The 144,179-nt window shown below is 39.9% G+C and overlaps 6 protein-coding genes across 8 annotated transcripts; 4 read left to right on the top strand and 2 right to left on the bottom strand.

The window, feature by feature from the left end:
* Positions 1-42,001: 42,001 nt before the first annotated feature.
* Positions 42,002-77,786, bottom strand: abcc12 (ATP-binding cassette, sub-family C (CFTR/MRP), member 12). 2 transcript variants are annotated; one of them, XM_072670970.1, is made up of 31 exons: positions 77,699-77,786; positions 65,419-65,488; positions 65,019-65,188; positions 64,463-64,609; positions 64,073-64,220; positions 62,214-62,450; positions 61,884-62,057; positions 61,153-61,300; positions 60,505-60,653; positions 59,727-59,834; positions 58,743-58,991; positions 58,486-58,557; positions 58,088-58,212; positions 56,702-56,774; positions 56,338-56,541; positions 55,140-55,274; positions 53,531-53,624; positions 53,366-53,431; positions 53,168-53,254; positions 52,958-53,061; positions 51,667-51,846; positions 51,073-51,299; positions 50,322-50,459; positions 49,213-49,402; positions 47,961-48,050; positions 47,306-47,495; positions 45,952-46,111; positions 45,745-45,823; positions 45,434-45,547; positions 45,153-45,317; positions 42,002-43,595 (listed from the first exon to the last, which is right to left on the bottom strand). In XM_072670970.1, exons 2-31 carry the CDS (start codon positions 65,479-65,481, stop codon positions 43,503-43,505), a joined length of 4,179 nt encoding a protein of 1,392 aa, XP_072527071.1. In that variant the 5' UTR covers positions 65,482-65,488; positions 77,699-77,786; the 3' UTR covers positions 42,002-43,502. The 2 variants fall into 2 exon arrangements, with proteins under 2 accessions (XP_072527071.1, XP_072527070.1); XM_072670969.1 differs by lacking the exon at positions 77,699-77,786 and adding an exon at positions 65,700-65,896.
* A 13,803-nt stretch (positions 77,787-91,589) lies between these two features.
* LOC140548017 (arylamine N-acetyltransferase, pineal gland isozyme NAT-10-like) lies at positions 91,590-92,452 on the top strand. Its single transcript, XM_072671366.1, has one exon. The coding sequence runs from the start codon at positions 91,592-91,594 to the stop codon at positions 92,450-92,452; it is 861 nt and encodes a 286-aa protein (XP_072527467.1). The 5' UTR covers positions 91,590-91,591.
* A 7,163-nt stretch (positions 92,453-99,615) lies between these two features.
* Positions 99,616-103,281, top strand: LOC140548077 (arylamine N-acetyltransferase, pineal gland isozyme NAT-10-like). 2 transcript variants are annotated; one of them, XM_072671449.1, is made up of 2 exons: positions 99,616-99,804; positions 101,697-103,281. In XM_072671449.1, coding segments are annotated over exons 1-2 (873 nt in total). In that variant the 5' UTR covers positions 99,616-99,802; the 3' UTR covers positions 102,568-103,281. The 2 variants fall into 2 exon arrangements, with proteins under 2 accessions (XP_072527550.1, XP_072527551.1); XM_072671450.1 differs by lacking the exon at positions 99,616-99,804 and adding an exon at positions 99,839-99,918.
* A 7,694-nt stretch (positions 103,282-110,975) lies between these two features.
* On the top strand, positions 110,976-112,703 carry LOC140548065 (arylamine N-acetyltransferase, pineal gland isozyme NAT-10-like). The gene is made up of 2 exons (XM_072671433.1): positions 110,976-111,022; positions 111,318-112,703. Exon 2 carries the CDS (start codon positions 111,325-111,327, stop codon positions 112,195-112,197), a length of 873 nt encoding a protein of 290 aa, XP_072527534.1. The 5' UTR covers positions 110,976-111,022; positions 111,318-111,324; the 3' UTR covers positions 112,198-112,703.
* A 1,215-nt stretch (positions 112,704-113,918) lies between these two features.
* cnep1r1 (CTD nuclear envelope phosphatase 1 regulatory subunit 1) lies at positions 113,919-120,405 on the top strand. Its single transcript, XM_072671172.1, has 6 exons — positions 113,919-113,991; positions 117,174-117,245; positions 117,470-117,543; positions 117,643-117,752; positions 118,864-118,918; positions 119,215-120,405. The coding sequence occupies exons 1-6, from the start codon at positions 113,967-113,969 to the stop codon at positions 119,254-119,256; spliced, it is 378 nt and encodes a 125-aa protein (XP_072527273.1). The 5' UTR covers positions 113,919-113,966; the 3' UTR covers positions 119,257-120,405.
* Positions 120,406-120,485: 80 nt separating this feature from the next.
* terb2 (telomere repeat binding bouquet formation protein 2) lies at positions 120,486-123,898 on the bottom strand. The gene is made up of 7 exons (XM_072671171.1): positions 123,835-123,898; positions 122,680-122,761; positions 122,063-122,202; positions 121,893-121,951; positions 121,709-121,794; positions 121,167-121,255; positions 120,486-120,619 (listed from the first exon to the last, which is right to left on the bottom strand). The coding sequence occupies exons 1-7, from the start codon at positions 123,896-123,898 to the stop codon at positions 120,486-120,488; spliced, it is 654 nt and encodes a 217-aa protein (XP_072527272.1).
* Between the last annotated feature and the right edge of the window lie 20,281 nt (positions 123,899-144,179).

Here is a 144,179-nt window from a genome sequence, read left to right as displayed (position 1 = left end):
GCTTGTTCATATGAGAGATGAGATGAGTAGATGTTGGTTCTTACTGTGGTATGTCTGACTACTGAGCCAAAGCAACGGTCAGTGAGCGGGCAGCGAGGACACACACACATATATCCACACGTGCTCCGACACGGACACAAGTGTGTATTGGCACCAAGGGAGGGTCCGGCAGCCAGATGGCCCACTGGGGAGAATGATGACCATGCCGCAGCCGCACGACTCTAACAGGGGAAGAGTTCAACATTGACCCTCCCAGTACATGGTCTAGACACTATTCCAGGCAGAGAGAGACAGAGAGAGAAAGAGAGAGAGAGAGAGAGAAAGAGAGAGAGAGAGAGAGAGAGAGAGAGAGAGAGACAGAGAGATGTAAGAGAGAGGGAAAATTATATAGATAAAAGGGAGTCCTAAGGACGAGAGATAGACATAGAAAGAAGAGAGAGGGAGGAGGGAGGGCGAGAGGGATAAGGGTGGTGAGAGGGAGGAATTGATGAAGAGATACACAGAAAGACAGAAGACCAAGACACAAACACAAAGAGAGAAAGACAGGCTTAGTTCTTTTGCAATGGCCCTATTCAGAGTGAAGGGAATATTTACTCCAGGGGGATTCTAATGCAAGCAGAGCATCAGGCTGAACTCGCATAAGTTATCACATGCTGGCAGTATACAGCCCACCAATGCGCAAGCTATCTACACTGGTTCCAATTTACTGCAATTTATTGAAATGTCACAACTTTTAATTAGGCTGGAAAATCACAAGTCTGTTGTTTAAACATGAAAATGACAGTTTGAGATCTGTGTAATGTGACACCACTACATCTTGGACCATTTATTTTGGTCCTCTTATCCATGTTCATGCAATATAAAAGGGAACTGATGTTAAACTGGGACACAGACTTCTGCTTATGTGATGCTCAACATGCAGCTCAATCACGTCTAACACATTCTTTAAATCCTCACAAAACTGTTCATTATGAGCCTTACTTACCTAAATCTATGGTCATTTAGCCATAATGACATCTGCACAACATTCTTGTATACAGTAAACAAGATCTGCCCAATCGGAATATGAACAAGCAGGTACAGGCATGAGCAAACATAGACGGAAGGCCACTGGAGCATGCATTTGGAAGCAACTGCAAACCTAACTTCTTTTAACTGAAGATCAGATTTATGTCCACTGTTCTTTACAGAATTTGTTTCTTTACAGAACAAAAGAGGGATTCAAGCATGGACTGCCTATTTTAAGGTCCTGCCAAGCATCTCAATAAGGTTCATGTAAGGACTTTGACTATGCCACTCCACCCCTTCTTTTCTGAGCTATTCAGAAGTGGACTTGCTATTGTGCTTTGGGTCATTGTCTTGCTGCATCACCCAACTGCGCTTGAGCTTCAGATCACAGACTGATCTTGCCAGATCAGGATTATCTGGTAGAAAGCAGTTCTGTTAATTTAACAAGATGCTACCACCACCATGTTTGACTGTTGTTATGATGTTCTTATTGTGATGTGCAGTTAGCTTTATGTCAGATGCAATGGGCATAAATGGGAATAAAAGGTCCAACTTTTGACTCATCAGTACAAAGAATATTATTCCAAAAAGCTTGAGGGCTTACTCACATGAGACAACCCTGTATGTATTTATCTTGAAAATCCAATTACCTAATCCTTGTTTGTGTAAACTCCCCCTACTTCTAGCAATGCCCCAACACTAGAAGGGTATAGACTAGCACATGTCTCCTCTGATACATACAAGTCACCACCTCTTTTTAAACTGACGCTGATGAAACATTGCTAGGCAGTCCACGTCAGATTTTCAGCTCCGATACAACAGCTAACAGAAGGATAAAAGTATCACAGTTGGTGTGATGTGGGGAGGCAGTGCCATCAACATACTCCTGAGAGAGTAAGGCCAGGATTCTGGCTGCTGATGGCAGGCAGCATGACCCGGTATTCGCTGCCTCAGAATGTAGCGGCAGTGTCTTAGTTTTTTTGGACCACTCATGGCCCATTACTAGGGATGTTAAAATTCAACGGTGCTGGAAGTATTAAAGCCTGGATGTGTCTAGTTGGAATGATTTTAATTATCTACTAAATTTCATTACCTATGAATTTCAGTTCACTAATTGAGTTTTCCTTTAATAACTGCATTTCATAAATGACTGCATTGATCTGATTGCAATAAATAAATGCATTGATCATTTTAAAAACATTTGTGTTTGTCATTTTGTTCAAAGTTCTGACAAAATACATTCCCATGTAACTGTCTATGCAATATTCCCACCTCTATATGACTAAATGCTCCCGCACTAAAACTTCCTCCCCAAACCTTAACCCCAGAAACAGAGGTAAAAAATTCTTCCTTATAAAACAAATGGATGTAAATTTGTGAGGATGCAACCAAAAAAGGACCCCACGAGGCAGTTTTTTAACTTTACTAACACTTGTAAGGACCTTTGGTCCCTGCATGTATAACAATACGAGCACACACAGGCACTCACAGTGTTTATAGGGCTAACTCAGGCACACAGGTGCAGAAGCTGATGACAAAAATAAACGACAGTGAAACTTCGAGTTACAGTTGTTGCTGCAAATATTGCATTTACTTTCCACAGCTAGTAAACAAAGTGTGTTAGCAACTTCCAGATGTAATATGTATTAGTACTAACAGGCCCACAGCAGGGATGACAAGGCAAGTTTTGATTTCCCAGAGTGCACTGCTGTCCACTGAGGGCACATCTCTTCCTTTTTGTGGCAGTACAGTTAGAAAACACACCGCTGCACTGTCACTGACTAGTCACAAAAAGACAACTCACACACACACACACACACACACACACATTTTCTATAGCACACTTAAAAGTGTCAGCTAAAAAGTGCAGCAAAAATTATTTTAACAGGTAACATGTATTTAACACAGTTCTAGGAGTAGGTGCATATTAATAATATTTAAGACACCCAGAGGCCATATACTCCTACTTAACATTACAAAAACTTGATATCTCATTCATAAATACAAAACATCTTGATTTAAATGTAACAGTCAATATATGACTGAAGTGCAGACTATCAGCTGTAATTTATTTGAAAAACAGATTTATTTTTAAAAACAGATCATTAGTCGTTTAGGAATTACAGCCATTATGCTTTTAACATAGTCTCTTCATTTTTACATTGATGGAATTTAGCTGACGCTCTTATCCAGAGCGACTTACAAGGTTACTTATATTACAGAGGAGGGCCAATGTAGTGGTAGGAGTCTTGCCCAAGGACTCTTATTGGTGTTACACAGCACAGTCACCCAGACCGGAAGTCAAACCCCAGTCTCCTACATGGTGTGGTAGCTCAATGGCAGGTACAGGTGTTATCCGTTGCACCACACCAACCACACAGGCTCAGATGTCATTGGACAAGGTATCACTTTAGGTGGATGCTCCATTATAGATGCCCGATAGATGATCATCTGACATTCAGCTATATTTATCTATTAAGTGCAACTGAGGTCTAAGTTGAAGGTAAATGACTAATCTAATGAATGTAAGTCTACACCTAACCATAACCCTAACCTTAACCTTACTCTTCAATCAATCCTAAATTCTGACCCTAACCTAAACCTTAAATCTAACTTTAAACATAATGTAAAGGGTAAGGTTAAAGTTAAGGTAAGGTAAGGGTTAGGTGTAGGGTTAAATTTAATAGACAATCATTTACATTCAACTTAGAGTTCAGTTGCACTTAAGGGACATTTAGTCGAATGTCAGGTGAGCATCTACAAGTAATACCACAAACAATTATAAATGAAGGACCTTCATTTGTAGCCAATGCCTGCCTGAGGTCTAGAACCTAGCATAACTAATGAACCCCTGTCAGTTATAGCATTAATACTAATTAATAATACCCCTTTGTTCCCAAAGGACCACCACAGAGCATGTATTATTTGGGCGGTGGGTCATTCTCAGCACTTCAGTGACACTGACATAGTGGTGGTGTGTTTCTCTAGTACAAGTGGATTAGACACATCAGTGCTGCTGGAGTTCTTAAACACCTCAGTGTCACTGCTGGACAACAGATGAGCTTCTGTCTCTGAATTCCTATCTACAAGGTAGACCAACTAGGTAGGTACCAAAACATTCTGGCAAGCAGAATGTCACTCTCAGCCACTGCAGCATGTAATTCCAGTTCTTGGAATACTTTGGGATTTAGGATTTAGGAAGAATTAGAAAATGAATGCACCGCAGAGCTTTCTTGTGTTTGTGTGTATGTGTGAGCGTGTATTTAGCTCTTTGTGGGGCCTAAATGTAACTAGAATGATGAAAACCCCAGCAAGAACGAGCTGCTATACATCCCTGGAACTAAGGATTTCACCATGATCTTGCCATCTCCTTTGAAGAACTCACTGGTCACTGGTCACCTGCAGAAGTAAAAAGCCTTAGATCTGCTTGACTCATGTTGTATACCTGACTCAGTCATACAGCATCTGAAGAATTCAACCTTTTCTCTCTAGAGAGGCCATCCTGGTGCTTGTTTACTCCCTTCTGGCTAGTCCTCCTATACACACCATCAGGCCACTGCAATTAATCCAGAATGCAGTGGCACGGGTCGTCTTCAACGTTTCTAAGTTCAGCCATGTCACTGGCTTCCACTTCACTGGCTTCCTGTAGCTGCTGCCAGCATGAGATTCCAACCCCTGATGTTGGCCTATAAAGCCAAGGATGGACCAGCTCTCCATACTTAATGGCAATGGTCAAAAGAGCCCTTCAAGCTTTAAGGATGACTCGGCTTGACCCGCCATCCTTTAAGATCAACGGAAGACAAGCATCCAGGCTTTTTTCTGCCCTGGCACCGAAATGGTGGAACGAACTTCCCCTGGGTGTCCGAACAGCAGAGTCGCTCACTGTCTTCAAACGCAGACTGAGGACCCACCTCTTATAAGAGTACTTGGGTAAAGTGTAGTGTTGAGTATCGTGGTCTCTATACTGACTAAGCTTAGAGGTATCTTTTGGATCCTAGTCTATACAAACCAGCTATGGGTATTTTCTGAGTAAACAGTGAAGCACTTTTCAAGTTATATGGATAAGAGTATATGCTAAATACCTTAAATAGAAAGGGAAATAAAAGCACATACATTTGGAGACATTTGGTAAAAAAAAAAATTTAATGCAGTTAGAGCCAAGTTGGATGTAGCACAGCAGCATTTATCTATACTAATAAAGAAGTCTCAATAAAGTCTCAACAAAGATAGAAATACAAGTGTGTGTGTATGAAAAGTGAATTCAGGTCCTGTCTTCTAATTACCAGGAAATGCAGTCGGTGGAGAGTGACAGAAACAGAGCCGAGAGCAAGCCACAAAAGGAATCCGGAAAGAGAGAAATGAAATAGTGGAAGAAAAATTGGGAAATAATTAGAGTGGTAGCGGGTCCAGAAGAAAGAGGTGGAGAGAGTGATGGAAGAGCTATCCGGAAGGACGAGAGCAAGGATTTCACCGCTGGTGGATGACCACAGGGACTATTACACAGAGATACAGAACAGAGAACACTCATGTTTGGGAACAAAAGAAATTATTAATTAAGCACTTCCAGAAGACCCCCCACACATGCCAGAGGGAAAGCCAGGGAGTGATAGAAGGAGAGTGAGAGATGAAAACATTACATGCAGTGTTCATCTCCAGCAGAATGACAGGACAAATGTTTTTTGGCTTTGTGTTTCCAGGCCTTAATTGAACACAGTGTCCGGGATGTGACCCAACCCCGCTCTTCTGCTGCTTTCCAGCTCGATCTCAGCGTAGCGCCGAGAGCCAGAGAGCTCCGCAATGTGGCACAGAATATCAGAAAGCAAAAACACACCCTTTCACTGCTTTCACTCCATGCCAAGCCCGGCCAGGGAGTCATTACGGAGCGAATGTTGTTCTTACAGCCACTGATTTCGCTTTATGGCCTGAGGCGTCCACCAGGGAAGGCTTTTAGGCTTTTTGCTGTTTGAAATGCACTGGAGCTCCAGATGGAGGCTGGATTTGTTCACCCTGTGATGTGAGGCATTGGGCTTTAAATGTACTTGTTTTAAAGGAGTGTATGTATGGTGTGTATAGGAAAGGCAGGTATGAAGGTGATTTGTAGATGAGGATGAGGATGAGTGTCTTTTATTGGTCCATTCATCAGGAACTTTTGACCCAAAGTAAACAGATTAAGATTATGCCAGATTAAGTCAAAAAGTTCAAATGGAAATATAGGGGGTTTGTGCAACAGTGACAATACATTTCAAGCAAAATATTTTATTTTAATGCGAAACAAAGTTAAAAATAATTCTTACTATTACAAAGTAAGATCTGTTTTATAAAATTGTGGATCAGATTAATGTGGTATTAACCCCTTAAACCCAAAGTCAGGGATATTTATTTCTGCTGCGGATTTATAGTGTACCAGGTTTTGTGGCATGCCACAGAGTTCTATTTTAGGGCCTGTGACAGTGTAACAATATTAATGTAATATATTAAGTGTTTAAGAGTTTATTAAGTTTAAGAGGTGAACAAAGGTAACTGTGACAGCACCATTTAACAGAATGCAGGTTTTCTAAAAGTGATTAGCAGTACACTTTTGAAGGTAAAAAAGGTAAAGGTGCCCTTGCTCAAGGGCCCAACAGTGGCAGCTTGCCGAGCCCGGGAATCGAACCCACAACCCTGTTATCAATAGCCCGGTGCTCTAACTGCTGAGCCACCACTGCCCCAAAATTTAAAAATAAAGGTTTATTTTTTTTAATAAAGGTACTTAAATTGTTATTGCTTTATTTTTCAGAATAAAGGTACTTCTTTGAGCAATACCAACCTTGAGCAACCACTTTTGGTTCCATGTTTATAATAGAGATGTTTCAGTGTGAACCTTTGAATTCGTTGGGTGAACATCTTTAAAAGGTTCTTCACACTCACACATATATAATACAGACCAAATGTAATTCTTTTATGGCATTGCTCTAAGAACCTTTTGAAGAATCTTTATTTTTTTAGAGTGTATGTATATGAGCATGCATGCGTGTCTGTACTGTACTGTCCAACTGAGGTCATTAAGTACAGGTTACTCATTGTCCAGCGTCAGGAAAGGGTCTAAAACATACCAGAAAATGACACCAAAGCCTCAACATCTAAATGCAAATGTCCAGTTTTTTTTATTGTCCACCATTTACCTTCATTACAGCTTCCACATTCTCTTCAGTAGACTCACTTTTCATTCAAAATTTTCTACACCTTATCACCATCCAAATAATCACAAACACATTCAGAGATGTTGAGGTCTGGACTCATTGTTTAGATCAGCAGGAGCTTCAGCAGTTTGATTTACAAATGTGTTCTTGTTTCTTGATCAGCTCTACGTCCCTTCAGACCTACAGTGTTGAGTCGTCCTCTCACAGTGGAAGGATAGACACCTGTGGATGTTTTCAGATCTGAAGCGATAGTGGAGCTTGATTTTCTTTTCTCTCTCTTAAAGATCAAAGCGTTCAGTGTTGTTTAGCTAATGGGATCAGTGTTGGTGGTCTACCAACACGCGCATTTTCTCTATATTTCAGTTTCTGATTCCTTTGCCTTGGAAGCAGAAATGTACGCATAAATGGGCTGGTTATGAAAATGTGTGCATGGAGGAATCTATAAGTGTGTGTTTTAGGTGGTGTGTATGTGTGTGAAACTGGAACTCTGGACAGAGTAACAGTGGGAGGTTTAGGGGCGTTTGTAAAAGATGACAATACTACTTTGGCTCAGATAGACGGTTCTGAATGTAGGATTATGTGGTTATCTCCTTCTACACCTCCTTGCAACATGGATAGGACACACACTCTAATCTAGAGCAGGACACACACACATACACTCATCTCTACCTCTAACTGAGTCCTGACCACTTCCCTGCTGGTATCTCCTAGAGCAGAACCTGTAAAGCATGTGGTTTATCAGTGAGCTCCGCAGCCATGGTTAGTACAGTCAATGTGTTACAATTACACAAGCAGGACAGAGAAGAGAGAGAGAGACGTGACATGTCAACTGTTTAAGGCTTGGTTTTCCATACCCAGGTTGAACCTTGTCCAGGACTATAGTTCTATAATAATTTTCTATATTGGCAGGTTTAAACTCAGCCTGTCTCCTGAACATTGCATTGGTTGCAGCATTTGCTTCTTTAGATGAATGGCTGATATATATCACAAACAAATCAGATTTGGAAAAAAAGCACAAAAAAAAACAGATTTGGGCCACTTTGTGACCACCCGCTGTGTGACCATAGTGCCATAGTGCAGTAGCAGCATTCCGGCCCAGAGTGGCAATAGGAGACCTCATTACAGTCAATGAAGCATCGCAATGATTCTGGAGCTGCTATTTTAATGTAAAACTGCTACATAAGGTTGCTTTAACTGCCTCCCACCTTCACACACACACACACACACACACACACACACACACACACACACACTGCCACTGCCAACTTCAGCCAACTTGAAGCCCCCTAGTTGCAACATCCTAATCCCAGCATGTTATTTAAAAAAAAAAAAAAACTAAAATATGTCCACTCTACACAACATATAATTATAATCATTGTTTATTTGTAATTGTCACAGTTTTGCCAACCAATCATTTTCACACCACAATATGAATGTCAACTGTGGCATAATGGCCTTGTATTTGGGGGTCAGCATTGCCCCAGATGACCCCCATTCCCCCTTCACCCTGTGTTCACACTAAAGAGGCATTTGGCCTGATTGACCTGTGGCTTGTGAGCAGACACTTCAAAATAAATTTGCACATTCAGTAAAAAAAATACTGAGATGCAACAGAAGAGCCAGGAAGAGGAAAATTGCTCATTTTTAGCACTTTATTTACCTGGCTCCCGAAAACAGGTGCGACCTGCAAAGTAGAAGACTTGAGAGACCACCCCTATTAAGCCTCAGATCTCATTTACCGGTCCATGTGCCTCAGTACCACACAGGCCCACTTATAACACTAACTAAGCCCAAAAACATACAGTTAACTATTTTACACCCACAAGCCCTGATGGCTGACTCCACCTCACAGCCCACTTACTTTAAAAACACCCTCCTTTTTAGGCTGGCCCGAGCCCCGATGCCACAATACTTCTCTCACACAAATGATGTTGCAACATCAACTAACAGGGGTAGTGACTGGCAGAGACTGATATGAAGCATTGCTTTTTCTTTTCCAATACGGATCTTGACATCTTGAGGATCAGCCAATGCTGATCCCAGAGGGTCAATCATTTTTCCCCTCTGATATCCAATCCAGCGGTTTCTTCCCATTATCTATTGACACCAACATAACATCGCTATCATTTTAACAAAAATATTATTCCAAATGGTTTATTAACAATACGACTTGTAGTAATTCATCTTCTTATGTATATATATATGCTTTATTCCTTATTCTTGGTAATTGCCTTTCATCTCCGGTTGGTTTCAAATACATATTTTTTACATGTATTCTATTTATTGTTATTTTTGTAATTATTGTATTGTATTACTGTGCTGTATTGTGCATCTGGCTGCCTGCCTGCCTACCTACCTACACATCTATCTACCTACCTACATATCTATCTATCTATCTATATATCTATCTTAAGCAGTGTGGGATTTCTTACTGGAATCATTTGATGCAAGAAAAGACTACTTCTTGGACAGGGTACCAGTCCATCACAAGGTACCACACACACACTTATCCACGCACATCTTGGGAGCACTTAGAGGGAGAGAACACACTAAACGCCATACAGACAGTGACAGGTGTGAGGACTGAACCCACAATTCCAGGCACCTGGAGCTGTGTGACACATACACACACACACATACACACACACACACACACTTCCTGCTGCATCTCCATGTCACCCCCCCAGAACATACACGGACAATGTCTGCAATTATTTGACCATTTCTGCAGTTCATACACTGGTAACTGATAATATCATATTACGTAACGTGTCATGAGGAGAAGCTGAGTTAAATGTTGAGAGGCGCTGTAATCCCGGAATGCAACATCGTCAACATCAGCCTTGTACAAACACTCAGAGGGAAGATCACTTGCAATACTGGCAAAGGCTAAGGGGATCATAAAACACTGTTCGCTGGACATTGTCCAGCTCTCCTGAATTGTATAGTGTCTGTGATGAAATTCAGCATTTACAATAATGCATTTAGTGTCAGCTTGAGAAATGACGAAATATGAAATTAATTTTGAAATGGATTTTGAAACGTGCACTGTCCCCTGTGATAAATGGAGCTGGTCATTTTAACCCCTAAACGCAGAAAGGCGTATTGCACACTAAGGTGTATTATTCAGGGAACTACAGGGACTTCTGGTGGGGCTGTTCTATTTGGTAATAGAAGTCTGTAATAACACTTTTAGCCCACCGGCCACTTGTACCAGAAGGGCACCATTCATTTTCAAACACGCTTGCTCTGAGTTTAGATAGCAGATATGTGCTAAATCGTTTAAGTAAAGTTAAGCTCTAAGATCATTCACAAAAATGATTCGATTCTCTGAATCGAGCATTTGTGTGTTTGTGTATTTTTCTTCGCTTTGCTGGCGAAGAAAGGCACAGCAGTAATCCTGCCTGAATTCAAACTGCCTCATAAGTTATTTTCACAAGTTCCACAATGAAGCCAAGCTAGTTTCATAAGTGGTATCTGGGCAAACCATAGATACAAGAGAGAGAGAGAGGGAGAGAGAGAGAGAGAGAGAGAACGAGAACTGAAGTAAGCTTATAGAATCATCTTCACTCTGCTGTGTCTGTCAGTAGGCCAGCTGTTCCAGGAGAGTGCTTGGGCCATCTCTGAGTTATATTACACCAGAGCCTCATTCGAGCTAATCCAGTGCAGAACCCACGCCATTTAGAGAATTCCTCCTCACCACCGTGATCAGAATTAGACAGCCTTTTCCACTTGCACAGTAAATTACACGTACAGTTGCATGACAACAAGCCCCTGCCAGGTTTGACAGATGATTTAGGGTGCGATTTAGGAGCTAAAAAGGAGCTAAATTAGTTTAAGGTGAAACATTGGGAAATAATGAGCAGAGCACACTGCGTTCAGTGTTCCAGGGACGCAAGTCGCACTGTGATTTAGGACGACTAAGTGCTTCAGGATGGTTCCGTAATGTGATGTATTTATGTTCGCGAGCAGGATCTCAATGGATCCTGGGTCTAACTTGAATTGTGGCCCCAACTGGGCCAGCGGCAGCTCCGCAGGTCAGGCTTCCAAAGCCCAGATGAGAACAAGGTGCAGAATAAGAGCATGTGTTTTGGATCCCTGGGTGGGCAGCTAAGGACAGCGTCACAGGGGTGTAGGTCTGAGAGGTCCTCCCTTGACCACGGCTTTTCTGTGAGATGCTTGAGCAACAGAACTCTCAAGGTTGTGTGTTATCCTGAATATCGTATATATCAGCATGCTGAAACGACGATGCTGTTATCAGGTACAAGACATGCAGGTAGAACTTTTGTTGTTGCATGGATGGAATTGATGGATCAACAACAAAAAACAGTAATGATAATGATAATAATAATTATAATAATAATAATTATTATTAGTCGTAGTAATAGTAGTAGTATTTTTATTGACATTATTGGTGTTATTATTATTATTATTGTTGTTATAATAAAAACAAAAAACAAAATAATAATAATAATAATAATAATAATAATAATAATATCTCAGAAGTCGCATTTTATACCTCATGATGACAATAAGTGTATTTTCATATACATGTAGTTGCACGTATGTTCTAACATGTATGGATTTAAATGAATGTAAGTGTCTTGCAAAAAGGTGCCCTAACATTAAGGGATTTGTATTTTTTGTATATTATTTAGAAATAAAAAGGTTGTGTTTTAATAAAAAAAAATATGCATTGCAAATTAATTATGTGAACTTAATAGTAGTACTATAAATAATAATAATAATAATAATAATAAGAAGAAGAAGAAGAAGAATAACATTAATATTAATAAAATAAAAATAATATTTTCAGTGCAACCATTATTTGTAATGCAATAAATGAGCTCTAATGAACCTTAAGCTACAACACCTGTTTTTAAAGTGTAATTGTACCTAAACCTACTTTATTAAAAATAAAATGAATAACAACAGCTGATAGACTTTGGCTTTGTTACTGATATGCTAAATAAAAAAAAGGAAAAGTTTACTTCTACTAGATTTACTGTACAAGTAAAAAGTACAAGTAACTCCTGACAACAATGACATACATTTAAGCCTTTCCTCCATCTAAATAACTCGAGGTTCTCTGAATTTTCCAGCATCAGAGCTGCTGACTGTCTTCCCCTATTCTCAATAATCTCATGCACAGCATGATTTGTGCTCCTTCACCCACTTTGCCCCAACTACTGTAGAACATGAATTGCTGCAATGAGCATTGCTGCAATCTGTGATAGAAAGGTTAAAAAAGGTAAAGGTGCATGTATTTGTCACTGCACTATGGACATCGAAATGTGTCCTCCACATTTGACCCATCTGTGGTAGTAAACACACACACACACAGACACACACACACACTAGTGAACTAGGGGCAGTGAGCACACACACACCCAGAGCAGTGGGCAGCCAACTTCAGCAGCTGGGGAGCAGTGAGGGTGAAGGGCCTTGCTCAAGGGCCCAACAGTGGCAGTTTGCTGAGCCCTGGTATTGAACCCACAACCCTGTCATCAATAGCCCGGAGCTCAAACCGTTTATTAATTATTATTTTTCTTTAATTCAACAATTCTGTCAAAACAGTTAATTAGCAAATTATGGGTAGTGTTTTCTGCAAAACCAAAAAATGCAGTATTAGTTTTTATTCTGAAAACATATATTTCAAATTCAACATATTAAATTAACATTGGCAGACTGGTAATTTATGCAGGCTTCTAATTTATATATTTAACTTTATATGGCAACTAAAAGTATCATAATTCCTCCCTTTTCCAGTTAGTAAGTCATAAATATATATTGAACTTTCCACATATTTAATTGTCTAGCAACTAATAAACTGTACATGAGTTTTAAATCAGCTAAAACATGTTTTGTGTCCCAAGTTTGCTTCTGTAGTTTTGGCCTGGAGCTACGAGGTTAATACAGCTAGGCTGATATAACAGAGGCTTATTGGTCCCAGGTCAACATTGTGCAAACTGCACACTTAAATCATGCTTAAAACATTTTTCCCTCAAACCACATTGAGCTGTTAAATGATCTCCAAAGGACTTATGTGCGTATGTGGTTTCTGACACCAAGTGACAAACTGCTACCTATAAAAGTGTACAAAAGTAGGCCCAAAATACAAGCTTCAGACTCGACTACTGTTTTGAGCAATTAGCCTGTTTTGTTAGTGTCCATGTCCTCAGATAATATACGTCACATAATATACATGTCAGGAGCTACACAAGAAGGTTCTTTTGAAGCAACCCAACACAGTTTGAGGCACATTTGGATATAACGTAATGTGAAGATTGCAGGGGGAAAAAAACTGCCATTACTTCATAACTAGCCAGCAGAGCACAATTAGCACCTGCTTTAGTTTAATAGTACTGTAATTACACAGCATTCTCAGTCATCTTTCATGTTTCCTTTTTTTTTTTTTTTTTACAGTCATTACAGTGGTCAGAGAGTAGGCCGATAATGCGCAGAGGAGTGTGCTGAGCTGATGAGGAAGATGCAGCGAGCAGGAGATGGTGGGGCTGGAGTTTGGCATGCGCTGCGCTGCCTCTACAGCTGCCTTATCTACTGCCAGAGCCCAGAGCCACTGGAGCTTAGGGTGAGCTCAGGACACGCACATGCTAGCGTGCACTCTAGCACATTCACAGAAATGCACAAATGCACATGAATAGATTGTCCTCCAATTTTTATTTTTTTTATTTATTTTTTTTATTTTATTTTGATGTCTTGATTTTTACACTGTCACGTCTTTCTTTACATGAAAGATACTTTTTCTTGGAATGATTGTACAGTTTTTTTTTCTCTCAGATTTTCAGAAGTTTTTGAATGGCCCTTCTCCCCCTTAATTTGATCAGGTTGCCATTCATTCTAGACTTCACCTCAACGTTTACTGTACTTTCATGCACACAAGCATTAACACATGTACTTATTTAGTCATGTACAAGCAAAAACTGAATTCACCACATTATGATTAGTCTACCGTAGACCTACCTTTAAGTCATATGGCTAATATGACAAGGCTTCTCAAGCAAGAGATCTTGACTTGATCTTTTTTGTGAAACACAATCCAGACCAGGATCTGGTTTCTTTTAAAATGTGTTAAAATTGATCAGTTGAAATCAGTGTCTGGAAACATCTCGCGCCACAAAAAAAGACAATAAACATCTTGTTTTTGTACTGGAATTTGTACAATATGTGCTGTACTGTATCTGTCAGATCTAGAAAGCTGGGAACAGAAGAAACATTGAATGGCATTTTTAGTGTTTTCAGATTATGGGGAAATGGAAAATCATAATTCGCAAATACCTACGACATGTGAAAGTGGTATACAGTAGAGAAAAGGGGTACAGTGTAACACATTCAGAGTTTTTTCCAAATATTTTATATAAATTATTTAAGCAAGCATAATTTTTCCATAGTCACTTTGTTCCCAGAGGCTTTAGTACAAATTCTATACTACAACTGTGTAGTTACATTTTACTAGTCCATACAAATACACTGTATCTACTGGCGATGTGTTACAGCGTTTGCTAGTACAGAAGGATTACAGTAGTACAGCCTGTGTAAATATATGTGTATCAACTTTAATCTTTGACTCGTGTAAGTACACAAGTGTATCTCTATATCCGTAACCACGTATTGTCATATATATTTATACATATGTAATAAGACAAGAGTAGCTGTATTTATACACAGCGCTTTTCTTTTTACAGCTACTGAGATGCACTTGTGTGATTTCAGTCTAAACTGAGGTTGATACACATATTTAATTAAACAGTAGTCACTAGTAGTTACATGGTTATTGCATGGGTTATGTATAGTGTAACAACTCAAAACAATACACCAAGAGCAGCAATTTTGCCTTACATTTAATAAACTAACGTACAGTTTATATGGGTGTGGTATTTGTGTTTGTTGTGTATGTGTTTGTGTGTGTGTATGTGTTTCTGTGTGTGTGTGTCAGAGAGTGTGTTATGTGTATCACGCAGTGATAAAATGAAGTTTTATCTGTTTGCTCATCTTTTTCTCCCTGTGGGGTGGTCATGACTGGTGACATAGATATGGCATCAGTTATCTTGCTGTCTCTCTCTCTCTCTCTCTCTCTCTCTCTCTCTCTCTTTCTCTCTCTCTCTGGAAAAGTAGCACACACACACAAACACACACACATATCTTCACTATCATATCTCCTTTTTTATATCCTGTCAACTGTTCCACTCCACATGGCTCTACACTACGCACATGCTCAGTAGGAGGTCAGCTCCCAGTCTGTATCATATCACACAGAGCTGGCTACCACACTTAAGCTTTGGTTCGGTCAGTCACGCAATTCAGCGAAGACTCTTGGAGCAATCCGCTTTCACTGTAGGCTGGAAAACGTCTGTGTAACTCAACTACCTCTAAGCGCGCAAACTCCTCCCTTTGCACTGAATGTGAACACACTGAGGCTGTGTCATTTTGGTGTCTGGGACATCTCTAGATTTGAGCTAATAGTAAATGACATTTTGCAAAATGGCAGTTATTATAAAGTGGGGTCATTAATTGTAATAGAATGAGGGGCTAGTAGTAATAGTTCAATGTTATTTGAACCAATGAGTGTAGAAAACACGGATAGCACAACATCTCACAGTCCCATCCCAATTTATTTCAAAGACAAAACAGCCCATTTTTCATCTCATTGTCCTCCTGTAAACTGTCTTTCATCTCCAGTGTCTAATTCCAACAGTTAGGTCTCCCTGTGCTAATATTGGTCCCCAGAAACCCTAGCTATTAAACTCTTGCTATATCGTAAGAAGGCTTAGGAATTAATGGATTGACAGCCTTGGCTGGAAGAGATCCTTCTTACTCTTCATTACATGGAGTAGCTGAGTGGTAGTGCACTTTTACTGCTGTAAAAGTATCCAGGGGGAAAATCCGCTCAGTGAAGGCAGTCTGAGACACGCCTGAGAGTAGACAAGTCTGGCTCCATCTCTAGTCTCTACTCCGCTCTGGACTCTGGTTGCTAATTTGACAACATGGTGGAACATTTTGGCTTCATTTCTATAGAATGGAAGGGAATGGAACCATGGTGTCCATGTTTTCTACAGTCATACAGATGCATATGCCATCACAGTGTTGGAACCAATAATGTCAGATTTGAGCCAAAGTGGGAATGACCTAGTCATTTTTTTAATTCTGAGTCTTTAAATAGCATTTTATTATGCACACGCGATTCAACAGCAGGTCAGTTGAAATAGAAATATGGTTTTATTTTGGAGCTCAGTGAGACTCAGTAAGAGTGTTTATGTCAGGCTACTGGAGTGAAGCACTGATGGCTGGCTGTGTCCCAATACTTTACTGAAAACATCCTTTTCTGGATTTTCTGTACCAATGAGCTAGTTGGCTCTTACAGTAAATCAGGGAGAATTAATGAAAACACTGACTGCAGACTCACATGAGAAATGTAGAATTTACTGTAAATTTACTGCTGTCAAATGAAAAACATGTATCTCCATTTTAGTTTTCTTCATGGTTTAAACCCTGTAGTTGTTTTGTGTGTCAATTCTTGATGAATAGACCAATAGAAATGTTCTCTTATTAAATCGTATTTAATCTTAAAATGCATTATTCAAAGACGATATATATATATATATATATATATATATATATATATATATATATATATATATATATATACATATACATACATACATACACACACACACACACATATATATATATATACATATATATACATATATATATACATATATACATATATATACACACACACACACACATATATATATATATACACACATATACACATATATACATACACACATATATACACACATATATACACACATACATATATACACACATATATACATATATATATATATATATATAGAGAGAGAGAGAGAGAGAGAGAGAAAGATAGATAGATATCTATAGATTTATATTTATATATATTTATCTATAATAACTACTGTACAGTACAGTAATCCAGCTCAGTTAGTGCTATGGTCCAAAAGAGCTCAGTGCTGACTTAAAGCCTGAATAGGAAAGCGAGTCAGAGACTGGAGATATTTCTCCATATCTCTCTCTCTCTCATGCCTTCTCATCCATTACTGTGGCATGAGGCCTGTTGACAGCTTGGTCTTCCCCCACGTGGCTTACACTGTGGCCCCCCAAACTGACCCATCCATCCCACCCCAACCCCAAACGCCCACAACTCTCTCTGACAGGCCATCTGTCAGGCCTCTGTTTACACTAATCAGCCTCCTAGCGGAGCCGAAGGCTGGAAGCAGCATCCTCGGTTTTGAAATTTCTTCGGAGGCTTGGGACGCAGTGGAAATAGGCAAATTAATGCCAGAAATTAATAACTGCCAACGTTTGTTGTAAGAACAAAAAAAGAGTGAAATCAACAATTTATAAGCATCTGGTTGGACTGGCTCAGCGACTGCGTTAGCAAGAGAAGAGCTTGTGCAATGCAGAAATGGCTTTTAAAAGCCACCTTTTGTCCATTTGCGTGAGTGTGTGTGTGAGTGATGATATAAAGCTGCATGTAGTGCTTCTGAAGGCATGATGCCTGTCCGCACCATTAGTACAGTCCTGATCCTGGCTTTTGAGTTGCTCTGTGATGCAAATTGTAGCGTTTTCTGGGCCCTAAGACTCCATTTTAGCTTTTTTTAAGTCAAGGCTTTAGGCCACAGTCGGGGAACACACCTATTTCAACTCATTCGTTATTTGCCAGGTTATTTGCAGGGAGGTCAGCACAATATAGGGTGGCCAATCAGAAAAGAGGACAATTAGATAGACATCGCCGTTGTCTTTCAAAACACCTCATATCTCAAGAAAAAGTTTCAATGGAAGATTTTATTTTCAGTCATTTCGGAGCATTTCTATTGGTCCAGCCCTCATGAAATCTTGAAGTAATGTAAAGAGCAACAAAAAGATTATGTCAAAAAACTAAACACAGCAAGGATGAAGACACAAGGTTTTTGCATGACATGGACAATACATTACAATACTAATATATTAATATATGAATTATATATTGCTCTTAAAGGTAATAAAAGGTGACATAAAGCCTGTTTAATATTAAAGGGTAAATAATAAAAGCTGTAAAAAAATAGTGGCATTCAAAATTCATCACAATAATGTGTTATTAACATGTAAGTAAGATCAGTTTTTCTAAAAGTGATTAGCACTAGTTGACCTGACCTGCAAGAAGCAGCTAGCTTCTTAGTTGATAAGTCTGTTGTTTTTAACAGCAGGGAAAATGACTGGTCTTGCAGTTTAATGGTATTAGTGAACCAAGACTGGTCTAATCTAATCTAATGTGTGGGTGAGTTTGCTATTTATCTACCTCTATATGTGGCCATTTGCCTGAATAGATGTGTGCTTGCCTGCCTACAAATGGATGTCAGTCTGTATAGAGTATATATATATATATATCTGTTTACCCTCTTGTCTGTTTGTCTGGCATTTGTCCATTTTGTTGATCAATGAGGGAACAGTACCAACAAGACACTTTTCATGCCATGCGTTAACAACTCCGAAAGCTGTGGAGGTTTCCTTTCCTAGTGCATGGATGTGTGTTTGTTTATAATGGGAAAACTTTCTGTATACACAGCTCAGGAAAGCGGAGACCCTCATTAAAATGCATTGACAACTGTTTAAAAAACTGACCTAGACTGTATATTATCACAGTGATCAGCGTGTGTACATGTGAAAGTCGAGTTTACTTCAAAAGAACAGTTTTGGATGGCAAACATGCCATGTAATATTTACATGACAAACACACACACACACACAAACCCACTCGGATTGAGATGAGATGGAGAGCACAGAATGAAAACTAACATCATGCTTTCAATCTTTTCTGCAGTCCTACTGCAAATATCAGCTGTTGACATTCATTTTCCAGACACTTTAAAAGATCAGAAACAGACATACACACTCACACAAAGTCAAGTCTCAGGGACTTTGACCTCTGACTTTGACCTAAGACTGACCTGACACAAAACAGGAGTCATGGTCTATAATATCGAGGTCAAACTCAACAGGTTGACATGGGCCTTGCTGCTGTTTGTGGTTTGTGTGTTTAGTGGCCTTGAGGAGTGTCTCTCTCAAACAATGAAGAACACTAGGGCAGATTAGTAAAGTCCTAATCCTGGCTCTTGAGTTCCTTTTCTCTGCACATTTCAGTGTTTTCTCTAGCCTGCCTTAATACCAATTTTAGCCTCTTCGTGTAGAGGCTCTAGGCCATGGCTGAGGAACACACTTGATTCAACTCATTAGATAACTGCTTTCAATGGAAGCCAAAGTAGCAATTTGAGTCATTTCAAGTAATTTAGGAGCATTTCTATTGGTCCATTCATCATAACATTGTGATGCAATGTAAACAACAACTGCCAGATTCACATTATACATGTCAAAACATGAAAAATGGAGACTTAAATTTCTAAATTTCTATAGGGTAACAAAGACAGAAAAGTTGAAAAACGGCCAAGACAATTCAAAGCTATTCTTCAAAAGAAAAAACAAGAAAATGTGAAATGTGACTTCATTTTGCTGGATTATCCACTGAGAAATATTTTGTTGCCTGTTATATGGGCAGAGTCTGAATAAAAAATAGCAGTCTTTATAAGCCATTTTAAGCCCCAACCTTATTTTTAGTCATTTCAGAGCATTTCTATTGGTCCAGCCCTCATGAAATCTTGATATAATGTGAAGGGCAACTGCCAGATTTCAATTATGTCAAAAAAACTAAACACAGCGAAAATGAAGACACAAATTTCTGAATGACATAGATAATACATTACAATACTAATATATTAATATATGAATTATATATTACTCCTAAAGGTAATAAAAGGTGACAAAAAGCCTGTTTAATTCTAAGGGTAAAAAAATAAAGGCTGTAAAAAATAGTGTAATTCAAAATTCATCACAATAATGTGTAATTAACACTTGATTCTGCTTTCAAGTCAATGTAACAATTCAAGCAATTCCAAGTAATTTGGGAGCATTTATATTGGTCCATTCATCATGGAATTGTGATGCAATGTAAACAACAACTGCCAGATTCACATTATACTTGACAAAACATGAAAAATGGGTAACAAAAACAGAAAAGTTGGAAAACGGCTAAGAAAATTTAAAGCTGTTCTTCAAGAGAAAAACAAGAAAATGTGAACTTTGACTCCATTTGCTGGATCATCCACTGAGAAATATTTTTGCCAGTTATGTGGACAGAGTCTGAATAAAAAATAACAGTCTTTATAAGCCATTTTAAGCCCCAACCTTGCTGTTCAAGAATGCATGTGTCAACTCTTTTTGAATGCTTAATATGCTTGGAAGAGAATATCATGAAGTGAGAGTCATTCCCAACTAGACAGAAGGCTTCCAATTATACTTTCTCGGACAGCCATGGATGGCTAGGACATCACTGGGGATCAAGCTTAGAATTGCAAACCGCCAGTCCCAAAAGGTTGAATTCCATTGTACTGCTGTACAATTACTGTAAAGTGTGTATCACCTTATGAAAGGGATAACACTGTGCCACCGGGGAGCTCAAAGAGCCTGACGGGTAAACATTACTCTATTTTAAATTGACCATCGTACTTCACTGAACCTTCTAATCATGATAAGGACAAACACTTAGTTGTAGACAGGGACTGTTAGGACACTATTTACATTAAAAAGATATATTCATTTTATTATCTACATTAGTTACCCTTACATTTTCTTTTGTGCTTCAAAATATATTATCCAACTGTCCTTGAAATTCTTACGAGGAGCGCACAGATTCCTGTGTGTAGGGGTCAGAGGCCATCACTCCTTAAGTAAAGTCTATAGGCCGTCTAGAGTAGATAAGGTTTAAGAACAGGTCATAAAGCTGGTCAAGTGGCTCAGCAGTCCACAGAGTCACACCCAGCATTATAGGGCCACAGAATGTGCCTGTGTATGTATGTATTTTAGCAGACCATTCAGCTATTTGCTACAACCTTCCTAAACTGGACATTCAGAAAAGCATTGCCAACATAACAGAATGCTCTGGAGCAGCCACGCATGTGGCTAAAGGCACCATGCCCAATGCTGTTGGGTAGATAGAGTAGGTTATAAAGCTCTGCAGCACTGGGCAGTGGAGCAGTGGAGCTGACTAATCTAACTAATCATTCACTAATTCATCAGATATGAAATGCCATCAAAACCTCACAGCAATGTTCCAGAATGTAGTGTTCGGCAGCAAAGAGGATATAAAAACTCTAGAGGAGCAGGTGTCTACAAACCTTTGGACAGATAGTGTATTGCGGCTGCAGCAAGTCCTTTTTTGCACTGCAGCTTCTCATATCTGTGGTTCTGGCTCTTGCGAGGGTGCTTTTGAGCTCAGGTCTGTGTAAGAGCTCTGCACTATCAGGACCTTCAGACCTAGTCAGGCTCTCTCCAACCTTCTAAAGAAGAGCACTGCCGACCTTTCTGCTAGAACAGTCACAGCCTGCTGCTCTTCAGCGCCACGTAATTCAGCACTTCTCACGCCACAGGCTATCACTGCGGAAATCATGGCTAGGGAGCTTTTGAATCAAACCAATCAGGCGAGAGAAGGCTGTAGATATGCTTCGGTGGGTTTTAATTGGAAATTCTGAACTATTTACTCTTCCTTTTCTCTTGTATTGCAGTATTGTCACTGTTGTATTTTTTAGGTCAAGGCAAATAAAGGAAGAGTTGCTTGGAAGATTGGAAGGTTGAAAATGACTCATTTTTGCAAAGCAATGATGCAAACTAAGAGCTTGTTTCTTCAAGAATACAAATAAAATACATGAAAATAGTACATTTCTATAGATGCAGGCAATTTGACAACCTCACAACAAGTCAATTGATGTCTTAGGCCACATCAATTAGGTCTTAACACACATTTTCTATGGAATTTTTAATGCCTTCCAATGGTCTGCCTCAATAAATAAAGTATCATCTGACAACAGCCTTGCCAAGTCTTGTCAACTATAAATATTTGATGTATAATTTTGACAATAGGTTACATGAGCACATGTGCAAGGTCCACAAATATAGTCCTACATTCCCTGTTACAGGAATGATACTAATGGAAGTAGACATGTTAAAGAGTATTAGGTTTTGGTTGGTGTAAGTAGGTGTATAGTATGTGATTCTTACTAGATGACTTTACAGAGTGCTTTTTAATCTCAGTGGGGCTTATTTTAGGGTAAACCTTACTCCACTTCCAACTAAATGTAGGGATACATTAACAGTATTTCAAAACACCTCCCTCCAGTTCCGTATGTTTAGAAATACAATAATGGCCTTTTGTACATGCATCAGAATACCTGGAACTTTTGCCCTGAATCACTGCATGTCCGCGTGATACTCCCAACACTCAAAGCCCAGAGAGGCTTATCCATCAACATATAATCAACTAGTCATCAGATCTCTCACTCTCTGAGGAGTTGGGTTTGGTCATCATGCCAGCAGTTCTAAGAACCTGACTCCAAGTACCTTGGTAAAACTCATTGGTCAACACCATTGGTCACATCCCCTAGAAGGCCTTGGGGAACTCAAACAGGTCATTTGCGGTCCTCTTGCTCCTCAATCAAGAGATATGTTTGTGTGTGTGTGTGTGTGTGTGTGTGTGTGTGTGTGAAGAGGCATCAAAAACTGTTTTGAAGTAAGGGAGCATAAACGGGTGGCATAGCTGAGGTTCTGGTAGCGCTAGCAAAAGTACAAAAGTACTCTGGTTACAAAATACTCTGGTAAAAGTTGAGGTTTGGGGTAATTTTTTACTCAAGTAAAAGTATAGTCATGAAATTAAGATTAAACTCTCCTGAAAAATCCAAAATCAGCTTAAGGTCAAGACCAGCTTTTGCTGGTAGCTGGTCTTGGCTGATAAAATGGTCATTTAAGCGAAAACATAAATAGGCTTGGGCAAGCAGCATGGTCTTGCTGGTCATTTTGGTCATCCAGCACAGTTTTACTGGTCATGCTGGTCGACAGGCTTGGTGATGCTGCTCTACAGGGTTGGTGATGCTGATGTTGGTCACACTGGTCAGCCACCTTAGTCATACCAGTCGACCAGCTTGGTGATGCTTGCCATGCTGGTCAACTAGCTTGGTCATGCTAGTCAAGCTGGTTGACCATATTGGTTGTGCTGGTCATGCTGGTCAACCACCATGCTCAAGCTTGGTCATATTGGTTGTCTAACTTGGTCAGGTTGATCATGCTCATACACCAGCTAAAACAGGTCAACTAGTTAAGCAGGTCAACTAGTTTAATCATTTCTTGACCAGCTTGAGCTTGTTTTATGTTTTGCCTTGTTTTTTTTTTTTTTATGTTTTTTTAAATGCTAATATAACCAAAGGTTTTGGTGTTTTTATTCAGGCCTACTAGTTTTAGCAAATGTACTAGTTTAAAATATGCAAACTCCAAAAATTATACCACCCTGTCATGACCCACACGGTCTGACAAGAATGGGTGAACACTCGCAGGGGATGGACCAAGGCGAGAGTTTATTGATCACAATAAACCATAAACAAAACAGTAATGCAGCAATGATTACCAGGGATAAGGAGGAACAGAAACAACAACCGTGACAACCAATACCGGGCAAACCAAAAGAACACACCTGGGGCTGGTGAAGCACTAGAGCTGTGCTAGCTGCCGGGGCTGAGCCAATACCGCTACTCTAAAACATAAACCTCCAAGCCGAGCCTGTGAAAACTAAGAACTAGGACATAGAGTAGCGCTAGTCAGGCGCATTGAACTTACTAGACTTGAGAGCGTGAGGAGTCAGCCGCCAAACCTAGACGACTGACCCGGTCCGACGGTGAGGAGAGCTAACTGCTGAAACGAGCTGGAGAGTCGCTCATTCCCGGAGCTCCTGGACCCAAGCTCACTGAACCTATGAAGCTTGGCGAGAGATCGCCACAGTCCTGCAGTAGCTCCCTAATGGACCCTGAGACGAGAGCTGCCTAGCTAGTTAGCTTTCCCCGCTAAGCTAGCTAGGTTGAAAGAGTCCCCTGTACGAGGATGGACTCTACAGACTAGACCGATGAATCCTGAGTCTCTACCGTGAAACTCAATAACCTGGGTGCATACAGTGCACTAAGAGTAATTCTCAGCAACCGGCAGCTGACACTAGCCCTCCTTAAATACACCAGCCCACAGGTGTAACACATAAACCAAACAATGAACAGACACATGACAAAGACAACCTAAAACCAAGATGGCGACGATGGGTGTCAACACAAGAGTCCTTTTCAACATAAAAGTCCAGAACATAACTAAACATGACATGACCATGACAAGACTTTGAAGGGGGAGTTCTAGATTACCTGTGAGCCGCGGCCCGAGACCGCCCCTGGGGCGGGCACGGCGGCGCGGGCGTGACACACCCTTCCAGACCTTGTCCTTGCATTGAGGGATAGCAATTGAGCAATTGAGACATTTAATGTTTAACAGACAACTGCAAGATTAACTTAACACCTCGTCGCTAGCTAATTTATGTCAAAGGCATAGCTTTGTTGCTTTCATTTTTCTATCTGGGATTAAATGTATTTTTTTTAAAGTGGTGATCATTCCCTGCCGTTCCTAGAGATTGAGGTTATGCTCCACTATTGCTATATATTAGCAAAAGAACATTAACTAGGCTTTTTATTTTGTACATTGTTTGTATATATTTTTATTTATATCAGCTGTGAAAACATTTTTTCCATTTTACATAGTAAACATACCTCTATATTATCACTGCTCTCTAGGCCAATAGAAATCCAGTCACTCATCTGTCTGCATGGTTCTCAAATGCCTCTGCCCTTTTGGAGCATTAATTGTAACAAGGGATGTATAACCACACAATGCTTTTTGATGCTGGTCACACTGGTCGGCCAGCTTGGTCTTGCTGATCAACCAACTTGGTCATACTGGATGACCAGCTCAACTAGCTTGATCAACTAGCTTGGTCATACTTGTAGACCAGCGTGGTCATGCTGGTCAACTGCTATGAACATCGCATAGCCAGCTAACTTATGTTAAAGGCATTGCTTTGTTGCTATACTTTTTCAGTCTGAAAGAAATGTTTTTTTCATTTCATTAAAAAGCGATCAACATTCCCTGCCATTCCCGGGATGGAGGTTATGCTCCACTATTAATAGTACATTAACTTGGCTTTTTATTTAGTATAACAGCTGTGAGAAAACAGCAAACATTTTATTGTTTTAATCAAAACATACTTCTATATACTGGTAAACATACTGCTATATTATCACTGCTATCTGTCTGCATGGTTGAAACATGCTTCTGAAATTCTATCCATTACATTCTCAAATGTCTCACCTGGAGCATTAATCGAAACAAGGGATGTATGACCGCACAATACTTTTGGAATTGTTTTGGTTGAACTAGTAATCTACAACACCAAGCATTTAATAGGGTCACTTTCATTCTGTGGGAATCTAGAAGGGAAGAGAATTTCCCAACACTGGGGATAACACTTGCATTATATTTAGCAATCATTATAATAAAGGATTTATAGTCACGTTTTATTGCCCATGATACACTGACATTAACAAGGTAGCTAAATTGTTGGAAAAAACAATAATAAAAGATGGATTATCACCAACTGCAAGATAACAAGACAGACCTCAGTTAGCTAGCTGACCTAACTTGTTAAATTAGTGAAGCAAGAGCTGTGATCACTTTGCAGCCAACTCCAAGACACTCTAGTTCACTCTAGTTCACCATAGTACACAAAATTTAACCCACCGTTTTATTTCTGGTGGTGTTTTAGGTCCACTGCTCCAATTTGTCACTGAATAGCACTACGGTCTACCATAGTCAAGATCACTACACACATAATAACTCAGTATTTGATAGACTACTAGAAAACACCAACTGGACAAGGTCATATTAGGTGAAGCGGGATAACACACATACACACACAAGAAGGATATGTCCAGTTCTTACTCTGTCCTCCCTGAGCAACAGGAGTGAGCTTGCATAATGCTCAGTAATCCCCAAGATAGTCATTTCTCTAAGCCCAAATCTCCTGATGTGACTTTCAACTTTCAAAAGGATATACTTTTTTCATGTGTTTCTGCAAACGACTGATTTTCCAACTCATTCATTTCATTGTGTTTCTGGACTTAAACTTAATTGCACATTGTTAGAGAGGGACTGTCTTGCACAAATGTCAATACATCCAGAGGTAAAACTAGGTGCAAATGTGAGTGTTGAAGTGTATCTTCCTAATGGCCAGATCATCCCAGTGTCTTCCTAGTGGGTATGCCAATCAGCCAGTTTTCAGCCTATCTGGTAAGCAACAATTGGAGTGTGCCCTGTATTGCTACTCATTATATACGGCTCTTGCATGGTCTTCATGGCAACGGCCCACCTGATCAAACAGAAGGACGGGAGCAAAGTGCATGCCTGCAGCATAGTCAGCAAACAGCCAGTCACTATCGCTGACTCACAATCAGATCCAACCTGATTTTATACACACAGATGTGGACTGCTAACCTTTGATTTCAGAAAACGTGAGCTCTGCAGGCAAACGACACTGACGTTCTTGAACAGTCAGTTGACAAAAGAGTTCTAGGAAAATGAATTGTGTCTAGATTGGCTCAGATCAATCAGCTAGCACACACACCTGTGTGTACCATGTGCAACTTCCTAATGTAAATCCTGCATAGCAAAAAAAAAAAAAAAAAGAAAAAGAAAAATCAGGAATTGCAAAATGTTTGGTTTGGTATGTGATATGAAATAGCGGCCATCAAAGAAAGATCGATAAGTCAATCAGTACATTGACGACTTGGCAATTTTAATTCAGGTTCTGACAGCAATCTTGTTTAACACTTAATTCATGCCATTACTTCATAGAACTTAGCTAACCAACACTAAATCATCATAGCAACTGATCAGCAGCTTTTATTGGGAAGCATTGGGACACCTGCTTATTCACTGTTTCTTCTGCAATCAAGGATATTAATATATATATATATATATATATATATATATATATATATATATATATATATATATATATATATATATATATATAGTGGAGCATTTTAGACTTGATTGCATTCAGCAACAAGAGCGTAGATAGATAGATAGATAGACAGATAGACATATAGATAGATAGGTAGACTCCCCAACTCATCCAAAAAATATTAGATGGAGCACCATCAATCCAGAGAAGACAGTTAAGACCAGCTGTGTGTTTGCATTTGCACATCTGTGTCAGCAATGGGTGCAACTTAAACTAGCTGAATGCATTTATTAAAAGGGGTGTCCACAAACATTTGGACATATAGTGTATGATGCATGTTTTACTAAATAGTTTTAAATATTTTGTTTATACCGCAAGTTGACAGCAAACCTGTCCACCAGTGGCTCTGACACCAGTGGCTCTGACATAGTACAACTGTCAAAGCATTGGTCCCACTTTATGTGGATGGTGTCCTGTGAATTATCTACAGATGCAGTTGCAAGAAAAAGAAATCAAGCCTTTTGGAATCACTTGGATTTTGATTACTAGTAAATTGTGATCTTATTCAAATCACACAATTATACACAAACACAGTCTAACAAAACTAATAACACACAGGCAGTAGTACTATTGCTGTCATTTCTTGAGCACACTGAGTAAATCTACAGTGCAGGCTAGAAAAAGTAAGTGTTCAATTCAGTTTCTGACAGTAACCCTGTTTAACACTTGATTTATGCCATTACTCCATTTTACTGACCACCTAACACTAATTCAACATGTGAACTGATGAGTTTTTTGTCAAAGAGGTACACTATATGGACAAAAGTATTGAGACATCTACGCATCCATTGTTTCCAAAAACATAATTCCAAAAACAAGAGTATTAAAAAAAGTTAATTCTGTTTGTGTTGAAGTAACTGTCTCTACTGTCTGGGGAATGCTTTCTCCTAGATTTTGAAGCTGCTCTTTGATTTGATTGCGAAAAGACAAGAGTGACAAGAGCTGCTAATTGCATAAAGGCATGCAAAGCTTGGTTACAAACAGTTGATTTGAAAAAGTTTTATGGAGGCCCCAAGTGGTCCAGTGGACTATGGCGCTGTCACTATTAACAGAGGATAACTGGTTCAAATCCCAGGAAATCAGCAGCCGAGGCCCCTAAATGCTGGCAATTGGCCTTGGCATCACTTCGCTGCGGTGCTGGCCATCACTGGCATCTGTGGGTGGATGCATTGAAGCAGGATATGCGGTGCTTCCCTCCAGGCACGTTGGTTGCCCGGTGATGTTGCATCCGCGGCAAACCGAAATGTTTATATAGATTTTAGCTTTGTGAAGATCCACAATATATAGATCCACATATATATTTTATATTTTGATATTTGGTTTATCATGCATCTGAAAAATAGAGGAAGTGACATGAGGTCAAAAGGTGGTAACAAACAGGTATCAAAGACTTATCAAAAAATCAATCATGTTATCATAAAATAATACATAGAACACTGATGACATTGCAATTCAGTTCACCAGCATGTACGTCTAACACAAACTGCCCAGTTGATCTACAATCTGCCTGTAGATGTCTACTAGGTTCTAAGCTAGCTCGGTAGGCAATATTCCTTAACCTCAGGAATGTGTTCTTGTGACGCTGTTTTATTCCCTTCATGCCCTTTTCTGCTGCTCACCGAATCTGCCTGGTTGAAGTCTAAATACATTTTTCACTGCCTAAATCATTTTACTTAAAAAATGCAGAGAAGATACAGTATGTTGTTAGACCTGCTTCCTAATATGACTTCTTGTGAGCTTCTAAGTCATTAATGCAGGCCCAGATCTACAGAAGGACCTGATGGGGTAGGGTTTCTTCCCAGCTTGACACTTCGAACTTGGATATGCCACATTACTCCCAAAGAACAGTAGTAGGGAAAAAAAACACAGTTAGTGGAAACTGAAACCCAAGCTTAATTAGGATCCATCATTTATAAATTAACACTGCTGCCACTGTATACTTTCTTTTTTTTATGGGAGTTTATTGTTTGGCAAGACATGTTAACTATCAAACATGTACAGTAATTTTATCATGTTTCCTTAATTACTGTATACAGCTGCATAAATCATTGCTAGGAAATTGTTGTGGACACCCACAAAAAAGTTTGTGGACACCTCTTCATAATGAATGCTTTCAGCTACTTTAAGTTGCACCAATTGCTGACACAGATGTGCTATATTTTGTGTTAAAGTTTTTCTCTTGTTGACAAAATCTGAATCTGGCAGTTGTTCTTTACATTGTGTCAAAATATCCGGACAAATGGGCCAATAGAAAGGTTCCAAAATGACTTGGAGTGACATTGTTTTACATTGACTTCCATTGAAAGGATGTTTTCAACCTTCTCCAGTAAAGCTGCCATTGTGGAGATACAAGGTTTTTGTGTGACAATGACAAGTTCTCTGTGCTGCAGGAAAAGGCTTATTTGACTCATCACATCAGAGGAAGCCTTTTTGGTGCTAGAACCATTTGTAAAAGGTTCTATGAAAAACATCAAGAGGTTTTTCTTGTATTTAAAGAACCATTAAACCAGGCAATTTGTTCCATGTAGCTTTTATTACCAAAAGAAAGGGATCCTTGCTTTCATGTGTTTTACATGTATTACTTATCATCATTGCGATTCTGTGAACAAATACATACAAATGAATTGAATGGATAAAGGTCACAGGTGTTGCAGCAACTGTTAATGCTACTGTATAAGAGGTTCTGGGACTGGTTAAGGCCTTTAACATGCTTCAATCACAGAACACAAGCTCAACTTCAGCGTATGCTAAACGATCTGATAAATCAGGCTCCGGGTGTCCAGCAGGGAGCAGTTTAAGAATCATCCTTTGAGATATCGACTCTGGCGATAAGAGGTGTAGCTGCGTTCCCTCAATCAGCTCCTCACTGCGAGATTCAGAGGATTTACACAGCTTATCTGCTCATATTAAAGCGCTATCTAGGGGAAAGGTTAGCATTACACTATAGCACTGTTCTACACACAACTAATGGGGCCAATATGTCATTGAGTAGCGCCAGTTGAGAGGCCAATGTAGGTGAAAGGGAAGCGAGGAGAGAGAAGGAACTCATGCCCTTTAGGGGTGGTAGCAGTGTAGTAAGTCTCATAAGAACAGTGTGCAAGTTGACCGTGAACCCTACAACTGCAGCCGTGTCGAGTAGTTTGGTCCAGGAGGCCGAGATATCAGTGACAGTAATCGCCATCATCATCATCATCGTAGCCATAACATTTAGTTATAAACATGTTTTCTTTTTCAGTTTCACCCTTAACCCACATGCAGTCAATCAGACGAGACACGTGTGGTGTCAGAAGCTTCTTGTTTAGTTTGGTCATGCTGAAGCTACATGGATAAGTAGTGGAAGTAAGAAATAGAGCAGGTTTATACCCCATACGTCTAATTATCAGCAGTGGTTTTGACCCTATATAATATAGTAGAACTTAGTATAGTACTTAATTTATGTAAAATTAGTGGGGGCAGTGGTGGCTCAGCGGTTAGAGCACTGCCCTATCGATAACAGGGTTGTGGGTTCGATTCCCTGGCTTGGCAAGCTGCCACTGTTGGGCCCTTGAGCAAGGCCCTTTACCCTCTCTGCTCCCCGGGCGCTGGAGTTGGCTGCCCACCGCTCTGGGTGTGTGTACTCACTGTCCCTAGTTCACTAGTGTGTGTGTGTGTGTGTGTGTGTTCACTACCACAGATGGGTTAAATGCGGAGGACACATTTCGCTGTACAGTGCACACTGTACAGTGACAAATATGTGCACCTTTTCCCTTTAAAACATTTACAGAATCTATTCCAGAATTTATAAAAAAAAAACACCTATCAGACAAAACACTCTGTAATTGAATCTGTAATTGGGTGGATATATAAGGAAGCAAGTCAGTTCTTGAAGTCGATGTGTTGGAAGCAGGAAAAATGGTAAGTGTACGGTTGTGAGCCACTCTCACAAAATACAAATTGTGATGGCTAGATGTGGGACAACTGAGGGTCAGAACATCTCCAAAACATCAGGCAAGTCTTGTGATGTGTTCCCAGTATGCAGTGGTCAATACCTACCTAAGTGGTCCAAGGAAGGATATGGATGGAAGGGTATGAATACTACATTCATATATATATATATATATATATATATATATATATATATATATATATATATATATATATACATACACACACACACAAACTATTATGTACAAAGGTTACAAATGACCTGTACAGCTGTGCAAATAGTGAAATAGATTGGTTGTGCCTGCACAGAGGGGACCTACCCATTATTAGGCAGGTGGTGCTCTCGTTATTGATGATCGGTGTATATATTGGCAGTTGCCTTGAAATTGTTAAACATTTAGTCAATATCTTTTTTTTTCATTTTGAGACTGTTATAAAAATATTATTAGATTAGACGTATTTTACTTTTATTTAACAAATATTTTTATGTAAATTATTTCTTTACATTCTCTGCATAAACTTTACTTTAAGCAAGTAAAAAACATCTACAAATGAAAAACATTCCAATATTCTCACAGCAATCTTAGAAGAACAAATATATATATACATATACACACCAAATTCAATGATAGACGTTGTAAGCTTGCTAAATGCAGATTTTGACACTTGGTGAACATGTAAGGACAAAGTTGATTGCTAACGTCTGTTTGATTCAGAATAGTGACGACAGTAGGACAAAAGTTATGGTGATATAAAATAAGAACATTAGTTGTGGAACTTAGTTGTGGGGTATGATGAAACTTAATAATGTTAACATTCATACAATGTAAAATTCTAACTTTGTTAGATTGGTTTTAAGTCCTGGTGTTACGTAACCGAAATTCAACATCTGTCTAATGCTTAAGCTTGATTTTTTGATTTTCCACCAAAATTTAATGTTGGGTTTTGAGCTCAACCCGATTTTCATTATTAACTAAAATTCAACATCTGTCTGATGCCAGAGTTTAACATCTTTTTAGTGGCTCAGCGGTCTAGAGCGCTACCACCCAGTCCTAAATTCAAATCCTGACCCATGCCACTTGGCCATCAACATCCTTAATCTGAGAGAGCACAACTGGCCATGCTCTCTCTGGGTGGGTAGATAGCATCCTCTTCCCTCATCAATCTAAAAACGATATTGGTGTTAGCTGGTGCGGAGGAGCTGGGAAACCAGTGCTTTCCTTCAAGCGAATCGGCTGCCCAATGGATTCATTGGTGGCAATCCGGTAAGAGGTGGTGGCTGGCTTTGCATGAACTGGGGGGGTTTAATTGGCTGTAACAAATCGGGAGAAAAAGGGGAAAATAAACAAGATATTTCTAAATATATATATTTCTAAATATATATATATATATATATTAAGGGATAACAGTATTCATCAATAGCTCCAAACCTGGGTTGATAAGGGGAAGTATTTTGTCACTTATACAAAACCTTCATCAAACCACTGTGTTCCTTACATGGTGAAGAAACCAGTAGAAATAAACCCAACACACTGTCATTGTCGTGTTAACTATAGATTAAGAATGTGTTTTTCTGACCGTTAACGTTTGTTTTATTTTTGACACATGCTGTCAGTCAACACACTCTTTAGATCTGTCACCTGCAACAGCCCAATTCTGTATACATGCCCTGACAGATGTCCACAATTGGCTTACACAGTAATACACAGTGTTACCTCTACCATAGTGCTACAGGGTCAAATGTGCTATTGACATCTTAACATTATCAGGTCATGCCTAGATGGCCCAAAGCCTGAGCATTCGCAAAACAACAGACAGGAAGCATGCAGTGCGAGAAAGAGAGAGAGAGAGAGAGAGAGAGAGAGAGAGAGAGAGAGAGAGAGAGAGAGAGAGTGAGTGAGTATGACAGAGATGTATAAAGTCCAAAGAATAACCGGAGGCTCTATGTGGTTCAATGCTCAGGTTTTACAGCTCAGTGATTGCTTTATCTTCAACAATGAGAGAGAGAGAGAGAGAGAGAAAAAAGAGAGAGACTTGAAAGACGTAATGGGTGACTTCCCATACTATCATGGCCATAGTGTACACTTTGTAGAGAACCTTGTAACCATAAGGTAGACCTTCACAATTAAACTGCTGTAAAAATTAATAATATAATAATAAATAATAAAAAAAAGAAAGCAAAACCTATCTTCTGTTGTTTGACCAATATTCCCCTCATTGCATAAAGTGTGTAATGCTGATTGTATGTCGTGTCATGCCATGGACGTGTATTGGCGTGCCGCTGCATAGAAAGTTGACGTAGGGCAATCAAATGATGGTATTTTACGTTCTACACCCCCAACAATTATATTTTTTGTTGAATTGCAGAAACATAATACAATAAATCTCTGTGTTACCCTGAAAAGCATGTGTGGCCGCTCAGCTGAGTTGCCCAGTTAGGGTAAACAAAATTGAAGGTAAAAGTAAGCTCAGATCTTATTTCCAATTTCATTGCTAGACTGAATTTTATGTGTTTTATCTTCAGACAGGCAGATATTTAAAGCCATTTATTCTTTACATTACGATATGGGCTAGTAATATTCATTATTTCTGCAATAGCCATCATAGCTGAGGCCTATTGAAGAACACTGTACACAGAATAGATATAGTAACAGTCAGTGACGCCAGGGAGTTTTAAAAAACTCAATTAATGAATTTTTATGGCCTCTTAGAATCATCCTAGATAGCTAGGTAGCTTTAATTGTAATTGAAGGGATGGACATATTTGTCTATGTTTTATTTAGTACCGTGTAGTTCTATTGTACTACAGTGACTGCATAACCGATTGGTTGATTTGCATATCGACTTCTTGAACGGGTCGTGCTAAAAGAAGTTTGCTAAAAGGCCAGGAGCATAATTTTACCAAGATATAATTTTTGCACATGTATTTCTTAATGTGATTGTAAAAGGTTGTAAAGGATGGTCCTTCAATACAGAAAATGAGCATCTTTACAGTATGCACAACTTTTATAATAATGAATCATCTTCCTACGTACAGGCCCAAATATGTAATTAGAACTTCTAAAACTTAATTCTTATAAATATGATTTTAAAAAACCCAAAATAACATAAAATGACAAGCTGCTAACTGCGCTATGGGTAAATAGGTCTGCTTTTCCACTGAATAACTTAATCTGATTGTGTTGTCAGGAAAGCACTCCTGAGAGTTTGACGTGTTTTTACTGCAGGATGTGTGCGAAAGCTGTAGGCGGTACTGTGGGTTGCGTTTAGCCTCGGTTTTGGCTAGTGTGGCTGGAAAATGTATGTATGTTTGGGGCAAAAAGAAAACGAGTTTTAGAGTTTTACACCTTTGTGGGTTTCACTTTTGAAAAAGGTTTAAGGTTCATGGTTTGTCACTTCCAGGTACCAAACTCTCACAATTTAACTATGCCAAAATAAATACAGTTTGACAATGTAGGATACCTTTAAAGGTAAGTATCCACTTATCATCTAAAGCATACTGTCCAAATAAAGTGTTACCGTGAATCCCTACTAGAGTACGTGCCCAGAAGTTAGCTGTCCAATTTCTAAGAAAGTATTTGTTCTGATTCAAGGCCAGTGGCTTCCTGGAATGACAGAGAACAGTTCCTAGACAAACAGACAGCGAGAGACAGACAGACAGACAGACAAAGAGTCAAAAAAGTTATTTTTTGGCATATGGCTCAATTATACCAATGGCAAAAATACCAAATGAGTTTTGATTTACTATGTAAGCAGGTTTCAGGGTGTACCATTTACTGCTCAGCCCATAAAGTACAGAAAGTACCATCACTGTCATGCAAAAACCTCTTCTTCACACTGTGTCAGACTTTCATGATGAATGGACCAATGGAAACACTAAATTGACCAATGGAAACACTAAAACTCTAAAATGACCTAAAATAAACACTTGACTTCTATTTAAGGTTAAGAGAGCTTTTTCCTTCACCCGTAAAGTCACTGTTTTGGAGAGTTTTGATCCAACAGCGATGGATAAATTCACACATGACTCAGTAGCAACAAGAGTTCAACAATGATGAACAGCCTCTGTTCAACTGCCCTGCTTGAAATGAGCATGGCTTGAAGGAGCATGAATTCCATACTGGTCTAAGCTGTACTAATCTGGTTTATGCTGCTCTGGTGATGGTTTAGCTGGTTATTCAGCATAGCCATGCTGGTTGACCAGTATATCCACCATTTAGAACACAACACACTCTCTTTGTTGTTAATAATCCGCACGTAAGCTTGCATAGCTGGAATCCAGAATAACAGTGTGCAAAACACAATATACAGTGCTGTGAAAAAGTACTTGGCCTAGTTTCTCAATCAGTGTCTGAATCCCTGCACATTTTTTACACTAAGTTCAGTCTGATTTTATAGTTGACTGAATTAGATGATGTCAGTGATCAGTAACCAGTGTGAGTGCTTCAGTTAATGACCAGCCTTGCTTTGGGCCAGCACTGTCCAATCTAAATCTAACTTTGGACCTTTAAAGCAGAGTGAACTTGGCAGCACACAGAGCGTACAGTCGAGTACATCATGTCACAGAGATTCCTGAAGAATGCCTGAGAATCTCAGTCTTCCCGGGAGTAGCCATGCTCCCAAGATCTCTTGTAAGGTTTTCCAATATTTTCTTAGTCAGGAATCAAATGTCCATACAATATCCATGTATGTGCCTTCAAAGGATCTACGTGCCAAAAAAAAAAAAAAAAAGCTCAGTGGTCCAAGATCCCGGAGGATTACAGTGCATACAGTCCATACAATTCAGAACGAGACACAGTACAGAGCAGCCAGCCAAAGCAATCGGCGTTGATGTATATCACTTTTAAAGCCACTGTACCAAAAACAGCCTGCTTAATTCTAAGGGAAAAACAGAGAATGAAAAAGTGTCATATGGAGATGAATTATAATAGCAGACATTGTGGACAAGTGGACCTCAGGGAAAAAATAAAATGCATATTTCACTTTCTGATTTTTAATTTTCCTCTGGCACAATGGCAATGACCGGCATGGTAGGCCTCAGCAGTGGTTTTAATTACAGTAAATCTCCTTCCAAGTGCACCAGAGAACATTCATTCTAGCTGTGATTATGTAACCTTTGAAAAATGCTCTAATGTTAAACTGCATTCCCATTGCACATGATGTCTGTGTGATGCCCCTTTGTGTGTTTATGTGTGTGTGTGTGTGTGTGTGTTTGTGTGACAGAAGGAGAAAGAAGGGCAGGCAGTGGAAAACGCCTGACTGCACTGTCCCCTAAGGCTGTCTCTATGTGACTATGAGCAAAGGTGACTGGATTTCATCCAAATGCCCCGCCCCACCCTTCTAATTCTGTACAGTTCACATCAAACTATCCAGACAGTCAGGATGATTCCTCAGTTTTGTACAGTTCATCTATAATTTTTAATTTCACTGTAAACTCATTTTAGTATAATCTCTTATTTTGGCATGATTCAAATTCAATTCAGTATCAGCAAATCAGTATGATCGCTGCTTTCATGACAAATGCCTTTCAATATGATTTCTTATTTCACTAAAAACAAATTCAACATAATCTTATATACAAAGTACAAATTTCTTTCACCATGATCTCTCATGTCAGTACAAATTCAGCATGATCTTTCACTTCAGCATGATTCCTCAGTAAAATAAAATTCAGTATGATCTTTAATTTTTATATAAATTCATTATGATCAGTATAAATAACTTTCACTATATCATTAGAGTAGTCTCTCATATCAGTACAAATTCATTTCAGTAGTCTCTCATATCAGGACAAATTCCTTTCAGCTTGATCTCTCAGTTCAGTAAAATTCAATTCAGTATGATCTCTCATTTTAGTACAATATCAAGTTCAATATAAGTGCTAATTTCAGAATGTTTGCATTTCAATATAAATTCATTATCAGTATAAATTACTTTCAGGATGATCTTTTTATTTCAGTACAAATTCGTTTCAGTTCAGTCAATGAAATTCAATTGAGTAGGATCTCTCATGTTAAAAAAAATCTATTCAGTATGATCTCTGCTTTCAGGGTGATCACTAATGTCTGTGAAAAATGAATTAATTCAGTACTCTATATCTAGGATACATTCTTTTCTGTATGGTCTCACATTTACACAGAAGTTTAGGGTCTCTAAATTCAGTACATTTATTTCAGTATGATTCCTACTTTTAATATGATCTCTATGAGCAGTACAATTTTATATCAGTAAGCTATCTCATAAATTCATTTCACAATATCTCAGTTCAGTAGAGGTCTACTGCAGTATAATCTCATTATAGTACAAATACACATGAGAGTCTCCTTTAATGCATCCTTTTAGTACAAATTCAATTGTGTATAATCTCATTTTAACAGAATCTTTTATAGTTTTCAGACAGCCAACACCTTGTTGTTGTCAGGCAGAGCATGACTGATTACTCTGACCAGCATAGAGTTCAGCATAATCCATGACAAAACACAGAGCTGCACCTGTGCTTAAGATCAACAGACCATTTTGGAATCACGTCTTTTTAAGAAACCCTTTTTAGAATCATAGCTTTTCTCCTGCCTGATTTTCCAAATTTAGCTGTGTTTATTTTATTAAATACAGGTCTGTTCATGCACTCAATATGCTCACTCAATATACCAGCTACTATATGTGTAGTTTATGTAGTTGTGAGGGTGTGGGATTAGCTAGTATAAATCTAATGTGTAGGTTATGTAGTTGTGAGGGTGTGGGATTAGCTAGTATAAATCTAATGTGTAGGTTATATAGTTGTGAGGGTGTGGGATTAGTTTGTATAAAACGAATGTGTAGGTTATGTAGTTGTGAGGGTGTGGGATTAGTTTGTATAAAACTAATGTGTAGGTTATGTAGTTGTGAGGGTGTGGGATTAGTTTGTATAAAACTAATGTGTAGGTTATGTAGTTGTGAGGGTGTGGGATTAGCTAGTATAAAACTAATGTGTAGGTTATGTAGTTGTAAGGGTGTGGGATTAGCTAGTATAAATCTAACGTGTAGGTTATATAGTTGTGAGGGTGTGGGATTAGCTAGTATAAATCTAATGTGTAGGTTATATAGTTGTGAGGGTGTGGGATTAGTTTGTATAAAACTAACATGTAGGTTATATAGTTGTTAGGGTGTGGGATTAGCTAGTATAAATCTAATGTGTAGGTTATATAGTTGTGAGGGTGTGGGATTAGCTAGTATAAATCTAATGTGTAAGTTATGTAGTTGTGAGGGTGTGGGATTAGTTTGTATAAATCTAATGTGTAGGTTATATAGTTGTGAGGGTGTGGGATTAGCTAGTATAAAACTAACGCGTAGGTTATATAGTTGTGAGGGTGTGGGATTAGCTAGTATAAAACTAACATGTAGGTTATATAGTTGTTAGGGTGTGGGATTAGCTAGTATGAATCTAATGTGTAGGTTATATAGTTGTGAGGGTGTGGGATTAGCTAGTATAAATCTAATGTGTAGGTTATATAGTTGTGAGGGTGTGGGATTAGCTAGTATAAAACTAATGCGTGGGTTATATAGTTGTGAGGGTGTGGGATTAGCTAGTATAAAACTAACATGTAGGTTATATAGTTGTTAGGGTGTGGGATTAGCTAGTATAAATCTAATGTGTAGGTTATATAGTTGTGAGGGTGTGGGATTAGCTAGTATAAATCTAATGTGTAGGTTATATAGTTGTGAGGGTGTGGGATTAGCTAGTATAAATCTAATGTGTAGGTTATGTAGTTGTAAGGGTGTGGGATTAGCTAGTATAAAACTAATGTGTAGGTTATGTAGTTGTGAGGGTGTGGGATTAGCTAGTATAAAACTAATGCGTGGGTTATATAGTTGTGAGGGTGTGAGATTAGCTAGTATAAAACTAACATGTAGGTTATATAGTTGTTAGGGTGTAGGATTAGCTAGTATAAATCTAATGTGTAGGTTATATAGTTGTGAGGGTGTGGGATTAGCTAGTATAAATCTAATGTGTAGGTTATATAGTTGTGAGGGTGTGGGATTAGCTAGTATAAATCTAATGTGTAGGTTATATAGTTGTGAGGGTGTGGGATTAGCTAGTATAAATCTAATGTGTAGGTTATGTAGTTGTGAGGGTGTGGGATTAGCTAGTATAAAACTAATGTGTAGGTTATATAGTTGTGAGGGTGTGGGATTAGCTAATATAAATCTAATGTGTAGGTTATATAGTTGTGAGGGTGTGGGATTAGCTAGTATAAATCTAATGTGTAGGTTATGTAGTTGTGAGGGTGTGGGATTAGCTAGTATAAATCTAATGTGTAGGTTATATAGTTGTGAGGGTGTGGGATTAGCTAGTATAAATCTAATGTGTAGGTTATGTAGTTGTGAGGGTGTGGGATTAGCTAGTATAAAACTAATGTGTAGGTTATATAGTTGTGAGGGTGTGGGATTAGCTAGTATAAATCTAATGTGTAGGTTATGTAGTTGTGAGGGTGTGGGATTAGCTAGTATAAAACTAATGTGTAGGTTATATAGTTGTGAGGGTGTGGGATTAGCTAGTATAAAACTAATGTGTAGGTTATATAGTTGTGAGGGTGTGGGATTAGCTAGTATAAAACTAATGTGTAGGTTATGTAGTTGTGAGGGTGTGGGATTAGCTAGTATAAAACTAATGTGTAGAGGCTCAGCAGTAAGAACTCTTCTGCACTCTTCTTGCTCTGCACTGTGCGAGTAGTTCTGCTCATTTCTCTTGTAACTCTTGTAACACTTTTCCAATACGTAGTACTGAGCTTCTGTATAATCTTGTAATCGAGCTCTTCTGTGGTTTTCATGATTCATTGAAATGAACAGCTCTTCAAATTGAATCTTTCCCATTGCTACTTAGGAACACTGACAAGGGGCGGGGCAGTGGGAGGGGCAGTAAGTGGGGCTAAAGTGTATTTCCCCTCCCCTTTGCTCAGCGGGAAAGCAGCATTTAAAGCTTGCCGTGATTGAAGACTTCCTCTGTTCAGCTTTTGTGTCCAGGGACTCCGTGCAGGGGGGAAGCATCAGAGACCCATGCGGAGAGAAAGAGAGAGTGAGCGCGAAAGAGGGAGAGAGAGGGATAGAGAGAGAGAGAGAGTGTCTGCTTATTGTCTCTAGCAGTGTGATTAGGGGCTGAGGCTGATCAAAGCCGCACACAGAGAGACAGCACTGCAGAGTTAGGAAAGAGAGGAGTCGGGGCCAACTGCAACGCAAGGCTAAGAATAGAGTTCACATTTGGCTCTGATTTATTGTCCTTTTCAAACTAACGAGAGAAAGAGAGAAGGCGCGAGAGATGAAAATGAGCATTAGCCCAGGGGGTTGTAAAACAATTAGAATAAAATCGGAGCTCCTCTTTAGGGGTTTACAGGCCGAGAGCCAGTAACATCCATCACGGCTCCTGATGTTATATAACCAAGCGCATATTCGAGATAAGCTATCAAACAGGTGCAGATTTCCTCCCTCGAGTGTGTTCTGACAGTTCTCATGTGTGTCCTTAAGTCATCTGTTTGAAGTAGGCCTGCTTTGTAAGACAATGCCGCACCCTGGTGGATCTGAAACCATTGAAATGTGATTACGGTCTCATTTACACACTTTTTCGTTGACATCGTACAGAGCAGACTGGGGGTGGTCACAAAGTAACCAGTATGCATCAGTTAGTAGTGATTAATGGAACATGTTGCGGTGGCACCGTAACCCCAGCAAAAGGCCACAGGGCCAGAGAGCTGTAAAAGATGAGTCACGGGTTTATAGTGTCAACGGTGGTGTAGTAGCTGAGTAGTGTGCTGAGTGAATGAGTGTGTGTGTGGGTGGGTGGAGGTGTCATGGTCATGTACAAGTTGTCTGCTGTTTGTGGGGACAAATGTCACCAACATGATGGGCAACCTGAACATTCTGACATTGTGGGGACAAATGGAAAGTCCCCACTTGGAAAAATGGGTTTTAAGGAGGGAAGAATGTTGGGTGAGGTGTAGCACAGCAAACGTTCAGCTACAGTAAGAAACAATAGTTACACAAACTTTGTGTATCTATGTGTGTTTGCTTGTGTAGGTTTGACTAAATGTCCTCAGGACATTAAAAAAATCCAGAAAAATGTAAAACACTTCTTCTTGGAGTATAAGGACTGCCCTGGGTTCCACTTATTTAACTAGCTTATTTACTTTCAGAGATCCCTGTAAACACACACTGGAAAGCGTGGGTGTGCCATTACGGTAGCTTACATTTCATCCACCGGAGACAAAAGTTTGTTCCAAGATGGAAAACCTTGTGCGTGTGTGACTAAGAGCATAACAAAACAGACAGCTGACGGGAAGGCTAGCTGTAGTTTACGAACAGGGGAAGTCAGGTGCCAGCGGACCCGACTTTTACACGCCTTTAAGTTCAAACAGAACAAAACGTTACATGCTGAAACACAGTGTGTATACACACGCACACACACTCACAAGCAGGCGCATGTGTGCATGTGCAGCGCACGTATCCGTTGCATCATGGCTGCATTATGATAGATAAAAAGCAGATCTGGCTGATATCTGATCGATGGCTTTCAACATTTCGTGTTTATTGAGCTGAAGTAATTCTCCAGCTCCCTGACCAGCCTCAGCTCCTCTCGGCCCTGCTGGAATTTCAGCGTATTTCATCAGTAAGCGCGTTCACTGATGCAACCCCGAATCAACCTGCGCAGCTGAGGCGGGGAAACAGAGACCCCAGGTGGCCGAATTGAGAAATGCATGCAGGCTCGGCTGCGCTTAAAGAAATCTAGAATATATAGCGTCGCCGTCACATGAAAAAACCTTAGGCTCTCCAAAATGGTAACTTTACAGCAGAGGGGAAATTTCTTTACTTTCAATGGAAGTCAAGGTAAAAAGAATTTATTTTACTTGAAATAACACTTGATTTAAATGTATGTATACTTATTTACATTCACAACTACATTATTGAGGCATTGCCACATTAGGTAAAATATTGAACACAAATATATACAATAAATATTCAATATTTTCCCTTCTTTAGTGCAACAGTGTTTCATTTTATTCATGTGTACGTTTTTTCAACACCTTTTTGTCATTACTTAATAGTAAATCACTTTGCATGTACGCAAATATATATAAAAAAATCAAATAAATACTTTGAATATACATCAGTTTAAGTCCTATGAGAACTAGGAGCAGTGGTGAGGAATTACCACTGAAGCATGGCCGTGGCTCGATTGTGCAGCAGAATGTGCAAAACGCATTTTACTTTACCATGTACAAGAAACACAGCAAACAGTGAAACATAACTAAGCCATATATCTGATGATAAATCACTGCCATGAATGCAGTGTCCACCCAATGGCTTTAGAAGGGCAAAATCTATGAACAGTTTTGTAAAGCAGCCTAGACTGACAAATAGGCTCCACGCAGAACTCGACGGGTTCTGAGCCGAAAAAGGTTCGACACGAAACTCTTCTGCAATGTTTGGTCATGAGTGGCATACACAAGTATTTTCTACTCCTAGTAGCATGTAGCTTGCGGCAGACCATAGTTTTAGTCCAATGAGAACTTGAAGAGCAGCTAAAGCTCATTTTTATCACTAGTGATGTTTTTAGATTGTTTTTTGGAATCTGTGCAAGAAAACTAGAAGTCGTTGTGGTGAGAACTGCTTAAAGGTCCAGTGGGGATATCAGAATAACAGAAGCAGCTAGTTACACAGAGCTTGTAGTTGGAAATGTACATTCTGCCACACTTTACTGGGTCCTGCAATGTAGCATTCTAAAGTCAGAACTGGTTTGTTTCATAAAAAAAACCCTGGACATAAAAGTACAACTCATACTGGTGCCCAAAAATCGATGCAGTGGTGAGTAATTAGCAGAAAAGCACGACTGTGGTTCGATTTTGCGACTAAAATAAGGCAGAAATGTGCAAACAGTACATCTGTCTTTACAAGGCACAAGAACAAAAACAATGCAAACACTGACATATAACCATATTCCTGATAAACTAAGCCACGTGTCTGATATGATAAACCACTACCATAAATGTGGTGTCATCCTAATGGCTTTAGAAAGGCAAAACTCATGAACAGATTTTTATACAGTTCTGCACAGAGCCTACCTCTGACAAAAACACTCGACTGCTTCACTCTCACCTGAAACGAATCTCTTGGAAACCAAACAGGTTCTGCAGCTGAAAGAGGTTCAACCTGAACCTTTACCGGACCCTTTCTTTCTAAACAAATCTGTAGCCCACATTGTCTCACCCTCATCAGTTCAGTGGTTATGTGCGGAGATGTGTATGGATGCCTTCCAGTGGAGGTAATGATGAGCGCAACACAGAAAGAAAGAAAATCAGTGCAGATCTGTGTATGTGTGTATGTGTGTTTCAGGAGTTGACGCTATTGGCTGCTGCTAACAGTGATGCAAAGATAGAATCTGGTCTCTGGATGAGATCTTGGGGCCGATCAAATTCAACAGCCTGTGTAAGAGAGAGAGAGAGAGAGAGGAAGAGAAAGTAAGAGAGAGGTTGCATTTATATTTTTGTACTGTCGTAACAAAACTATCTCTGAAATGGTACCATAAGCAGGGGGCCCCAAACATTTCCTTGCCAGGACCCACAAGTAGAGGTACTGTTTGTCTTGGCACTGATCAAATGGTTTCTGAAGTAAAATGTTCTACTTAATGAGTAGAACAGTTGCAATAACATGCAAATAAAACACACAAAGACCCTAACAATTACGAATGAAGTGAGATAACAAATGTTTACACAATTAATACAAACATAATGATGGCAAACAGATCCTGCTTTATAATTATAGTATGATACACCATGCCATTGCTGGAAGCATAGGGTGTGAGGGCAGCATACAAGCAAAACTTGAATTAAGAAAAACAAGACAATGCCTATAAAAAAAATGACCCAAAGCAAATGTTTGGGCATAGTCAGTACTAAATAACACCCCCCACCACCACCACCACCACCACCTCTGTGGCAAGTATCACAGCTTGTAAATGTATTTTATAGCAGCTGAGTCTTTCAGTTCTTGTTCGGGGGATTTTCATGGAATCTAGCTCAGTGAGATTCTTGGGAAAGTGTTGCATGCACTGCCCTTTTAAGGTCTATCCACAGATTTCTGATGATATTTAGTTTTTATTTTTATTTTTCCAGATGTAATGTGGTACAGCAGCAAAGCTGGATGTTCCTGCAATACTGGTGGCGAATTGCATACACCACCGCATAGTAGCAAACAGCTTGCGGCAAACACTAGAAAAAATAGCCTTTACGAGCAGGGGTGGACAAAGTGGCATGAAAACATTTTTATGATACTTCAAGAAATTTCACACAGTGCTCCACATTGATAACATGTTTAGAAAAGCATATTGTGATGTACTATGAAAAAATTGTGTTGCAGTTTTGATCTTTAATGTATGACTCAACAACATTTACAAATAACATTTACAACATCCAAATATTTTTGGGTCATTTCTATTTATACATTTATATACAATTATTTATAATTGATATTAAAATAATAATTATAATATTTTATATGTTTTTATTTTTTCGAATGGTGTAAAAAATGTTTTTGAAAGGGTTTTGATATGACAGAGAGAAAATGTTGATTATTTAGTGCGAGAGTGTTGATTCTGTAGCTTCTGTAGCTTATTTTACAACATTATTACACACTGTAAGCACTGTTCTTTGCTAGCAATGGGTGCAACTTAAAGTAGCTGAATGTGTTTATTAGATGGGTTGGTCACAACTTTTGGACTATATATATATATATATATATATATCTGTATAAGGCTTTATATATATATACATACACACACACACACACACACACACACACATTGGGGCAAAAAGTATTTAGTCAGCCACTGATTGTGCAAGTGACTAAATACTGTTTTGCCCTACTGTGTATGTATATATATATTTGTATACACACACACACACACACACACACACACGTATATATATGTAAATATGAATAAAGAATTCTGAACATAGTGCACTTTTGTTGACTGTTCTCACCTTGCCCTTGTCCATGACAAGGATGCGGTCACACTCCAGTACAGTGTTGATGCGATGGGCTATGGTCAGCATGGTGCAGTGCTGGAAGGCGTCTCTAATTGTGTGCTGAATCAGACCGTCTGTCTCAGAGTCTATAGACGCTGTTGCCTCGTCCAACAGTATGATCTACACACAAAAAACAATCAGTGTTTGGATGAACTATCAGCTGTGTGTGTGTGTGTGTGTGTGTGTGTGTGTGTGTGTAAGTATGTATATGTATGTATGTGTGTTTGTGTTCTTACTTTAGAGTTGCGGAGCAGCGCTCTGGCCATGCATATAAGCTGTCTCTCTCCAACAGAGAAATTCTCCCCATTCTCCACTACTGTCGACTCTAGCTTCTGTGGTAACTTTGAGATCTAAAGAGACAAAGGGACAGGCACATCTGCCATTGTATCCTATAATGTATCCCATAACTCCTTAGACTCACTGATAGCTTCATATCTTAAATATTAGTTTAAGTTTGTTGCTGAATATTAAATGTTAGTCCTCAATAACTTATAGTTGTTACTTTAAAGCAAGCTTAAGGCTTAATAACTAAATATAATCTACTTACTGTTTCTTTCATATATGTTTTCTCCAGAGCCATCCAGATCTCTTCATCCAAGTAATTATTAAATGGATCAAGGTTATACCTGTATCAGGTGAACGCAAACACACAGATGCGTATGAATGTGAAGAACCAGAACTCTATGCTGTTAACATGATACTAGAATGACACTGTATTAGGTACTTCTCCCAAAATGAGAAGATAGGAGATTACCTCACTGTACCAATGAAGAGCACAGGGTCCTGGGGAATGATGGACAGCTGACTGCGCAGGTCCTGCAAGCCTAAAGTGCTGATGTCCAAATTGTCGACCATAATAGTGCCTCCAGCTGGCTCCACTAGCCGAAACAGAGCCACGCCCAGGGATGATTTGCCTGCCCCACAGAATGGTTAGATGCCTTAATACACAGCATTAAAATGAACCTCACAGAACTGGCTTGTAACTTACTTACCAGCAGGCAAAACACTCACCACAAGGAGGCGCTATCAGTATTCAAAAGCTTCCAGTACATCATCAATGTGTTTGGTTAAATTGCACCTTGACCAGGCATTTCTGGTAGGCATCAATTATTAAATGTGTTGGTTTTCTGCCACAGACCCAACTTCCAAACATAGTGCACATATTTGAGATCAGGATTTTGGGAAGACCATTCCAAAAGTTTTGTGTTAGCCTTTATCGATTCCACAAGCATCTTTAATGTCCTGCTGAAATACCCAGTTGTGTCCAAGCAGCTGATGGCTTAAGGTTATGCTGAAGAATTCCTAGGAGGTAGTCCTACTTTTGCAATGTGCTAGTTCCACTGGCAGCAAAACAGCCCAAGAGCATGATGCAACCAACACCATGTTTAACAATTGGTACAGTGTTCTTGGGTATTAATGCCTCACCCTAATTTCTTCAAAAATGCCTCTGGTCATTGTGGTCAAACAGAAGTTTTTTACATCCAGACTTTTTTTAAATATCATAATATTGCCATGTTATTCATGCCCATGACAAATTTCACCTTGTACAATAAGACTGATGCCAACATGTAAGAGGTATTCTTTAAAATATTTTTTAAATGCCTCCTTGAGTACCTTACATTTAGAGTGTATGTTAACTTTAGAGATGGAAAAAGCTGAATCACAATCATAATATAAAATATCATCAGTATTACTATGTGTGTCAAGTTAGTGTTATGTTAGCACCAAGCTCACAGTGCTGTACTTTTGTATCTTTGGTACTAAAACAGTTCTATCCTTAATGTCAATATTTCAAGCTTGCAACAGGTAACAGGTCTTTCAGGTAACAGCTTCCTACTCTGTTTGATGCAAGTGCCATTACAATTGCAGTTCATTATTATTATTCAGTAAATTTAAACTTTTGACACTTGTGTATTTATGTATTACTGGAGTAGTCTATTAGGAAATTGTGTAAACATTAAATAACATGTAATTCATTACCATCTATTGCCTTTAACATTATGATCTTTAACTTTCAAATATGTCATCCCATATTATTCTAAGGTTGTTGCAACATGGCACCCCAACCCCTCCGGTCTCCTCTTGAAATGTACTGAATTATTTCTCACCTGACCCAGTGCGTCCCACGATGCCAAGCTTCTCCCGTGGCTGGATTGCAAGGTTGAGGTGGTCAAGCACTATAGGCGTGTTCTCTCTGTACCTCATGCTGTAGTCTTTAAAAGTGATAGCGCCCTCCTGTGGCCAGCCAGAGGGGATGTTGATGTTGTTAACTCTGCGCGGGGCCTCAGACACACAGCCCTGAGAGACATATTGTCATATGTTACATAACACCTACTCGATCACTTGGAACGAAAGAAAGTCACGTAAATCCCACATACATTGTTTAATCACCCTCTTGGTGACTGTAATGTAGAATTATTTTGAAGCATGTAATAAACTCCCAGTAGCCTCCTTAGCCTGTACAGGGTGGGGTAAGGTTTTATACAGTGTTACGACTAGTGCAGTTTGACTGAAGTATAAATGAAACACTATCAAAATATGTCTTAACCAACCAAACCCAGAAGAACCATGTTATTTGCACTCCTTCGCAGTGTGTAAATCTATGCACTGCGCTTGACTGCAACATTATTCACTGTATTCTACCATTTTCAGGAGCACATTTTCTAGATATTTAGATCTAATAACAAAATTCGAAATTACTAAGTATGCTTCATTCATTTCTTTAATATCTTGACCTGACCAGTGAATTAATAGGTCTCTTACTGTGATGTACTCCTGCAGTCTCTCCACTGAGGTGAACTTGGCCTCCACTTCTGTAGACAGCCTGACGACATACTGCAGCATGCCTGTCAACTGCAGCAACAGCAAACAACATATTTTGAATAACGTGCATGATGATTTCAACATATCTTGCTATTCATCTAAACCCCTGATGTGACATGGTCATCTAAACCCCTGATGTGACATGGACCAAAATGATGTAAGCTTGTTTGATCATGTGAATTCTGCTGTCACAATCCATAATGACACTAATGTAGACTATGGTCAAAATCCTTACGTCACACCATAAATAAAAACACAGGTAACACTTTACTTGGACAGTCCATTGTAGGTGCTAACATTCAACTAACATTCAACTAAATGTCTCTTAAAAGTTACTGAACTGTAATGGACAGTCCATTCAATGTAACACTACACCCAACCCTAACCAAGACCTAAACCTTACCCTTTTAGGGTTAGGTTAACAGTTAGATTTAAGGTTTAGGTTAAGGTTAAGATTTAGGCTTGGTTTAACAGACAACCATTTACATTGGAGTTCAGTTGCATTTCATGCATTTAACAAGCAGAATGTTAGCTGAATGTCAGGTAATATATCAGGCATCTATAATGGAATATCCAAAAAAATATGGACACCAAAACACATTATGACTGGCTAGAGGGCTCATGTTGTAGCCTTCTGCAGTGACAGGATTACAAAGACAAATAATGACAAAATGTTTACCAAACAATAGGTTTTGCAGCTCTGCACACAACTAACGTCATAGCAAGGTATGAGACGGTATCCTATATTATCACAAACACTTATTAGATCATTACATTGTAACTTCAAACTAACTAAAATATTACAGATAGGTTGAGTGCGTTTGTGTTTGTGTGTGCCTGTGTGCACGCTCAGGGCTGGGAAGGCAACGTTCAAAATGTACTGTAAGTAATGAATTTCTGATTACCTTATTAAAACTACAATCAGAGACACAATCGTAATGATTACGGTGGCTTCAAAGAAACTTGCATCTTGAATGCTATTTATCAATGTAAACTGAAGTGTCAATACATTCCCAGAAACAAATTCTGCATTAATGTGAGTGAATAATAAATACTTCACCATTATGTTAACATTATGTTAATCTACTAATAATTACTGAAGGGTTTTAAACTGTTTTAAAATGACTGTAAAATGTGACTGCTTATTACACTTTCAGCACTGGAAACTGGTATTTAAGAGTGTGGGCTTTACCTGTATAGTATAGGAGAGGGCCAGACCCTTCATTGCAGGGTTGATAGTGTCACTGGGACTGAGCACTACAAACAGCGCCACCAACAGGGTAACAGTGGCAGAGAGGAAATCTAACCAGAAGGACAGCCAGCGTGTTCCACAGTTAAACAGCAGGAAGTGATTAGCGTTATGATCGCTTATCACTTTAAACCTGTCAAGCAAACACACACATACACACAGGCATGCAGGATATGAGGTCACATATATTTGTTTTACAGACGGCCACTACAAACGTATTCGATGTGTTACAACATTATGTTTGATCAGAGTGGAATTTTTCAGTACATAGACAATAAGGACAAAAGTTCTGGGACACCTTCTCATTCATTGTTCCTTCTAAAATCAAGGGCATTAATAAGAGTTTATACTGCTTTCGTTAGAGTAACTGGAGGCTTTCTACTAGATTTTGAAGCATTGCTGTGAGCGCTAATAGACTCAACTAGACTATTTCCAACCAGTAACTTTGTGTGACGAGTGTTATTGCTATAGTAGTACAGTATATTCCAGGTTTATTGTACAGTAAGCCTGGATAAGTTAATATATCATATGTGTGCAGTATTGTGCTATGTTTTATTGGGTGAAAGAAAAATCTCGTTATTGTACACAGTAATGCAATAAATGTAAGGTTTGTGTGAAGCCTTACAGTTGTATGCAAATCAGTTTTTACAGGCATTTGTGCAAGGTTACACTGTATACTGTTATTTGCAAATCTGTATTATACAGGGTGCCACCTACTGTTATCTGTAAAGCTGGTATCTCTGGAATCCACTACTATTGTGTGAAGTGCCAAACTGTACAAGAGTGTGGAGTCTAAGGGTGTTCTATTAATATCAACCCTGGTGCACTTGAAAATCTGCTTACTGAAACCTGGGATATCCCAGCCGTGGCTTAAGAGCTTTTGGTTATCTTTTGGTTCAATGTAAAATAAGTCCTAGTGTTCAGTAAGTGAACGCTAAGAGAACAAGAACTAAAATGTGACAATGTATAACGTTAGGTCCAAATCAGGGCAACCGAACTACATATGTAACTGCATCATTGTTTATTTATTTTTAGTATGTAAGGAGTCTTACTGCTGAATGTATTGCTGTCTCTTGTCGTAGGCGTGGATAGTGGGAAGGCCCTGGATGACAGAAGTGGTGAGGGAAATCCAGGGAGAGCGACTCACGTTCTCCATTCGCTTCATCTCTCGGATGCTTCGCTGGAAAACACTGAACAGAGTCATAACATTAATGCAAAACACACCACAACAAAATTGCTGTAAAAAAACACTGCATGATAATTTAGTACACTGGAATAGTACAAACTGAAATTTGGAAACAAAAAAACAACAGATTCAACTAAGTTTTGAAAAAGGTTCAAGATATTGCGTTGTAATCAATGACTGCACATAATAATGCACAACTGTTGTCCCTCTAGTCTATTTACACTGAATGAATACTATTGTAAAAAGGTCTCAGAACATACTGAATAAAGGTTGAATCACTTTATGGATTTTTTTCAGAAGACAGTATTTTTTTTCAAGAAAACATCTATTATTTTGCATTTATTTTAATGTTGTACAACATTTTACAATTAAAACTTACTGCATTTAAACCCAGATAAATGCCTAAGACATTTATACAGTACTGATTTTTGAAATGCCAATACAAAAGCAAAAATGTACACTTCCAGTTGTGTTGTTCATAAAATCACTTCATTGAAACTGCTATTTTTATATGATTCACTAGATGGCGCTGTTAGAATAAAAATGCTGCACAACATGTAAGTAACTCTGCTCAATCACTGCTCTGTATGTTAGTGAGGGGAGTGTTTGGAACTCACTAAAGGATGATGGAGAATATAGCACCCAGAGCAGCCACAGCAATGAGCAGGTATGGGAAGACAACGCAGATGGTCAGGACAGTGTAGGTGACCATGAAGCAGAACTGCAGAAAATTTTCCATGTTGAACGGCAGGGCAGCATCGATCTCATCCTGGTCCTTGCTGAAGCGATTCACCATACGACCGGTAGGTGTTGTATCAAAGAAGCTCATTGGACTGGCCAGGATCTAATGATCAGATGTCATCAATAAATTCACTCATGCCCAATCACAATACACCACTGGATTATCATCTCATCCTGGTGATCACATAATATCTGCCCTGTAGACCCCAGCTCTAACTGTAAACATACAATTTTGATAGATTTTGAGACTAAGCTCTCATTCTTTAACACCGGTGAAGATTCCAAAATCACAGAGATACTATTCATTTACAGCTATTGTAAGTATGTACGATCATTTTGGTAAACTAAGTTATTTAATGAATACTTTTGCATTTCTTGCTTAGTGTCTTCCAATTCTGACTAAGTAAGAATGCAACAAACAATGTAATTGGTTTACAGACAGTGTATGTCAGGTCTGCTGGGAGGCTCACCCTGTTGAACATGGTGTCATGGAGTTTTGAGGAGGCATGCAAGGTGACTTTAGTGAAAGCAAAGCCTTTGGCAGCACTCAGCACTAACATGGCGATCACAGCCAGACCATAAATCATCTGGTAGAACCCCAGATCTGGGTTGTCGGAAATGTTGCCAGGGATTTCAGTGACATTCGCAGACTACAGGAGACAAAGAGAGACAAAGTGGTAGAATTGTTATAAATGTTCCACTCACATTTTATACTACTATTGATGATATTTTATTTCTACAGCCTTTCTCACACTCAAGATTGCTTTACAGTACAATCAGAAAAGGATAAAAGAGGGATGACATAAATGGGCCTTAATTACCAATCATTCTTCTTCTTAAAAAACACTCACACAGTTTTCTGACATTAATTTACAAACAGTGGGATTCATCATTATAAAATCATAGCTGCAAACTACCCTACAGATTTGAAAACAAAATCCTTTTGTTAGGACTTTTCTCAACAACAAATTTAAAAAACTTCTTAGAAATATAGTGGGGACTGAGGCCCAATACTCTTCAACTGGGAGTAGGAAAAACAGTAAACCAGTTTTTAAATCTATATATAATCCTTTGGATTGAATTGAGTTGAACTGTTGTATAACGGTTTTATAAGTGATTTGTCCAGCAATAGCCATTGTATTCTTAGCCATGGAGGTATTATGTACCAAGAGGTTGAAGAGTATTTTGCTACATCTGTAACTCCACCTCAACTGATGATGAAATATTGAGGCTTTTCCTCACTATTAAGTACTGGTGGGTGGTGACCGTCAGTATGTTAACACCCCCATTTAGGACAGCAGTGACTTATGAAGCAGAACACCTTCTGTCTCCTTTCTACCCTATTCACTATGCCCCACCTTTGCATGCTTATTAGTCACATGCCCTGACATGCAATTTTCAAATGTGCTAGGAGGGCAGTAGGCCAGCAGATGTAAACCAGCGGATATATGCCCTCCCTTTGTCATTCCTGATCTATTCAGTCATGCATTCTCTTTGAGTAGGTCAGAGGGCCCACCCTGTCTCCTCATTACTTAACATGATGCTAGCTAACACAGCCATCTGTTAGCTCACGTAACAGAATTCAACTGTCAGCCTTCTCTCTGACTTAAAGTAAGTATCTACTAGGCTTCATTCCTTGGCTTGGTTGTACTGTGTGATGAGAAGACCTACAAGTAAAGGGTGGAATTGTAATTGGTCTAAACTAGGGAGAAAAAAAAACAACTTATAAATACAAGAATGTATATGTGTGGTTGTGTTTACCCCAGAGCCTTGGTCTAGCCAGTAACTCAGCCACCAGTTACTGAAGGCAGTGGATCCCACCAGCAGGACGAAGATTAATATGACAAACAACAACAGAAAGTAACCTAAATTGAGTGAGACAGAAAGATATAGATGAAATAAAGAAAAGAGCAAGGAAGACTGAAAAAGTGAGTGAGTGAGTGAGTCAGTGAGTGAGTGAGTGGGAGTTACCTCCAGCAGCCATGCAGTATTGATGATAGGTTCTCAAAGTGACTGATCCTTCCTGAACCATCTCCTTTGCGACCAGCTGATTTTTGGCTATGTGCACACACATCATTAAAATGCACAAGGGTGTGTTAATGAAACATGTTATAAAGAAATAAATGCCATAAATAAAGGTCAAGGTTCATCATATAAAGCTGATAGTACCTTTTGTTACCTGAGCCTCATTTGCTGAGTCATCTGGTTTAACATTCTCATCAGACATGTCAAAAGCTAAACAGAACAACAATCAACAAATTTGCTATTAATACACTTTCACTTAACGTTCACTACAATCAAGTTATAGCTGTGTATCCTACGCCGGCCTCTTACCTGGGTTTACAATTCCATTGGCTTGGGAATCATCCTCCCCCTGAGTCCTATGCTTTTTGGGTTCAGAGGGTTTTGTGGCTTCCTCTTCTTTCTGCTATGATAGGACAAAATAGGACGCAATTAGCACTGGGTAGAGTTGTTTACGTCTGAATACCGTTAATGGACCCATATTTCTGAGTAGTGTTAGCTCAATGAATTTCAAACCTGACATAGCATGTTTTGATCAGATTGATTTGTTCTGATAACTCTTAACACTACTCTAAAGGACACCTTACACAGTGTTATAAATGCTGATTAGACAAAAACAGAACTAAAGAACGCAGCAAAGTGTATATACTTCAGTATGCTACAAATATGTGAAAGAAATAGAACTCATGAGGACAAACTATGGAAAATCTATTTTAAATGGACATTTGATGTTCAGTTTAACAACACTGAGAGATGGATGTGATATAATTAAATAAAACTGTAGAAATATTTGTAATAAAATTAGTCAAATGTAATGAATGGAAATGTAATTTACTTGGGTTGGAAAAGTTAAAACATACCCACATATAATACCACTTAAAATGCCTTCTATTAGAATCAGGTGCACCACATCAGCTGCAGATTATTAGAAACTGTTTAGAGGTGATTTTGAACTTACTGAAACCTCAGACACTTAGTCTGGGAAGGGATATAAAAAGAAATCAGCCGTTCCACTGTCTGCAAAATACTTTACGTTAAGTAAAACAGATCAGGCCATCCTAGCAAGTTCAGCCCAAGAGCAGACTGCAAGATGCATAGAAGTCTCAGATAATACTAAAATGTCATCACAGCTCTTGCCACAGCTGATGTCAAAGTACAGCATCTATTCTCAAAAAGAGATGGCATACGTTTGATTTTGGCAGGTGTGCAATGACAAACCCTTGCTGTCAAAAAAGAAATCATCAGTGCAAAACTAAAGACTAAACCAAAGAACACCTAGACAAAAATGTGCTTTTGGCAATGAATCTTGAATCTGTCCTGATACATATTGTCCCCATCTGTCCCCACACATATTGTGGTCCACTCTTGGGCTGATTTGGCCATGTTAGCAGTTGTATCACTTATTGTTATTGCATATGCATCACATATATTATTTTGCAGATTGTGGAATGGGTGATTTCTGATTGTTCTGACATCTTTTACATCCTCTCTCAAACTCATATACAAGGTCTCAGAGAGCTATTGGATCCTGCAATGTTGATACACTCCAAAAGTAAAGTAGGGTCTAAATAAGACAGGCTCCTCAGAAATCCCCTCTAACAATATTCTAATTACCTGCAGCTGATTACAAATGTACTCATTTTAAATTGTAATAAATGGGGGGCGTCCTAACTTTTTTTTCCTCACAAAATAGAAAAAAATATTTATATTAAATCACATTTCAAGTTATATTACCTCCATTCCTTAATACTGTTTCAATTAAGATTAAATGTCCATATGTTTAAATATATTAAATAAAGGTTTTAGTGGAGTGTTTTTCTTGACTGTATATTTTTTCACCTAATACACCAGCACTAGACCGATATCAAAACGCTGCAGATATCATTACGCGAACGCTGTCAAAGAAGGAAAGTGTTGTTACATTGCTTTGTTCCAACTGGTAGTTGTTGATAAGCTGAGCGTATCTGCCTTTCACTTTCATCAGAGCTCTGTGTGTTCCCGCTTCCTTAATCTCTCCATTCTCCAACAGTAAGACTTCATCACAGAACTCCAAATACTGCAGACGAAGAGAGCAAGGCAGAGCAGAGGTGAAGGGAAGCCACAAAGTGAAGATCATTGCAGGATAATAGCCTTTAAATCTTTACTGGCAGTAACACATTGAAAGAAGTCGTTAAACCACTTGCACAGCTAAGAGATGACACCCAGTTTGGGTAAAACAGTTACCAATGTGCTGGGACAGCATGACTCACTACAAAAGAGTGGAGTGTGTACAATGACTGCGCAGTTCTTCCTCCCCCATCCTCTCATAGTTAAACCCATCAGCTGCAGTTGAACCTTTTACCCCTACCTTGGTGGAGATTTCAGATTAGATAGACTGGGACCTGAAGTGAACTGACAGTGCTTCCACTTGCTCTTCAGATCCTGTTACTGACTAGGTAAAGTGCTCACCAGTCCTTAGGTGATATTTCAATCACAAGGCTTTAATAAACAGCTCTTTAGACCTCTACTCTCTTCACTGGGATTTCAAAGCCAGTCTACATTATTTTTATTTGTACTGTGTTTATAATTATTATTTTAAGTTGTTAAATTTCTACAATCTTTTTTATTTCTGTATGAAAAAAAAACACACTCCCCCATACAGCTTTCTGATCTGCTCCTGCCTTTGTTGGTCGAGTACACTACTTTCATTTTCTAAATCTCAGAATTTACCTTTGTTAAGGCCTTATTAATTAAAGAGTTTAATAAAGCAAAAAATAAACAATAGAATAAATATATAATTAATTTTTAATTAGTTTTTGTGATTTATAAGCAAATTAACCAAGCAGTAAAAGCATATACATCAGGTGGATGTGAATGCAAGACCAGTAGGTTATACTACAGCATAGATTCTCTCTTGCTAGCCAGTTGGCATTGGCTAATAGGCTTCTCAACATTCAGGTTTTACAGTATTACTGCAGCTGAAGCATCTCTTATAACTATATGTGTTCTAGGCCTAAGAGTTGTGCTTTTATTATTCAACGTTATTAATAGTTCTTTATTATAGTAGAATAGTAGGAATGGATGTCTGTGAAGGTTGAGAAAGTATTACTCAGTACTTCTTGGTGGTTTGACTGAATTACCTGAAGCTGATGTGTGACCAAAATCACAGACTTGCCCTTCAGCTCTTTTTTGATGCACTCCTCAAAAATGTGCTTGCCTACGTGGGCGTCGACTGCAGACAGAGGGTCGTCCAATAGGAAGATGTCTCTGTTAGAGTAGACCGCTCTTGCTAGACTGACCCTCTGCTTCTGACCACCTGACAGGTTCAGGCCACGCTCTCCGATCTGCACACACAAAGACACAACAAATGTTATTACTCATACCAATCATACACACACAGACGAGACAAACACATAGTCTTAGTAAAACTTTAGCCTGGTAGTTGAATTAAAATGAATGTTACGTAACCAGTACATGATTCAAAAAACATTTGAAAAAACAAACCTCTGTCTGGTCACCATATGGTAGAATAGCCAAATCTGGAGCTAGGCAGCAGGCATGGATTACACTGTCATACCTACAACACAGTAATACACACACATACATAAACACAGACTGACTATGCCATAGAGCAAGTATGGTTGTGGAGGGCAGCAGTTAAGCACAGTTTGGTGCATTGCCTGTTCAAACACATCTACTAAACCTGAGTTGATCCAGAGGAGTTTGTGAACGGGGGCCTTCAAGACTGACAGTGAATACCCCTGCTTTACAGCAATAAATGGAACTCATTTAACACCTAGACAGCTATACAATCCCACAAAAGGAGAATCAAGAGGAAGAAAGGAGCAATATCTGTGAATGATTCTCTAAATTCTAAAACAGCAAAGTATAATGTTTCACTGATACACGTAATAGTCATACCTCTTCAGCATACCTCTTAATCTATTCATGTATAAGGCTGGAGTTCAGCCAACTTGTGCCCCCCCATGTGAAACAGCTAATATTTAACACAGTTTTAAAGAACTGCTATGCCCAGGTTTGTGATGGGTCACAAGATCTAGCAGCCTCTGTACCGGAATGCTCTGCATATTTTAAGTCTTCGACTTTAATGCAGTCAGATGATGCCCTGGTGCCCTGGTGCCCAATTTCTACTCAATATATGTGAACATGACCTTGGAATTAAGCTGAGTGTTGTCTGTTTGTCTTTGCCTTTTTCTGAGTTAATGACTGTCCACCTGTCTGGCCTGGCACTGAGGGGAGTTTGACTGTCGGGCTGTCGTCAGACTAGTTGTCTAGTCTGACAACTAGTTATCTCCATTAAGGACTTTGTTGAAATTTACATGGACTATTAATCTTCTAATTGCTGCTATTATTATTATTGATACTACAATTAACCAATTGGGGCCTAATGTTTTATTTGTTGTTGTTATTTTGTACTTACATTGAAATTTTGTAAAGCTGCTTTGCAACAACATCAGTTGTAAAAAGCCTTATGCAAATAAATCAGACTTGATCTGATGTTTGTGTGAAAGTGAGTTTTTTAAATAAATAATACACTTAAGTGAAAGTAAATTAGTACTGGGAAGGAAACATACTCAAGTATTTGAAGGTGAAAAGTAAATGTTTAAACATAAAAACATTAAAAGTTCCTTTTGTTTGGGTGTGTAATGTAAGTGTGGAGAAGCCACTAATCAGCATTATTAGTGTCAAACACAGACAAATTGGAATAGTTGTGGGTGATGAAACATCCTTTAAATTCCATTTGAATGTGTTAATGTTAAAATCAATACGTATAAAATGCAGGGTCAACTTCACTATCAAGAGGAAAATTCATAAACTGCAAACAACATTTGCAGAAAGTACTAAAATCTGAATAAGTGAGTGTAACACCTCCTTTGGTCAAAGGGCTCTCCCATCAGAATGTTATCTTGTACAGTTCCATGGAAGATCCAGGCTTGCTGGGAAACGTATGCAAACGTTCCATTTGCAGACACTGAGCCACTTTTCAGGTGCATCTACAAAAATAAATAAATGGTCTTTAAAGATAAAAAAATGCACAACTAATTGCTGGCACAGAGTTCTACTGTTCAATACTGTTTTTTCATAGTTTCTGAAATCAGTAAAGCTCCAACCAGGCCCTTTGAGCACAAATACAACTATTCATTTTCACATTTTCATTTGCGAATATAATTACATAAATAAAAATCTAGAAAAGAAGAATCTTTTATAATGAGAGACAAAATTCATTATTGTTTACAATTTAAAAACACGAATACACATTATCATACATGCTCCAGTATGCTTGAAATCAAGGATGTTTTTCCACTTCCGACATTTCCACAAACTCCAAGTAGATTCCCCTGCAAAAACAAAACAAAACCTTAAGTGGATCTTAAAACATGCAGATCTTGAAAACAGTCCAGTCAAACACCGATGCTCTTTTGAGTATTTTCCTTCTAAGGCTGTGTTTTGTCCTTTGCACTCTAGTGAATACCCATATAACGCACATGTCTACATAACAGCAACCTCAGTCCCAAATACACACCTTGGGCAGAGTGACAGTGATGTCGCTGAGCGTTGGCTTAGTGTGTGATGTGTTTGTGCCGTTCTGAGTGACTTCTTCCTGTGCAACTTTGCGCTTCTTCATCCCATTGGCTACAGGGCTGCTGGGGGTCATTGAGGTTGAGGTGTCGGGATCGCCCCAGGAGAATGAAGCTTTATTCATCACTATAGCAGCATCCAAGTCTTTCCTCTGGATCAAATATGGGTCAGGATTCTTTATCAAGAGGAGTCTCTACAGAAACAGAAAGGCAGAAAAGAGTTTTTTATAAGTTCTTATGAACTGGACGTTTCTGCACAAAGAACCATAATAAAACTAAATCAAGTTCATTCAACTTGAACTCTGTAACCTCTTGCATGGTTCATCCCAGGTTGACCAAATAGAGTTAAAGCTACTATCCTTTCAAAAGGCAAATGCACTAATCTTACATATCTTAAAATAGGTTTACATAGGCATACATCTTTAGAACATCTACACATAGCTAAATGTCATTATTATGACAAAGTAAAGAAATTGTAAGTAAATAAACCAGGTGTGTTAAAGAGGTCAGAGTTTTTCAGAATTCTTAGTGGTTTACTTTATGATAACTAAATAGTTTATTTTGGGTTGTTATGTTCATGCTATAGCTCAGGTTTGTTTATAGATGTGTGTTATCTTAACCTCTGTGGTGTTCTGTGTTCAAGTTACAAATGCCTACAATATAAGTAACGGACCACTAGCTTTTGGGTAAAAAGTGCCCATTTATGATTGGTATCTTTTGAGACAATCGGTTGCCACAAAATATTTAGGTATTCACTCACAAATTTGTACTGTAATTACTCTAAAGATTTAATGGCAATGGGTTAGGAAAAGGTGTCCTATGAAACCTACAGATTACCTTACAAACGAATCAATCAATGTTTGGCGGACACAGGCAAGTTAAACAGTGTTTGTCTCTTCTAACACAAAAAAGCAGCAACAGACTCAAACCTTTAGTCGTGTCAAGGCCACTTTAGCTTCAGCCAGGGATTTTACAGAGAATGGCAGAAGACCCATGGATAATCTCATTGAGTTAAACACAGCAATGATGGTGTATGCCTACAGAAATACATATGTGGAGAGAGAAAGACACAGAGAAAGAATCATTTAAAATGAACAGAATGATTGGTTATCTGAGACAAGCAGGAGAACTGAACAACGTGCTGCATACAGAAACAGCATGATGTCTGCCACAGTTTCAATGAGGTAACACTTTATAAAGTGTTCCTTTGTAGATAAATAATATACTCTTAACAGAGTATCAGTAACACATCAACAACACATCAGTGCAACAGCAGCAGTGAAGCATCTGAAAAGTAATTTGAAGGTGTTCTGTTGATGCATTATTTACATTAAGTAGATTTACTGTTGATCTGTTACATCAGGTAGATTTAACATGTTACTTTCGTTAAGCAGAACCTAACCCAGCCTTACCCAAAACCTAACCCTACCCTCGTCCTAATCCTAACCTTAAGCTTAACCTCAAACCAAAACCTAATCCTGACCATCAGCCTGGCCCCTTAATCTAAATATAACCCATTTAAGATCCAGGTCCAGACAGGTGTCAGCACACCTGGTCTATAACAACTGGTTCAAATGCTGCTACATCACTGGTATGTTGTCTGATCTAAAAAGGACCACTCCAAAGTGTCACCTTCATGGATGTTACCAGTTTGAACTGTTTCAGATATTATATACAATCAGGGGATGAAATATGACAAAAACTCACAGAAGAGGGGTCCAGAGGAAGTCCGATAGCTGTGTGCACGATGAAAGTGAGGATGGGGGCCAGTGTTGGAACTACTGCTGTTAAGGAAGAGTTCACACTCTGAACATATCCTGCTTTCTCCAACAGCAACTTCTCCTTCTTCCTAATGTCTGCATAGAGAGAGAAAAAAAACAGCCTGTATTACAATATTAAGTGGTGTGGATCACAATTTTAAATTAAATAAAATAAAAAAAATTAAATGATAAACCCCGTTCAGAATTGGGGGGGGGGGTATCAGTGCTGAGCATGCAAGTTCAAACACATGACCGCAAGTAGCTATCACTACAAACAACGAAGGGAGAGTCTATGAGCAAAAGCACATAACTTATGAGACATTTTCACTTCCCAGAAGAAAGTGAAAAGCAAATTGAATGGCATCCTACTTCAGACATAAAGCAATATTTTCAAAATTTGACCTGAACTATTTCCTAGCACATTGAGGGTAGTTAGTTTCAGTTTCACAAGTGCTGGTAACTCATTAGCTCATTAGCACTATATTCAACTGAAGTGTGTCGGTAATTGAAAACAATGAAATGATCATTGCTGACTGAATACAGCAATGTTATCTAAATGAGCAGAGCTGTCTGGCTGTACAGTATAAACGGGTACCTGTGATTTTCTTCTCAAAAGAGTCCTCCCATGCGTACATCTTAATGAGCTTGATGCAGGTCAAGACCTCATTCATAGTGCGAACACGCTTATCTGTTATAGAGACAGCATGCCTCCGCAATATGTTGATTAGTCTGGCAACAAAAAACTTTACACACACACAAACACACACACACACACACACACACACACACACATATAGGAGGGTAAGGACTTAACACGTCTTCTCCAATACATGCAAAGCCAGCCACCGTCTCTTTTAGAAATTCCGCCGATTGGTGCAGCCAATTATGCTCTAATGGACTCCGACTGCTGATTGCAAAGCAGTATGGCAAAATAGTATTGGTCACAACCACCAAGCTATAGTTGTAGCGCATGAGCCAACCGATGAGCCAACCTTGTAATATTTTAAACCTGGTTGTTGCTAGGTTGTTGGCAAATAAGGCAGACCAAAAGATACCAAAAACAGAAAAGTATTTTAACACATTTTAAAACACCTACAATTCACATATGAAGCGCAGTGTAATTAGCAGTCCATAATTTCAGTCTTGGGCTGATAATAGTTACATTTTCTGATTACTTTCGCTAATCATTTACGCTGGACATTTGGTTCCAATTATGGAAACAGACTCAGGGACGCAGAGACAAAGGATTCACAGTACAATAATTGTATTATAATCTAAGAATACAGTACCTTTGAGAGTGAAGTGCAACAAGGATCACAAACGTACCTGCACAGGTATAAAGATCAAGTAGGTCATGATTCCTATGAGTGCTGTGTAGCCCAGAATGAAGCAGGAATAGACGATACAGACAATCAGCAGCACAGGGATGCACAGCAGAAATGTGCCAAAAAGCACTGCCTCAAACATACGATAGCCATCACTAGTCAGGACGTTGATCATCTGACAAAGGGAGAGGCAGATGCAGAAGAACACAAAATGATGTACAGTAAAAACACCAGTAATATCTTTTAGATTTTATTTTTTAACACTCCTCAGAATGACCTTCAAAAACTAAAATACAAAAATAAACCATTAAATTAATCAGTCATAGGTTACCTCTCCCACAGTGACACCATTGAGCGTTTGAAGAGAGATGATCTTCTGGAAGGCAAGCATGCTGAATGCCCCTTTCAGTCGGATGGCAGTGCGCAGGTTTACAGCCCAGAGAAGAGAGGCAAAGATTGCTTTGCTGAACTCCGTAACGAACAAAGCCACACACAGCCCAACGCCATGCAGCAGCGTGGAAGATCCAGGCCGCTCCGCAAATTGCAGGATCTCATACACTAGAATAGACTGCAAAACACCATACATATGCAGAAAATAAAATAAATAATAAATGATCAATGCATTCATATTAAATGAAATGTTGGTTGCAATCTACCTGGTCTACAACTGCTTTCTTTTAGGTGCAGTGACTTGACATTACATTTTCACAGACATCACACTAAATATCATGTTTGTTGTACAGTGCCTGTAAAACATATTTGCCTCTTTGGATATTGTCCCCTTTTGTTGCTTTAAAAAAAAGGAATCATGACCAATTTAATTTAGATTCTTTACAGGAAAAAGTATAAAAAGTGAAAACAGATTTCTACAAAATAATGTAATTAATAAAGCGATATCCTGTAAAATAGACATTCACCCCTTTTAAAGTGACTGGCCTAATGCAACAGGCAATTGATGATACTATTCTCACAATTAGTAAAATGGAGGTCAGCTGAATGTAGTGAATGTATCTTCAGTGATATACAGACACCTGTCTGGAAGGTCCAGTCACTGGTTAATCAGTATTCCTGGCTACAAATGCAAAACACCATGAACACAAAAAAACACTCCCTGCAGCTCAGAGAAAAGAGTTGCACTGAAGAGAGTAAGTCATGGGATGGATACAAAAAAAAGTCACTGAACATCCCCTGGATTTCCATTAAATCCATTATTAAGAAATTTAAGAAATATGGCACATATGTAAATCCGCCTAAAAAGGTAAAGGTGCACGTATTTGTCACTGTACAGTGTGCACTGTACAGCAAAATGTGTCCTCCGCATTTAACCCATCTGGTAGTGAACACACACTCACACACACACATGTGTTAGGGGCAGTGAGTACACACACACACCCAGAGCGGTGGGCAGCCAACTCTAGCGCAGGCCGTCCTAACAAACTGTGAGTGACCATGCAAGAAGGAGACTAGTGAGGGAGGACACCAAGACAGCTATAATGCAAATATAAGACAGCTATAATGCAAATATAATGGAAAATAAAAATGTGTATTGCACTGTTTATGATAAGCTGTAAAAATGCAGCATATAAGCAACGTTAGAAAATCTAAAGAAAACAATTAGGACTTTATAAAGAGAATATTTATTTTAAAGTTTTTTTTCAAGAATTTTATAACCATTTACCAACCAGCTCTAGACCAAAAAGAAAATGCACATTTAGTAATAAAACGAGTTTCTATAGTCTCTTCTCTAAATTGAATACATATTGCAAGAGCATATTGTAGCTGAAAGAAGGCATATGCTGTGCCTATCTGACCCTTAGAGATAGCAGTGTTATTTGGCAAATATTCTTTCAGCATTTAAGAATACTGTGTCGTCCTAAGTCTATGCAAAGTCTCCCAATAACATGCTTTTGGCACAAAAATTTTAATACATCAAGTCGAATATGTAATTCTACAGTTACAATATTTTCACTGCTTGTTGCTCAGTTTTCCTCAGTTTTGCATTATGAATATGTATGTGGGAGAGACGCCTAGTGTACATCTTTCCATGTACATGGCAAACTGAATGTTTAGGCTTGTAATCCAGTGTAAAACATAACATATATTTTTTGGACTGAATGCAAAACTTGGTCAAAGAGTTTATAACACCTGGGCTCTGAGTGTGAGTGTCAATATCAAGGTGATAGGACATACCGGCCCAATGAAGACTGCGAATGTGAAGAGAACTGAGATGAAGAAAGACACTATGAGCCTTGTCCTCTGGAAACGCATTACTGTTGAAAAGAGAGAGGCTTTTTCGACACCTTTGCGTTCCACCTCCTCATCCCACAACCTCTTGAACCTAAACGAAACACATACACAGTTCAACCCCGCCTACATTGCATGTTGACTAAGCTCCCACTTTAACTCCTCACTCTTATACCCACATGATGTACATACAGTACTCAGTACTTATTGTATACCAGTATTAAGATTGAAAAACAAGGCGAGACTAGAGTTTAAAGGGGTAGCTGTATGGTTAATTATCATTTTCCAACCCAAACAGAAATCTCTCCAGTTTTCAAAAGCCTTCACATGGCGTACCTCTCCCCATTGGCGTGGGCTCCATCATGGGGAGACAAGCTGAGAGAGTCAAAATCTAGACGGTTTCTAAAAAGCTTCCACATCATAGGGGTCATCCATGCGAATGAGGTGAAGGAGAAGAACCCTGCATCATCCAAGGGGTTTGAACTGCAGTGGAGCACAGAAAATGAAAACAGCTACCATAAATTATGTCACTTCCATTTTACTTCCACATGGCCTTCTAAAATAGCAGAGCCAAATTAGAAAATGAGCACTGGCTGACAGCACTTGCATTCATTACAACATAAAAGCCAACAACTTGATTTACAAGAATGGATTTTCTGCAAATAATTGAGTTTTTTGGGTTGTTTAAAAATTTCTTATGTGGTTCTGGTTTTATTATAAGCCATAAAAGTAAAGTAGTTAAAGAGTAAAAAGTAAAGGCCAAGTGATATCCATAAAACGAAATTTTATTGGGTGTGAATCAGCACTTAGTGGATTTTCTTGAACTCCTAAGTAGAACATCTTAAAATTATACTAATCATGACTACTTTGAGAGTACTTTAAGGTTCCTTACCCAGAGCTGAAGCGAACTGGAAGCAGGGTCTTCATGCTGGCATGGTATTTGTTTCGATGTTTGAAGGGGGGTTCTGTTTCTCTATAATCTGGAACCAGAGGGCCTTCAGGAAATGAATTCATGGTCACATTTGACTCCTGTCTCCAAGCAGCACTCTCTCTCCTCTGTCTCTGCAGGAGGAAAAAAAAAACGGGAGAAGAGACGAGACAAATTCTGAGAATTATGTAGAATGTAACTGTTGAAGGAATGAGAGGAAAAAAATAAAGAGCAAACAAAAGAAAGATCTGATCAGAGAGTTGGGAATGGAAAGAGTAGAAAGAAGAAAATGGAGGTTTTAAAGAATCAGAGAGAATGGATGGATAAAGACCAGTAATAAGAGAGAAGGTCCTTGTTTACTCACAAAAGATACTCCTTCAACATTCTCCTTCTCTTCGGAGTTAGGTGAAAAGCCCTTTGTTTTCATTATTGTTCTGTAAATAAACAAAAATATTACAGACATGGTGCTATGGCATCGTCCAAAGAACCATGTGTGGCACCTTTATTTTTAAGAGTGTACTTTCTGAGGGAAAACACACTAGCTTATTCCACCTGAAATGATCATCACAGAACACCATAATCAACATAAAAAAAAACTCAGCCCCTACTCTGAAGCATTGTTATTGGTGAAATCAGAAGAGTTACCTTGTCTCAAGCAGGGAGAAGTGATCAGCGCTGAGGTCAGGTTTTTTCTGAATGCTTTTATTCACCCACAGCAATGTGGTTCACCAAACACATGCTCTGTTACGTCAGAGAATTTTACGAGTCTCAAAGGTTAACTAGAGCAGAGGTCCCTGTCAGATTCCCCTTGTTGTGAATGTCGAAGTGTTTTACCTCGCCAATGCCGGACTGAAGGACAACAGACAGTGAACTTTCAATAAAGCTTTCCATTTAAGTTTTAGGTGGTGAATTAAAAACAACACATTGCTGATTCAGAAATGTGTTAAGCCTTTAGGATTACTTTTTTTCTACACACTTAAAAATAACCCAATCCTGGCCCTGGTGCTTTCCTGGTCTAACAAACTGCCTTTAAATCAGAAGTGCTTCTTAACTGGCTGATAAGCTAGTTAACCAGGTGTGCAAGATAAACACTATGTGCAGGGAAGGGGTCCTCCAGAACCAGGGAGGGTTGCGAATCACTGCTCAAATCAGTTCTCAGGGACCAACAGACTGCCATGTTTTTTCCTCTATCCTTTTGTGACGTGAGTAGGGCTGGACTAACTGGGAGTGCCTAAGGACCACTTCCTAAGAGAACCATTTTTGTAAAAGAGAAAGTGAGTGTGAAGAACGTTTTGATCATGGATAATGATGTAAAAGGTCTAAAAAAGTCTTGTAGTTGGTCTACCGCTGTGATTAACTGAGCTGGAAGAAGGTTGCAGAGCATCTCTGTAAAAGCCCTACTGTGTTTCTCTTTCTTTATACTGCTTAAGGTCCTCCCCTGCTCTCATTTCACTCAAACCTCAAATCTAACTAACACAGAAAACATCAAAACCGCCCCTGTCCACTTAGCTAAACATCTCTCACCAAAACACAGGCACGCACACACACACACAGGCACACACACCTGACCTACTACACACATTTCCTTTTCTGCAGTCCCTTTGTTGTAAACAGTAAACTAGAGGAGGTGACACAGTAGGTGAAAGTGTAAAAGTCTGTGAGAAACTTTTTATCTTTTATCAACTGTCTCTAATTATCTGACCATGCAAACTGGTTTTAACGAATCAATATATGTTCCCTTACTATGGCAGCAGCAGGATAGAGACAATAGATAGGTCTGAAAATGAAACGCGTCTACTCTGAAGATTCAGAAGACTCACAACAGTACACAACAGACAAAAAAGTACCCATATCTAATATTACATCCAAAGTGTTTGAGGTTCTGGAACTGGGGAGCTTCTGAACAGTTTCTGAGACAGACTACAGACATTCTCAGAGGCAGGGTTGAGAAAAAAACACACCTAAGTGAAAGCACAGGTACTGTGACGGGATGTACAAAAACAACATATTGCATTGTATCAAACTGGGAGTAGAAAATAATATAGTCAAAATATCATAATGTTATTTTAAACTGAAACAATTTAATGGTAGTTAATGCAATATTGGTCCTCAATGTTTAAAATAGAATGAAAATAAAATGTAAGGGATAACAAGGATTTATTTTGAAAATGTATCCTGGATATGGGTGGGTTATGTTGTAAACAGGTTGTTTACAAGAACTAAAAAAAACACACAATGAGTCAGACATCTTGCCCCTAAATAAGCTGGATGGACAGTATCCACAAATATAATCCAAGTTATCATCGGGAACTTCATTAGTTAATGAATAAATCACACACTGCGAACTCAATGTTTTACTGAGAGCCCTGTTAAACATTAACATAGCTAACGATGTCAAAGGGATGTAAGGCAACAGTAGGTTAGAGGCCAACTGTATCAATAACATAAAACTGCAACATGATTCGTCATGTTTTAGAATGACACTTCAATCATGACATGAACGCAGTTCTATGTAAATCAATGGTAACATATGATACAGCAGAATTACAGTGTAGATATTAGAAACTGCTACATGTAAAAAAAAACATGCTGATACTTAAATTGGACTATTCATTAGTAAATATTTAATTTAGAGATAAAAAAAGAATAAGAATCTATGTAAATCAATAGTACCATATGACTAGTCACAATTACATTAGGATATATGCTGCCCCATCAGAATGAATTCATACATATGTAGATGTGATATTATCACTAGTAAAATGTACATTACACAGATCTTGAAATTGAGTTTTTAAAAGTCACAGCTGGTATCAATGCTGTTTCAGGCTAAAGCAGCTTGCCATGGACAGTGTTATTGGAGGACACTGTATTGTAAATTGTAAACAAAGTAATTTTTTTTTATGGCTTATTGTTGGCAAAGTATAACTGCTCTGTTATTTTCACAGATATCTAATATCCAAGTGTTGGATATGCGCCTGTATGTTATTAATAAGCCAGCAGACACCATTACTTTTAGCTAACAAAGACAAGTCTTCCACCTGATGCCAGCCGAGGCTGGACACAATTAGATTTACTCACACATTACTTACAGAAGTTTCATATTTAAGTATACTAAATGTATAAGTACATGTTTTACTCAAATAAACATATACACGCTTCTTAATGCATTTAAAGTAAAACAAATGTAAAGTATAAAGTAAAAAAGGAAGTATAAGAAAAATAATACAAATATAAAAGGAAGAAAAATAATACAAATATTATATGTTTTTATGTAGAACAAAAACAAATAAATAACATAAATGAAGAGTCTTGAATTTGCCCTTTTCTTATTGAATTATAACGAACGACACCATAAACAAAAGCCACATTTTTAAAGTACTGTAAAATACCTCATAAACAGGGGTTAATTTGGAAATTGGAGATCCCCACTTATGTCTTTTTATTAAAGCCTACAATTTTTACTACAATTATGTTAAGTGCTTCTTTGACTTCCAGATCCGTAAATATACTTCAAATTAGCTATTTGGACAGGATTAGCTTTAGTTTTAACATGGTGATGTGGAGTAATGAAATTTTACTATAGGGCCGACGAACGATTCGCAGGGGAGAAGAAACCTCTGCATAAATGACTGACAAACTGCCATCACCTGCCTGCCATCAAAACCCTGGGTCTCATAACCCACTTACCCACTTCATAACACATATGTAGGCTTTTGGCCATGCTATATAGAAGTGCTGCGCCTCTGAGAAGTCCTTGGCTCACCAGGTGGCGTTACATCAGACAACACCTAAGACAACACTTTTGCCACAGAGCCGAGGTATCTGTGCCATGCAGGATGAAACTAACTGCCTCCTTAAGCATTTCCATATTTGACTACATGTTTTCCCACATTTCGATTCACACAGGATTAATATAACCTGGTAAAAGGTGATATCTTTACTGATGCAGGATTTGGACGGGACTTAAGTCACATTAATAACTGTAATAACTACATTACCTCGCCATGTAAAACTACTCCCATCCAATCAGAGCTTCAGACCACTAGGTGGGTTCGATTCCTGGGCTCGGCAAGCTGCCACTGTTGGGCCCTAGAGCAAGGCCCTTTACCCTCTCTGCTCCCTGGGCACTGGAGTTGGCTGCCCACCGCTCTGGGTGTGTGTGTACTCACTGTCCCTAGTTCAGTGTCCCTAGTTCACTGTCCCTAGTGTGTGTGTGTGTTCACTACCACAGATGGGTTAAATGCGGAGGACACATTTCACTGTACAGTGCACACTGTACAGAGACAAATACGTGCACCTTTACCTTTACCTTACTTTACTAAAAACTCCAGCCTTCCTCCTTCATACGGCACTAACTCACTCTACTCAACTGGTGGAACTGATTCTCACTATTAATCAATATTAAACACTAAAGACAGTTTTATTTTTGCACAATCAGAATCAGAATCTCTTTATTTCACCAAGTATGTTACACATACAAGGAATTTGTCTTGGTGAGAGCAACACGTATGACAAGTAACAAAAACACAGAACACATTTACATATTTACAGTATTAAACTAAAGGAAAATTACACTAAACAATAAATAGGATAGGGGATACATTTTAAAAAGTAAAAAGTACTAAAGGTAACAAAGAGCTGAAGAAGCTGAGAGATGTGAAACAGATTTAGTTGAAAAATATTATATATAGAAAGTTACAGATGACCTGAATATTTACAGAAAGAGAGAGAACATCTGTACAGGAGTGCAAACAGCTGTTCAGTCCGGTTTGGTACCTTGCCTTCACAGATGGACAGAAAACAACAGAAAGCAGCACTCTCCACCTTAGAAAGCAAAAACGAGCTGAAGTTGCACCAACCGCAGAGAAGATGGATGGAAAATGTTTAAAAGTCAAAAATCATAAAATATAAAACACAAATAAAAACCCAAACAGATCCAACTGTAAAATTGCAGCTGTTAACTGAAGTTAAAATCTATTTAGTGACTATAAGCGCATTTGCCCCCAGGCTGCGCGCGCATCCAGTAATGTTCGCGAACGGACAACCCGTCTATTAGCTAGTTAGCTACCTAGCTAGCTACCTAGCACTAGGTAGGTACAAATACATTTGAACACACTGAACACTGATTATAGCGGTCTAAAAACAGTAGACCGAACTTCACAGTTATACTAGACTGTCAAATTTATTACACTCATTTACACGAAGCAGTTCTGCTATAAGAACAAGCGCTCCTCAGTGGACCTGGTAGCTAGCGCTAGTTAGCTAGCTACCTAGCTAGCTAGCTAATTCGTTAGCTAGCTAATCCTCGACCTGGAACTGGACGCTTTTACTTCGGATTTAACGAGATAATAACAACAGTATTGTGGACTACGTAAACGTAGGGGCATTAGAGAACATGTAGGACTTTGGTTAAGGCAGCGTTAAACGACAGAAACTGTTTAATACGAGGCTACTTACTAGTTTGTGAGAAGTGAAGCCTTACGGAGACGCGGTGCGCCGCCATAATGCCGATGCGGAGCAGCCAGCGCGCGGGGCGAGTGTGTAACGGTTATCTGTAGAGCTGTGTGTACCTGTGTGTGTGTGTGTGTGTGTGTGTGTGTGTGTGTGTGTGTGTGTGTGTGTGTGTGTGTAACGGTTATTAGCGTTAGCACATTAAATAGATAACGGTTATCACCAAGATCATTTCAGAAATGATTAATATTTCCATTAGATTACAGCAGTGAAGCTCAGCTCCTGAAAAATGCCTGATAAACAAGAAACAGTTAACAGTAAAAGTCCTGTTTAAAACTGTATTTTTTATGTTGTAAGTAGAACTAAATATTTTAAGGATCATAGACTTAAGATTAAAAAAAATAAGTACTTAAAAATTAAATTAGTATTAGTACAGGATTCATTTAAAATACTGCAAGCAACAAAATACAGCATTTACTCATACATCGATCATCAACACCACTGACAGGTGAAGTGGAAAACATTGACAATCTTTATCTGCGGTGGTATCTGGTCGGTCGGTGGGTCGAGTCTCAGTCTGTGTTCTTGTCTGTGCTTGTGTTTCTCGTAAGCAGTCGCAGGCCAAGTTCTGCTCCATTCTACAGTTCACATCTAGCCCAGTACAGTCCAAATGCCCGGATGTGTTCTTGGTCCGCCCGTGTTGCCGAGGATGCTTTAATGGACATGTCTTGTGTGGACATGTCACTCCACTGCTGCGTCCTCTCTTCACTGGCTTCCTGTAGATGCTGCCCACATCAGATTCAAAACCCTGACGCTGGCCTACAAAGCCGAGAACGGACCAGCCCCTTCGTACTTGATGGCAATGGTCAAAAGCTGATCCGCACCAAGAGCCCTTCGAGTTTCAAGTACGGCTCGGCTCGACCCGCCATCCCTCAAAATCCACGGTAGACAAGCGTCCAGGCTTTTTTTTTTTGTCCTGGCACCAAAGTGGTGGAACGAGCTTCCCCTGGGTGTCCGAACGGCCAAGTCGCTCGCTGTCTTCAAACACAGACTGAAGACCCACCTCTTCCAAGAGTACTTGGACAAATAGCGAATAATGAGTACTATGGTCACCTTATTGTCTTGTGTTTAGTAGTGTCTAAAGCTTAGAGGTATCTTTGAACTATTAGTCTATTCTAACTAGCTGAGGTTTTCTTGGGTAAATAGCAAAGCACTTTTGTGAGTCGCTCTGGATAAGAGCGTCTGCTAAATGCCTTAAATGTAAAAGTAAATGCACCACGCTGCTGTTCCAATTGTTCCAATTATTCCAAAATTACCGTACAGCGTCCTCCTGTCCTCGTGAGTCTGTTCTCGAACTTGCCAAGTCAGTACTACCAGTCCCAGAAATCCCCCAACTAGTCTCCAGAACTGCAGGTCCTGTGGAGTGTTCCTGGCAGTCAGCGGTCAGTACCTACCAAGAGTGGTTCAAGAAAGGACCCACCTGTGAACCAGTAAAAGGGTCATAGGCACCTAAGGCCTTGTTGGGTGCATGCCAGTTGCATACGAATTAGTATACTAACTAGTTTTTGAGAATGTACTACTATGTAATATTGATTAAAGTGTCAAACTTAAGTGTACTTAAATATCCACAATTCATTCTTACAACCAGTTTAAAAGTGTGGTTTTGATAGACACTAGCTGTGGTCCAAAGCCCAGGCTAGAGCGATTTGGAGGACGCAACTGATGTGTCCCTCTTCTGCGCACATACAAAGTTGGGGGGGAGCACCTCATCATAAATATTGGAAAACAAAGCCACCAGAGCAGTGTTCATTTACAAATGCTAGTTTTTATGATTATAATTCATTTCCATTAAGAAATGAAAAAGCACAGAAGTTACACGCCACAATTTCAAGGGGCAGGACCTTTCCAGTGATGTCACCCACTAGTTTTTTCATAGGACAGTTCTACCGAGGACCCGGTCTACCTTGGCTGCAGCCGAGACTTTGGAGCGCAGCTACTATTTTGCTAGACACTATGCAATGCAAAATGGAAAGGGAGGATCTATTCAGGCCTGGTAAAAGGCAGTGACATATGTTGGCATAGCAACAATTCATCACTTGTTAGTAAAAAAAAAAATGTTTTTTATTAGTATTAGTACTAATGTAAGTTGTGAGGCCCCACCTCACAACTTACAGAGAGCTTAAAGAGAATCTGCTACTACGTCTTGGTACCACAGGACATTTTCAGAGGTCTTGTGGAGTCCATGCTTTGAATAGTCAGATCTGTTGTGGCGGCACTGTATATGTTTATTACTATAAGGTCCTAGTCCTGTTGTTATTTTTATTAATTTATTTTTTTGGCCACAGAAGCATTTGTCATATAGCAGTTAGTCCTATTTGTCAACAACATTAGATTGGATTTCTGAGGAATGAAGACACTTTTATGTGTCTGTCTAAACAACCACTGAAATTCCAGCTAAAATAATAGGCCACAACATAGTTTATGATTTATGGTGGTTAATGTGATTATATTACATTATGTAGCGGTAATTCAGGTCACATTTTATTTTTATTGTGTTGTGTGCAGTACTTTGAAATACTGAAATACTGTAGTAATAAACAAAATATTAAATAAATAAAATAAATCTATTTAAAATCCTAAATAAAATAAATCTTTACCACCCTAACCACCAGCCCCCTCTCCTTCACAACCAAGTAGTGGAGAAGCATACTATAAGAAAAAGGTTAGACTTCAAAAAACTGGTAATGTCCGAACTTTGTCCGAATGTCCAAAAATGGACTTAATGAATATATTTTTATATTCGTATAATTACAATAATACGTTGACTTAGAAACATCATGATATATTTTACTTATTTTACATTAAGCACTTATGATGCTATACCAGTACCATAAGGTAACGTCAGAGGCAAACATTCATTATAAGGCAGTTATTAAGGCTTATTATCTGTCAAAAAGTAACCTCAATTAACATTGATACATTCCATGGAAGAAATGGCCTTTGACATTGGGATTTTTATTCTATTACATTATTTTTTATCAGAAAGGGTTTTAAATGTCAATTATTTTGAATGAATAAATATAGCAAACAAACATGTCAGTTGTATTTGTTCTAATCTTTCATACAAACCGGATTCCAAAAAAGTTGGGAGACTAAACAAATTGTGAATAAAAACTGAATGCAATGATGTGAAGATGGCAAATGTCAATATTTTATTCGTAATAGAACATAGATGACAGATCAAAAGTTCTCTGAGTAATCTGAGTAAATGTAACATTTTAAAGGAGAAATATGTTGATTCAAAATTTCATGGCGTCAACAAATCCCCAAAAAAGTTGGGACAAGTAGCAATAAGTGGCTGGAAAAAGGAAACTGAGCATATAACGAACAGCTGGAAGACCAATTAACACTAATTAGGTCAATTGACAACATGATTGGGTATAAAAAGAGCTTCTCAGGGTGTCAGTGTCTCTCTGAAGCCAAGATGGTAAGAGGATCACCAATTCCACCATTGTTGCGCAGAAAGATAGTGCAGCAATACCAGAATGGTGTTACCCAGCGTAAAATAGCAAAGACTTTTAAGTTATCATCATCAACCGTGCCTAACATCATCAAAGGATTCAGAGAATCTGGAACAATCGCTGTGCGTAAGGGTCAAGGCCGTAAAACTGTACTGGATGCTCGTGATCTCCAGGCCCTTAAACGTCACTGCACCTCAAACAGGAATGCCACTGTCAAGGAAATAACAGAATGCGCTCAGGAATACTTCCAGAAATCATTGTCAATGAACACAATCCACCGTGCCATCCGCCGTTGCCAGCTGGAACTCTACAGTGCAAAGAGGAAGCCATTTCTAAGCAAGCTCCGCAAGCTCAGACGTTTGCACTGGGCCAGGGGTCTTTTAAAATGGAGTGTGGCAAAATGGAAGACTGTTCTGTGGTCAGACGAGTCACGATTTGAAGTTCTTTATGGAACACTGGGACGCCATGTCATCCGGACCAGAGAGGACAAGGAGAACCCAAGTTGTTATCAACGCCCGTTCAGAAGCCTGCATCACTGATGGTATGGGGTTGCATGAGTGCTTGTGGCATGGGCAGCTTGCATGTCTGGAAAGGCACCATTAATGCAGAGAACTATGTTCAGGTTCTAGAACAACATATGCTCCCATCTAGACGTCATCTCTTTCAGGGAAGACCCTGCATTTTTCAACAAGATAATGCCAGACCACATTCTGCAGCAATCACAACATTGTGGCTTCGTAGGAGAAGGATCCGGGTACTGAAATGGCCAGCCTGCAGTCCAGATCTTTCACCTATAGAGAACATTTGGCGCATCATAAAGAGGAAGGTGCGACAAAGAAGGCCCAAGACGATTGAACAGTTAGAGGCCTGTGTTAGACCTGAATGGGAGAGCATTCCTATTTCTAAACCAGAGAAACTGGTCTCCTCTGTACCCAGGCGTCTGTTGAGTGTTGTAAGAAGAAGGGGGGATGCCACACAGTGGTAAAAATGGCCCTGTCCCAACTTTTTTGGGATTTGTTGACGCCATGAAATTTTGAATCAACATATTTCTCCTTTAAAATGTTACATTTACTCAGATTAAACTTTTGATCTGTCATCTATGTTCTATTACGAATAAAATATTGACATTTGCCATCTCCAGATCACTGCATTCAGTTTTTATTCACAATTTGTTTAGTGTCCCAACTTTTTTGGAATCCGGTTTGTACAAACAAATGCTAAATAGTCATGCATGTTTTATTTCTCACAATGCCCAATGCTTTTGCGCAATACTGTGTTTTTTGTTTTTACCTGTACTTGTTGATCTTGGATTTCATCACTAAATCGCTTGTCAGACAGTGAAAGCTCCCTAAATGCATCATGGTGAGTTTAGTATCTCCAGCAGAAGGCAGCCGTTCCAGTTCAGAGTGTGCTTAATCAGGGAAATCCGGATTAGCAGCTGTTGTAGACTTTATTAGTAGTCAGATTGATCAGGAGGTTGTTTTGGAGGGGAACAAGAGGTCACTAAAAATGTGTAATAAATGGCAAGTGTGGCCTTTAGAGCGTGACATTAGAGCTAACTGTGAGTCTCATGGCCTGTGCATGAAAGTGGGCAGCCCTGAATTACAGATATTTACAGTAAAAAATAACAAGGATAACATCATTAAACATCATTACCTCTGATTCTGACACTGCCCCCTGACGTGTCATTCTCATTAGATACTTACTCTAAGCATTTCTTGATTGTTTTGCACTATTATATGCACTGTTTATCGATTTATACCTCACATAGATGCAGCTAGACTGTTGTTTCACTATCAGCCTGCTTTTTTTTACCACACTGTTTAATTATTTTTAGATCTCTTAAAAACCTCTTAGCTGAGTATTCCATGTACTTGCAGCATCTCAGCAATAGTTTCTTTTCAAATAGTGCAGCCATCTAAAGTGTTGGCCCTATCATCAGACGATCGCTTGTTCTGTCTCTGGTGATGCCACAGCCATCTGTGGCAAGAAGTCCCAGAGGACACTAGAGTCTCTAGTGTGGCCCTCCCTCTCCCCCATCACTCAGCACAGGCATCTGTTGGCTAAGGTAAGAGAACTGTCAGTTAGTGTTCTTCACACGCTAGCTTTTACCCTTCCAGCACTGGTAGCATTGTGTGATAGGGGGAGTACTGTACTGTACTATTGCATGGGAACGGGATCTGACACAAAATTGGGATATTCTTTTATTACATTTACATTTATGGCATTTAGCAGACGCTCTTATCCAGAGCGACTTACAAGGTTACTCGTATTACAGAGGTGGGCCTCTGTTAGGAGTCTTGCCCAAGGACTCTTATTGGTGTAGCGCAGCATAGTCACCCAGACCGGGAATCGAACCCGGGTCTCCCACATGGTGTTGTTGTAACGCAATGGTAGGTGGTGGTGTTATCTGTTGCGCCACAACATCTCCACATGGGTATGGCTTTTATACTTTTTATATTTTGTTTTTGGCTTTGGTCATTGGTCATTGGTTTGGCCACAGCAATGTCAACTTCCACCTCATGAGAAGGAAAGAAGCTAACGTTATCTCTAAGAACTAACTTTAGTCTAAAAACTAGTTTCATGGTATCTTCTGCTAAACAGAAAATTAACTCTTCCATGTTATGTTTTTATGTTATTGCTTATTCTGAAGCTTATTCCATGCTGTTGTGTGGTGAAGTGGAGCAGAAATGAGTCGGTTCGCTAACAATCCAACAATCCTTCTGCAAATTAACCAACATCTCTGGGTACGTATTAGTAAAAGAGGGTCATTTTCTAAGACTGGTGATAAAGGGAGGTAAGAGAGAGATAAGTGAGCTAAAATTGGTGATAATCTAAGTCCAGTATTTGTTAGCAATGTTAGCGTCGCATTTCCCATTCCAAACTAAAAAAGCAAACATGTCATGATGGATCAGCTGCATCTGGGCTAAGTGACTATTCTATACTATACAAAACTATTCTAAAATATAAAAGCACAGTAACAATGTAAAAATTGGTATTTTTAACCCTTTATAGCCAACTTAAAAATCTACTTTTCTTAATAACAGTCGCAGTCTCTAAGTGCTAAACAAAGGTCATTTGAATTTATAATCTGTGAATTTAAAATTCATAGACTTTGCTTTAGTGTGTGGCACAAACTATTACACCAGTAGCATTGTATTGTTACACCGATTACTCAGTTATTAATAAAAGCTTACTGATCCAAGCTGTACTCTGAATAAGCCCACCCACTGGCTTAGCAGACATTACAGTACATCCAACAATAAAGGCAGCCCTGTTCCTGTATTATACAGCCATAGAAAACACAGTAACACTCAGCATTGCACCGACTCTGCATTGCTGTGGCCAACGTGGACAAACAGACATACACACAGAGCTGAACCCCACTGGAGGCAGATTTAAACAAGTTAAACGGGCCACTGTTCAATTCTGAGAACGAATCACCAGCGAAGATACTTGGTTTGATAGGGTTAAGGAGAGAAAATGCAGAAATGAATTATGACAGTTTTGGTATACAAACTCACACAAGCACCATAAGTGGACCTTTAGGGAATTAGTATTATAAGGATATTGTAGTACTCTATGCCAATGCCAAAATGAATACATTTGTGGCAAAAATGAACAGAAGTGAAGCATATTCACAGCCTAGCTTAGTGCACAGGATCTTACCTTCGATTACTGTAGATTACCTCCTACTTTGTCGAGCCGCTCTCACTTTCCAGTAATTGTTTTCCTTCCATGTGATGTCATATCTTCCTTTCTGCCCCCTTTCACCTTCACCACACATACTGTATGCACATTCTCAGCCCTAGTACCTCCCTCCTCTTTCGCCTCCCCTCTTCCCTCCAAGCAATAGCGCATGCTGAACAAGTATCGTAGTGATATCAGTAGTCAGAATGAGTGAGATACATGATCTGTAAGCCTGGAAACTTACTTGGAGAGCTGCATTGAAAGGGAAATCTGCCCTTCTGCCGCCCTCTCTGTTCAATCAACTCATTATCGCTTAGGGTTCACAAGCCTCGCAGTTTGCTTGGTGAGGCATAAATAACTGAATCTGTTCATGAGAGCACAAAAAGAGCCCTCTGCATCCTGAGCAGACTGAGGACGGAGGAATCCACGTGATTAAAGTTTCCTCTCATTGGGCTGCTTTTTCAAACACTGATAAGACTCGCTGTGGACTAAACAGGATTTCCAGTGAAACACACCCACAGAAATTGTAGCTTCAAACAAGACTAGGCTTGTTCTGTGTAATAGAAAAACTGGACACCAAAATATTCAGCTTCTGTTTTTATTTGATATTTAACCAGGACTAGGTTCCATCGCTTTATCAATCATGGCAATGGGCTGAAAAGGTAAACAGGACACTTGTTACAAACAAGATGACAGACATAGGTGTTGATGATGAAGTTAACTCGCTTAGGCTTCTGTTACCACCTATTTGCATGCTGGTTGTCTCTTTCCCCCTCTCACTAACCATCTGTAGCTGCATTGCAAAGCCTAGGCTACAGCCGAGGTAGGCTGCATTTCTCTGTGTCAAAAAAGGCTGTTTCAAAGTGAAGGACTCCTCGCATTCATCCCAGAAATGCAGCCTTTGTTCAGAGCAATTTGGAGGATGCAACCTTCCTGATGTATCCTTCCTGGCCCTCAGTTACCCACAATTCTCTGTGCAGTTCTCTGTTCTCTGTTACCCTTTTCTCTGCAGGCTTCGTGTAAGTGTCCACTCATGCACTGCTGCAGGGTTAAATCATCACCTTCTGAAATGGTTATTACTGTTACCAAAAATAGCCCCACCAGTTTGTACAGAGGTCCCTGTAGTTACTGGACTCTATTTATTGCACATTGCACAACTTGCACACTACCGTCATTATTTATTATCCTCTGTCTGTACTGTGTTGTGTTGTCTGTCCGCACTTGTTTGTTTGTGTTGCACTTGTGTCTTGTATGCACTGTCTATGTTGCACCATGGTCCTGGAGGAACGTTGTTTCGTTTCACTGTGTACTCTGTATGTAGTTGAAATGACAATAAACCCATTTGACTTGACTTGACTTGACTTGACTTACTGAGCAATACACCTTAGTGTGTAATAAGCCTTGGGGTGTTAAGAAGTTAATATGGAAATCAGGAAAAACATGTAATATTAACTGGCAGCAGCTGATTTAGTTTCTTTAACACTCTGTCCTAAGTAGAAACAGCTACTCTGAAGTTGTGAGATTCTAGTGAGAATGATATAAATACTGTATAAATTAATACAGACAGAGATTTTCTTTTAACTCTCAGCATTATAGAATCAACACTGGGTGAGTGTTGTTGAAACCCTATTCACAGTTTCTATTCAACACTACCGTGACTTGATCAGCAGTAAAACAGAGTTACATATCTAACACTGACAAGAGTGTTCCCTTAACTCCAGCCAGTGGGAATTATATAAACAACTCTGTAACTCCTACAAAGTTCATTAAACACGGCAGATCATGCTGTGTAAAATAGCTCTACAGTAAAAGCAAAGTATACGTAAGCAAGGTTCCGCATTTACGCGTTGTGTTGTGCGCTAGAGGTCCCCTCGCTCTCGGGTGGGTAGAACAGCCTTCACTCTTCCCCATCACTCAGTGCTAGCCATTGCGGGCATCTGACTTAGCATTTAGTGTTCTCCTCCAAGCGTGTTCAGCTGTCCAATGACATTGTGTTTGCAGCAAAAGATGTGAAAATGAGGAAGCACATGCTAGCCCTCCTAGCACGGGTGGTATTATGTGCTAAAAAGAGTCCTAAATAGTGGGTGGGAATTGGGAGTGACTAAATTTGAGAGGAACCTGGGAAAAAAGAAAGAAATAAACAAAGTACGTAGAATATGTAAAATATTCAGACGACATTCATAGTATATTTTTGTTGAATCAGTGGATTTGTACGGGAGATATGAACTACACCCATTGTTTATTTAGGGAGGCTTGGGGAGTGTGTTAACCACTGTGTTAAATCTAACCTCACTGTGTGGAGGCTGTACTTAAGCCTCCTTCTATATTTCAGCCATCAAGAGGATGATCAAAATAATATCAGTGAAATGTGTGTACATATTTACTGGTACTGAGTGAAGCTTGGGAAATATCTGTCAGAATACGGTTCAAATTCACAGGTGGCATTGTTATGGGAATATGAAAATATGCTTTATTGCTTTGACTACACAGAAAATCAGTGTTACTCTGTACCCAGCGTTAGTTTGCACCCACTCTCCTACACAAAGTAACCAAAGAAGTACACAAAGTAACCATTATGAAAGGTCATCTGTACAAACCTTTATACCTCAACTATTCAAACATTTGTATTCATGGTGTGAAACTAGAGGGATATAACTGATTGTGAGAACAAATATAGCATAATACAGACCACCCACCCTTAAGGCAGCCACAAAATGTTCTATTACCAAAGAACAGCCACACCAGTTTCTACAGATGTCTTTGTAGTTACTGATCATACGCCTCAATGTGTAATAAGAGTGTTAAGGGACTAAATTGCACCCACTACTGAGAAGAATGTGTAAATGCACACACACAGCTTATCTAGTCCCTGTAGAAAAGTACTGTCAATAGAATAGGACTCTCTGGAGCAGATAGACATGAACCTATTGGCCCCAATGCTAGGTGAGGGCTAGAGGGGTATAACCCCCCCAGCATTGAGCTGTGGAGCAATGGAACTGTGTTCTCTGGAATGATGGTGCTCCATCCAGTACTTCTAGGATGGCAGATAGGAATAAGGTGGGATGGTGATTATCCAACATCCTGACCTCACTAATGCAAAGATATTCTCACAGAAATGCTCCAAAACATTTGTAAAAAAGCCTTCCCTGGAGAGTGGAGACACTTACTCTAACAAAAGCAACAGTTCACCACTCCCATGAGCGACAGTGACACTCTCACAACTCTTACAAACATCTCTTGTGGTCCTCCACGTTTGTCTGAACTATCAATGGCTGGATATTGGATTAGCAGTAATTTTACTAGGACCTCAGATTATTCTCATTTCAGTAATAATGACTCTGGCAACCCAAAAAAAGGCTGTTTGGTATGATTGACTAACTGCTTTCTTCCATTAATTCATCTGTGCTATACTATTGAGCAGTGTAACAGTCTTACATTTTTGGTCAATACATTGCATCACATAAATGCTCCATTCTAGTCTGCCTCACCTTCTGATCCAGCCTTCTTCTTCTCCTGCAGCTACTTTTGTCAGCTTCTGTATAGCAACTGTACGTTTTTAAATTGATCTCTTTCATAGACTCAACTACTTGTATTCTTGACCCTCTTACTACTACACTTTTTTAAAAATGTCTGTGTATAGCCCTCGTATTACTGTGAATTCTAAGAGTATCTAAGAGCCAGAGATCTGAAAACAACAGCTATCAATCCTATTTCTACAAATTCAGGTTGTGCTGCAGAAGCGTTTTGTTTCTGGTCAATATCAGGATTATGTCTCTCAGTATGAACTTCTTGAACCCTTTCAGTCTGGTTTTAGGGTAGGGCACAGTACTGCCACTGTCTTGAGGGTTGTGAATGATCTCTGTGTATCAGCTGACTATGAAACTATCAGCATGCATTGTTTAGACTTTAGTAGTGCTGCTGTTCTTACTTGGTTCAAATCTGACCTCTCTGATCGTTCTTGTGTGTTTTGACAGCATTAAATCTCACATATTAGAGCAATCAGCCAAGGTGTCCCACAGGGATCCATTCTTGGGCCATTACTGTTCAATATAAAGACAGTTAATCTTTAATCTTATTAGACAGTAAATTTTGAGTTTTCATTTTTATACTGATGATACTCAAATTTCCATCAGCAGTAAGAATAATGTGCTTCAAGTCTCTGTGAAGTCAAAATTAACTTCAGCTGAATTGTTCCAAGGAACCTACACATAGGTGATGCTATGATTTTTTAATCTGATGAAGTCTGAAACCTAGAAGTAAATCTTTGAAGGACAGGTTTCTAAAACCTCCTCCTTCTTCTTCTGACCTGATGTTGAGAAACTGGCACATGCTTATATTTCATGCGAGATATGGGCTACTGTAATACTCCAGAGTTCTCACTTTCACTTCACCTCATTTTCTTTATCAATCTTGTCCTTGCAGAGCAACACTGGTGCCCCATCGGTATTGATTTAGAATTCTTGTTTTTATATACAGTGCAGTTCATGATACACCTCCAGTGTATCTCTGTGACCCGGTGAAGCCTTATACTGCCTCTGGCTCTTTATGCTCTGTAGGTTCTCTCACTCTACAGCAGTCTCTCTGCAAACTTAAATCCATAGGTGAGAGAGCTTTTTCTTGTAGAACACCTCAGTTGTGGAACTGCCTACTACTTTTGTACGTTGCTCTGGATAAGCTAAATCTGCTAAATGCCTTAAATCAAAATGTACTACAATGGTCCTTCTGTTCAATTACCTAAAACCCATCTTTTGTAACAATCTTTTAAAGACATTTGAGGTTTGTTTGATATTAGGTTATTATTTTTTAGTTAGTTATTATGTGTACTGATCATTTGTTTCTATGGTAACACTTTGACGGTAACTTTTTAGAAAGCACAATATAAATTAAATGTTTATGATGGTTGTTATTGTATGTGAAAAATCTGGCCCCAAAACCTGGTATGTAATCATTAAATTCAGGTGTTTCATTGCAGTCTGCCTTTACACGCATTAGTGAAAGAACGGGTGGTTCTAAAGAGCTCACTGAATTCCAGCATGTTCTGTAATAGGATGGCACTAATGCAACAACAAGTCAGTTGGTGAGGTTTCTTCCCTCCTAGATATTTCACCATCAACTGTGAGTGGTATTATTGAAAAGTTGGAGCGTTTAGGAACTCCAGAGCTCAGCCACTGTCAAGTACTAATGACGTAAAGTGGGAACGTTTAGGAACTCCAGCAACTCAGCCACCGTCAAGTGATAATGACCTAAAGTGGGACAAAGGTAGAGTGGGGTCACAGATTGCTGGGCGCATACACTGTTAAACTCTGCAGTGGCAGTTTAAGGCATTTAGCAGACGCTCTTATCCAGAGCGACTTACATTTACTTAAGAATAACCACAGCTAGTTTGAATAGGCTAAAATTCAAAGATACCTCCAAGTTAAGACACTACTAGACACAAGTCAATAGGGTGATCACTCTGCTATTCACCCAAGTATTCTCTGAAGAGGAGGGTCTTCAGTCTGCGTTTGAAGACAGTGAGCGACTCTGCCGTTCGGACACCCAGGGGAAGCTTGTTCCACCACTTTGGTGCCAGGACAGAATAAAGCCTGGATGTTTGTCTTCCGTGGATTTTGCGGGATGGCGGGTCGAGCCGAGCCGTACTTGAAGCTCGAAGGGCATTAATATGGAGTTGGTCCCCCTTTGCAGCTCTAACAGCAGGTTTGCAGCGCTGTAGTTATTGAGCCAGTGAAGCGTTGATGACTTTTATGCACAACACTGTTAAAAGTATAAGGTACTTTTAGAGGTTCTTCTCTAAAACTGTGGAGGAACCTTCAAGGAACCTTCTAAAACACATTTCTTGAAGGTTCTTCAAAGCACCTTAAGAGGTTCCTCAGGATCTTATACTTTTTACAGTGTTGTGCATTAAAGTCACCAACGCTTCGCTGGCTCAATAACTACAGCGCTGCAAACCTGCTGTTAGAGCTGCAAAGGGGGACCAACTCCATATTAATGCCCTTCGAGCTTCAAGTACGGCTCGGCTCGACCCGCCATCCCGCAAAATCCACGGAAGACAAGCATCCAGGCTTTTTTCTGTCCTGGCACCAAAGTGGTGAAACGAGCTTCTCCTGGGTGTCCGAACGTCAGAGTCGCTCACTGTATTCAAACGCAGACTGAAGACCCTCCTCTTCAGAGAATACTTGGGTGAATAGCAGAGTGATCACCCTATTGACTTGTGTCTAGTAGTGTCTTAACTTGGAGGTATCTTTGAATTTTAGCCTATTCAAACTAGCTGTGGTTATTCTTAAGTAAATGTAAGTCGCTCTGGATAAGAGCGTCTGCTAAATGCCTTAAATGTAAATGTGGATTTAGAATGGGATGTTATATGTTATGTAATCTAGGTTTCCCATAATTTTGGGGAGTTTTATCTCCATGGGGGTTTATCTATCCATCTTCCTATCTGCTTTTTCCTGGTTAGGATCAGTGTGGGTCCGGAGCCTGCCCAGAATAACTGGGTGCAAGGCAGGAATACCACCTGGAGAGAACGCCAGTCCATCAATGATGTAAAAATCCCAGTTTTAGGGGTGAGCTTTATGTTATGTATGTTATATAAGACAACAATGACAGCATTAAACATGCCAGGAAGTGTTACTTTAAAAATGTATCGGCTTATTATGTAAATGCACTTTGCAATTTTACAGATTTTACATCACCATCACTTAGTTTGTGACCAGTTCTGGCTGGCATATGATGCCATGACATAACATCTGGATTTCATGGCAGAACTAAAGAGACAAATATTGCTTTGTTGTACGCGCTGTGAGAAAACAAACTCAAGAAACTCCCTAGAAAGAAAGATGACTGATGTGGTTCCCCTTTTCCAAATGACTGGCTTGATTTCACTGCTATAGCTCTGTTCCTCCAGGAATTCCATAAAAAGATCCAGTGGTTTTAGCATGCCGGTGTCTATACTTTCATGGAGCAAAAGTTCAGTTGCCATAACAATACTGTAATATTACTGTATAACACTTTACATTGAGCCTATAATGCTATTACCATACTGACAGTCCTGGGTGTTCATTTCAGTCTGATCTCTGCCTTACACTAAAGCTTACAGCACCACTCAGTGGTCACAATTTGGAAGCAAACAACACATCTGAACTCTGAACTAGAGCCCTACTTTTGCCAATATTGCACCACTTTTGTCCTGTACGTCTTCTAATTAGGTGCATTAATTGGGTCATAAAGGCAACTGCTTTAGGCATTGGTATATTTGAGGAAGCTTCCATGTTCCTTGTACTTAATTAGAGTTGATTATTTTCTTTGTTTTTTGTTTTGGCCACAAAAAAAGCGTCTGAAACAACTGAAACATCCAGTGTAAAAAACAAAACAATGTCGCAAACTACGAAACATTGGTTTCTTAAATTGTCATTATACGTACCTTAATTTATAACTGAAACCATGTCACAGTTCTTAATATCATTCGATAAACTCGTTAACCTCTGTATGTAAGTATTACTGTCATAATATACATCATTTTCATAGGCCCTAAAATTGCACTTCAGGAATAATACCTGAATCATTAACTAGGGTGTTGAGGGGCCCTTAAAACACAAAACACACCACCACACATGCCCCTTAAATTCACAAAGGTAAATGAAGAATCCCTAAAATATCCTTTAATTGGTTCATTGGTAATTCATTTGTAAGTAATTAACTGAAAATGTAGTACTTTTTGGAGTAACTTTCCCAACAATGGTTATATCACTAATGCATGTGTTTTATTTATTAGAGAAAATGTCAGTTTTACATAAAAACATTGTCTTTTTTGGCCTTTTTCTCACCCAGTGCCCAGCAGACTGGCTTTGCATGAGTGGTAAATGACTTTCCAACCCCAGGGTCAATCTGAGAAGCAGGTTCATAGGCTGCAGTAATTACACTGAGCCTCCTACGCCTCCTACAGGCCACTCCCTATCACAGCAGGTAAGAGGATTTGATGACAAAAGCAGAAGTGTATAATGTAAAATAACACCGTGTATGGTCACAGATGGAAGTCACAGAAACAATAGCCAATTCATTCCATGGCCACAGATGTATAAAACCAAGCACCTAGGCATGCAGACTGCTTCTGCAAACATTTGTGAATGAATGGGTCGCTCTCAGGAGCTCCAGCGTGGTACTGTGATAGGATGCCACAAGTGCAACAAGTCTAGTTGTAACATTTCCTCGCTACTAAACGTTCCACAGTCAACTGTCATTGGTATTATAACAAAGTAGAAGCAATTGGGAACAACAGCAACGTCCTAGGCCACGTAAAAATGACAAAGTAGGGGCAGCGGATGCTGAGGTGCATTGCGTGCAGAGGTCGCCAACTTTCTGCAGAGTCAATCGCTACAGACCTCCAAACTTCATGTGGCCATTAGATTAGCTCAACAACAGAGAGCGTAGAGAGCTTCATGGAATGGGTTTCCATGGCCGAACAGCTGCATCCAAGCCGTACATCACCAAGCTCCATGCACAGAGTCGAATGCAGTGGTGTAAAGCACATCGCCACTGGACTCTGAGCAGTGGAGACGTGTCCTCTGGAATGACGAATCCCGCTTCTCCGTTGTCTAATTGTCTAATAGTTTCCCTGTCTCAGTTCAATAGAATATTGAGGAGCAGCGTAATGTTCAAGAGAAGGTACAGTGTCGCTGATCTCACAGCATTATGTAGTTTTAAATGATGGGTAAATGAGACCTTATTTCAGGTCCAACCAACCAGTGTCCTAAAGCCAGGACTGTGCCTGTTAGGAACAGAAAAAGACTCACAGCTCGTCCACAGTTTCCGGAAAATGGTCAGTGTCATGTGATGCCAACAAGAAACTGTACATGATCTCTGTCAGGTACTTGGGTGAGGCTGCAGGGGCAAAAGCCTCATTCTGGATTAGTAGCTGTTTTCTATGTCGTCTCCAGGGTCCACCCTTATAATCCATAGGCTGGACACCCTACAGGGGCTGTGGTTGGTCTTTGTCTGCGATCATTTCTAATGGCGCCCCCGATGTGGCATGACACTCCATAACTCACAGCTCACAGCAACATAAGGCCTGTCATCAATCTCCACCATGTTGATGGGATGTGAATAAATGGGGTTAAAGTCATTCTTAAGCATCTTGTAGTCCTTGGCACTCAGCATGGTGAGCTCACAGCACCAACCGCCACAGCTAATAATCTGAAAATGAAGCTTACTAATGTCTTCAAAGCAGGAGAAGATTATTAAAGGTCTCAAAGCATTTCAGCTGACATTTTGCAGTGACTGACATGTCCTTAACCCCTTAAAGCAGCAAGGCTTTATTACACTCCAAGGCTTATTTCTTAGTAACTACAGGGACTTCTACAGAATACAAACTGGTGGGGCTATTCTTAAGCTTGTAATAACATTTTTGACCCACCAACAATCCATAAACGTTTTAAGGGGTCAAAAATTGAACTGTGGAAGTTGAGGCAAGACCTAGAAGACCAAAAACACTCTTAGCTTGTATACTGACCAGAAGGTCAAAGGAAATTTCTACTGTGTGGGGTTACCTGTACATATACTGTATGATCTGCATGGAGAAGCCATCAGCCATCAAACTCCCTGATCACAGTCACCAAAGAGGAAAAAAGAAACAGCATTTGATGAAAAGATTCCTCAACAACTGGTAAGCATGGAGTGGATCTGTTATGCTTTAGGATTGTAGCAGTGCCAGTGGCAGGGGAAACATTAAGCAGCTGTAAAAGAACAGTAAAATCACAAAGTACAGTGATTGTTTTGTAGTTGCTTCAAGTGTATTCTGAACATTTGCCCAAGCCCAATTATTTTATTACCCATCCTTAGGTCCAAAGTTTCTTTCTGTCTCACCCAGCAAGCCACTCTACTCTGCTCACTTTCATCCTACTGACATCCTACATCTTATAGCCAGAACGTTTTCTGACTTCCACTCAAAGGTAGGTTGTGTAATTGGTTAAAATGTTCGGTCATTTGTCATTTTGAAGGGTTACTTTAAATGATGGGTATATCATTTGGCTAGCTTTCGCCAATTTTTCTAGTGTATAGTTGTCTTATGAAGAGTCGGAAGGTGTCTGAAGGTCTGAAGCAAGCTGTGAATTTTTTCATTTAGGATAAGGTTATTTTTTAGGCCAGGTGTGCCTGCTGTTATCAGTATCTGGCATTAGTACTTTTTTCAGTTGAATACAGTTGGTTCTTCCTGTGCTGATATTGACACATTTTTTTTTTCTTCCAGAAATCAGCTTTAAAACATTAATTTGCTACTTAGGAATGAAGCGATCAACAGTCTTGGCTGGAAGAGACCACCAGCAGGACCTGCATCATGGGGGTCTACCAAATTAGTAGGCATGTCTGGCTCCGACCTCTGTTCTGTGTAGACTCCGGTGGCAAATTTGACTACATGGCATAAAGTTTTAGCTTTATTAGTTAAGAACTGAAGGGAACATGTTTTCTACAGTCATTGGTCTGCACCAATAAAATATCTTCACATTTGCTATCATTTATCAGCTGTTACTGCTTTAATGTAATGCAGAGTACCTCCAGACGAGTCCTGAGTCTTTGTTCATCCAGAAATCCATCTGTTCCCTACAGACACCCACTGGCTTTAGATTTCTGATTGGCTGGACCTACAGGGAGGTCACATTTAACCCTGAGGAAGACACAGATGTCTATGAGATAAGGGATGTACCAGACAGTGAGATTGAGACTATACTGAAGGACAAGTTTAATGTTATTTTGGGTAGTAAACTCACACCTGTAAACAAGACATAATTAATTCTACATTATTGTGCAGCACCAGGTACTCTATTGTTATGTTTTGATTCAGCAAAAGGCTTCAATCTGAAAATATTACACTGAATGTGCAGGGCTGTATTGACGGGTTTCGGGGTCACCTTATCTAGAAGAGGCTTCATCTAAGGTGCACGTATTTGTCACTGTACGGTGTGCACTGTACAGCGAAATGTGTCCTCCGCATTTAACCCATCTGGTAGTGAACACACACTCACACATGTGTTAGGGGCAGTGAGTACACACACACACACCCAGAGCGGTGGGCAGCCAACTCCAGCGCCCGGGGAGCAGAGAGGGTAAAGGGCCTTGCTCAAGGGCCCAACAGTGGCAGCTTGCCAAGCCCGGGAATCGAACCCACAACCCTGTTATCGATATCCCGGCGCTCTAACCACTGAGCCACCACTGCCCCAAGAGTGGTTTTTTTACGTTTCTCTACAAGAGACCCTTAGGTACAGCCCTTATTGTACATCAGATAACTAGTAACTTCAGTAACTGTAAGACATGTATTAGATAGTTTGTTAAAATTGTGCTTGTGTTAAACGCTTAACATAAAGGCTTTAAGGAGAAAATTATTTTAATTGTCAGCTTAGGCAGAACATATACACTCTAGTCATGTGGTATTGGGAAAGAGTCCTCAAGATTTAACAACATGCATTTAGGACAGACTGTATAGTGATGTATAGGCAGTGATATGTAGACAAGTTTTTAAAGTGTATTAACTTTAGATAAATGGATAAAACCCATCTTCTCTGATCAGTTATTGCTTGTATAACTTTTTTATTTATTTTTTGAGGGCTAAGAGACCATTGAGATTACATACAGGTTGGGTCATTGGCAAATTGGGAAAAATTGGGGAATGAATATATATATATATATATATATATATATATATATATATATATATATATATATATATATATATTGGACATTACCTGTGGACATTATGCATGATAGAACTGAATGACCTGCCTATTCAGTTCTTAAGCTAACTGTCCAGTTTAGGGACCGAAAAAACACTCGCAGAGATGGAACAAAGCAAGATAGTTTATTTAACGGGACAAAATACAAAACAAAGGGCTAAGAAAAGCAAAGTGCAGAAACCGAGACTGAAACAGAGAACACAACAAAACGTGGCAAACAAGGAGGCAAAAATAACAAACCTGGGACAGGGAGGAGCCGGGAGCTGAGAGAGAATATAACAACGGGGAGAACTAAAAGGGTTCTAAACGTAAAAAAGCCGCAAGTCTAGCTTGGGCAACGGGTAGCGAATACAAACTAGGTGCAGAGCCGCGCTCTGTAAACTGACCAAAAAATGAGATCAGCCAAACCTGAGTAATTAGCGACTGCCTAGGAACATGAGCAGGAAGCAAACGTAACATGCTTGCCTCTAGAGTCAGACTGAGATAACCCTCACACTCTAACACTCGCCGCCAACCCTAACACTCGCCACCAACGAGTGGGGAATTACGGAGAGTCAAGGAGATTCCTAGAGATTCAATTCACGGCAAAGAGTGGCCACCTTGGAGCTCCTTAAATGCTCCCAGTCCCAGGTGCAACTCATGAACAGTGAATGAACACAAATGAGCTGGAAACAACTCAAGGAAGTGAGGTGGATGTCCTTATTTGGCCTGTGGGCGGCAGCTCCGGATCGCCCCGGGGAAGGGCGCAATAACGAGGGCCTGACAACCCTGACCTTGACCTTAACAAGAATAGCTAATACATCACAGAATAGCTTACGCATCACATTATTACACATCAAAATGCATATTCAGTAACTTGTGGCTGAACATATACTGCAAAAGAAAGCCTCCCAAAGCTGAGCATGAATAATCCAGTCTGCTTATGAGACCACATTGAAAACATTTTGCATAGTGAACAACCTGAGGACAGAGGAATCCATGTAATAAGGTAAGTTTCATTTATTTGTCACACGCTTACTGTTAGACAGTGAAATGCTTTCCCGCTACTTACCCCTCGTTTGTGAAAAAGTGACTCTTGGGAACTAGAACTAAATCCTACAGACAGGGCTTGGGCGATAGGGGGTTAATGTGAACAGACACTAGAGCAGTGCTCATTACACAAATGAGGAGAGCTGAGGAATCAGCCGCTAGACCAAACAGCAAGGCCGACTTAACCTGAAATAGCAGCGTGCTGCCGCGAACATGGGTCACCTTGCTTGGGTGTAACTAACCTGAGAATCCAGACATGAAGCGAGCGAGCCTCGCTAGACGCGTGAGTAGCAGGGAGACCTGCTCCTGAACGTGGGTAAAGCACCGGAGTTGACCTGAACACACCAGAAACGTGCAAGGAACCTCAGGGCGTCCTAGAGGTTCCAGACGGTTCAATACTTGGCCGAGGACAATGGTGTAGAGGCTCCTTAAGTACTCCCCAGTCCCAGGTGTAACACATGAACCAAACAATGAATGATAACACTGAAGTGAACTGAACCAAACTTACATGAACGTAAACCAGGTGGAATTCCTTATTTGGGCCTGTGGGCGGCGGCTCGGAATCGCCCCGGTGGAGGGCGTGATACAGAGTGCCTGACAAAATCTCCCATCAGCAGTACTATAATGCTATTCCACTACTTATTTCTTTTTTGGTACTCAAACTTGGAACCCATCAGCATTCCATAAATTCAACCAATACTTTTCATAGTACACTTATTTCATTTTTAGAGCAGAGAGAGAAATTATAAAACACTGTAAGGGTCTAAGAGGGAGCTATGCCCTGACGATGCGTGTTGGAGCTCAGAGGGAATAAACACACTCACATTCTGAGGTTACTCAGAGTTCAACCTGCAGCACGAGCATTAAAATGGTGGAGTCCAGTGAAGAAAAAAAACAATAAAAAAGGACACAAAAACGTACTGTATCGACTCTACACTATATCCACTCTACACTATATCCACTCTGGCCTGCATCTAACACTCTAGACCTTTTCCAACGTGTTACTCTCCAGCTCAAACTTAGCTCGTCCTCTCAGCATTCTAAATCCTGAAGAGATTATCCGTTCTCGACATTATGCAGAGCAGCCAGACCTCAAGCAACTTGTTTGTTTGTCCCCTGCAGGATCGCAATGGATCTGAAGGAGTACTTCCAAAGGATTGGGTTCACTGGTCTGTATGACAAAGCTGATCTGGCCACGCTGTGCACCATACACAAGCTGCATGTGTTGAGCATTCCCTTCGAGAACCTCAGTATCCACTGCGGAGAGAAGATCACGATGGACCTGAAGGTCATCTACGAGAAGATTGTGCGCAGTCATCGTGGAGGTTGGTGCTTAGAGAACAACCTACTCTTCTCCTGGGTGCTGGAACAGTTGGGCTATAAATTTGCCACTCTAGGTGCCAGGGTCTTCAACAAACTCAAAAAAGAATTTAGCCTCATGGACGCTCATCTCATCAACATGGTGGAGATTGATGGCAAGTCTTATATTGTTGATGTGAGCTTTGGAGTGTCATGGCAAATCTGGCGGCCATTACAACTGATCGCAGACAAAGACCAACCGCAGCCCCCTGGGGTCTTTCGTCTACTGAATGATGGTGAGAACTGGATCCTGGAGAAGACGAAGAGGAAGCCGCTGGTCCAGAATGAGGCCTTCGCCAAGCATAGCTTTGACAAGTGTCGGACAGAGCCTGTGTACAGCTTCCAGTTAACACCACGTGCCACTGACCATTTTCTGGAGACGGCAGAGTACCTCCAGACGAGTCCTGAGTCTGTGCTCACCCAGAAATCCATCTGTTCCCTACAGACACCCACTGGCTTTAGATTTCTGATTGGCTGGACCTACAGGGAGGTCACATTTAACCCTGAGGAAGACACAGATGTCTATGAGATAAGGGACGTACCAGACAGTGAGATTGAGACTATACTGAAGGACAAGTTTAATGTTATTTTGGGTAGTAAACTCACACCTGTAAACAAGACTAAAGTCTAAAACATAATGAAGACATCATTCATTATTAATAATGAAGACATAATTAATTCTACATTATTGTGCAGCACCAGGTACTCTATTGTTATGTTTTGATTCAGCAAAAGGCTTCAATCTGAAAATATTACACTGAATGTGCAGGGCTGTATTGACGGGTTTCGGGGTCACCTTATCTAGAAGAGGCTTCATCTACAAGAGACCCTTAGGTACAGCCCTTATTGTACATCAGATAACTAGTAACTTCAGTAACTGTAAGACATGTATTAGACAGTTTGTTAAAATTGTGCTTGTATTAAACGCTTAACATAAAGGCTTTAAGGAGAAAATTATTTTAATTGTCATCTTAGGCAGAACATATACACTCTAATCATGTGGTATTGGGAAAGAGTCCTCAAGATTTAACAACATGCATTTAGGACAGACTGTATAGTGATGTATAGGCAGTGATATGTAGACAAGTTTTTAAAGCATATTAACTTTAGATAAATGGATAAAACCCATCTTCTCTGATCAGTTATTGCTTGTATAACTTTTTTATTTATTTTTGAGGGCTAAGAGACCATTGAGATTACATACAGGTTGGGTCATTGGCAAATTGGGAAAAATTGGGGAATGAATATATATATACATATATATATATACATATATACATATACACATATATACATATATATATATATATATATATAATTGGACATTACCTGTGGGCATTATGCATGATAGAACTGAATGACCTGCCTATTCAGTTCTTAAAGTAACTGTCCATTACAGTTTAGGGACCGAAAAAACACTCGCAGAGATGGAACAAAGCAAGATAGTTTATTTAACGGGACAAAATACAAAACAAGGGGCTAAGAAAAGCAAAGTGCAGAAACCGAGACTGAAACAGAGAACACAACAAAACGTGGCAAACAAGGAGGCAAAAATAACAAACCTGGGACAGGGAGGAGCCGGGAGCTGAGAGAGAATTATAACAACGGGGAGAACTAAAAGGGTTCTAAACGTAAAAAAGCCGCAAGTCTAGCTTGGGCAACGGGTAGCGAATACAAACTAGGTGCAGAGCCGCGCTCTGTAAACTGACCAAAAAATGAGATCAGCCAAACCTGAGTAATTAGCGACTGCCTAGGAACATGAGCAGGAAGCAAACGTAACATGCTTGCCTCTAGAGTCAGACTGAGATAACCCTCACACTCTAACACTCGCCGCCAACCCTAACACTCGCCACCAACGAGTGGGGAATTACGGAGAGTCAAGGAGATTCCTAGAGATTCAATTCACGGCAAAGAGTGGCCACCTTGGAGCTCCTTAAATGCTCCCAGTCCCAGGTGCAACTCATGAACAGTGAATGAACACAAATGAACAGGAATCAACACAAATGAGCTGGAAACAACTCAAAACCAGGAAGTGAGGTGGAAGTCCTTATTTGGCCTGTGGGCGGCAGCTCCGGATCGCCCCGGGGGAGGGCGCAATAACGAGGGCCTGACATCCCTGACCTTGACCTTAACCAGAATAGCTTACACATCACAGAATAGCTTACGCATCACATTATTACACATCAAAATGCATATTCAGTAACTTGTGGTTGAACATATACTGCAAAAGAAAGCCTTCCAAAGCTGAGCATGAATAATCCAGTCTGCTTATGAGACCACATTGAAAATATTTTGCGTAGTGAACAACCTGAGGACAGAGGAATCCATGTAATAAGGTAAGTTTCATTTATTTGTCACACGCTTACTGTTAGACAGTGAAATGCTTTCCTGCTACTTCATTATATTTTATTCAACATTTTTGGCCACATAAATAGATAAACTCTAGTTAAGTTCTAAAGAAAAGAAGGACAGGAAAAAGAACTGAAGAGTGTTGAGAAAAGAATCTTATCAAGAATCCCTTATCAAGAAGGGAACTTTTATTTTGATTTTTGAAGATTATCAAATGATCTTTAATATTCACCTACATACACTATATTTCCAAATGTTTATGGACAGCCCTTCTAATGAATGTATTCAGCTACTTTACTGACACAGATGTCCAAATGCACACAAACAGCTTGTCTAGCCCCTGTCGAGAAGTACGGCCAATAGGGCTCTCTGGAGCAGATAAACATGAACCTATTGGCAGTGTGTTTTCCCACCTCATGCATGAGACTCTGGCAGCATTGGGCAGCTACTTCAGCGACAGGCTGCCCAAGTGTGTGAAGGAGCGAGACCGCTGGTCCTTCCCTCCTGCTGCCGCCAGACTCTACAGCACAACCAGCACTGCTCCCAGCAGACCACATACACATACACACACACGTAAACACTACACACTTAGTTCCTTTAATGAAACATTAAAATGTGCCATATTTTTTCAATTACCCCATGTGCAATTAGGGGTCAATGTGCAATTATCTGTAAATAATATTGTTCTTCAGAGTTTTTGACTTTTATTATTTATATTGTGTGTATTTATATATTATATATTTATATATTTATATATATATATTTACTGTGACACTGAATTTCCCCACTATGAGACTAATAAAGGATTATCTTATCTTACCTTAGCTAGTTTATATAGACTAGGACCCAACAGATACCTCTAAGCTTAGATGCTACTAAATATAAAAGCCAGTATGGAGACCATAATACTCTACACTACACTACACCCAAGTCCTCTCGAGGAGGTGGGCCTTCAGTCTGCTGTTTGGACACCCAGGGGAAGTTTGTTCCACCACTTCGGTTCAGGGCAGAAAAAAGCCTGGACGTTTGTCTTCCGTGGATCTTAAAGGATGGATCAAGCCGAGCCGTACTTGAAGCTGAAGGGGGCTCTTGGTGCAGATGGGCTTTTGCATTTTATTGAATGAAATAAATATGTGATACAATAGAAAAACAGACCTTAATATTTGGTACAGAAACCTTTGTTTGCAATTACAGAGGACACACATTTCCTGTAGTTCTTGACCAAGTTTGCACACACTAGAGCAGGGATCAGGGAAAAAACAAATGAGAACTCGAACTAAATCTTACAGACAGGGCCTGGGCGATAGGGGGTTAATGTGAACAGACACTAGAGGAGTGCTCAATACACAAATGAGGAGAGCTGGGGAACCAGCCGCTACACCAAACGGCAACGTTACTGACAACCCTGACCTTGACCATAACCAGAATAGCTTACAAATTACACATCAAAATGCATATCCAGTAACTTGTGGTTGAACATGTACTGCAAAAGAAAGCCTTCCAAAGCTGAGCATGAATAATCCAGTCTGCTTATGAGACCACAATGAAAAAATTTCGGGTAGTGAGCAACCTGAGGACAGAGGAGTTTCATTTATTTGTCACACGCTTACTGTTAGACAGTGAAATGCTTTCCCGCTACTTACCCCTTGTTTGTGCAAAAGTGACTCTTGGGAACTAGAACTAAATCCTAGAGGCAGGGCTTGGGCGATAGGGGGTTAACGTGAACAGACACTAGAGCAGTGCTCATTACACAAATGAGGAGAGCTGAGGAATCAGCCGCTAGACCAAACAGCAAGGCCGACTTAACCTGAAATAGCAGCGTGCTGCCGCGATCGTGGGTCACCTTGCTTGGGTGTAACTAACCTGAGAATCCAGACATGAAGCGAGCGAGCCTCGCTAGACGCGTGAGTAGCAGGGAGACCTTTTTAGGCCATTCTCAGGGTTTAGAATCTGATGCTGGCAGCAGCTACAGGAAGCCAGTGAAGAGAACGCAGCAGAGGAGAGACATGACTGAACTTAGAAACACTCAATCACTCAGTCAGAGTGGAGCATTCAGAGAGAGCTCAGGCAAACGTTGTCTTCAGAAGATGTAAGAGAATTCTATACAGTTGTCATTCATGTCAGCATAATAATTGTATTTAGGTTTAAAAGCATTGAAATACAGATACATAATGTTACTGTCTACAGAAAAAAAAACCTTGTATATCCACAATTGTGACTTTTTAGTTAAAGGTTAATGTTAATAAATTGGCATGTGAAATTGTATTATGTTTTTGAGCACGTTGTTTTGTTCATTTGTGATGAAATTCTGTTTTTCTATTTACATTTACATTTACATTTATGGCATTTAGCAGACGCTCTTGTCCAGAGCGACTTACTTAAAGGATACCTCTAAGCTTTAGACATTACTAAACACAAGACAATAAGGTGACCATAGTACTCTGCTATTTGTCCAAGTACTCTTGGAAGAGGTGGGTCTTCAGTCTGTGTTTGAAGACAGCGAGCGACTCGGCTGTTCGGACACCCAGGGGAAGCTCGTTCCACCACTTTGGTGCAGGACAGAAAAAAGCCTGGACGCTTGTCTTCCGCGGATTTTGAGGGATGGCGGGTTGAGCCGAGCCCTACTTGAAGCTCGAAGGGCTCTTGGTGCGGATCGGCTTTTGACCATTGCCATCAAGTACGGAGGGGCTGGTCCGTTCTTGGCTTTGTAGGCCAGCGTCAGGATTTTGAATCTGATGCGGGCAGCAGCTACAGGAAGCCAGTGAAGGGGACGCAGCAGTGGAGTGACATGGCTGAATTTAGGGACATTGAAGACGACCCATGCCGCTGCATTCTGGATGAGTTGCAGGGGCCTGATGGTGCGCAGAGGTTGTATTGTATCACATACTTATTTCATGCAATAAAATGCAAATTAATTAAAGAAATCATACAAAGTGATTTTCTGGATTTTCTATTGTTAGATTCTGTTGAAGTATACCTATAATACAAATTCCAGACCTCTTAATTCTTTGTAGGTGGGAAAACTTGCAAAATCGGCCACTAAAATCGGCCACTATTTTCCCCACTATATATAGTACTACACTGTAACACAGGTAGAGTACTTTACAAAATCCACAGCAATGATAGCCTGGCTGCCTGTTTCAGTAGTTAGTCATAAAGAAAATCTAATATTTTAGCTACCTGTTCAAAAAAAAGCCAAACCAATATTGATCCTCAATTTTGACTCTGCCACACTCTTTTGTCTGAATAGTATCTGGATATACGCCAAAGGAAAAAAAAAAAAAAAAACACATGTTGACACCATGTGTCAACAGGCCCCCTGCATGTGATGAATGAAGTATGTAAGGACATGTGACATGGTCAGGAAAACTGGAGAATGAATATAAAGGTCCACATGAAACTGTTATGGGCAAGTTCTGGCTTTCTCACCTCTGCAGTTACATCTGGTTGAGTTGAGTTGACAACCAAATTGCCAACAAGTGATCATAATTAGTAGCAATCAAACAAGAGATAAGTGAATAAACCTGGCTGTGCTGCATATTTAGCCTACAATGCCACAGTCTTTACAGCACTTCCTAAGCTGTAAAGCACCTCTAAATGGTCACACCATGGCAGCAGTCACCCAAGATGTTGTTGTTTTGTACACCTCTGTTCACCCACTTGTACTCCTTTTCAGCAGATGAATGGGGGTAGCGAGGGGATGTATACATTCACAACCACAATCTAGATGTCCAAGGGTTAACTCCACTTATCACTTCACTATGCAAGCATTCTTTCTGTTGACCTCAGATGCATTACCAGCACAGCTTCTCTGTTCTTCACTGATCTTCTGTGTTCTCTCTGACTCTAGACAGAGTTGTAAGTAACATCTACTCTGGTTGCTGTAATTAGGTCATTTTTGTGAATGTTTCATGCTTGCTGCGGAACTGTGAATTTCTTATCTATTTCATCTTATCGTAGCTAATTTGTATAGACTAGAATTCAAAGGATACCCCTAAGCTTAGATACTACTAAATATAAAAGTCAGTATGGGGACCATAATACTCTACACCCAAGTGGTGGGTCTTCAGTCTGCATTTGAAGACAGTGAGTGACTCTGCCGTTCGGACACCCAGGGTAAGTATGTTCCACCACTTTGGTGGCAGGACAGAAAAAAGCCTGGACGCTTGTCTTCCGTGGATCTTAAAGGATGGTGGGTCGAGCAGAGCCGTACTTGAAGCTGGAAGGGCTCTTGGCGCTGATCGGCTTTTGACCATTGCCATAAAGTATGGAGAGGCTGGTCCGTTCTCGGCTTTGTAGGCCAGCATCAGGGTTTTGAATCTGATGATGGCAGCAGCTACAGGAAGCCAGTGAATAGGAGTTACATGGCTGAAACACTCAATCCCTCAAAGTATTTAGAGAAAGCTCAGGTAAACGTTGGTGAAGAAAATGTTTTCAGAAGTCGAAGAACTCTGAACTCGGAATTCAAAATTCAGAAGTTGGAATTTGGAATTCAAAACATAGAATTCAGAATTTGGAACTCGGAACATGGAATTCGAAATGTAAAATTTGGAACTCGGAATTTAGAATTTGGAATTAAGAATTTGGAACTCGGAACATGGAATTCGGAACTCGGAATTTAGAACTTGGAATTCAGAACTCGGAATTTAGAACTTGGAACTCGGAATTTAGAACTTGGAACTCGGAATTTAGAACTCGGAACTCAGAATTTTGAATTTAGCTTAACTCGGAATTCGGAACTCGGATGTCATGCTGGCTAGGCGAGACAAAGGAACACTCGCAGGGACAGAGCAATGCAAGGAAATAGTCTTTAATGACCACACAAAACAACCAAACACATCCAAAACGAGGCAGCAAAGTACAGGGTCCAATAAACAGAAACAGAAAACAAACAGGTGACAACTGAAATGGGGCTTAACCTGGAAGACCACCTGAGGCTGGGAAGTAGTCCGGGAGCAAAGCGAGAGGGGACAAATCAAACGGGGGGAGGAAGGCTAGAACGCAAAGGAACCAACGAAACTAGCAAACAAAAACCTCACCCCAAAACCCCGCTCATCAGGCGCTGATGAACTTACTGGACTAGGGTGCAAGGGAACCGGACGCCAAATCTCCCTGGCGACCAACCGGTGAACCAGACAGTGAACTCCTGAACGTGAAACCGCTCCGATAGAGCATAGACTACTTGAACTCGTAGACCTCCCTAGAAGTCTCCTGAGAAGTCTCCTGAAAGTGAAGCCAACCTCACAGCTTGGCATCGCAAGAGTAATTCTCGGCCACAAGGCATCTGCGTTTGCTCCCTTTGTACCCCAGCACTCACACAGAAAACATGGCGCCTTACTGCGACCGCTGTCAACATAAAAGTCCTTGGTAGTAGAACCAACGGGTGGTGAAACAGAAAGTACCTGAACATAGAAAGAACATAGATTCAGGAGTCAGGAGACTGGATCTTCAGTGTTGATGAGTTTATTGATACACACAGCTTGATCTTAGAATGGGGCATATTTTCTCTCAACAGCAATGATAGCCTGGCTGCCTGTTTCAGTAATATGTCATACAAACAGGTAATAAAGGTCGGGTAGCCAGCAAAAGATGCCGGATCTTCTTTAAGAGGATGTGCATGTGACGAGTGGGTATGTAAGTAACTTCACTTTTTATCACTTCTCCATGCAAGCATTCTTTCTGCTAACTTCTGACGCACTACCAGCTCCACTTTTCTGTTCTCTCTGACATCCGCTGAAGTAGACAGTTGTAAGTAACAAGTTATATTTACTCTGGTTGCTGTAATTAAGTCGTTTTTGTGAACGTATCATGCTTGCTGCTTTGGAACTGTGAATTTCCCATCTTATCTTGGCTAGTTTGTATAGACTAGGATCCAAAAGATACCTCTAAGCTTAGATACTACCAAATTTATAAGCCAGTATGGAGACCATAATACTCTTGGAAGACTCTGCTGTTCAAACACCCAGGGGAAGTTGGCTCCCACTGGAGCCTGGACGCTTGTCTTCTGTGGATCTTAAAGGATGGCAGGTCAAGCCGAGCGGTACTTGAAGCTGGAAGGGCTCTTGGTACCGATCGGCATTTGACCATTGTCATCAAGTACGAACAGCCCCGCCTGTTCGTCAGTGTTCTTCTTGACTTCTGACGCACCACCAGCTCCACTTCTCTGTTCTCTCTGACTTCCGCTGAAGAAGACAGAGTTGTAACTAATTGCATTAATTAAGTCATGTTTGCATGTGTAGCACTGGTACAGATGAGTGAAGTTTCTGTGGTTGTCTAGATACTCATACTGTGGAAGAGTTATCTGATGTCTTCACTGGCATTGGGCAATTTCCAGGTGATTAACAGGGATGTAACACCAGTAGTTTATCCACCAAGAAGAATATCCCTTTACTCTGCATGGCAGGCTAAAAGCAGAAGCCCCAAGCACGGAAATTCAGAGTGTGTTAATAAAAAAAGTTACACAACTGTAATGTGCCACACAGAACCAGATACTTGCAGAAGTAAAATGAGAAGAGTAATCCAGAGCTGTGGTCAAAAAACAAGCAAGGGTCAATTTCAGAAGGCAGAGAAGATTAGATGTTACGGGTAAACACAAAGGCAGTAACGTAGTCAAACATAAAGGGGGGAGGTCGAAGTCCAAGATACAAAAGACAAGCAGATTGTCCAAAGGGCAAGGCACATCTGAGGGAACCCCTGTCCAAGTAGCTAAAGGAGGTTGATAGCCTAGGCACCACTAAATGGATGTCATACCTGTAGCAGAACTGTGAGTTCTGCCATCTCTGCCCAGGCCAAATATGTAGACCAGTCCTGGTTCCTGATCCATGCACTCACATTGACCATTCGAACTCGGAGTTAAGGCTAATCGATACCTAGACTAGACTCTCACCTAGACTCTCAAAAACAAGACATGTTGGAACAAGGCTTCAGCAGTTTGAAAAGAGCTAGGAATAGTGGCAAAAGGGATAAATCTGACCCTTCTAGTATAGTAGTGTTGCCTTGGGGCTGCCAGGTGTGACCACGGCCTATTAGGCACTGTTAACTGTTGACTAGTTTTCTGGCGGGTAATTACTTTGGTGTCTTACATTGAGCGCATGTCGCACAGGAAACCATAAATGTGTGTATATCTCTTTGCATGGATTCCCACCAATACTTGTGGGATAAAAGTTGGCATGTTCTGGTTTCACCTAGTCAAGTTAGCATTGACTAGGTGATAATAATGCTATTCCACTCCTTATCACAGTACCCAAGTAGGCTCGCAGTTTCTAAAATGAGATGAAGATTTCAGTGACGTACTGTATCCACTCTACACTGTATCCACTCTACACTGTATCCACTCTGGCCTGCATCTAACACTCTGGCCTTGAACCACACTAAAAGCCATCTAGTCTAGACCTTTTCCAATGTGTTACTCTTCAGCTCAAACTTAGCTCTTCCTCTCTGCATTCTAAATCCTGAAGAGATTAGCCATTCTCGACATTGTACAGACCAGACGGATCTCATGCAACTGTTTTGTTTGTCCCCTGCAGGATCGCAATGGATCTGAAGGAGTACTTCCAAAGGATTGGGTTCACTGGTCTGTATGACAAAGCTGATCTGGCCACGCTGTGCACCATACACAAGCTGCATGTGTTGAGCATTCCCTTCGAGAACCTCAGTATCCACTGCGGAGAGAAGATCACGATGGACCTGAAGGTCATCTACGAGAAGATTGTGCGTGGTCATCGAGGAGGCTGGTGCTTAGAGAACAACCTGCTCTTCTCCTGGGTGCTGGAACAGATGGGCTATAAATTCACCACTCTGGGTGCCACGGTCTTCAACAAACTCAAAAAAGAATTTAGCCTCATGGACGCTCATCTCATCAACATGGTGGAGATTGATGGCAAGTCTTATATTGTTGACGTGAGCTATGGAGTGTCATGGCAAATCTGGTGGCCATTAGAACTGATTGCAGGCAAAGACCAACCGCAGCCCCCGGGGGTCTTTCGTCTACTGAATGATGGTGAGAACTGGATCCTGGAGAAGACGAAGAGGAAGCCGCTGGTCCAGAACGAGGCCTTCGCCAACCATAGCTTCTTTGACAAGTGTCGGACACAGCCTGTGTACAGCTTCCAGTTAACACCACGTACCACTGACCATTTTCTGGAGACGGCAGAGTATCTCCAGACGAGTCCTGAGTCTGTGCTCACCCAGAAATCCATCTGTTCCCTACAGACACCCACTGGCTTTAGATTACTGATTGGCTGGACCTACAGTGAGGTCACATTTAACCCTGAGGAAGACACAGATGTCTATGAGATAAGGGACGTACCAGACAGTGAGATCGAGACTATACTGAAGGACAAGTTTAATGTTATTTTGAGTAGTAAACTCACACCTGTAAACAAAAAACATGTCTAAAACATAATGAAGACATCATTCATTCTTATTATTGAAGACCTAATTAATTCTAATCAATAGGATATGATTAATTCTAATGACTAAAGACATAATTACCATAATTAATTCTACATCATTGTGCAGCACCAGTTACTTTAATTTTCTGTGTTGATTCAGCAAAAAAAACTTTAATCTGAATATACTGACTATATGTATTAATCTAGTGGGCTTTATGGGCTGCTAAGGGCCTAATTAAGTTAGTTAAGCTATTAAGACAGCCCTTATTGTACTTCAAATAACTAGTATTATACTAATACAGGGTTTTACAGTACAACCAAACACTGATAAGTGTCCGGTGTAGAACAGGTAGGGCATGATACAATTGTGCAAGGTCTGTAGACAAAACATCAGGGACTGGGATGCTTTAATAACAAGCACAAATGCATAAATGTACATGTGCAGATGAGTGTGTATGAGGTCTGGTTGATTTAGGTCCAGACTAAGTTACTACACTAACAGTAAGATGGATTAAATAGAGCAGTGATGTGTTGTGTGTTTAAATGGAATCTGCTATTATAGCATTGTCAAGTGCTAAGTGCATACAGTCCCTGAGCTAGTGGAGCTCATTGTGGGTATGATGAGTGAACTGGAAGCACCAGAGTAATCCGTAGCAGTCTGCGTGTGTGTATTCAGGTTGATGTGTATTAGACAGATATTGCGAATCACTTTGTAATCACTTGAATTGTTATTATTGTTTTATTATCATTTCAAATTTGAGATTTGATTTGAATGAAACATACATTGAAAGTTTAATTAAAACGTTTTAAAAAAACAAAAGTCATCTTTTTAACTGCTAATCTATGTGCAGAACATATACACTCTAGCCATGTGGCCAGACCAACATGTGAATGGGTAGGGAAAGAGTCCTCAAGATTTAAAAGGACACATTGTGGAAAGGATGGTGTAACGTATAGGCAGTTATGTGTGGGCTAAAGTAGCTATATGACAAGACATTTTGGGTAAGACTTCATCAATATAGGCTCTACCAAAGGCTTCCCTAAAAGCTCATAGATGACACTGAAGGGAACACTGGTGTGACTTTTTTGCTCTGAGTGACATTCCATTCCTAATTTTAATTTGATGTTGGGCCACTTTTTGCTGCTATAACAGCTTCATCTCTTCTGGAAAAGCTTTCCACAAGGTTTAGGAGTGTGTTTATGGGAATTTATGACCATTCATCCAGAAGCACATTTGTGAGATCAGACACTGATGTTAGACAAGAAGGCCTGGCTCACAGTCTCTGCTCAAATTCATCCCAAAGGTGTTCTATCAGGTTGAGGGCAGGCCAGTTAAGTTCTACTACACCAAACTCACTCATCTATGTCTTTATGGACCTTGTTTTGTGCACTGGGGCACAGTCAGGAACCGGAAGGGGCCGTCCCCAAACTGACCCCGCTCTGTCATTTTACATGACCTCCCCCTGAGCTGCCGTCGTTCCCAATCGCTTCCACTTTGTTATAATACTACTGACAGTAGACAGAGGAATAATTAGTAGCGAGGCAATTTCACAACTGGCAAAATTGATTGGCATGGGTGTGTGAATACTTTTGGCAATATAGAGTATTTGTCAGGGCCTTATAAGCCATATTTCAAATTAAACTTGAAGTGTTGAAGTATGAAGTATGATTGAAGGAACTCTGGGCAGGTAAAATATCGTGGCCTGGGAATATGAGGTATTCGGGAGGTAAGGGCCACATTTAAAAATCACATTTTTAAAAAGTTCTGAAATTCTGATCCTGTCCTAAAGGTCTTTAGTAGTAGAGTTTGGAGAGACACACCAATTAGAGTTGTTGCATTACCTTAATGGTTCAAGCGTCTTGGATTTAGAGTGTCAGAACTCACAAGTGAATTATAGTTAGCCGGTCCTGGTAGCTGCAGTTGGGCTGGGCTGGGAGATATAGCAGAAAACCCCTACAGTTATTGGTGAAGCCTACAGAGTAGCCGGCCAGCCAACATGCATAAAACCATGGTAAAATCATAAGTTACATAAATGGCTCAGAGAAGTGATAGTGTAGGTCAGGAGACCTTCAAAGAAACCCAATGACACCCAAACTTCAGCTTCCTTACAGAAGATTTCATGGTACTTGATTGAATGCATCTTGCACTGCACATGCTGCAAGTTGAAAGCATCACAGAAAGAGCCATCGCTATGCTTTCCTGTTGGCGGAGTGTTCTTTTCAGTGTAGGCCTTACTCTTCCTCCTCCAAACATATTGCTGACCCATAGGCTGATCCAAGAAGTACTTTTCTTGTGCTTTTGGGTCAGTAGAAGTGTACGTCTTGGTCTTTGAGTACTGAGACCTTCAGCATCTATTGGGCATCTTAGTGTGCACACTGAATGACAGGCTCTAATAGGGAGTGACTTAATGTTAGTTGTCAGCTAACATTTCATCAATGTGCAGCACATAGTCTAATGGATTTACCCTAGAACTCAAATATATCTGGCAAATAGCTCACACCTCCATCCTAACTGTACTAGTGCCCACTTTCATAGAAGCACTATTCCTCAAACCCATCCGTGCACTGAATAAACACATACACACTAGTGCGCAAACACACGAGGTGAGCACACATTGCCAGAATGGTGGCTGCTGCAGCGCCCGGGGAGCAGAGATGGTTAAGGGCCTTGTTCAGGGGCTCAACAGTGACATCACTCATTAAACAATTTGGCCCTCTGGAGCCTGCATTTTAAGAATAAGCATACCTACTTCAATATACTTCATACAAACTTCATACAGGAACCTGTGTGCCACATCTGCAGAGAGACACCAGATTTTTCAGACCTATTTTCAGACCTGCTGGAAACTTATTTCAACTGTGTGCTCAAGTTGACAAAGGCTCTTGACAAGTTGACAATCAGGAAATACTTTAGAAGAGACTGATATCGCTCTGAAAGAAACCTCTGAAAAGTACAGAAAAAAGGCATGGTTGTACTTCTTTGAAATGGTGATGAGGGTTTGCAGACTGATAGAATTAAACCAATCCTTGTTCACCAAAATTTCAAGGTTTATTTTGTGTCTGAAAAACGTCTTGCCGGATAATGATGTGTACTGCAGACCAGTTACAGTACATGTTACAATACATAAGTGTTGTGTGTGTGTGTGTGTGTGTGTGTGTGTGTGTGTGTTTGTGTGTGTGTATACACCAAGGAGAGCCTTTGGATTATTATTCAACATTACAATCTCTGTGGCTTATCAGTAGTTGTGTTACACCATTCTTTATTGTCTTTGTAGGACAATGCCTAATTTAGAGGAGCTGAAACAAGCTGTCTGCTCCACATTGCCTGGACTCTGAGAAAACAGTTAAAAGGTTGGCCGATGGTCTTGTTGCTGTTGGTGTAGTCTCCAGAAAATAATGACATTCTTTACATTCATGCATGATCCACAATAAACTGCCACAGTTGTTTTTTTCTGAGAAGATCAAGGGAATCATCTGTACTGAACAACTGCATATTTCATCATAATAAAGAGCATAATTTGTCCTGATAAGTGGATTTGTGGATTTTTTTTGTGGATTGCAGCACAGGATGAGAGACTTCACAGTTAGTAGTTAGTTAGTAGTTTTGATAGTATATATTAAATGTAGTATTACTAATTGTGGTGTCAATCTATTAGAAAAGTTCATGTTTATCACTTTAATCACAAATCACAAATATTGTAATATGTATTTTGCAATATACAGGAGACAAGATGAATGATTCTCTGTTAAATCCAACCGCAAAAAGTAAGTAATCTAATATGGATATGGAGTTACAAATTGAGACAGACGTTCGGTATCACATGACACAAGTGTAAATTGTTCAAGACAAATATATATATATATATATATATATATATATATATATATATATATTAAACTAGACTAACCACTGCCATTCAATGGACCCCTGCTTCCAGGAAGGTGTTTGGGGAACCAGTATTGAACTATAGGACAGCAAGTGGAATTTGGCCATCAAGTTAGTTGTAGGACATGGAACAGTTGTAGGTGTGGAAATATTTTAAGGGGTCCAAATAAGCCTAAACCTTTTGTTTGGACAAAACGGCAAGAAGTGGGAAATCAGCCTGGCACGGGAAACTGCAAGAATTCTGGCCAGTGCCTCTACCCTGACAGCGGAGTATGCATATATCTGGTGGGACAGGCTGTTCTGTGGATGTGTCTTTGCCAGTATTCTAAGCCTAACCTTTACCACTGTACAGTTTTGTTGCTTAAGGAATGTCATCACTACTCTCTGCCATCAAATATTCCAGAGGGGCGATTCTGTAGGGAGCAGGGATGCTCTGATGAGATTTGAAAGTCACCATCAAAGGTGTTATTGACCCACCGTACAATGACAGATGGCAATGATCACACTGAGAAAAGATATCACTCTCATTTGCATCCTCACCCCCTGCTAAGCCCAGAGGGGTAGGAAAGGGCATGCCCAAGACAGTATTTGAGTATTAAAACATGTGTCTATGTCATGTTTGGACATTTAATAGAATGTATAGACTTTCACCCCTGCACACTGAAGTCTGGTTAAGTCAAATTCTGGTTTGTTTTCACCCTTGGTGTGATTTGCTTGGGCAGCTTGGGTGTGATTACAGTAATCGCACTTGGATGCAGACCAACCACCGCGACAAGACCACTGAGAGGAGGTGGTCTTGGTCAGGTTCCTTAAATGAACTCTGAGATAACTCTTTAGGATCGGACATTGATCCGATGGAGCTAAATGACTCCCGTAGCCAGGTTACTGCCCAGATAATTAGCTATCAACATTAATTCATTCAGCTATCAACAAATGCATTGACAGTGCTCCATGTTAAATATGCTATGCACTCATCCAGAACACAGGACATTCTTCCTGTATTTAAGTGGAGTTAACGCTCTTATGTGGGTTGTTTTTGATGCATTTTGGTGCACAAAAATTTTCCCTGTGTGATTCAGTTTAGAGAAAATGAACTTTAGGTGTGAAAGCACCCTAAGAGTTTACCCTCTTCATCAAAGGAAAGCATCTCTGCTTGACATTTATGGCCTGTCCTGATGCTTTGATCCTATTGGCTCACCTTGATGGCTTGTGTTGTAGGTATGCTTTTCATTTCTTATTGATTCTTTCTTAACATTGTAATTGTGTGGTTTTCTTTTTGGCCAAAAAAAAAAAAAAAACACATTTGGGCAATTGGTGCATTTATAATGCTCTGCCAATCATCTGCTTATTTAACACTGTGGCTGGTCATGTTTCCTAGATTAAGGTCCTAACTCCCTACGTGAAGAAAAAGGTAATGTGTTACTGAAATGATACTATTTAACTGCACCTCTAACCATGGCTTTGATAGTCTTTTACACAGCTGATCTAAAGCACCCATTCTTTAGCTTATGATGAGCACACACAAAAGCATGTCTCCTGACCAGAAAGAGTGAAATTACTCAGACATTTCTCACATGTTATCTTTACAAAGCCAGAAACAAATCTGGGCTTGGCTTCTGGAGTAGGAGATATCAGAAAGAGTGTTAAGAAAGAGTGTGTAGGGATTACTGAGAAAAACACTTTCTCCTTATGAGTTTGAATTGTCCTAATTGGGTTGCAAACAGCTGCTCACGCTACCAGTTGTCAAAAGTACATAGCTTAGGGCACTCACCCTGACACCGACCTTAATCAGTATAGCTTACAAATTACACGTCAAAATGCATATTTAGTCATTTGTGGTTGAATATATACTGCGAAAGAAAAAAAGGGACAATTTTTACATTATTGTTATATTTTCAAATATATATTATTAAACATTATTACATTTAATTTAATTACATTGCAAAAATGAAGAGAACTGAAGAGTGTTGAAAAGAATGTACACAAAAAGCTTTAAAAGATTATCAACTGATGTATAAATGAATTCATGTAAATAACTTAAATTCATCTAAACTCTAAAATGAATGTAACAGATTCTATGAAATCTAAACCTAACTTAATATCAAATAGCATTTAGTTAGGTTAGGATTAGTTTTAGGCTCAGATTTCATAGAATCTGTTCCATTTGTCTTAAGGTTTAGTTGCATTAATCTCTATTCAATGAGAGAATCAACTTTTTGTTGAAGCATTTTCTGTATTAAAGCTTCTGTGTCCAAGCTTCGTCATGTTTGGGGCTAAAGTTCTCGAAATGAGATAGCTAGTTAGTGAATTTGTTGTCCTGCCTAAAAATTCAAGGGCATTCAAGGGCAAGCTAGCATTTTAACTTGTGATTAATCAGAATTAATCCCAGAATATTGTTGATTAACACCATTAAACTTTTCAATAGATAGACACTACAAGTGTTATACAGTGACATCATTTTTGTAATTTTGTACAGCGGCAAAATAGATTAGAAATTAAGCAATCAATACGTAATTGAAGTGCAGACTTAACTCAGATTTAATTCAAGTATTCATTTAATTTAAGTTCTAGAAGATGAAGTTTTAAAAGCAGGAAAAATGGTCAAGCATAAGGACCCGGGACACTCTGACAATGGCGGGACAAGACAACTGGGACAGAGCCTCTCCAAAACATCAGGCAGGTCTTTTCCCGGTATGTAATGGATGTTCCCTACCAAAAGTGGTTAAAAAAAGAAATGATCCGGTGACAGGGGTTATGGGCACCAAAGGCGCATTAATGTGATCCATGGAGGCCTACCGCATAACTTATATAGTACTTAAAGGATCTGCTGCCACGGCCTTGTTGCCAGATACCACAGGACACCTTCCATGCCTCGTATACTCAGATCTGCTTTGCCAATGGTACATGTGCATGCACATGTAAAGAAGTATCTCTGGCTATTTAAAGACATACTTTGCTTTAACAGAGTTTTTATATAAAGCATTATAATGCATGAAGTTAGTCTAACTTATTTTTTCTAGGGCAATCGTGCAAAAGCAATGGTTCTTAACTCTGGTACTGGGGACTCCCTGCCCTGCACACACTTCATTCAAATGATCAGCTTGTTGGAGAAGGGATGGGGGCCCTAGGAAAAAGATCAAGAAGCTAAAACACTTTAATAGTATTGCGGATTGAGTGATTGGATGTGGAAATGGAGTTTTTATGGGGGAAAGAAGTGTGATTGGGCCGTTAGGGTCATTACTTCTGACAATGAGGACAGTGAACTTGATTAAAGTGACAGTGATGAGGTGTTTGGGATTGTTATATCAACAGGGACCCCCAAAACATTTTTTTTTTCTCCAAAAAATAAAATTCATGCCAATTGGAGTTTAAGGAAAGGGAATTTAATGTTCTTAAACGGCTAAGTCAGGCACCCAACCTCAACCCAGTTAAGCAGCTTTTCACTTACTGAAGTTAACGCTAAAGGCAGAAAGACCCACAAACAAGCAGCAATTGAAGGAGGCCAAAGTAGGAAAGGCCTGGAAAAGAATCTCAATAGAGGAAGCTCAGCATTTGTTGAAAACCTCAGGCAGCCTTTGGACTGCAGTCAATGGATTTGTCCATTTACTTTTAAGCCTGCCAAAATAGAGGGACTATACAATATTTAGTGCAATATATTTTATATAGTGCAATATATTTTTTTCAATATTTTTGTTCAGTCGCATGACTAAAGCTGGAAGCCTCTATCACATCTCGGTTGCTTCATTTAAAATTCACTAGGGTGGTGTGCAGAGGCCAAATTACAAAAACGGTGTCACTGTCCAAATGCTGTTGGACCTAACTGTATGTGGAAGTTCTTTACATTTTAAAATAAAGGTTATTAAAAGGTTATTTATGAAACCTAAAGTATCTATTCAATGGCACTGCCAAAAGCCAACTTTACTTCTAAGAGTGCACAACGCAACTACTCTGTCCGTAGCACTGAGTGTGTGTCATGGTAAAATGTCTGTAATTTGAGCTGTATATTTAGGAACTGGCCTATGAACTGGTCTGGTTGACATTTGCTTCTATTAATCATTCTGGGACAAAGACACCCTGTGCTGAACATGGAAGTTAACACTGTTCTGGGTTCTGACCCCCTGTTTCTTCTAGCTTACGAATTAGAGCTGACTAACAGTGGATAGAACTATGGTTCTAAGTTACACATAAAACTTTTTAGACATGTTCTTTAATGATCATTATCAATCAAACAAGGTAAAAGTGACTAATCCTGGCTGTGCTGCATGTTTTGCCTACAGTGACACAGTCACATTGGACACTTCCCTGCATGATCTTTCAGTTTCACTTCTTAAGCTTTTTTAAAGCGCGACTAAATGGTCGCATTATGGCACTATTTAGGTTTTGTAGACCTCTATTCACCCACTTGTACTCCTTTTCATCAGATGAATGGAGTGGTGAGTGAATGTAGACCACAGTCCAGACGTCCAAGGGTTAACTCCCCTTATTATGTAGCCTGTCACTTCACCCTGCAGGCATTCTTCCTGCCGACTTCAGCCGCGTTACCAGCACAACTGGTCTGATCTTTCGCTCAAAAGTAGGTTGCGTAACTGTCCAAAATATGGGGAGACACATTTTTAATGCTAGTTATGCAACTTAGCTAGTGCTCTTCTGCTTTAGATTTTGCAATTTAATCTAAAAGACTTTTAGCAAAAGTGAAACTGAACAGCCTAGTGTGTCCTTCTGTTTGAGAGTGCCAGTTTCTTCCACACCCAAGCTTTTCTTTGTAATCTGTTTTTGTAATCTATGAGGAATTCCTGAAGAGATTAGCCATTCTCGACATTGTACAGACCAGACGGATCTCATGCAACTGTTTTGTTTGTCCCCTGCAGGATCGCAATGGATCTGAAGGAGTACTTCCAAAGGATTGGCTTCACTGGTCTGTATGACAAAGCTGATCTGGCCACGCTGTGCACCATACACAAGCTGCATGTGTTGAGCATTCCCTTCGAGAACCTCAGTATCCACTGCGGAGAGAAGATCACGATGGACCTGAAGGTCATCTACGAGAAGATTGTGCGCAGTCATCGTGGAGGTTGGTGCTGTGAGAACAACCTGCTCTTCTCCTGGGTGCTGAGACAGATGGGCTATAAATTCACCACTCTGGGTGCCAGGGTCTTCAACACACTCAAGAATGACTTCAACCCTATGGAATCTCATCTCATCAACATGGTGGAGATTGATGGCAAACCTTATCTTGCTGATGTGAGTTACGGGGTGTCATGCCAAATCTGGAGGCCGCTAGAAATGATCGCAGACAAAGACCAAGCGCAGCCCCCGGGAGTGTTCCGCTTACTGCGTGACGGAGAAAGGTGGACCCTAGAGAAGACAGGAAGGAAACCGCAGATTCAAAACGAGGACTTTGCCAACTCCAGCCTCATCGACAAGCGCCTGACGAAGACCATGTACAGCTTCTTGCTAATCCCACGTGGTGTTGACCACTTTCTGGAGACAACAGAGTACCTCCAGACGAGTTGTCAATCTTTGTTTACTCAGAAATCCATCTGTTCCCTACAGACACCCACTGGCTTCAGGGCTTTGATTGGCTGGACCTACAGCGAGGTCACCTTTAATCCTCAGGAAGACACAGACATCATGCAGATGAGAGACGTACCAGACAGTGAGATCGGGAGCGTACTGAAGGAAAAGTTTAATGTTACTTTGAGTAATAAACTGACACCTATAAACAACAAAGCTGCCTATAAGTTATAGGAGGTTTGCTGTTTTAGCTAGCTTTGCTTTACCTAGGAAGACATCCTTAATGAACTACACATTCCACATGGTATAATTAATGTTATTGTGCACTGTTACACTGTACACGGATTCTTCAGTGTTATTATTTTTTTAGTCTAAATATTCTGATTAGAATAATAGAATAAAACTGACTGTCTTTAAATGTCTTTAAATTAACAGAAAGTTTTTTGTATATAATTTCCACTCTTTGACCATTTCAGTATAATAATTTCTAATTTATTTTGTTAGTTGAATCAGTCAATGTCAGTCAATAAACTGATTGAAAAAACTAAATTGTCCACACACATAAAACTGATAGAATTGTGTTGTATGTTCTGGGGTATTTTTTCTTTTTCTTTTTTGGCTTCCATTAAGCATCACTGCCATCTAGTGTTATTCTGTAGACTTGCAAACATTTGCAATTTCATCTGGTTTTTAGTTACAGCAGTCTGCAACTGAAGCGTTTTTTACTTCATAACTGAAGTATGTGTATAAATAGAAACAAATAAAAAAACTATTTAAAAAAATATTCAACTGCTGTTCATCCATCTAGTGTTTAAATTTGCAGTGAACTGTCCTGAGTATTAAGGCACCCCTAGGCCTTGAGTTCTGGGACCTTCTGAGATCTCTGGCCCAGTCAGTAACCCATTCTTTGTGCAGGTTACATGATTTTACAGTAGTTGGCAAAGGGAGTGACACCTTTGTCTAAATTGCAAGTGTTACATATAAAAATAAATCAAATAAACATATAAAGCATATAAAAAATCAAATAAACACATAAAGCATATACAAAAAATCAAATAAACATATAAAGCATATACAAAAAATCAAATAAACACATAAAGCATATACAAAAAATCAAATAAACATATAAAGCATATACAAAAATCAAATAAACATATAAAGCATATACAAAAAATCAAATAAACATATAAAGCATATACAAAAAATCAAATAAACACATAAAGCATATACAAAAAATCAAATAAACATATAAAGCATATACAAAAATCAAATAAACATATAAAGCATATACAAAAAATCAAATAAACATATAAAGCATATAAAAAAATCAAATAAACACATAAAGCATATACAAAAAATCAAATAAACATATAAAGCATATACAAAAAATCAAATAAACATATAAAGCATATAAAAAAATCAAATAAACACATAAAGCATATACAAAAAATCAAATAAACATATAAAGCATATACAAAAAATCTAATTAACACATAAAGCATATACAAAAAATCTAATAAACATATAAAGCATATACAATAAATCTAATAAACATATAAAGCATATACAAAAAATCTAATAAACATATAAAGCATATACAATAAATCTAATAAACATATAAAGCATATACAAAAAATCTAATAAACATATAAAGCATATACAAAAATCAAATAAACACATAAAGCATATTTTAAAATCCTCTACATAATAATATACTGAATTAAACATAAAAACACAGAGACATTTTATATGTATTTTATGTTAATATATGTGAGATTAACAGATTTACTATTATTACATGAATTACTAAATAATAATATATTATTATTATTATTTTGGGGTTTTTTCACAGCCTTTTATTTTATAGTCTGAAATGCACTAATGGCGTCTTCAAACGCACGCGCAGCTCTTTAAAGTGTTACGTAACGCCGGTTCGTCCAATCAGGTTCGAGCTTTCAGTGCAGCGCTGTGAGTCGCGGCGCGGCCTGGACTGGAGAAGAGCGATGAATTCACTAGAGCAAGCTGAAGGTATATCTGAAATTAACCCCATTTCAGCCCGGCTTTAAAGTACACCTGTCTGTGTAGAGTCACACTGCTTTTACAGTTGCCATGTTTGGCTAAAAAGAGCGTATTTTGGGATGACACTGAGCGGTTCCTCTGCTAGCAGTCTTGCAGGCTAGGCTACACACCCCAGCAGTTAGCCACAAGCTAGCTAATAGACCCCCGGTGTGTGAGTGGCATGTCGGGGGCTTTATGAAATGTGGTGGTTGTTGTTGTTGTTGTGGAGGAACTGATCGCTTTGAAAACTAGCTAATGTCAAGTAAATGACCCAGGTCAGGTCAAGTTCTGACCGTGAAGGAAGCACAGCTACAGCTAGTGTTGATGAGTTGACCTAACCGTTAGCTGGCTACCTGTCTGTTGACTGTCATATCCAAGGCAGGAAGGCATCAGAGAGGGAGATTGTCCAGCAGGTCTAAGACTAGTTTCTATAGATATTGGGTGATCTGGCTTGCTGGACATTTCTAGATTACAACATAAGAGATGTGGTGATTCAGCATCCCGTTTTTGTGCTTCAGGCTGCTCTGGATTTTTTTGCAGTTCTGAAAATGACCAAAATAAACCCTTTATAGGCACCTTATGCAGCTTTGTTTTTTATAATTGGTACACTTTGACCTGTGCATATATTTACAGTGGAGGAAATGGGTATTTGATCCCCCACTGATTTAGAAAGTTTGTACTCTGACAAATAATTAAACCGTCTATGATTTGTATGGTAGTTTCATTTTAACAGTGAGAGATGGAATATCAAAAAGAAAATCTAAATAAAAAATAACAAAGTATTTGATCCCCTTAAAAACATGACTAATGTTGGCTCCCACAGACCACTGACACACCCTAATCTCAGTGAAGTCGTTACCTGCATGAGAGACACCTGTCCCAAATTGTCACCTGTGTAAAAGGCCACCTGCCAAGAGACTCAGTGACACTCCAACATCTCCACCATGGGCAAGACTAAAGAGCTGTCTAAAGATGTCAGGGACAAAATTGTTGATCTACACAAGGCTGGAATGGGCTACAAAGCCATAAGTGAGAAGCTGGATGAGAAGCTGACAACTGTTGGTGCGATTGTTCGGAAGTGGAAGAAGTACAACCTTACTGTCAGTCGACCTAGGCCTGGAGCTCCATGCTAAATATGACCTCGTGAAGTCTCAATGATCATGAGAAAGGTTAAAAATCAGCCAAGAACTATGCGGGAGGAGCTGGTTAATGGTCACAAGGCAGCTGGGACCACAGTCTGCAAAAAAAACTTTGGTAATACACTGAGACGTAATGGTTTAAAATCCTGCAGTGCACGCAAGGTTCCTCTGCTCACGAAGGCTCATGTCCAGGCCCGCCTCAAGTTCGCCAATGAACATATTAATGACTCCGAGAGAGACTGGGAGAAGGTGCTGTGGTCAGATGAGACCAAAATTGAGCTCTTTGGCCTCAACTCAACTTGACGTGTTTGGAGGAAGAAAACTACAGAATATGACCCTAAGAACACCATCCACACTGTCAAGCATGGTGGTGGAAGTATTATTATGTTTTGGGGGTGTTTTTCTTTTTTAAGGGCACAGGCCACCTTCACCGCATCGGCGGGAAGATGAACGGGGCCATGTATCGCAAAATCCTGGGTGACCACCTCCTTGCCTCTGCCAGGGCACTGAAAATGGGTCGTGGATGGGTCTTCCAGCAAGACAACGACCCAAAACATACAGCCAAGGAAGAAGCATATCAAGGTCATGGAATGGCCTAGCCAGTCTCCTGACCTCAATCCCATAGAAAATCTATGGAGAGAGCTGAAGCTTTGCGTTTCCAAATGCATGCCTAAAAACCTTAAGGATTTGGAGATGATCTGCAGAGAGGAGTGGGCCAAAATTACTCCTGAAGTGTGTGCAAACCTTATAAACAAAACTAAAAGAAACATCTGACTGCTGTGCTTGCCAACAAACAAGGGTTTTGGGTTTCATGTATATATTTAAATGTTTATTATTATTTATTTTTATTATTTTATTATGATTTATTATTATATTATTATTATTACTATTAATAATAGTAATTGTAGTGACGTGTTTACACAACCTAAGACAAAATAAGACTATTTAATGGACAATATAACAGATCCTGCACCTACAAAAGTATTGAGACACCTACATGACATGACTCTTTTCTTCCACTCCCTTCCTACCTTTGCAGCGATAACAGCTTCCACTCTTTTGCAAAGGCTTTTTATAAGACGTGAGTGTGTCTGTGGGAGGTTTTGCCTATTCTTCAGACACTGATGTTGGACGAGAGGGCCTGGCTCACAATCTCTGTTCTAGTCCTGTCAAGTGCCTCCACACCAAACTTGCTCCACCATGTCTGTATAGACCTTGCCTTGTGCATCGGGGCACAGTAATGCTGGAACAGAAAATGACCTTTCCCAAACTGTTTCCACCAAGTTGCAAGCGTTACAGTTGTCTAAAATGTCTTTGTGTTGGTGATGTGAGGCTTGCATGCAGTTGCTTTGCCATGGAGCTCTTGGTGCACAGTTGTGCCGATGTTAAAGTCAGAGGAGGCTTGGAACTCTGTGGTTATTGCACTCTACAGTAAGCTGATTTTATGGACTGCGTTCCTCAGCACTAGGCGACCCTGCTCTGTAACTTGCTGTGGTTCCTAAACGCTTCCACTTTTCAATAATACCACTCACAGTTGCTCATAGAATATAGAATATTCAGGAGGGAAGAAATTTCACAAATTGACCTCAAGTTGCAACGGTGGGATCCTATTAAAGTACCATGCTGGAATTCAGTGAGCTCTTTATAACGACCCACCCGTTCACAAAGGTTTGTACTGGCAGACTGCATGGCTGAGTGCTTAATTTTATACTCCTGTAACAATAGGACAGAATGAGAAAACCTGAATTCATTGATTAAGAGGTGTGTCCAAATACTTTTGTCCATGTAGCGTATCTGCTTATAGTCACAAATAGGTCAGGTGTGGTAGTGAGTGATCTGTGAATACTCTACCCATCATTTCATTTGAATCTGCAGACACATCTGAACAGATGAGCTTCAGTTCCAGTAACGGCCACGTCCTACCATTCATGAGTGTTTTATGCTGCTCTCTAAACCTAGCCTACAGAAAGTGTTTGAAGGGTGTTTTATGTATTTATTGATTTATTTTTGTAGATCTGAAGGCCTTCGAGAGGAGATTGACTGAGTATGTGTCCTGTCTGCAGCCAGCCACAGGCCGGTGGCGAAGTAAGTCACTGTTTTCCCACCCAACTGAATGGGTAATGGATTGAGGGGAATCTTTCAAAAGATTAAACATCAATGTCTGAACACCAGGTTTCCCGGTCAATGATTAAGCCTAGTCTTTGACTGTTTGCAGTGCCAGTGGTGGAAACTTTTCAAACAATACCCACCCATGGATCAGACGGACTGTATTAACCCTAGCTGTGTTCACATGTCCTGTTTTGTTTCAGTGATTTTGATTGTAGTGTCAGTATGCACGGCGACCGGAGCTTGGAACTGGTTAATAGATCCAGACACTCAAAAGGTCAGAGAAACAATTTGTGATTTTGACGTTTTGCAGTCTTCTATGCAACGTTATCCTTTCAGAACAAAGTGTTTTATCACCTTTTTTTTCAATCCACAGGTGTCCTTCTTTTCATCTTTATGGAACCATCCGTTTTTCACCATCAGTTGCGTCACTCTCATTGGCCTGTTCTTCGCAGGAATTCACAAGCGCGTTGTTGCGCCATCAATGTATCCTTACCTGTATTGCCTCTATTATTAACATTATAGCTAGTGTTTTAGTCAGTTTGGCCTGCAATGAAGCCGCCGACTATATTATGACATGTTAAATGTATTTTGCAAAACAGGAATCATAGGCATGCTGTTATTATTAGGCTAACACTAATAAGGTAAAGGTGCACGTATTTGTCACTGTGTTATGTACAGCGAAATGTGTCCTCTGCATTTAACCCATCTGTGGTAGTGAACACGCACACACAAACACACACACTAGTGAACTAGGGGCAGTGAGTACACACACACCCAGAGCGGTTGGCAGCCAACTCCAGTGCCCGGGGAGCAGAGAGGGTAAAGGGCCTTGCTCAAGGGCCCAACAGTGGCAGCTTGCCGAGCCCGGGAATCGAACCCACAACCCTGTTATCGATAGCCCGGCGCTCTAACCACTGAGCCACCACTGCCCCATGCTATATATATTAATCAGCATTTTATATTCTGGTAGTCCTAGTTAATGTTTAACAGACAGATCAAATTTACAAGTGTAATAATTTCAGAACCTACTTCATAAGTAATAGGGGACACTATTGATAAGATTAAGAACCACTTATCTAATTATGAACCTCAAAGGTCAGAGGTTTTGGACTACTACTTTGAATCTAAATCTACTTTGGGATAGATTTTCATGCACTCTGTTTTTGTGTTCTTGCTAGATGGTCAATGCAGAAGGAAGTCAGAGAGCTAATGCTATTACTAAATTTCTAATTTACCACTTCTGCCTGTATTGCTGAGAGACAGTTAAACAGGGGATGGCTCTTACTGGTTTGCCCAGTGCTGCAGCCATTAAAGGATTTTCCCTGTTGCTAATCTCTTCAATATACCAGTTGGGTTCTAATTAATAGTAGGATGAGCAGAATTTCTACTCTCTGTGAGGGCCAATAACCCAGGCATTAAAAAAGGCTGTGTGGGTTAATTAGGAGTGGGGAACACGCTGATATATGTAACACGGGTAGACCAGGACAGTGATTGGTTATATGCTGGTTTAGACTGAGGAGTGTAATTTCAAGAATATCAGGATATCAGCCTTAGAAGTTGTCTTGGAGGGGTTCATTCCTTGACTCTGCTTCAGTATTGCTGCACGCTGCCGGACAGTGCTAGCAGAATACAACATGTCTTGTGATGATGTGAGTGTTGAAATCTTTAAAATGTTTAAAATGAATGATTTCTTAGTAATACATGGACATTTGATAGTTACCCCTCTCCACAGTTTATATCCATGCATGGGCCTTGGGCAAAATCAGTTGTGTAACGCTACAGTTCTGTGTATGAAGATAGCTTTGTGTATTAGATCAAGCTGATATCGTTTTTACCACCATCCTGTTTAAAATTACTTTAGAGACATGAGTTGATTATTGATGTGTTTAAAATAACCAATCAGATGCTCATGTAATTTAATTTGAACTGCTTGTTTTGTTTTTAGACGGGGAAACTTATTCTAAAGCCTCGGCCTCACATCCAGTAGCATCACACAGACTGTAGGAAATATCATATTGATCACCATGTGGATCGCAAAGCTTACATACAGCACAAGAGATCACCAGATAAATCAAGATCCAGAATGGAAGAATATCTTCTGAGCAGGACTCCTGTTTCATCATTCTGAAGAGTGGAAGCTGCATCAATTTTTGTTTTCTTTTGTTTTCTTTTCTTTTTTTTTTTTTTTCTTTTGAGAAAATGACTTGCTGCCATTTTAGAAGCTGCCCCTATACACAAATGATCCTTGGTGGGTAGAACTTTTACTTGCGTTCACTGTCTTTATTTGTAATGCCGTTCTCTTATTTTAGATGTGGTGTTCAATATTTTGTATTTTTAAAGCAAATTGTTGAACACAATAAATATTAAACACACGGACCTCTTGCTCTGCAAACATGTGACATCTGACAGATTTTTAGCAGTGGGTTTTATACCATAACAATTATGTACCACTAAATGATCTTTACAAATATCAAAGTGTGGCTTTTTATTCTAGATGTTTCTCTGACATATATAATATGCATGCATGCATTGGTTGAAATATACTTAACATATGATGCTCTTTTTTTTTATATTTAAAAGCACTTTTCTGAAATGAAAAAGTAATAAAAATGTTTCCATTGTGGTTATGCAGTACAGCCCAGGTTCAAACTAAGTATGTCCTTATGCCTTTATCTTGGTAAGTTTTATACTGCACGCTAGAAAAGTGTTTGAAGGCCCTTACACATCTTAAATTAAATGCATGTATGACAGACATGCATACTATGTTTGTGACTGCTGACTATGGCTTTGCAGCCCACAATGGCAGAAGGTTTAAAGTTTCATGATGAGACAGATGACACACTTTTCATTTTAATTTGATTCAGATTAAATGAACTAAAGTAAGATATGTTTTGGTTAATTTCAGTTATGCCTCTATTGCACATTTCAGAACTTGATTAAATTACCTTAGGCTTTGTTTCTGTGTAGCCTGTCACTGATGTAGCTTAGAGCAGCAGACAAAAAAAAGACCTAAAAAGTGTTTTTATAAGCATCTGGTTATTCATCAAATTAAGATTTACAAATGTTATACTGTTTTTATTTTGACATGTGGAGCTTGAATAGTGCTGAAGAACCATTACAGAATTACAAACTCTGACACTGTCTTTCCTTACAAGGTCTTGTCTCATTGTCCCTTCCAACAAATTCTAGTCTTGAATATGAATTCATGTCAATGTGTTACAACTGTCCCAGTTTGTTTTGAGAAGGATGTCTCCTACTGTGTGTCCTAGCGATTGAATAACCGGTGTGGGAGGGAAGGAAATCATGCAGTTCCCCTGAGTACTTGTTTAGTTGGTCAATATGTGCAAATCCTAAAAGGAGCCAAACATGAAGTCAGTCTCATTAATTTAGCCTTGGACTAGATCCTGTATTTAAGCCTGTGGTACCCCAAAACAATCTAGTTTCCCTTTTTGCAGAAATAAAGGCCTCCACTACTGGAGACTATACTTCTGATACACCTGCCTCTGAGGAATCTTCGTTACCTGGATAAGGGGGTTACATTAGGGCTGGGGTAAACCAAAAGGTGGCAGATCACCAGGGGCCTGTCTTTCATAGAAGTTCTTTTTTAGCTTATCGCCAAGCATAGTTGGATATAACCCTAGACTAAATACATTTGCCATCCATTGTATTCCAAAACCAGGCTTAATCTATTTCAAAAAGGCATGTTGTTGGTTCTGGCCCTAATGTATCACATACCTGATTCAGGTGATCAGAACCTTTACCAACATTCAACTGGTTTTAGGTTATGGCTGTATCTAAGCTCTGAAGGTTGGTACACATACAGAGGAGCTAGATGTGATCTGCTGCAGTCAAATCTTACACCTTTTTCATTTGCATGAGTTTGTGTTAATTACATACCTGAAACCATGTTGTTTACAGGATACAGGTGTGAATCACAGCAGACCGGTCTGTCTCTTGATGGAGATGCGTTTGTGCAGCCTTCCTGGCTAAAAGATGCATACATACAACATACAACAGTCTGGAATTAACAGATATTTTCATTAGAATGAGACAGGGAAAAGTCTGGCTGGAACACTGTACTAGAGTTCAGGATATGTATGTAAAACTGGGCTCCTTCTGGTCTACAGCTCTTCAGAGATTAGTGTTCTCACTGGTTGAAAATTCTGAATTTAACTCATGAAGGCTGTGGCAATTAGCTGATGAATTGAAACGGACATGTTTAATGAGGGAGAATGCTTAAGCCTGCAGTGCTGTTGTCTGTGGTTGACACATTCTAGAGCTTACCACAAGTCTATGAGACCCAAAAGTAAACGGCTATTGTATGGTGCATTTGGACTGTCCTTGCAACCTTGTGAATTCCTGAATGATGTGTGAAAGCCGTTATTATTTAGTGCTGACTGTCAGAATGCACCCTAAAACAACAAGAAAGTGCTACGTACCTCATCTCTCCCTTCTCCGTTGGACATTGTCCATCCTGAAGCTGAACGTTCACAATCCACTCAGTTGTTCTGTTTCCGTGTGTCATCTTTAATAAATGATACCATATATTTATTAAATATGAAAAAAAACAATATTGCAATAATGAATTAGTAAATATATAAATATGCACAATGATATACTCACAACTTCTCCCAATAGCTCATCCTGCTCCCAAATGAATCTTCCGATTACGGCTCTTACCTCTACACATATTTAACCAAGTGTCAGTTTAAACAATTACATATTAATTATGAGAATTCCACATGCAGTTGCTCAGAAATGAGACATTTCTCATGACAAATAACACAGCTCACCTCGCTGTACAGAAACAGGAGGCAGCAGATAGTGACCAAGAGGCACAGACTTGGCGCTCTGCCGTAGTCGACAAGTTGAGAGATAGGTGCTATGGAACACTGTGGCCTTGTCCATTGCATAGTCATCACTTGCATGTACCCTGCAATAAACTCACAAAAAATATAATAAATAAATACACAAAAAATGACATATGTAATCATAAATACCAGGTCACACATTCAGAAAGAAGACCTGCATGCCTGAAGTCAATGGGCCTCATTCACCAGTATCTTCCTTAGAACTGTCTTACATTTGTTCTTAAAAAAAGTCCAAACTAAAGCTCTACGTCAGATTCATGAGGTTTTTATTTTTTTTTGTTCACATCTATGCTCTTGTAATGACGGACCTCATTGTCCATGTAAACTGAACTAATGCCAAACAAGAAAACATTGGTGAATGTCAGGACCTTGGTACAAACTGAGAGAGTATCTTCTGTCTTCTGTATCTTCCTAAGAACGGTTGGTGAATAAGGCCCATTGTTTTTAGCCAACAACACATATTGGGGTGAGGCCTGAGAACGTTGCTCTTTTCCAAAAGTGTGACTGAAATTACAAGTGTGTATGAAAGCACTCATTACCTTTTCGTGTCAGGACAAGAGGCGTTGTCACTGAAGAGGTAATCTGCAGTTCTCCAGCTGGAGATAACGCCACCCTGAGACACTGAAAGGATCACAGTTGACAATGACATTAGTGATGGTATATAAATTCATGTGAAATCTAAAGGAGGCACATAGTGCAAAAGACTTCCTCCATATTCTTTACATTCTTTATCCTGTAAACAGATGAACAGGGGCATGAATCAAGTAATGCCATAAATACATTTACATTAACGGAAATTAGAGCTGTCATCAAACAATGTGAAGCAATGTTGAATTTTACAATCAACGGCACATACAAGTGTTTTATACATTTTAAAATATTCTGGGTTTTCTAGTGTATTGTTTTTTTTTTTACATATTGCCTCTAAATTTCTGTTGAAGGCAACACCTGTGTCCTGTGTCCCACCTGAATCATCACATTCATCATTATCATCAGTGAAAGCAACACCTGTGTCCTACCCTGAAAGGACCAGGCATGTTTTAAAGCGATCACTGCTATTTACATCTAGACACTTGAGAAGATCTGTTCACACTGAAGTGTGACAAGATGATTGGGGTGGAAAAGATGGTGTGCAGTGTGACTGAGCCTTAAAATGAAGGGTGCAGAGTGAGACTGGGTGTGGTGCGGTTTGCCCATAGAGATCCTTAATTAGATGATTCAGCTATGGCCAATTTGTGTTTATTATGTTTATTACATGCTAATAATACGAGATTTGGTCAATTAGACATGAATAGCATACATAAGAAGTGTAATACAAGTGTAGGTTAGCTTAAGGTGCAGTTACTGCCGGATATCATGGCTAAAGGGTTACCATATGAAACCTGTTAGCTAGGGCGAGCTAAGTGGGCGGCCATTCTAGCCAGCAGCAGCTAGTGCTAGCTCTTAATGATAAACAGTCACATACTGACTGAACAAGGCTTTACTGGATAGGACAGTCACTGCTTTTAATTACACATGTGAACCTAAATATGTATCAATAGCAAGGGATAACGGCCATTTCACTGACATACTTCTGAAGGGGAGTTAGAGGAATTAGTTAGCTAGCAGCCCTGCTAACCAGTGACAGGTGAGGCTAGGCTAACACGCAGGTTAACGTTTGGCACAAATGGCTAGCTAGCTAGCTGCTAACTTACCCCAAAACCTGGGAATATCTTTCCCTACACTGTTTGAGAACCAAGCTGCTTTATTTTTAAACATATTTTGCTGAGATGGAGTTTGTTAGTTAGCTGTCGAATGGTAAAGTGGTTGGCATTGAAAAGACCACTTCGTCGAGCCTTGTCGACCCTCAGCTCCAGATAGATAGCTAGCGAGCCTTAGCTAAATGGATTACCATACATATATTATTATTATTATTATTATTATTATTATTATTATTATTATTATTATTTTAGACTTTATGTGCTGTATGTAGTTCGTGATAAAGTAGTATAGTTTTGTGATACGTGCCCAAAAATACATAAAAAACATAATATATTTTTTAAATAAATAAATAATATAATATTTTTTTATAATATTATTGTATTATTATTGTATTATTATATAATTTACTGTTATAAATAATATAACAAATGACCAGCTTGTCATATTAAGGTTCTAGCTTGTGTGGCATTATATAAGTTTATATTATATATTATAAGTTATTTTTCTTTCACTCGAACTCTGCAACCATTAGTATAAAATCATAAGTAAATGTTGGCCTTTTGTTTATTTTTTTAATAGTTAGAAAAGCAGAGGCTCTCAACAGCTCTTCTGTGGGATTCACATCTACAAACCGAGCCTGGCAGATCTGCTGTAATGCCCTCCTACAGCCACTGGGTGGAACCAGCGACGTGTGTAATGGTACCGTGCTGTGCATTTCACACTCCTATCATGAAGTGAGGGAACTCAAGTAAAAAAAAAAAGCTATTAAAATTATAAAGTAAATTTGTTTATAAGTGCAGTGAAGCCAGGCTACATCCAGCATCTGCCAGCGGAGGAACGGCCTGATGTTGGTTGCATGCTGCTTTTGGACCCTTTTGGTCCAGAATAAAATGCAGAGGCCTGAGCAAACCTGAAGTAGCCCACGTTGTGAACTATCAGAACCATCAGACAAATATACTAGTATATCCATATTGTAGAAGTAGTAGAAGTAAATATTTTAATAATACTAAGAACTGTACTTAAGTAAGCTGTATGTACAGTAAATAAGTATTCGGACAGTGACACTTTTTTATACTGGTAAGTTTTGTTACTTTTGAGTCTGTGGAAATGAAGGGACTATGTACAAATGTCTGCAATTCATTCATTCGCAGTCCGGATACAGTGCAGATAGCAGTCAGGTGAAGTGACCAGGTGTGAACAGGGTCTGTGCTGTACATATGGATATACAGTGTTCTCTAAATGCCCTAAAAAGACAAGGCCAATTCTTTGGCCAATTTGTTTGTTGTTGTTTTGGGAGGGGGGTTGAGGACATTTGGGTTTGATTCCAAAAGAAAGTTATGATTAATTCCTACTATTTACATCTAGCGACATTAAACAACTTGGAACATGCAGCCTTTTGTCACTGTTGGGCCCTTGAGCAAGGCCCTTCACCCGTCCTATCCCCCGGGTGTAGCAGCAATGGCAGCCCACCACTCCGGGCATGTGTGCTCACTGTCCACTGTCTGTGTTTGATCACTTATGTATATGTGTGTGTTCACTGCACGGATGGGTTAAAGGCAAAGGCCAAATTCCATCTGTGTCCAACAACAATGGTGAATATGGTCGTCTTGTCTTGCCTTGCCTTGTTTTATCCTTTTAATTAAACCCACCATCTTTTTTTTCAAGAATTAATAGGCCTAAATGTTTACTAGTAGTCCTGGGAAGTTTTCACGCGTTTTTAAAAGGTTACACCAACTAGAGAGTTATCTAATGGAGCAAAGCGGAGAATTGAGGGAAATCAACAATTAACTAAAAAAAAGAACCAAGCGAACCAAAGACAAACAAGTTAACTGATAGTAAAACACTGTTTTTCTCCAGGTGTCTGATACAAGGTAGATGATAGAAGAAGAAAGCACATGGGAGTGAGGTGGAGAACTTCAGACCCTAAAGGTGTGTAAAAAATAATAATAAGAAATCCAGTAACAAGCCCATAGACTCCAGCATGTCAGTATCCTGACCACCAGTAACCAGCACTGAGGCTAATGATCTTGGTTACATTTGGATTTCATTCATTGGGCAGCCTATCATGCCAACGCTGGTTGAAAAGCAAGACCAGCCAACCCTTACGAAAATGAACCAGGGTTTTACTGTGGTCGTTTATAGTTACTATTATTTTTGCATAGGTAACTATGAATCTACCATGAACTGCCATGGCATCTTATGGTAACTATGTGTATACTGTGATTCCACCATGGTTTTACTATGGTAGTTTATGGTAACTGTGGTTATTGTATAGTTTACCATGATTCTACCATGAACTGCCATGGTATTGTAAGATAACTATGTGTATACTGTGAATCCGGCATGGTTTTACTATGGTAGTTTATAGTAAGGGTGGTTATTGTATAAATAACCATAAATCTAAAGTGATCTGCTGTGGTATTTTATGGTAGCTATGATAAAATTGTTGTAATTAACCCATTGGGCAGCCTATCATTCCAAGGTTAGAGTGTGTTCTTGTGTTTTGCTACTTCTAGATACAAAATGTCAAGGAGGACAGATATGTAGACAGAATGGGGCTCTTTCCAATGTCAGACAGTCAGTTTTTTGACTGCTGTTGACTAGGATTGATGTGTTTTGCATCTTACGACGCTTTTTGTGCTGCACTGCTGACAGGAAACTGGAATGTCCCACCCAGATGAGATGGTTACTTGGTAGCTGTGGTTGGCGTGAGATATTGCCACTACACAGGCTATTAGTTTATAGTCTTATTTAAGTTATGTGGGGTAAATCAAACCCTTCTATATGTCTCCATTATGCAGTATTCAGAGACGTTGACAGGCTGGCAGGAGGATTTAATGTGCATTCATATTTCATCAGACTTGTGCATACTGCATACTGTCAGCTCATAGCTAGTCACGTGGTTGGCAATGTGGATTAACTTCTGAATAATTAGTGTGAATTCACACTATCCATGATGTGAACGAGCTGCCATCCGACAGGGCTGGCAAGCTGTTTTTTATGTTCACGCCTTTGCATCCATATGCTATGAAACTGAGGAAAACAGCCAGGCTAAATCCGAGTCAATACATAAGCTAGCGTAATCTGATCCACTGTAGCTTTTCATTCATGTTGGATCATTGCAGTTACGCTACACTCTATAATGACAGATTCTGAAGGATACAGTTTGTTGCATTCCTGTGCAATGTAGACTAAACAAGAGACAAATGAAAGACAATCTCCACAACCTTATACAACATAGAGCACAGGATATCCCAGTAGGTGCATGAAATTAAATCTGCTGGAACAGCCTGGGCTGCTCAAGATGGTTAAGATGGTTGACCGGTTTAGCTCTTTACCAGCATAAGGCGTGTTTTTGTGTGAATTTGATGGGTTAGCTGGTCTGCCAGCACGACCAACCTGCCCAAGCTAGTTAGCCAGAATGACCAAGCTGGTAGACTACTCTGACCATGCTGGTTGAGCAGCATGACCATAAGGATCATACTGATTGACCAGCATACCAACCAGCCAACCCTTATGAAAATGAACCAGGGTTTTACTGTGGTCGTTTATAGTAATTATTGTTTTTGCATAGGTAATTACGAATCTACCATGAACTGCCATGGCATCTTATGGTACATATGTGCATACTGTGATTCCACCATGGTTTTACTATGGTAGTTTATAGTAACCGTGGTTATTGTATAGTTTACCATGATTCTACCATGAACTGCCATGGCATCTTATGGTAACTATGTGTATACTGTGATTTTGCCATGGTTTTACTATGGTAGTTTATAGTAACCATGGTTATTGTATAGTTAACCATAAATCTAAAGGGATCTACTGTGGTATTTTATGGTAGCTATGATAAAATTGTTGTAATTAACCCATTCGTAAACAGCATAGACCACCTCCAGCATTGGGTTGTGCTTTGAATGCTACTTTTCTGTATTCTGATTGGCTGCCATGTATTGTACCTCCTTCAGAAATTAATTCTCCTTCTTTAACTTCAAGACAGAAAGAATTTCTAGGATTTGTTCTGCAGCACTAGCAGGTATTTATTTCCTTATATATGTACACACTTCCTTTCACACATTGCCTTGAGTTCATACATGCAGTGGCAGCATTTGGTGCCATCACCATCACTGACTTGTACCCTAACAAAGCCTTTAGGCAGCAGCGGGGCATGGCTGGAGTGTCTCATTATCTTCTCTCCATGAGAGTAGCCGCCAGGGCCAGAGGTTTATTTAGTGCTAGCTGCCATGGGCTCGCAATAGTGCCAAATTGGTTCTTAGCTTTTGAGAGCAGTAATGTCATGTAGCCTTGTGGTGTATGTCCGTGTGAGGCCGTTTAGAAAGCAATAACCATAGGGCAGAGGGACAGCATGTTGCCTGTTGGGTAATTGATCACTCATGCCTTGGAGAGTTGCTCCTGTCATAGCTGAAATAAAATACAGCTGACATTTTTAAGAGCTCCAGCTAGAGGTTGCTCTTTTACAATGACCCAGGACCTGTTCCCCTTCTCCATTGCTAACCTTAACCGGGTGTGTACCTACTGGATGTTCCCAAAGAAATAGATTAAGGGAACCTTTGAATGGGTTTTCAAAGGTCATGGTTAGGGTCACAGGTCATCATGTAACACACGTTACTGTAAAACGTGTTCAAATAAAATAATAGGTAAAACGTTTTACACCCTGAAATGTATACTTGTGTGTAAGTCAGGTCCGAAAGTATTTGGACAGTGATACAATTTTTGTCCTTTTGCATCTGCACACCACCACAGTTGGCTGAAAAGCAGTTTTATGGCTATGTGTGGCCAGTTCCCTCATTAGTTTCTGACGAATTAAGGAGATAAAAGGTCTAATGGTCTAATGCGCTGTGGCTGGTCATTGAGAGTAGGCGATTGGGGTGCTTCCAGTCAGTAGTAATGAGTACCTGTGAGAACCTACCAAAAGTGGTCTGAGGAGGTACAAGGTACAAACCAGTTCAAAAAGGCTCATTGATTCACAAGGAAAACAAAGGCTATCCCATTTGGTTTACATTGCCAGAAATCCAGAAGACGGTTAAGAGGGAAATGCTTCACAACACCCTACTGCATATGGGGCTTATCAGAGTGCCCATGGTAACCCCTGTCCAACGATAATAGCTTCTGCATCGGAGCATATGAACTGGACCATGGAGCAATGGTAGAAGATTTGCCTGGTCCCATGAAGCCTGTTTATTGTTTGTTTATATCATATAGCTATAAGGAACATATGGCCTCTTAAGGACTCCAGGAACCTCATAGGGCCCTGGGAACATACAGTGAACAACTGTAGACCAAATGTTTGGTGTTGACCCTCCTTAACCATAAAAAAGGCCTGTAGTTTGAATTCCGTAGTCCGGACCAAGCAAGAAAATGATGATTCTGCTGTGGTTTTACTATGGTAGTTTATAGTAACTATGGATACTGAGAAGTTACCCATGAATCTAAGGTGATCTGCTATGGTATTTTATGGTAACTATAATAATATTGTAATTAACCCACGTTATACAGTATAGACCACGCTCAGCATTTGTTGTGCTTTGGATGCTGCCCTGCTGGTACATCATGGTTTGGATTACCAGCTTTTTTAACAGCCCTGATTTAGTCCTGCTTTGCTTTGCGTTCATACTGACTTTGTAATAGAACCAGAATTAGGGCAAAAAGGTGATGAATATGAACCCCATGACAGAAAGCAGAGGCAGAGATCTGCACAAGGCAAGCGTGTCCATGGATCCTGTGTAGTGCATGCAATTACTAGCGGTCATATGGAGCATCCAGCAGGTTGTCACTTGTTTGATGTGTACCAGACAGCGTTCTCACTTACTGTACCGGACCAAAGCCGACAAATATAAAAACAAAGGATAATATGGGTTGATAAAGCTCTTCATTGGAAAAGAATTAAATGCAATTTTGGCAAGAATGTTCAAAACATGCTGATTTTAATATGATCATAAACTAGGAAACAAACAATGGCATAGTCTTAGAGAAGCTAATTTTAGGGTCTGGCCACCACAGCCATTGTCTTCAGACAGAGCACGTGGTTAATGTTTTAAGCAGTTCCTCAATCTGCATGCACTTAAGCTTTCTTTTCTGCCACAGTGAAATTGTTTAATGCGGCAGGGTCGGCTATAATAGGGAACGACATCATTCAAAACTGAGGACTGCTTGATTCTATTCTTGGCAAAGTGCGCGCGTGAGTGTGTGTGTACTTGCATGCGTGCACGTGCATCTGTTATGAGGGAATGGAAATGCTTTGTTCATTTTTTTTTTCTGATCATACATTTTTAAAATAGCTTAGGAAATGTATAGTATAGAGCCAGCTGTTGTCTTCCTTTCACGTCTTCTGCAATTGTACTGCAATCAGATGGTTTAACACTGGGGACGGTGTTTGCCTTTGAACTCAGGGCAGTGTGAACCTGATTTATGGACGCAGTGATTTTAAACAGCTCTCAGGAGATTATGGCCGGTGCTTCCAGAGATGCAGCTCATATAGTGAGAATGTCTGTTAATCAGTGACAAATTGGCATGGTTGTTCCTTGATTGTTGTAGAAATCTTGCTCAAGTGGCGTTTTACAATTATAATGTTCTCTTGTAACGTTGGCATTTTTTTGTTCAGTCTGTATTAACTACAAATCAGTAAACTAAATGTTTTACTATGAAGTAATATTAACATATTATTATTATTATTGTTATTATTATTATTATTATTATTATTATTATTATAACAAATTCCAGTGCAATTATGCAAGCTCAAGTTTGTATTCTGCCTCTCTGTTAGTTTTTTACATACAGGAGAGCTGTATATATATATATATATATATATATATATATATATATATATATATATATATATATATGTTTGTGTTGTATATATATATGTTTGGCATGTTAGGTGGAAGGTGAAGGCTAAAAGGTCAAGGCAGGGTGATAGAAATGATTGGCTCTGGTTGTATTACATGACATACTGCTGCACAGCTCAAACAACCATTAAAACAATCCATTAATCATCCAGAAAGGTGATCAGTGCCTGTGTTAACCGAAGGGCAGGTGACAGCAGTGTTGATTCAGTGTGAGCTATCCATGTGATGTAACGGCTAGGTATTTTTTCCGTGGCAGGAGGCCCAGGATTCTTTATTCTCAAAGTATGAAAGAATCCAGGCTGCACTTGCACACCAACAGACACTTCTGTTGATATTATAAAATAAATAAATGCAAGAATGCACAAGTAGGTTCATTTTCTGAAGATGGATGCATTGGTTGATTTAATTACAGTGCTCTGATTATGGATATGTGTACATTATACATTAAGTTTTTCTTTATTATGTTCGATATACAGATCACATTAGTACCACTTGCCTAATATTAATTTAGGTGCCTTTCGTTAGGTGTCTTTCATCTGCCACAACAGATCTGACAATTTAAGGCATGGACTCCACAAGACCTTTGAAGGTGTGCTGTGGTATCTGGGAACCAAGACATTAGCTGTATATCAGCAGAAGTCCTGCAAGTTGTCATGTGGGGCCATGACCATGACCCTGGTGCCGGGTCACTGATTGTCCCTTTTTGGACCACTTTTGGTAGGTACTAACCACAGCATATCAGACCCACAAGACCTACCTGATGTGGACCCAGTCTCTCATAACTTGCCCATTTTTCCTGCTTCCAGTAAATCAACTTCAAGAACGGACTGTTCATTTGCTGCCTAATCACTTGTCATTGGTTTTAATATTATTGCTGACTGGTGTCTTGTTTTTTTCCCCTGCAAGGAACTAATTGTAGCTAACCAGCTAATATCTAAAACAGCTCTGGAAAGCAGCCTCTTGTCTTTGGACAGCTATTCTTGCGCTTGCACCTCTGGACACTAAATGTGCACTTACAGTAGACAATAGACAACTATTAGAACAGTCAGTGGAACATCCAGCCAAGAGTTTTGCCATCAGCCACAGCGGTGTAATAAACCAGATGGTTATTTTTCAGTGCAGTTTAAGGCATTTGTCAGTCATTGTTGACCTTAACTTGGATGAGCATACTGAGAAAGATTTACTTGTGTTCAAAACACACAGGATAGACAAGTTCAGAGAAAGGCTTCAATAGGTGTACTGAATAAAACCCTATTCGAGCTGGATTCGTTTTACCAGAGGAGGCCTGGTAATGTAATTTGTAAGTAACTTGACTGGCAAATTCCCAAATTACCCCACATAGCCTGGAATGGAATGCCATAGCGAAGTTCCAGGATGTAGATAGGGCATAGCAGGAAATGTATTGTGGGCTCCACGATATTTCTGTTGATTCTTAAATATTAAAAAGTAAAAAAATTTAAACTTCAGCAGATAAGCTCTGCTCATTACAGGTTATTTTTCACACAAGAATCTTGATAAACCTTTCAAGCTGAGTACAATGAACTGGGGTGAACGCAGAGCTGCATGGTGCTTGGTTTTGATTCTGCTACTTCCCGGTCATGAAGCACTGCTTCGCTTTCCAGAACTTGTCCCAATTCAACAAACCTGTGTTCATTTTTTTATATATCAATTCAGTTTGAGCTCCATTTTAGTGATTATCTTTCCTTAATGCTCCCAAAAACAGCTGCTGCTATTGTCTTTTTATGAGCCTTGGCGTTCTCAGTTGCAATGAATTATAGAAGGAAATTTGCTCCTGATTTACTGCAGGCTTAGTAATGGATTCAAATCACAGAAATTATTGCACCTCCTCAAGTAAAGATAATGCCGCTCGATTAGGACTTTAAGGCTGCAGTTGAAATTCCTATTCTCCAGCCTATTCTTCCATTTCCTGTAGAGAAGTACTGCCAATAGAATAGGACTCTCTGAAGCAGATGAACATGAACCTCGTGTAGGCTAGAGAGGAAAAATGCTCACCCAGCATTGAGCTGTGGAGCAGTGGAAGCGTGATTGTGCTCCATCCAGTACCTGGCATTAGGCATGGTGCCAACAGGTTCATTTTCATCTGCTCCAGAGAGTCCTATTCTATTGGCAGCATTAGAATTTCTTTACAGGGACTAGACAAGCAGTGAATGTGAATGCATTTGCAACTAGCAAGTAGCAAAGTAGCTGAGTGCATTCATTACAAGGGGTGTCCACAAACATTTGGACATTTGAATAGTGTATAATGATCTATCTTTGGAAGGGTGCTGGTCTGGAAACCATTATTAATATTTATTTATTAATAAACATTTACATTTATGGCATTTAGCTGATGCTCTTATCCAGAGCAACTTTGAAGGTTACTTGTATTACAGAGGTGGACCAATGTAGTGTTAGGAGTCTGGCCCAAGGACTCTTATTGGTGTAGCGCAGCATAGTCACGCAGACCAGGAATCGAACCCCAGTCTCTCACATGGTGTGGTTGCTCAGTGGCAGGTAGTGGTGTTAGTTAGTGGCGTTTGCGCCACGCCAACCACACCATAAATATAGGACTTAAGTCATGAGGCTGAGATCATTATGGAGAATTGGTATTTTGAGCGCATGTGGACTGACGTGTAGAGTAACATTGCAGGATTGTACAGGAAAATGACTACACGCAAGCTCTGTCCTGCCTGTTTTACCAAAGTTATATAGGGCAGTTAGCAGCGTGACGAACCCGGGAGTAGCCGTAACAGACCTGCTGTTCTTATTACAAGTCAGTGAAGCTTTACAATGCTGTTGTTTCAGGATAAAACAATGCTAGACAACGCTGCTTTAAGATGGAACCACTTACTGCTCACAATCTTGTCATCAGTTAGTTGAAATTAAAGTTGATTCAATGCATTAAAGATTTTAATAACTGCCCAAAAATGCCCTAAGAGGCATGTTGTCACCTGGAATCCTTCAAGCTGTTACTTGCCTGTTGGTCGCCTGTCACCCATCACTTTTTACTGGCATGCCTAATGGACTGAATCTGAGAGCATTAGCAGACAGAGAGAGGTGGGGTCACGAGTGTGAGAGAATATTGTGTGGACGTCCTGTTTGTGCTAATTAAGCCAGATTGAATCCATGGCACCTGGTATCTCCAGCCCACAAAGGGAGCGAGCACCTCAGCCCGGAGCTATTTTTGGGACTGTTTTAGATGAGATCTTACATCAGATGTCTTTTGTGCTGGAGCAGCTTCGGTTTCCTGTTTCCTCGTCTGTTGTCTCTTAGTGGAAAACTGCTAGTTGTAGCTCCAGGCACTATTTAGGATCAGATCCCAGGATCTGGTCAGGGGGTCCTGTGAAATCTGTTTAACCGAGCAGATACACTGCTGTTGCCGTTCCGTCCACATGTGTGGGCTGTCAGGGTGAACTGGCTCTGTGTTTTTTAAATGGAAATGCAAAGTCTCCTCTTTCTGGAACGTGTGCCGGAGCCTCTCTCTCCTCTACTCAGCGAACAGCTTCAAAGGAGCCCTTTTCATGGCAGGTGTTTCTGGATTAAGGCCACTGCAGGATTGTTTTTTTTTTTCTCCCCCTCTCCCTCACCTTTGAAGTGTCATCATCTCTTTCACCTGCCTTCCTTTCCGTTGTAACTCTGCCCGGCTCAGATTCGCAGCTCTGGCAGAGCACTGAAATAAATGTTCTATTTTAAACCTTGAGTGAGATCGTGTGGGAAAGGGAGTGTAATTCTAACACATGTACAGCTCTCAGTAAGGTGGTAACATCTGTAGTGCCACAGTAAGGAAGGATGAAGCAATTCAGGTGACAAGGAGGCATGACTGCAGCTTCATAGGGGAACTGTAAAATCTATTTAAGGGATATGGATATAGTGAAGAATTCAATTCATATTCATGTTAACCTGCATTATGATGTAGACGTGCTTCCTGATTACTGCCAGAAGTGGTGCCAAGTATAGTGGACACCTAATAACCTAATAACCTTAATACCTAGAAGTTACAGTAATGGAGCATCACAACTCACACAGAAGACATGTGGACTCACCCAGAGTGGTGCTGAGGAAGCTCACTACATGAGGAAAAATCTACAGTGACCTTCTGGAACTGGTAGAACATTTGATGTCCAAGTAGCCATTGTGCAGACATCCACATTTCAGCCCTGCCTAAAGTATAGAAATACTCCAGGAAGATTGATAAGACCCACTGCATAAATCCTCAAAAGCAGCTATTCTGTTTTTGCATTCAGCTTCATTGCTGACACAGATGTGCAAATGCACACACACACAGCTTGTCTAGTCCCTGTAGAGAAGTACTGCCAATAGAATAGGAGTCTCTGAAGCAGATGAACATGAACCTCGTGTAAGCTAGAGGGGTATAAATCCCCCAGCATTGAGCTGTGGAGCAGTGGAAGCGTGATTGTGCTCCATCCAGTACCTGGCATTAAACATAGTGCCAACAGGTTCATGTTCATCTGCTCCAGAGAGTCCTATTCTGTTGGCAGCATTTCTTTACAGGGACTAGTAAAGATGTGAGTGTGAATGCATTTGCAGCTCAAAGTAGCTGAGTGCATGCATTACAAGGGGTGTCCTCAAACATTTGGACGTTTGGATAGTGTATAATGATCTATCTTTGGAAGGGTGCTGGTCTGGAAACCATTATTAGTATTTATTTATTAATAAACATTTACATTTATGGCATTTAGCTGATGCTCTTATCCAGAGCAACTTGTCCAGAAGGTTACTTGTATTACAGAGGTGGGCCAATGTAGGAATCGAACCCCAGTCTCCCACATGGTGTGGCAGCTCAGTGGCAGGTAGTGATGTTAGTTAGTGGCGTTTGCGCCACACCAACCACACCATAAACAGTGTCCTCTGAGCTAACCTAGAAGTTTAGTTGAACCACCTTATTGGTATACCATACCTGAACTGTTAAGGGACAGGAGTATCCAGTACATTGCCTTTGGTGTTAAGGTAGAACAAAAAAGAGCTGTAGAACATTGCAGCACCACAGTGCAGGTGGTGAGGGAAATAGCAGTAAAGCCACAGTTACCGTCACATTGTAGGATGTTATTTTCCACATGGGCCGACTGCCCTGCTGCAGAATTACATGTTTAAGCGCAATAACGCGTAACGGAAGCCTCGCTCTTCCCAGAGCACATAGGAGGAAAACGGCAACAGGAGGGGGCAGCTGCCCCAGAACGTTAGCGCTAGCTAGCGTAGCATCACTAGTTATTGTGCCCGTGGGAGCTAGAAGCCCTTGTCAGGACGCGTGCGGATTGTGTGAGCAGCCCTGGCTAGCAGGAGCGGTTAGTGCACAAGTGAGCGACTATGGGGCACATTGCTCCTCAGACCGTTAACAGAAGGTCACAAAGGACACAGAGACGCCTTTAGCCTTTCCCTAAGGCCAGATGATGAAACAAAATGTGTGTTTGTGTGCATGTGTGTGTGTGTGTGTGTGTGTCTTCACACAAGAGTGGATGAGGTACTATGAGGATACCTCAGCAACCTCTTGTTGTTTCTGATGACTGGTGTGGACTGAATAGGGACTTTGCGGTGACTTAGGGAGCGCTTACAAGGAATGTTGCATATCGCCGCTGCCCAATGAAAAACATGTATCTCCTGAATGATACATTTACAGGTGAAACTTGGAATGGGAAAAATGATCTTACCTTTGAATGGATTTTATGTAAAATAAGAGTTTATTCCAAGTCATTTAGAGCATTTCTATTGGTCTATTCCTCCAGAATTATTTATACAGTGGACAGAGCAGCTACAGGGTTCGAACGATGGAGAAAACTAAAAACGGACAAAAATGAAGATTCATGGTTTTCATTGGACAGCAGCAATGTGCAGTAACATTGAACTACAATCTAAATGTAATAATTAGAGAATTTTAACACATGACAGGACAGTTATGTATATGTATTATGTATATAGTTATCTAATCAGGTGTATAAATGCATGTTATACAGCTAACACAGATTCCTACAACAGAAACTGTGGGCTTGTCCTGAAAATAAACAGCAGTTAGTCCACTCTGGCAGGAACTAACTTTGTTTCCTGTGCCTGGCAAAGATATAGTCAGTAATAAGTCAGGCTGTTGAACTGCATCTGCTTTCCCTCATTCTATTCTCCAACACAAGGATCTGTTTCTTTTTGGGATCACTAAACAGCTACACACACATAGACATAGGGCTGGGAGATATGGTAAAAATACTATATCACAATATTTGAAGACATTTTTATGATACACAATATCAATATATATATATATATATAATATATAATAAAAATACTAAAAACATCAGTAGCGACAGATTCTTAAAAACTACTATTCAGAGACTCTCCTGTACTGACTACAGTGATCTTTATTCAACATGTGCTGCTCTTTATCTAATTAAACCAGTCTAATTACACTGCTGGTAATGAAACCTGCAGTTGATCAGTGTTTATTAGGCACTAACAATATCCTCGATATGCTTAGAAACGGATATTGCATATCACAGTGATCAACAGAATTGATCACGGTATCATAATGTATAGTCATATTGCCCAGCTCTACATAGATGTGTACTTAAACTTTTCATCAATTTCACTAAATCTCCAGCAACACCACACTGTATGTTTATTACATTTTGAAAGTCTGCACTAATTTGCCTAAATTCCAAGTGTTAAACCCCCTGTCTTCTCATTTTTGTGATTTTCTTCTATCTATTATCCTTTGTTTTGTGTTGAATTTACTCTGAACTGGCAGAAAAAATATATAAGTTTTCTTCAGTTTGATTGAAGTTGAGTGGGATTAAATTGAGCCAGTTTTACATCAGATGGGTGAAAGGATCGATCAGAATTAGCTATTAGTTTACCTCACCAAGCTCGACTTCACTAGATAATTCCATTAGTTCATCTAACCTGCTTCCTCCAGCATACAGGATGTCCCTGAAACACAGCAACACCTGTGTTAATCAGTGTAAGTCTGCCGGTCAATTTAAGATCTGTTTCGTCGTCATAACGTCAGTAGAACATTTCTGCCTCTTACCTTTTTGTGATTTTATGACCATTTAAACCAACACGGCTGCACAAGAGAGGCTGAAGTTATTCTCCAGCTTCTTACAGGAGTTTTCTGATGCACCTTAAATAGTGCAGAACTTACAGGTGGCAGAATGTAACTGCAGCATTTTGACCCCTTTACACAGCAAGCTGTATTACTTCATAACTACAGGGACGTCTGTACAAACTGCAAACTGGTGGTGCTCTTATTTTACATAATTATTTTCCTATTCCAAGTTTCTCCTGTAAATGTACCATTCAGGAGATGCATGTTTTTCACTGGACAGCGGCTATATGCAACATTCATACAGTCCACACTTTGGTAATAGAGGTTTGTAATAACACAGCGCGAACCATAGACTTTAAGACTTTTTAAGGGGTTAAGGTGACGTTTCAGTTTCGTGCTGCAAGATCAGCACACGGTGAACTTTTCTGTTTGTGTATTTCTTAAAAATTATATTTGAAAACATTGCTTTTTTTAACATTGCAAACCAATCAGCGTGTCACGTGCCATTTCCTTTAAGAGCTAGGTGCGGTCTGACTTCGGCCTGTGGCGCATCATGCTCGGTCTTGGAAGGCTTGCTGAAGCGGTGGAGTGTCTTGCCTCTAGAATAATGTTATTTTATTTTGTTTCTGTTTTCCTAGCTGCCAACTGCCACGCACTATGGATTTGTGCACTGCTGCATGGCCATGTGTGCGTAACAAGTGGGGGTGTACGCGCAATATGCCAGAAATTTGCCTGAACACACCTCATTTCGAGACAACCACGCCCATCGGCGTAGATATATTCGCAAGCACTATATTCGCAAGCACTGCTTAAATGACGCAGGCGGAAGGCGTGAAAATAGACTGTTGGCTGGGTTTAAGATAGCAATGAGCTCTGTTGTAATCTGAACCTTTGTATCATCATTGGCACCAAGGTCCAAATGCCACATCTTATAGAAACACATAGGGGAATAAGATCAACCATTGTCAAATGTTTAGTATTTGAACTGAACGCCTCTCTCTGAATCTTTTGGCCCTTGTATAGCACTCAGGCTAACAAGCCGGAATGTGAAGCGTGAGAAAAGGACTGTCAGCCAGTGTTGCCATTTACAGTCCTAGCCACGAGGTAAGAGAAGAAGGGAACAAACGGATGCAGATTTTCAGAAGGCCATTAAACAGTTTCTGACTGCTGCTAGCTGAGCGGCCATGTGACTCATAAGCCCCGAGGTCAGGCCTCTAAGACTCCCAGGGACATTTATGATTGGATCAGTGAGTTGTCAGTCAGGTTTTAGCCTCCATGTTAATGGGGTGTCCTTGAGTGCACAGCCATAAGGCCACTGCTGTGCATGGACAGTCTGCATTTGCTTGGTCCACTCTCCTGGGCTCCTGCCTTTGACGGTCTCCATATGACTATCCTGAATGAATAAGCAGTAAACAGACAAATGACATGGGCGGATGACAGCTCTGAGGCTTGACGCCTAACAGCACAAGCAGTGGGTATTTCAGTGACTCAGTCTGTGTCAGCCTTGCTTTGCTCCTTTGGCTTTAGATCAAGGGCGAAATGACTCTTGTAACTTTGCACACTCTCTGAAAAAAGTCTACTTATTTTGGGGACAGATGCTGTCAGTGGGGTGGAAGCCTGAGTGGTGTGCTTTCAGTAGCTTTGAGTAGGGAATGTAGTTGTGCCAAATTCCAGTGCATTGCATCAGTTTTTACTGAGATATTAAAGGTACTTTTTTCCTTTGTAATATACCTTTTAAGGACCATTTTGAGCCTTTAAGGGTACTTTTACATTTGACACATTGATTCAGGTCATATTATTTGTAATCAGTGGCTCTGTTGAAGTAATATAGACTAATGTAACAGACTCAGTCCTGTCCTGCCCCTGTGTCTGCCCATCCTGGTTTTTATGCCGTAGGCTCTGTCCCATTACTCACACTCGCACCTTTGCAGCCCTTCTTTGCACATGTCCGCTAGGTGTGCAAGGCTGTAGGGCATCCCATTTCCCCCAATTTCCCCAAAAAGGATGCTCACAGGTACTCGCTATGAGCACTTTATAAACTTGTTCCACTGCGATCCCGTGACATTTCTCACATAAACCAATCACAAAAATGGAGAAAAAGTGTGAAAGCTCTTTTAGGGTGACTGGACTCTTATCTTTTAGATAGGAGAACAAGCACTGTTTAACATGTCATAGTGATATTAATAGGGATGCACCGATACCACTTATTCCTTTCCGATACGATACCGATAACTGGTTTTAAATGTATCTGCCAATACTGAGTACCAATAACAAACCAACTAAATTAAATAATCAATAGATGGCTATAAATCCTGATATTAATAGTGTTCCACATTTTATAGGTTGTACCCCAAATAAGAATATAATAAGCTTGAAAGAACTGCATTTACTGGTTGTGACCATTACCAACACTGATGTACAAATGCACACACACATATGTGTGCTTGTCTAGTCCCCGTTAAGAGGTATTGCCAGTAAAATAGTACTCTTAGCAAATGAGCAGGTGACCATGAACCTATTCGACCCATGCCTAATGCCATGTTTGGGCTAGAGGGGTATAAAGCATCGAGCTGTTGAGCAGTGGAACTGGAATGATGGTGCTCCTGCTAGTATTTTTGGGATGTGTTGGGGAGTTTGGAGATGAGGTAGGGTGGGCTGGTGATCAGCCTTCCCTGGACAGTAGAGACAGTTACTCCTACACACTCATTTTTATTATGAATATGAAACAATGAATAAGCAGGTGTCTCAATATATATTTGTCCGTGCAGCGTATTTGATATGGGAGAAATAGGCAGGCAGGTATGAAGACCTGCCCATAATGCCCTGAGCAGTATTGTTTAACTCATATCGGCATCAGTTCAATAGGTGCCACTGATCAAACCATTGTAAACCAGGTCAAACCAGGTATTAATCTTCATGGCAGTGGTATTCCCTGATAGGTGGCCTCTTTTATCAGGATGGTGCACCGGCCTTCAGACACCACAGATCTCAGTCCGATCGAGCAACTCTGGGATTTACTGGAACAAGTCTAATTTGTAGAGGCTCTACTTCGCAACATCCAGGCCTTCGAAAGTCTGCTGCTAAAGTGTTTGTTTCAGCCCGGGGCAGCTGTTTTAAAGCATCATTATATATTAGGCAAGAGGTCATAATGTTTCGGCTCGTCTGTGTTTAGTTATGCTAAATTAAATTGGCTATGCGTACAGTTAGTTTAATCAAAGTCTGATTACGTGTGAAGAGGTCCGCTCTAGAGAGAACATAAGAGAGAGCTTATCCGGCCAAGATTCTTACTGCATATTTTATTCTCATTACTGATGGTTTCCACAAGGCAGCTGAGGTTTCTGAAGGTTCAGATCTGTTTCCAAGTCATCTGGAATTAATGGATTATTCAAACCTTTAATAATATTTGTTTGGTCTAATAAAAGGTTCTTCACTCATGGATTAGTGCCATACTTCAGCTTTCTCACCAGAAGCTTTTCCTTTCTTCATTAATTCTCCCTGGTTTTCTTAAGCCCGTGATTGAATTGAGGCCATGCAGAATATCGATGGGTCCCGTGTGTTCAGTGGTATGTCGTGAGGTTTTTAATCAGCCTTATTGATTCGTCCAGATAGGCCAGAGCACTTTAGCGCTCACAGTGTGTCCTTTTCTCACAAGAGAGGCGAGATGTTATCGCGAGGTACGGCCAAATTATTGAGTTACATAATGGGCTTAGTGCAGGCTTGGATGATCTCACTGGTTTGGGAGAAACCAAGCCTAGAAAGTCCCTCAGAAGCTGCCGATTGCATCCACAGTTACGGCACCCTGCCATTACTGTCCCATGTGGCTCGGACTTTGGTCTGCCGCCAGTGTGGTATATCAAGTATTCTTCCATGCTCTGCGTCTGATATCTGTTGTGACCACCAGTGGGTGCGTGAACCCGAAGAATGAGAGCAAAAGGCCAGAGTGACCTCAAACCAACCTGCAGGGGACATTTTTATCACGTAGTCTCTCTGTAAACACAAGCAACCTCGTTCAATATGTGTCCCAACATAATAGAGGAGACACTTAGGCTTGTCAGGTCGGCCATGGGGCTCTGGCTTGTGAGGGAACATAGGTGGGTTCGTTAGTCTCCTCGTAGGTCCCACCCCCTGGCCATTGACGGCTGCCCAAAACACGGGGGCTGATCTGAGTCTCAGCGAGCGCATTCTGTCCAAATGCTTTGTGTTTTGGTTGGGTATGGGAGACGGCGGGCCCGTCGGGCCCGAATACTATTGGCTTCCAAACTATAGTACTCACCTCTACAAGCTCATTTCTAGGCCCAGAGTGAAACTGCTGGTGTAGGGTCTGCTTCTTTGAAATCCATGTAATCACAAATATTTATTAGGGTTATGAAAGACAAATGCTGACCCTGGATCAGCAGTCTTGTGTGCACAGATTGCTTTCCGACACAGTCTGAGCTCGCTTTTTCTGCTTAACATTTATGGAGTCTCTGCAGGTTGGTTGTGTAGAATATCTTTGGCTGATTTGAGGAACACAGATGGACTTAAATGACATAAACATCCACAGAAAGTGATACCTGGGCTCCCTCTGCAGTCGGGAACTGTAATTCTTTGAGACACCCCTAGATGACATGCACAGTGCTTTGAGCCATCCCTTAATGGCGTGCTTTACATTGCACGGTGTACAGTGTTTACAGTGTTTTCCTGCTTCACCAAACTTACATAGTGCAGTAAGCAGTAAAGCTGTTCTCTTTATTACACATCAGTAGTTTAAAGCTTTAAAAACCTTTAAAGCTGCTATCTTAGAGTAAATTTTACATAATGTTGCTTTAACTGGTATATGTGTATATGATTCAGAGCATTATTTTGAAGGATACTGCAGTCGTATTTGAGTATAATACACTAGTTTGTGTGGATGTACAGGCATTGACAGACATTCAAAAATTGCATTGGTTACTCACCAAGCCATTAAAATTGTATTCACATTTGATATTAAGAATTTGAACCAAAAAATGATGTAAAGGGATGTCATTTTCACACTACATGCAGCCAGATGGAAGATTTCTATCATTTGATCAGGATGAATCATCTCCAACTGCAGGTTTTAAATGAGTTACTCGCTGTAAAGAAGTGTGTCCGCCTGTGGGGAAAACTGATATTCTTGACAGAACCTCATATCTTTGTCAAAATCATATTAGTCATTTATTGATAGATTTCTTTTCCCATTATCAGATTTTTTTTATTATCATCACTGTCACTCACAGTAAAAGCTGATTATACTTACAGGGTCTTCACAGCAGACAGCAAGACAAGCCGTAACTTGCCGTTACACATTAGCTTTCATGGTGGCAGTGTTAACATTGCAGCTGGTAAATTCTAACATACACTATATTGCCAAAAGTATTCATTCATCCAAATCATTTAATTCAGGTTCTGCGCACCATCAGGCCCCTGCAACTCATCCAGAATGCAGCGGCACGGGTCGTCTTCAGTGTTCCTAAATTCAGCCATGTCACTCCACTGCTGCGTCCCCTTCACTGGCTTCCTGTAGCTGCCCGCATCAGATTCAAAACCCTGATGCTGGCCTACAAAGCCAAGAATGGACCAGCCCCTCCGTACTTGATGGCAATGGTCAAAAGCTGATCCGCACCAAGAACCCTTCAAGGTTCAAGTACGGCTCGGCTCGACCCGCCATCCCTCAAAATCCATGGAAGACAAGCGCTCAGGCTTTTTTCTGTCCTGCACCAAAGTGGTGGAACGAGCTTCCCCTGGGTGTCCGAACAGCAGAGTCGCTCACTGTCTTCAAACGCAGACTGAAAATACTTCTGAAAATACTTGGACGAATAGCGTACTATGGTCACCTTATTGTCTTGTGTTTAGTAATGTCTAAAGCTTAGAGGTATCTTTGAACTATTAGTCTATTCAAACTAGCAAAGGTTTTCCTGGGTAAATAGCAAAGCACTTTTGTAAGTCGCTCTGGATAAGAGCGTCTGCTAAATGCCTTAAATGTAAATGTAAATGTCATGTGGCCTTCAGATTAGCAGAAGAACTGAGAATGTAGAAAGCTTCATGGAATGGGTTTCCATGGCCAAGCAGCTGTATCCAAGCCTTACATCAGCAAGCGCAATGCAAAGTGTCGGAGCTCTGGAGTGACTCTGGAGTGACCAATCACACTTCTCCATCTGGCAATCCGATGGACGAGTCTGGGTTTGGCGGTTGCCAGGAGAACAGTATTTGTCTGACTGTAATGTGCCAAGTGTAAAGTTTGGTGGAGGGGGGATTATGGTGTGGGGTTGTTTTTCAGGAGTTGGGTTCGACCCCTTAGTTCCAGTGACAGGAACTCTTAATGCTTCAGCATACCAAGTGATGTTGGCCAACAGTTTGTGGATGGCCCCTTCCGGTTTCAACATGACTGCCCACCAGTGCACAAAGCAAGGTCCATAAA

This window comes from Salminus brasiliensis, chromosome 25 (genome assembly GCF_030463535.1).
Source record: "Salminus brasiliensis chromosome 25, fSalBra1.hap2, whole genome shotgun sequence".
NCBI lineage: Eukaryota > Metazoa > Chordata > Actinopteri > Characiformes > Bryconidae > Salminus > Salminus brasiliensis.
Note: the sequence above shows the minus strand (reverse complement) of the source record. Positions and strands in the feature narration are given on the sequence as shown.

Bases quoted from the DNA above. Each gene is read 5' to 3' on its own strand.
- abcc12 (XM_072670970.1), bottom strand. From the start codon at position 65,481: ATGAAAACAAAGGGCTTTTCACCTAACTCCGAAGAGAAGGAGAATGTT. The intron at 45,548-45,744 runs GTAAGTAGATTA...TTGTCTCTTTAG, and splicing joins AAACATATATGAAAGAAACA to ATCTCAAAGTTACCACAGAA. The intron at 43,596-45,152 runs GTGAGAACAGTC...TCTCTTACACAG, and splicing joins TTGTCATGGACAAGGGCAAG to GCTGTTGAATTTGATCGGCC.
- LOC140548017 (XM_072671366.1), top strand. From the start codon at position 91,592: ATGGATCTGAAGGAGTACTTCCAAAGGATTGGGTTCACTGGTCTGTAT.
- LOC140548065 (XM_072671433.1), top strand. From the start codon at position 111,325: ATGGATCTGAAGGAGTACTTCCAAAGGATTGGCTTCACTGGTCTGTAT.
- cnep1r1 (XM_072671172.1), top strand. From the start codon at position 113,967: ATGAATTCACTAGAGCAAGCTGAAG. The intron at 113,992-117,173 runs GTATATCTGAAA...TTATTTTTGTAG, and splicing joins TTCACTAGAGCAAGCTGAAG to ATCTGAAGGCCTTCGAGAGG. The intron at 117,246-117,469 runs GTAAGTCACTGT...GTTTTGTTTCAG, and splicing joins AGCCACAGGCCGGTGGCGAA to TGATTTTGATTGTAGTGTCA.
- terb2 (XM_072671171.1), bottom strand. From the start codon at position 123,898: ATGTTTAAAAATAAAGCAGCTTGGTTCTCAAACAGTGTAGGGAAAGAT. The intron at 122,203-122,679 runs GTAATGAGTGCT...AGTTTATTGCAG, and splicing joins TCTTGTCCTGACACGAAAAG to GGTACATGCAAGTGATGACT. The intron at 121,795-121,892 runs GTGAGTATATCA...CATTTATTAAAG, and splicing joins ATGAGCTATTGGGAGAAGTT to ATGACACACGGAAACAGAAC.